The sequence below is a fragment of the Eleutherodactylus coqui genome, chromosome 6 (genome assembly GCF_035609145.1).
Source record: "Eleutherodactylus coqui strain aEleCoq1 chromosome 6, aEleCoq1.hap1, whole genome shotgun sequence".
Taxonomy (NCBI): domain Eukaryota; kingdom Metazoa; phylum Chordata; class Amphibia; order Anura; family Eleutherodactylidae; genus Eleutherodactylus; species Eleutherodactylus coqui.
Window position 1 is genome coordinate 56,711,937 of NC_089842.1, and position 144,179 is coordinate 56,856,115.

At 44.0% G+C, this 144,179-nt stretch overlaps 3 protein-coding genes across 4 annotated transcripts in view; 2 read left to right on the plus strand and 1 right to left on the minus strand.

The window, feature by feature from the left end:
• Positions 1-16,849, plus strand: part of GPR157 (G protein-coupled receptor 157) — a 20,630-nt gene extending 3,781 nt beyond the window's left edge. The window contains exons 3-5 of the mRNA XM_066606864.1: positions 7,923-8,136; positions 10,654-10,845; positions 13,128-16,849. Coding sequence (XP_066462961.1) covers positions 7,923-8,136; positions 10,654-10,845; positions 13,128-13,355 — 634 coding nt within the window. The 3' untranslated portion in view covers positions 13,356-16,849. The remainder of the gene's footprint in view (positions 1-7,922; positions 8,137-10,653; positions 10,846-13,127) is intronic.
• A 10,087-nt stretch (positions 16,850-26,936) lies between these two features.
• On the plus strand, positions 26,937-74,127 carry SLC2A5 (solute carrier family 2 member 5). Its single transcript, XM_066606867.1, has 13 exons — positions 26,937-27,057; positions 45,017-45,118; positions 51,693-51,791; positions 54,958-55,118; positions 59,280-59,404; positions 60,363-60,515; positions 61,094-61,219; positions 63,162-63,349; positions 68,955-69,065; positions 69,685-69,786; positions 71,268-71,343; positions 73,422-73,549; positions 73,662-74,127. Exons 2-13 carry the CDS (start codon positions 45,065-45,067, stop codon positions 73,896-73,898), a joined length of 1,560 nt encoding a protein of 519 aa, XP_066462964.1. The 5' UTR covers positions 26,937-27,057; positions 45,017-45,064; the 3' UTR covers positions 73,899-74,127.
• CA6 (carbonic anhydrase 6) lies at positions 73,979-106,992 on the minus strand. 2 transcript variants are annotated; one of them, XM_066606865.1, is made up of 9 exons: positions 106,874-106,992; positions 101,552-101,734; positions 96,029-96,177; positions 95,852-95,947; positions 94,672-94,738; positions 90,253-90,410; positions 86,781-86,904; positions 84,099-84,197; positions 73,979-77,218 (listed from the first exon to the last, which is right to left on the minus strand). In XM_066606865.1, the coding sequence occupies exons 1-9, from the start codon at positions 106,962-106,964 to the stop codon at positions 76,605-76,607; spliced, it is 1,581 nt and encodes a 526-aa protein (XP_066462962.1). In that variant the 5' UTR covers positions 106,965-106,992; the 3' UTR covers positions 73,979-76,604. The 2 variants fall into 2 exon arrangements, with proteins under 2 accessions (XP_066462962.1, XP_066462963.1); XM_066606866.1 differs by lacking the exon at positions 84,099-84,197.
• Positions 106,993-144,179: the final 37,187 nt, after the last annotated feature.

Below are 144,179 nucleotides of genomic sequence, written 5' to 3' on the forward strand. Positions count from 1 at the left end.
CAGCGAACTGCTAGATTTGGCACTTCCATTGTTTAGCATCTATAATCGTGCCGAACAATGTAAACTCCAGTGTAAGTATGACCGAAGCATAACTCATTTACAGAAAGTTCCCTTTGAGAAAACACTGATCTCAAGACTCCGAGTTCCTTCCCCTTTCTATTCTGAAAAAGCATTACTGAAACCAGCAGCAGTTTCGGGAGCGGCGCGATGGGTCGGATTATGCTTCGCTAGTAAATAAGAGATCCGTAGTCGTATTAAGACTAATCTAGCTGCAAGATCTGAAAGCAGATTATACAGTGCACCTTCAGTGAGCCGTGGGCGCTCTCCGGGCCTGTTTAGCAGGTCCCCATGTGTGACCTTGGGGGAATTTAAATAGTAGCCATTAATGGTGTCGTGGAGCGAGTCTAGTAACCTTGTCCAACCGGTATCTGAAAGGACACGAGTGAGAAATACTTCTGTGAAAGAGGAAAGCTCAAAGCAATTTTCTTTCCTTCCCTCACTCCTTGAAAAGAGATGATTCAGGAAGCATGGCTCATTGATGTCAGATATGGGGTCTCTGGCTCAGCAGCTTATCTCCTGCGGGAACAAGGGATTAGGCATGTTGAAATCCAATGTGTCCAATCTTGATTTCCACATTGTCATCTGTTGGGGAATAGCTGAGTGGCTTCATGCAAAGTAGATCTACTATCCTACCAAAAGTATTTATTACCATGTGATAATACTTAGTGTGGCTTCTTTGGCCTTAATGACATCCGATAATCTCTATGGTGTACTTTCTATTAATATCTGATGCACTTCAGCTGGTATTTCCCTCCATTCAGCCTGCAAACGTCTGTCGAGGTCTCTCAAAGAAGATGGGCAGTTCATATTTGCTGACCCAGTTTCAGTCCATCCCAAAGATGTTCAGCAGGGTTCAGGTCAGTCTAATCAATGCACATCCATAGCCTCACACCAACGTAAAACAGTGTGGTAGGAAGTATTGCTGACCATTCCCAGATTATTGCCACATTGTCTGCAGCACATTATTGTCTCCAATGTCAGGGACACCTCTGTGTTCATGGTTCTCGTCACTACAACCAACGGACTGAGACTATGTAACGTAAAACATCCCCAGACCATGACAGAACCTCCGTCATACTTAACTGGTGGCACAACACACTCAGTCATAAGGCGTTCCCCATCATCCCCCACACCCAGGTACGTACATCTAATGTGAAGATGAAGTAGTGTGATTCCTCACTCCATAGAACATTCTTCATCTCACCAATGACGACGCTCCCTCACCATTGTAGATGGGATAATGCATCTTCGAGAGAGAGAACTCGCCAGACATTTGCAGGATAAGTGGAGGGAAATAACAGCTGAAGTGTATCAGACATTAGAAAGTTTGGCACGGACAGTATCTAATATCATTAGGGCCAATGAAGACCCCCTTTTACACGTAACGATTATCATTCAAACGAGCGATAATCGTTAAAGTGTGAACGCAGCCAACGATAGATCGTTCATTTTATGCAGGTTTAAAAATGATCGTTGGCTCGTTCATTTATCATTCGGTTTATATACCCATCATGCAGTCATTCTCATTCACTTATACAGTAAATGGGAATGAGCCAACGATGTGTCTGCTTGTATAAACGGGCTGCCCGAGCGAACTCTAACATCATTCAAACGAGAAATCGGCAGGTCTAAATGGCCCCCTAGTGGTGGTGACCTGTAAGCAGCACGTCACTGGAGGGAATGTTCCATTCAAACAACACGGCCTTTGTCCGACACTGTAGATTTAGACTTCTGTTCTTTTTCTGATTTTGTTGATCTTTCTAATATCTCGGGCAGTTAACTTGAGGAATGCCTTGAAAGGAATCGACTCATCTTCTATAATTAGAGTAAACAAGATTTCCATGTGACCGCGGCCGCCTGCACTTTTATAACTGAGAACAAACAAGAACTTCTTGTCTGACAACTTTAGAAAGTTGAACTTTTCTCTTTGCAGTTTGAGGAGTTGGGATAAGTTTACACGCATCGAATTTGCTGATTATTTCCGTAGAAATCCACATAATCCTTGTGAGAGGATTGCTTTGTCATAAAAGCCTTCAGGCTTCCAACAGGACAAACCAGAACAACTAAAAGTAGTGGCCTGGTCGGATCGGTTTTGCATACTGGCTCTGCATACGGGCGTGCCAAGCCTTCATTTGAACAACCTGCTATAACGCCCAACATAAGAAGAGATCACAATACAATCACAATGGGGTTAATGCTGCAAACACCTTCGTGAGCCGGATGGATCGTTTCTACCACGTTGGCTCCTGGTTTGTCTCTGTTCTCGCACCACTTGAGTTAAGAAACTGCAAATCGGGGGGAAAAAAGCTATTTCCCAACCGCCTTGTTCTTCATTCACTGGCTGACCATGTATCCAGTGCAGCTGCTGATTGTGTTAGACTTACAACACAGGAACATGGCTTGATGTTGCATTGAGCCCAGTGGTTGCTACATAGTAGCAGAAGGGCATATTCCCTTGGGCTTTTGCCCGGTGCCCAGCCTTTGCCACATACAACTGTATCTATATGCATTGCCATATTCTTTATAGTGGCCCAAGTGTCTCCAGCATCTGCTAACAACCCTGATTGAGCCTAAAGGCGCTCATATACCTTCATTAGCTATCCGCAAAACGTTCATTGGGTTGTCAGGTATTGGTATCTAAGGATATGGGGGTGAATAAGAAGGCGGGATGGGAGTCGTGATACAGCAAAAGGGACGAGAGATGCATGCGTATATAGGTATTATTGTACTGATAAAAGGACAATCCACAGGAAACATATATACTATCCTACCAAAAGTAATTGGACAACTGAGCAAGAATTATAAGTAGTATTTACTTACATGTATTCATACTCAGTGGGATCTCCTTTGGCCCTGATGAGATCGGATACACTCCATGCCATACTTTCTGATTCACCTCAGCTGGTATTTCCCTCCACTCATCCTGCAAACATCTGGCAAGTTCTCTCAACGTAGCAACGGAAGAACGTTTTACGGAGTAATGAAATGCACTACTCCATTTTCAAAGCAGATGGATGTACCTGGGTGTGGAGGATGATGGGGAACGCCTTTTGCCTGAGTGTGTTGTGCCAACAATTAAGCACGGTGTGAACATAAAGTTGTATCTTAGCGATAATGTGCTGCCGAAAATGGGGCAAAACTTTGAAAATGGTCAGCAATACTTCCAACAAGACGACGCGCCTCATCACAAGTCCAACTCTGTTTTATGTTGGTTTGAGGTTATGGATCTTCCACGATTGGACTGGCTGCACAGAGTCCCGACCTGAACCCTACTGAACATCTTTGAGATGAACTGAAAAGTCGAGTCGGGAAATATGAACAGCGTCCATCAAAATCCATTGAAAGTGTAAATAAGCCACCCTGATGGCACAGCACACCGAGTCAAGATAAAGTAAAATACATCTGTATGAACAGTATTTATCTTCTTTGAGAGAACTCTCCAGACCTTTGCAGGATGAATGGAGGGAAACACCAACTGAAGTGTATCAGACGTTAGTTAAAGTATGCCACAGAGAGTATCCAATGTCATTAGGGCCAAAGGACCCACACTAAGCATTGATATATGGAAATAAATACTACTTTTGATTCTTGCTCAGATGTCCAATTGTGTATAGGTTAGGGATTAGTGTCACTAATTCTGATAGAGGGACAATCCACATTAATCCCCCTTGGGTATTACAAATATATGGATTCAATCAAATATATATAATTTTATTTAGGGGGACATGCTCTATATTAAAAAAAGACCTTAAGTTCCAGAATTCAGTGCTGTCCCTTCCGACTTGAAGTATCTTATATTCCTCTCATCTGTTATGTTCTCCATAGGCACTTTCAGGGTCATTAGCAGCAGTTACACACTTGTCTGGATATGTTTTCTCAAGTGTGATCTTTTCAATTTGGAGGGGGGAAAAGTACAAAAATAGTTTGTGAATGAACATGGAAGAATTGGGGGTCCTTGTTGTGGAGACCAGAATATACAGGGACGCTCTGCGTTCAATCCTATCGTGCAGTCTAAAGCGGCTGCCCGAACGTGAACAAGATGGTGATGGCGTCACCAGCCCGGGCAAACGAGACTCGTGAAACTCTCAGCCCGTGTAAAAGGGCCTTAAGGCTCCAGCAGTAGAATAAGCACCACATACTAAGGGGCATGGAGCATCCCAACTGACTTCAATCATAGAAACATGAGGATTCCCAGTGATGCTTGAACTAAAAGAATGACTTTATTTAAAAGCCAGCATGTTGGACGTTTCGAGGGATTACCCTCTTCATCAGACAGCTGAACAAATACATTGGGAGAAGTAGCAGATCTGCATATCCCCATTGTGTGTACAGCTTGTGCCCATTGATAACCATGGTGTATCATATGGCCAGAGATAAGGATATGTGACCTCTGACCTGCTCTCTGATCATCTATGGGCACAAGCTGTATACACTATGGGGACACGAAGATCTGCGACTTCTCCCAGTGTATTTGCTCAGCTGTCTGAGGAAGAGGATAATCCCTGGAAACGTCCTGCATGCTGGCTTCTAAATAAAGTCCTTCTTTTGTTTCAAACACCACTGGCAATCCTCATGCGTCAGTGATTGAAGTCAGTTGGGTTCCTCCATGCCCCTAAGTGCTTTTTGTTTACACCACATCAGCATCTAACACCCATGTGACCTAGCAAATACTAGGCTGGCAGCTCCTATCACAATAGCTTCTTTACCATTTCATCATTTAAGGCTCAGCGCAATTAGCTTCATCTATTTGATTTCCCCCCCCCCCCCCTCGATTTTTCTATTTGCATCTAAAGGCCCTTTTACACGGAACAATTAGTGTTTAAAAAAATCACTGTTCGCTTGTTTCGTGTAAACTGTGATCATTCGGTCACTAAACGTTCTAGCTAACGAAATTACATTGTTCTATATGCCTGCATAAAGAGTCTGCACATGCGAAATCTGTCATCGTTCTCTCCTGCAAATGATTTCTTGCTCTGTGTAAAAACAGCCTAGGATTACGGTAGGCAAAAGAGCGCAAAAATCGGATCACTGAAGAGTGAATAAACATCACCTGGTCAGATACATCCACATTTCTGTTGCACCATGCTAATGGAGACACTCAGTATTTGTAGCAAATTGCATGAATTAACAAACCCTTCCTCTCAGCAGGTCTCTGATAAACTGGCCCCTTCAGTGTATATTGCTTCTTCAGCATGTCTGCTTGTGGAGCTACAAGTTCAGAGCTCCTCGCATAATCCTTGTGAAGCATGTATTTAGTTTTTTTTCCCTCTTCATTCTTTCAACCCTCTAAGCTGCATCTCCATCGCGACCTCCCATTCCTCATGCTGACATGCTTGTGCTAACTGTGCTGTAGTTTACATATTTCTGCAAAGGAGCTGCATGCACAAAACGATAGAATATGAAAATGTGATGGTAGTGTTCTATTTCCCTATTTCTTATCCTGGCTCTGTTACATGAGCCACTGCTTCAAAGCTTATTAGGGTGTGTGTCGTGGGGGGGTTATAATTGTCTCCATAGCGTCTCTGAACATATCGGTGTAATGTATGTTCTAAATAATGAGCAGATGAGTCCTGTGAGTAGCAGTTTGTACTGTGGACTTTATCCCATAGGAATTGGCTAAAGCTGCGATAACGGGGTTATTACATGGAAAGCTTGTTTTCTCCAATTTTACAGGGAAATAATGGAAAGTCATAGCACCAATATAGTTGTATAAAAGTGCAGCTAGGCATTTCATCACCCGACACTTAGGATCGCTGTGCCCTCACCCTCTCGTACCCTTTATACAATCATTGGAAATTCCCAATCATTGTTATAAAAACTTGTTTAAAGGCTCTGACACTGATTTGCATGACTGTTTCCATCCAATAGGTGGCGCTGGAGAGGTATTGTTCTATCTTCCTTATTTGCATATATTTCCTAGAGGAGTATGCATGGCCTTATAAGTCTCCTCACACACCTTCTAGGTGCTCTCCTCTCTCATGTCTCCTGATACCCTTTCCAAGGGGTATCATGAACGATTCTCACTGATGATCTTGCTGTCCACGCAGGCTTTAGGAGCGCGAACAAGCGGGCGATGATGATGATGATGTCACCGGCTCATTCGCTTGGACAAACAAGAATCCTGCATTTCTTGTTGTGCGTAAAAGGGCCATTAATCTTCATTGTAACTCTAGAGCTTTGTACAGAACGGGGTAAAAGCCCGGTCTTCTGCATGTGAGATTGGGGTCAGGGCTGACATTGCTTCTCATGAATGCAGATAAAAAGTAAATAGACTGTGTCATTGGTGTCACGAGCCGCGATCTGAGACGTTCTGGCTGGCGAGAGGGGAATATTTATAGCGTGCTACATCAGCCGCTCGCCTCGGCTTCTCCTTGTTGTTATCGTGTCGTATAATTTCGTATTATACGGCGTCATTTGCTCTTTCCAAGTTGTATAATAATTTTTATGAAAAATCCTTCCAGCTTGTACATTTTCAACGTTTGGTACATAAATAATATATTAATTGCATTTCTTGGTGGAATTTAACAATAGATGGGCCATGTAATAAATGTTATAGCTCTAGTTATCTGCATTGTTTTTAATATTTGACCTGCATAGCGCCTCGGTTGTTGGCACAGGGGTTCTGGGCACAAATCTAACCACAACATCTGCATGGGGTTTGTATGTTCTCCTCGTGGGTTTTCTCATGGTAGTCTGGGTTACTCCCACACTCCAAAATGATTGAATACACACAACCCTACTAAAAGTAATTGGACACTTGAGTAGGAATCAAAAGTAGTGGTTATTTACATATGTTAATATTTAATAAGCCGCTGCACCCCGCCCCTTGGTACTAATGACATCGGATACTCTCCATGGCTTACTTTCTACTACACTTCAGCTGGTATTTCCCTCCATCCATCCTGCAAAAGTCTGGTGAGTTCTCTCAAAGATGATGTATCTGTCCATCTACAATAGAGCGTTGTCATTAGACAGTTAAGCAATAAAAGAACGTTCTATGGAGTGACGCGTCAGGCTACTGCATCTTCAGATCATATGGACGCACCTGGGTGTGGAGGATACCTGGAGAGCGCCTTTTGACCAGTGTGCTGTGCCAACGGTTGTGTGTGGCAGAAGTTGTTTTACGTGGCATGGTCTTGGTCCGTTGGTTGTAGTGACAAGAACCATGAACACTGAGGTGTATCCTGACATTCTAGACAATAATATGCTGCTGACAATGTGGCAAAATCCTGAGAACAGTCAGCAATACTTCCAACAAGACAAGGAGCCTCGTCACAAATCCAGTACCATTTTACACTGGTTTAAGGATATGAATCTTCCATGATTGGACTGACTACACCGAGTCCTGACCTGAAATGAACCATGTTGAACGTCTTTGGAACAAAGTGGAACGTCTGATCAGGAAATATAAACAGCATCCATCTTTGAGAGAACTTGTCAAACATTTGCAGGATGAATGGAGGGAAATACCAGCTGAAGTGTGTCAGACATTATTGGAAAGTATACCATAGAGAGTATGCAATGTTATTAGGACCAAAGGAGCCCCACTAACTATTAACATATACTTGCTCCGGTGTCCAATTATTTTTGGTTGCAAGCCCTTATGGGGAAAGGACCGAAGCCAGTGTACAACACTATGGAATACGTATGTGCTATATGCTGCAGGTTGAAATGATTCATTGTCAACAATTGTCAGATAAACCTTTGTCTTGAACTTGGCATATTGATGGAGTTGAAAGCTGTTTGTTCACCCGTGCCCGCAGGTGCTGCCAACAGAATAATCCTGTGTCCTTGAGTTAATGTCTCTTGCTTGAAATAAACCTTATGGGTTGTATTAGTTACTTGTTCCTCTCTGCCCGCAGCTGGGGGGTTCCTCTGGTGATCACCGTGGCCGCCGTGTGCCTCCAGAAGATCGGCTATGACGCTTCCTATGTCTCGGTTGGTTGGTGTTGGATCAACATCGAAGCTGAAGACAAGCTGATTTGGATGCTGCTGACTGGGAAGGCGTGGGAGATCTTGGCTTATCTTGTCTTACCCGTGCTGTACCTGCGTATAAAGAAGCACATTGGCAGAGCGGTATGAACTTCTTTTATTACTCCTTACAGATTCACAGTACAAGTCATTGAACAGTCATCTCCGGCCCGTCAAGGATTGACCATGCTTGCAACAAGCAATTATCATTTATAATGTATATTATAGAAGTAGGGATGGTTCAGCAAATGCTGTGTCCATCCATCCGCATAGCTATCATGAAAGGAAAAGCAGAGGATGGATGTCCTTATAATAAGAAGGGAGTGATTGGAGTATCTAGAATTGATGCCCCTATGCGAAATATGTGACAGTGCCCGGAACTGTCACTTCTCATTTATAGTACAGATCTCCTCCTATGGCTCCTGGGAAACGGCTTTTGCACCCCATATACACTATGTAAACTGACAGAACTTGGACAACGGAGCACTGTAAGAGCTGTGAAGGCATCACGCACGTTGCTGAAACGCTCGCTCAGGAGGTCCCACAGGCCATTAGCACCACAACCATCTGTAAGGACGAGCGGCTGCACACAGACCCAGCATCACAGCAGTGTATGCACAGAGGCAGATGAATCACGGCACCCCATCTTCTGTTAGGATGGCTGTATTTAGGACTCATTCACACGACTGTGATTTCGGCATGTATTATGTACATGATGCACGCCGGCATGACACGTGGTGAATGGAGTCAATGAAAGTACATGGACTTCATCGATCCGTTCACATTAGCGTGTAGACGTGTGTGAAAAGGATTGCAGCATGCTCTATTTTACCACGTATCATGCAGTAGGAGCCCTATACGTCTGTATGGGTAGTGTAAGCAATGCTGTCTATAAGGCAATGCATTGCGTATGGAGAACAATACATATGCAAATACGCTATGAGAGAGGGGAAAAACAAAAGTCACACCGTGCATGAGACACGCGGTCGTGCGCTGTGCACTTGCTGCCATACACGGCGATGGCCGGCTCTCGTAGATGGGTAAAATGCTGTGTGACCCACGCAGTGTTTTACACATACGGTCGTGTGAATGAGCCCTTGGGTGTGGCGGTTACCTGCAGAGTGGTTTCTACGTGACTGCATCGTCCCAATAGTGATGTTTGGAAGAGGTTCTGTTATGGTGTGGGGGTGTTTCTGCTGGCAAGGTCTAGGGCCATTGGTTATAGTGAAGTCCGCCCTCAACGCCAATAGGCATAGATACATTTTGTACAATGTGGCACTACCTACCCCGGTGCAATACTTTGGTACTGCTCCGTGTCTCTATCAACATGACCGCGCACCATGTCCTACAGCAAGCAGTGTTGAGGCTTGGTTTGAGGAGCAGAATGTCTGCAAACATCATTGGCCATACCAAAGTTCGGATCTCAATCTCATTGACCATCTTTAGGATGAATCAAAATGACATCTACGTGCATGTCCATCATCCCCCACATCACAGTATGAAGCTCTCCCCAAGGAATGGAGGAAAATCCTTCCACACATGTATCAGAAATTGATGGCTTGTCCTTTGGATACGTCATTGCTAGTAGATTTGGCGGGTGCCTGCCACCAAGGACGCCCTTTGATCTGTTCTCTGGCCCGGTGCACTCATTCACTGAGCTGGTTTCTGCAGGAACGAGACTACTCCGTTGCTAATGCAGTGGTCAGGATGGTGTTGCAGGCAAAGTTCCAATTCATTTCAGTGCCTGCAATACCAAGCCTGGCCACTGCAGTGGGAATGGAGCTCTCTGCTTCCTGCAGAAATCACCTCGGTGTACTAACCCACCAGCCCAGAGAACAGCTGATTCATGAGGGTCCTGTGCAGCAGACCCTCACCAATCTAGTGTTGATGATCTATCTTGACAATAGACCATCAGTAGTTTATAACTGGACAACCCCTTTAACAACTCCCTTAAACTACGTTGGAGAGGGCTGCACTACTAGATGGCTCCCTCTGACCCATATATGTCTCTGTGGAGTCCCAAACAAGGGTCAATGGACCCCCATTCACCTGCTATATGGGGGCCCCAGAGATGACTACCCAGTGCACCTTTACTATTCGTTCGTTCCTGCCCCTAAAACTACATGTTAGCAGCCACACACATACAAGCATTTCTGCATTCAGCTGGCACAGAATGGCATAGCGGGCAGCTTGTATACCCCTGCTGTCGCTCAGTGCACCACACCTATAAAAATTGACAGCATTATGAAAGCAGATAGTCCTCATTTTACCCAATGGCAACACTAGGGGGTGCAGGAGAGTTATATTTATTCACATAGCACTCGTCCTTCATCCCTACAGATATAACTGAGCCTCTAACCAAATGTTCTATGGCAGGTGGGGTGATCATCATGGACTAATGCTGAGGTCTTGTGAGAGTTTATGGTCTTGTCTGCGCAAAAATAATACTGCCCTGTTTTAATATAAATTGTAGCATCATAAATAAATAGAACTTGATAATTGATATTTGTCAGACTTGGGATGAAGAAACCTAATTAGTAGGTTTGTGATGGGAGTTCCCAGATCATCTCCACTCCCTACAAGTGTTAGGTGTGTGTGCTGACCTCTTCCTTCTGCCTTCAGCATAGGGCGTTGTCCGAATACCGTCCGATCCTATCATCAGCTCCTGTGTACCAGCCTAGGACCATGGCAGACAAGAAGCTCATCTTCATCCCCATCATCTTCATCTTTCTCCGTATCTGGAGCACCATACGTTTTATTTTGACTCTCTGCGATTCTCCAGCTGTGCACAACCCCATCCTTGTCATATTGCATGTAAGTGGCATCATGAACTCTATCTATAGACCGCTACCTGTGCTATCCTAAATCAATACATAATGATCTATTGGGCCTCACTTATCAGCACTGTCTAACAGGGAAACCATCTTTGTTGCCCAAAGCAACCAATCAGAAATCGGCTTTTATTTCTGAAACTTCTGTGGTAAAATGAAAGCTCCACTGTGATTGGTTGCTGTGGACAATATGTATAAATGAGGCCCATTGTGTCTGTGAACTGCATCGGCTTATAATCTTTACATATTCGTCTCAACATGGTTCTGAATATAGAAACGGAACCGAAAAATAAAAGGGAAGAACTATTAGTGTGCGGCGCCACCTTCAAGGTGTGGAGAGAAGCAGAAGCACAGAGCCAACATTGAATCCTGATCGCTTTTTATTGCTAAAACCAGCAACAAGATCCGTTTCAAGGCAGCAAGCCTCTTCCTCAGTAATGCTGGAAGGTGCCCAACTATGGCTGCATTGTAACGTTTAGTTCAGGTTTAGAAAACCTCTTTTTCCAAAAACCTCTTTCTTACCCAAAAATGGGTGCATAACTGAGGAAGAGCCTTGTTGCCTCGAAACGCATCTTGTTGCTGGATTTAGAGAATTTGGGTTTATATTTCTGCCTGTGTGATTCTCTCCACACCTTGAAGGTTTCACTGCACGCCAATATTTTGATCTTTTTATCTTTCAGTTCATACCACACTCCATTTTTATTATTGTGGCTTATCTCCGGGCTGGCAGCACCTTCCATTATACAATTAATAATTTCTTTGCCACCGAATCACCACGTTTCTGTGGGTATATCCATACATTTTCAATGCTCATCCCTTTTTCTCTGCACCAATTCTGTGACCCCGCTGCAGAAAATTCTAACAATTCCTGCCATGTTCTCCCACAGATTACAGCTGATCGCTGGCAAAAACCAGCATAATGACCCCCTTAGTAAGAAGAGCTTGCCCAAAATAGAGAACCCACGGTAAAATAGTATGTAAGGTCAAAAAAAGACATATATGCCTATCCAGTTCTGCATATGACTCCACCCCCTTTATTGTTGATCCAGAGAAAAGAGGGGAAAAAAACCAATGAGGTAGAAGCCAATTTTCCCCATTTAACCCCTTGAGTGGCACGCCCGGAAATTTTCCGGGACGAGCTCCACTGCTCATAGAGACATAGCCCGGAAGATTTCCGGGCTATGTATCACTATGGGAGCTGCAGAGCACAATGCCACAAGCTGTGACAGTGTGCTCTGCCTGCACAGACCCACACAGAGCAGTGCAAGGGCTTTGAAAAACCAGCAGAAGATATTGCCGATATGCCGGCAAGCTCCTGCTTTGTTTACAGGTTGCCATAGAGACCATCGGCTTGTCAGAAGCAAGCCGATGGTCTCTGTGGCAGGGAGAGCTTGGTGCTTGGCTGTGAGAGGACAGCTAGGTACCTGCTCTTACAGCAGAGATCAGAGAAAACCTCCGATCTCTGCTGTGTTAACCCTTTACATGCTGCAGTCTATGTGACTGCAGCATGTAAAGGGCTGTCACTGCAGCATGTAAAGGGCTGTCACTGCAGCATGTAAAGGGCTGTCACCATCGGACCCCCGAAATGTGATCAGGGGTCCTGATGGGTCCCTGTGGAAGTCCCCTAAAGGGACAAAAAAAAAATAAAAAATTTAAAAATTATAAAAACACTTGTCTCCCTTTACTTTGTAAAAAATCAAAAATACAATCACACATGTGGTATCCGTGTGCGTCGTAATGACCCAGAGAAGGAAGTTAATACATTATTTAACCCCTTAATGACATGGCCCCTTTTTTCCCTTTTCTTTTTTTCCTCCCCCTGTTTAAAAAAAAGTACAACTTGCCCCGCAAAAAACAAGCCCTTATATGGCCATGTCAATGGAAAAATGAAAAAGTTATGGCTCTTGAGATGCAACTGCAAAATTAGTTGAAATTCAATGATTAGACCATTTTAAAAAACCTGCCCTGGTGGGCACGACAGGGTGGTAGGAAACCCGCCACTCAAGGGGTTAAGGGAAAAAAATCCTTCCTGACTCCAATCTGGCAATCAGAATAATCTCCGGATCACCATTCCTTCTGAAGTTCTTAATGATTATAACCTATAATATTGTATCGCCCGTCTTGACTTTTTTTATTTATGCCTTTAAGTTCACAGTATTCTAGTTTAGCTTCCTGGCTTTATTGTAGCAAGTGATATGTGGACACATTGGATGATACATTGTCATTATTTATTTACATAACTTCTTGTCTTTTCCTCATCACCAGGGCATTGGGAATAGTTTCCAGGGAGGAGCGAACTGCATCATGTTTGTTTTATGCACTCGTGCGATCAGAACTCGTCTGCTGACATCACTAAGTTCCTGCTGCTGCAAGTCTACCGGGTCAAGTGACTTCAGAGAAAGTGCTGTATCGGAGGGATATGTATCTGGTTATGGCTCAATAAGAGAATCACAAGACGGCCAGAAGTGGTCTTCTCACCTCCCCAGCACTTGATCCTGCTGCAGTGCTCACAATCTGCCCAGTCAGAAAGCCTGCGGACATCCGATCCATCTTCCCCTTAGACTTAGTTATAGTGCAGATCGATTTTTACCTCTTGAACGGATGGAAGGCTGAATCAGGATTTGCAGTGTATGTGGAGCTTCACTATCCCTGAGTGATTATACTGAATGTACAGGGGAGACCTTACAAGGACGTTACGTTCTATACAGAACGTACTATGTAGAATAAAACAATGTGATGTTTGCACTTTATCAACTCAATGTACTGAGTTTACAAGTCCCAGGTTGCCAATGCTCTGAGAAATCTGCCACTGCCATCTAACTCTTTATTCTCCTTGTCTTGCCATTAAGAAATAAGTCAGTTGGATCCTTTAAGTGATGTAATTCGGCCATACCCCATGACTATGGACACTCCATTAGAGCTATTTACCAAAATGGTGCTAAGCATATTGATGACCTCTTTGCAGAGCCAACATTGTCATGCCAGCCTTAGTCTTTTGTATATAGTAGGCTAGTTCTGTACAGGATTGATTATGTATATATTAAGTATTGTATTCACATTAGTCACGGAGGTCTTTTTTTTTTTTTTTTTTTTAATCTCCCACAAGTGACCTTTTAAATCTTCCATACCTCTACCCTGTGCATAGGCTCCAGTAGTAGTGATTGTTAGCATATTGTTTGGGTGGCATATCTTCCTTTTTATATTTAACGTGACGTCAGTACCTGATCAAATGACTCATCTATGCAATCATTTTAAACTGGGGATGAATTTGTCTTGTCTGTCTTTCACCATCCTCTTAAGACAGTGACACTAGTGTTCAGGACGTCTTATTCACATGCTGTTAGTACTAAAGACTTCAAACCTCACAGTGCCTTCAAGCTATTTTACTACAAGACAATATGTCCCTCCATGTTTCAGCACACTTCTAACTGCACTGCTTCACGCTTGGAGATCAGACAGATCTGCCCTGGGAAGTATATTTGGATGATTGAATGGTTGACCTTGGCTAGCCTCACAGTTGAAATTTGGTTTTGGATGTATCTGATGTCATCAAGCATTATCCTCCCTGTCAAAATCTCCAAAGTTAGTGCATCCGCACCACAAATGTCATCAATGATGATGCTGATCGGAAAGCTAGACCATATCTGTTGCTGTTTATATATTCTTGGAGAACCCCTTCAAGGCTATGACTACCTTTGCAACATTTTTTTTTATTCTTACAAGCATCTTAAATAAATAATGAAATAACTTTCTGAATAGTCTTTGTTAAAGAGTAACTACACTTTTTTTATGTACAGAATAAGGCATTCTCAGCTTTTTTGGAATAGATTTTATCTGCCTATTCTGTACATTTTTTTGTACAAAACCCCGTTTCAGATATGTGAAGACGGAGCTGAGAAATCCGTCTTCGCTTAACTGCATAACTGAAGGGGGCGTGCTAGCTGTGTCGGTCCTGTTCTCTTTAGTGCCGACACAACTGTGTCACATATATTACTAAAGCCTGCTTTATACATGTCATTGACTTTTTTTCCTACTACTTGGCACTGCACTGTGTTTATTAATCTCCTACCTGTTCTGTTCCTTACCTGGTGCTGTTTAGGAACAAGCTGTTTGTACTGCAGAAGGCTTCTTCCCTTAACAGCTCTCCTTCTCCACCCGACCCGATGCTCTGTCATGGTCTCATTGCATTGGGTTATGAATGTAGTACTGTACACTCCTGACACCTGGACTCCGGTGTATGAAGGGGAGAAGCCGTCTGCAGCACAGAACGGCTTCTCCATTCACAGTGCTGGGGAACAGGCAGCACAGACATAAGATTTAACACAGCGCAGGGGACAGATCACGGGGGCAAAGAAGCCTATTGTGTACATTTTTTAAAAAATGTAGTTACTCTTTAAAAAATATATAAAATCCTTCTATTTTGTTTATACAGCTCCTTTTGCAAACCTATGTGTCTCCATAGTAACAGACTACCCACAAACGTGTGTAGTCGGATACTGCATGCTCCCTTCAAACAGTTACCTAATCCGTGTAATTTACCAGCTGTAACTTGACAAGAAAAAGAGAATAGTTGGGAGTAGAATTGCAACATGACACTACATTGGATTTGTTTGTAGTCTGTTACCAGAGAGGTTTGCAGAGGAACATAAGGATATTAATCAGACTATTTGAAATATTTTATGAAAGGGCCCTTTTACGTGGGACGACTGTCAGGTGCAGAAGAGTCCAACGGTTGTCCCAACCATAATCGTTTCAGTGCTTTCATACAGGAATGACCATCGCTCAGTGAATGGAGGCGCAGCGGAACGGCGATCGCTCTGACCACTTCCCTCCATTCACAATGAACAGGCAGTCGGTCATAGATGAATGACTGCCTGTTCTCACAGGGCGATTATCGTTTTGTTTTTATGCCTGCACGATTCGAACGACAACAAATTATTCTTATTCGTTTAGATCGTGCCGGAATTTACACCGAACGATTATCCTGCGACCCAGCGAGAATCTGAACGATAACCATTCAGTGTAAAAGGGTCCTTATTAGAGATGAGCGAGCATACTTGGTAAGGCGATATACTCGAGAGAGAGCATTGTCTTTCTTGAGTACCTGCTGGCTCGTCCCTGAAGATTTGGGGGGTCCGCGGGGGGTTGCATAGGGGATCGGGAGGGAGAGAGGAATCTCTCTCACTCTCCTCCCTCGCTGCCCCGCGGCCCCCACCCCCCGAATCTTCAGGGACGAGCCAGCAGGTGCTCGAAAAAGGCGATGCTCTCTCGAGTATATCGCCTTACCGAGTATGCTCGCTCATCTCTAGTCCTTATAGTAGATTGCATCAATAGAAAATTGTTCCAAAAGTGGTCGTATCCTTTAAGATAAAGTAGATATTGCCTTAAAATTTTCTTGCTTACTTTTTCAGGATTTGTAAACAGCAGGCCAACACTCCAAGATGGCCGTAGCTGTAAGATTATTGGAAGATGCCTCCTTAAAGGGAAACCGTCACAAGGTTTAGGGACACTGAACCAGCATTGTACCCCTGTGAAAAACAGCCGTTCCATTATTAGCTGAAAACACGATAGAACTTATCTGAGCTGAGTCCAGGACTTTTCTCCGGGTGTATGATGCCCACCTTCCTGCTGGTGGTTTAGTGGCCCCATAACTAATGGCGGGTTCCCTTTAATAGTCTGAGAATAAAAGTGTGCTGTTTAGCAGCCGAAGAAATAATGTTCTGTTCTCGGGGCTCGCCGTGCTGCTGGAATGTGGGAGCCGAGGTGATGAAAGGCTTTCTTTAGCACCAAGAACGTGTAATTATGATTCTAAAAACCGCTCTCTATAATCTGGAGCAGGTAATGGCTCATGTCAACGGACAGCTGCTCGTTTGGCAGTTTATGGAAACTCCATTTATTTCTGACTTTGGCTTCTGTTCTATTGGAGCGATGTTACTTGAAAATGTACATGTGAATCTGATATAAACGTTTTCATCTTTTTACATAAACAGTGTTTGGGGTATTTATGTAAGACGTGCCGCTTCTGTAGGTAACTTCTAATATCTGATCTCTTTAGAGACCTCGAATATCCAGCGGTGCTGAAAGGTATGTTGTGTAAAAAGAGAACCTCTGATAAGTGCCTGTATACACCGCACTCCTAAGCCAGAGATCGATTGTATCCAGTCTTGTGGCCTTTCTTACACGATTCTCGTTTGCCCGATGGAGCGAGCTGGTGAGCAATTTTTAGACTGCACGATTCTCACCGAGAATCTGGCGCTTACCATTCAGTGTTTCACATTCCAGTAGGTGGCGCTGCAGAGGTATTGTTCCATTTCCCTAGTAATCCTCAATTATATTATCATTCATCTTCAATACAGCTGGCTACCTTTTGTAAAGATACTAAGCGAGCACCATTGTCGTTGATGGACGCACATGTTGCTCCCTTTAAAAAAGACCATTTCAGGCTTAAAGGTAACCTGTTAATTCAAACGGCACTATAAGCTAACTTATGGTGACAAGGAGGATGTATTTGTTTTTTTTTGTTTTTTTTTTATATTTACCCGCTCCCCAGTTCCCGCAGTGTCCGCCGGTGAAGTCCACTCCTGCAGTTTGAGACCTGACTCTTTTCAGACCACTCTGCATGCGCTGCCTCATAAACGTCCATGGCAGTGCGCATGCACAGCGGTCTGAAGAGAGTTCGATTTTGCTCGTCACCTCACCGAACAGCTCCGTATCTTAATTTATGTTACTGTTCGGCGGTGACAAGTTTCCTTTAAAGTGCGAATACATTAGATTAAAGTTGATAAAAATGGGCGATTTCAACCAAAATTTTAGTTTCAGTTGAAGTATAACAATTGGAGATGAGCGAGCCTACTCGTTAAGGCGATTTACTCGAGAGAGCATCACCTTTTTTGAGTACCTGCTGGCTCTCCTCTGAAGATTCGGGGGGTCTGCGGGGAGCAGGGTGGGGAGTGAGAGAGATCTCTCTTTCTCCCTCCCGATCTCCTCCGCAATCCCCCGCGCGCCCCCCCCCCCCCCCCCCCCGAATCTTCAGGGACGAGCCAGCAGGTACTCGAAAAAGGCGATGCTCTCTCGAGTAAATCGCCTTAACGAGTATGCTCGCTCATCTCTAATAACAATCATTTAGACCAACCAATGACAGGCTGTCTTTTTCTGGGAAGATGTCGGACGTGTTTAAAATTTTCGTCCAATGGTTGAAAGAAAGAGCCTTTGTGCGCAAAAGATTGTTCGTCACCCGATGTCATCAAACATGTACAGATGTATTTTTCTTTAACTTGACTCTTAGGCCTCTTTCACATGAGCATTGCGATTTTATTTATTTTTTTTATTTTTTTTAATGCTCTGCAGCTCACACCATAAAATCGCAGGATTGAATAATAGCCGCGACCAAGTTGCGGCCATTACTCACGATTTATTTATTTTTTGTCCACTCACACAGTTGGCTGCGGCGTAATGCAGGGAAATTACACCGCAGTCCCGAAATCCCTCGGCCGGCAGAAGTACTGTAATCCCTTTTAAATGCCTCATAAGGGTGACTACCCACTACAGTTTTTTTTTCCCTGTGAAATTTGCAGCCTTTTTTTTTTGCTGCAGGGGTCTATGGGACTTGTAATGTTAAAATCGCGATCGCGCAAAATCGCAAATTAACCGCGAAATCGCGATTTTAACATCACAAGTCCCATAGACCCCTGCAGAAAAAAAAATGCTGCAAATTTCACAGGGAAAAAAAACTGTAGTGGGTAGTCACCCTTAGTGTTTAGCAGCGCTCACCGTTGCTAAACTCCATCCGCCTTCCTTTTCTGAAGGCTCCCATAGACTCCCATAGGAGTCTATGGAGCCTCCAGCATTGGTCGGTCCAAAGGTAGGGTAAGGCCTATATTTTACTGCTGCAATCACAAGTTGTATATTTTGGTTGGACATTTTTTGCACTTAAAACAAGCGTTCGTCTAACTGAATACATTAGAAACCAATGCTTCAGACGGTCGTGATTTTTTCTGCGCAGCTAAATTAGCCACGATATAACGCTTGTGTAACTAAGGAGTTAGGCCGGCTTCACATGGGCGTCAAAATCGCACACGATTTGGGCGTTGTGACATTTCAAAATCACATGAGCTTTGCGCAGTGCGAGACGCACAAATCTCGCTAAAATATGCATATGAGCGATGCTTTCCTGCATGGCACCGCGATGCTATGTGATAAACAAATCACGGCATGTTCTATCTTTCTGTGTGCTCTCGCATAGCAACACCCATTGAAAGCAATGGGGGGAAACTCTGCCGCGTCTGTGACAGCCGCGTCAGGGCATCCCTGAAGCGACGCAAGGCTGTTTTGCCATGAAAACATCTCATATCCATGGGGAATTCACATGGTGGGGAGCAGGATAGGGAGCGGGATTCACTGCCCCATATTGTGCTCGCCTGTGTGAAGTTATCCTTAGTCCTATTTTCATCCGTACGTATTTGCACCCGAACATTTTGTGTATGCAGAAAATGCAATTTTGTCGCCTAAAAAAAAAGCCGCACACGGGGAAAGAACACATCTTGAGCTCATTAAACTAATTAGCCATTACAATGAGATTGGTGCGTGTTTTTTCGTGTACGCAAAAAGTACTGTAAAAATCCTGTTGCGCACACAAATACACAACGCCCAATGTGCAAAAATGGCGCAAATGTGCATCCGCTCGTATGACAAGGCGTTAATGCGACATGATATCACAATGTGCTCTGTAAGCTCTATACCTCAGCAGTACAAATCTCTGATGGTTTGCTACAATGTACTGTGTGTGTACAGGACGCAGGCTCTTGAGCTCACAGAGCATTGCCTAGACTGGATTATATGGTATCGATCTCTTAGCTGTGAGTCAGGCTTGAGTTATAGAGGTTTTCATCCACTAGATAGAAAGAATACATTTCCTTTCACTCAAAGCAAACATAACAATGAAAGTGATGAGGACTATAAACAGGAAGGAGAATATTTATCTACTGCTTTGTGCCAACTTTTTGGAGCAAGAAAGGCGCAAGTTTTAGTCCATGTTTTTCTCCAAAAATCTGCGACTTTTCTGTTTTACAGCACTCTGTAGGCCATTCTGTGTACTGCCACATATTATATATATTTGGTATTGCAACTGCACTGACCCCCAGAATAAGGATAACACAGCACGTATGCCGCACGGTGAACGGATTAAAATATTTAAAAAAAACAATGTCAAAGTTGTGGGGGTTTTTTTACAGCTCCTCTCTTAAAAATCTGATAAAAACTAATCATAAATGGTTTCTGCACCCCAAAATAGTACCAATGAATATCTCATCCCTCAGACTGCCATGGATGGAAAATACTAAATTTATGGTTCTCTAAATATGACAAATCAACCCAATAAAAATGAGGCCCTAAAATCCACCACATGCTCTTTGATTTCTGAGGTCGGTGTTTGAGTCATGTTGCATACTACGGCCACATGTGAGATTTTTAAACTTTAAAAATCTCGCATGTGGGATTACTTTTTTTTTAAAAAAAATTCTGTGATTTATGGGGGCTCTAATACATGGGCTTCTTAAAGTCACTTCAGAACTGAATTGGTCCCTTTAAAAAATAGATTTTGGATTTTATTTTATCAAGATTTGAAAAACCGGCCTTAGGGCTGTGTCAGACGACCGTATATCGGCCGGGTATTTACGTCGGCCAATATACGGCATCTCTGTCTGCAGGGGGAGGAGGCTGGAAGAGTCGGGAGCAGTGCTCTGAGCTCCTGCCCCTTTCTGCCTCCTCTCCACCCCCCTGTACTATTTTCAATGAGGGGAGGCTGGACGGGGGCAGAGCTAACTCCTGAGAACTTAGCCCCGCCTCCGCCCTGCCTCCTCTCATTGCAAATAGTGCAGAGGGGCGGAGATGGGGTGGAGAGGGGGCGGGAGCTCAGAGCACTGCTCCTGGCTCTTCCAGCCTCCTCCCCCTGCAGAAAGAGATGCTGTATATCGGCTGGCGTAAATACCCGGCTGATATACAGTCGTCTGAAACAGCCCTTAGGCTGACTCTGACATCCGTCCAAAATAAATAAAAGGACTCTTTCAAAATGGTGCAGTGCACATATGGTAAAGGTTATTTATTAGCTATTTTGCACGGTATGATTATCTATCTTTCACATCTGCGCTGGGACCTCCGTCGCATATACGGCACAAAAATACCATAAGAAAAAACTCTGCATAAAGTGCTTTTTTATCTGGTGAAATGCCAGACAGCTGAGCAGAAACCAAATGGACCCCAATATAGTCAATGGGGGCTGTTTGGCGCTGTTCGGTTTCTTCATGAGACGGATCTGTTTGGCCAGAAGATTTCCTTTTCCTGCTTCCATAACAGAGCAGGAAAGCAGAACTCCAAACGCAGATGTGAAAGCAGCCTTACAAGCAGAAAAATTCAAAGTTTGAAAATGGCAAATTTAAATTTTTTTTTTGTAAATTTAGTACGTTAAGCCAAAAAGACATATGTTCATCCAGCTTAGCCTCAATGTTGATCCTGACCAATTCTGTGACCGCGCTGCAGAAAAATCTAACAATTCCTGCCATGTTCTCCCACAAATTACAGCTGATCGCTGGCAAAAACTAGCATATTGACCATGGTAAAATAGTATGTAAGGTCAAAAAATACATATATGCCTATCCAATTCTGCCTATGACTCCACCCCCTTTATTGTTGATACAAAGAAAAGAGAAAAAAAAACAATGAGGTAGAAGCCAATTTTCTCCATTTTTAAGGGAAAAAAATTCCTTCCCAACTCCAATCTGGCAATCAGAATAATCCCCGAATCACCGACCCTTCTGAAGTTATTAATGACTATAACATAAAATATTGTATTGCTTAAGAAAAAGTGGCCAGGCCACTCTTGTACTCTTTTATCAAATTTGCCATCACCACATCCTACGTCAGAAAGTTCCAAAGTCTCACTGCTCTTACAGTAAAGAACCCCCTTCTATGTCGGTGTAGAAACCTTCTTCCCTCTAGATGTAGAGGATGACCCCTTGTTACAATTACAGTCCTGGGTATAAACAGATCATGGGAGAGATCTCTGTATTGTCCCCTGATATATTTATACATAGTTATCAGGTCGCCCCTCAGCCGTCTTTTTTCTAACCTAAATAACCCCAATTTTGATCACCTCTCTGGGTATTGTAGTCCACACATTCCATTTATTACTTTAGTTGCCCGCCTTTGTACCCGCTCAAGGTCTGATATGTCCTTCTTCAGTACCGGTGCCCAAACTGTCCACAATACTCCATGTGTGGTCTGACCAGTGACTTGTATCGACCAAAATTCACCACTACCCTAAATTACAATGTGTCACAATAAACAATCCCAGAATCACTTGCATAAGTAAAAGCATTCCAAAAGTTATTACCAATTAAAGTGACATGTCAGGGTTGAAAAATGGGTCGGGTCAGGAAAACCAAAACTGGCTGCAGAGAAGAGCAGTTAGGATTGGTGCTCTACCACAACCTGGTAAATCCTGACTATGACTTTGTTAGACTTCTACTTGTATCCTTGTAAAATGACATGACCCACTAGGTTTTTGCCTGTTGATGTCTACTGACACTACTTATGTAACATATTACTACTTGGTGCTTAATTATGACAGTTGGCAAGGTTCAGCAGCCTAGGAAGGATCCAAAAAACATTCCAAGCCATTAATTATAGAACATGCAGCAGCCTCGTGTACACAGGTGAGCCCAGCCTGGCACCTCCCAGCAGGAAGTTACACATCTTGTATCCACATAAGAGGCACAAGTGTATGGTTATAGGGAATCTGTCAGCTCCTATGAGCCCTATAAACTAATGTAATGGGCTCATAGGTGCTGAAGCATTGAATCTGGGCATGGAACACTTATACCTACCTTTCTTGCTGTTTACCTGATGTCCGCTTACAAAGCTGCCTCTGCATGCATCCCATGGACTACATTGGCGTTTGCTCATGATGAGAGGACTAGTCATTATGAGCATACGCCTACATAGTACACAAGCTGCATGCAGTGGTGGCTTTGCAAGCAGACAGCAGAGGAACGGTGAGGTAGGTAAGTCACAGAATGGTAGAGTTGAAAGGGACCTCCAGGGTCATTGGGTCCATTCCCCTGCTCAATGCAGGATTCACTAAATAATCCCAGACAGATGTCTGTCCAGCCTTTGTTTGAACACTTCCATTGAAGGAGAACTCACCACCAACCGTGGCAACATGTTCCACTCATTTATCACCCTCACTGTCAAAGTTTTTTCTGAAATCTGTATGAGAGTCTTATGCTTGGGTTTAGCACTTCAGATCATATGAGCCCCTAAAGGGGTTGTAACAGAATCACAAGTTATCCCCTATCCACAGGATAAGGTATATCTTGCTGACCACCGATCCCAAGAACGGGAGACTTGTGCCCCCTATCCTCCTTAGTGCTGGCTTACTGCAGCCCTTGCAGTGAGGAGGAGACTGAATAGAGTACTGCCACTCCATTCATTCTCAATAGGACTGCCATAGATAGCCAAGCAGCAAGCACTCGGGTATTTCCATCAGCCCCATTGAAATGAATTGAGCGGTGACCGTGCATGCTCTGCCAGCTCCCCATACATTCTGACATCACTGCAGGGGGGTGCAGCGACCCTGCAGTGACAGCCAGAGGGGAACACGAGACCCAAGTTCTTGTACTGGTGGGGGTCTCTGGTGAAACACCCACCAACCAGCAAGTTTATTCCCTGTTCTGTGGAAAGGAGATAACAGGTGATTCAAGTACAACCCCTTTAGCTTCAGTTTATGGGTTTCATAGTAACTGACAGATTGCCTTTATTGCTACCTGTGTAATAGTAGTGCTTGCAAAATTGTTGCCAAACCTTCTTAAAGGGTTACTTCGGTTCAGCAAAAAAAGGATATACATTGCACTGTATAACAAAAAGGTTCATGAAATTCAATTTTCTATTATACTTCCGCTATAAATTTCTTTCAGTTCTCAAGATTTCTGCTTGCTGTCCTTCAGTCGGACCCTTCATTGTTTGTGTCCAGTGGACAAAAGTCTGACCTAGTAATGTAATGGGCATGTAGACACGCGGCTTGTGTTACAGTATGCGCATCAGGGCTGTGAGTTATAACCAGCCAGGTAAAAAGAAAAAAAATGTGTACTATATTAGCCAATGAAACAACATGTTGTTGCTCTCAGTAAGAGCATGCTCACATGGTGGGTGCTTGCTGCGGAATCCATGCTGATTCTAATTCCGCATCCCATATTATATTTCATGTGAATCCACACTGTAGCGCAGTTTTAAATACGTGACATGTCACTTCTTGATGTGGATTCCTCATCAGGATTCCAAACGTAGTTTTGTCCATTGAAAAGGGCTTAATCCGTATGCGGATCTGTGGCCCTACATCTGCAGAGCCAGGGCAGAATTCCGCAGCTTATATGTGGATGTCTGCTGCGGCTTTTAGAGGCAGAATTCACGTGAAAAATAATCAGTTTTAGATTCCGCTATGGGCACATACACTAAGAGAAGCAAAATCACCTTTAAATATACCTTTTAATAGCTAACAAAGAGAAATGACATTACAGTAAGCTTTCAAGGTTACATAGCCTTGAAAGCTTGCTGTTACATCATTACTTTTTGTTATCCATTAAAAGGTATATGTATTGTAGATTTGCTGTCATAGTAGCAGAATTACCTTATGAACAGGCTTTGGTGATTTGATGGATAGATTTGTTTTTCTCCATGTGCTGGAACCATTTTCATGTTCTCATACCTGAACTTTCACATGTGATTACTTACATGCGGTAAGTGTCTCCTAATTATTTAATATCCACCTTAAATTCAATCTACACATTTTAGTATAACGCCATTTTGAGTTCCAATAATTTCTTAATATATCCTGACAGCAGCCAGAGCTCAGCTTTTCTGATATGGAGCTCCAAATTCCCAGCACTCACATTGATTTAAAGGGGTTGTCCAGTTGTAAATTATTGATGGTCTATCTGCAGGGTAAGTCATCCATCCAGGACCCCAGCCAATGAATTATTATCTGGGTGGTGTTCTAGTGCACTGAGCTGATTTCTGCAGGAAGCAGACAGCTCCGTTCCCACTGCAGCGGCCAGGTTTGGGATTGCGGGCACTGAAGTGAATGGGAACTTTGCCTGTAAGACTAAGCTTGGCCACTGCAGTGAGAACGGAGCTGTCTGCTTCCTGCAGAGATCAGCTTAGCACAGCGGCTGGGCAGACAGCTGATCAGTGAGAGTCCTAGCTGATGAACTCCCGCCAACAACTATTGATGGCCTATTCTGAGGATACGCCATCAGTAGTTTACAACTGAACAACCCCTTTTAAACTAGAGGGAGCTTAAAAGGTTGTGCCAAGTTTAGAAGTGATCCCCTAAACACTAGATAGGGAATAACTTTCTGATTGGTGGGGATCTGACCGCTGGGACACCCACCAATTATTAGACCATGGATAAAGAAGGTCCTTGCATGAATGGAGCATTAGTCGAGCATGTGCACTGCCATTCCATTCTCTTCAGTGGGACTGCCAGAGATAGGCAGGCGTTTGTACTCCACTATCTCCTGCAATGCGTTTGAAGTCCTGCAGTGCTCTTTATAAATCTTCATCACTCTGAATCTCTATAAGAACTATACTGCTATGATTCAATTGAATGGTTTTACAGAGAGAGCATTGTGGCCCTGTCCTGTTAGAAATGTGTTGGCAAAAGATCTATAGATATGGATACCCATCATAAAGGGCCATTAACTTTGGACAACACTTATATCACCACCTTTACTGTTGAAATTAAGTTTGAGAACTTTTAAAGGGGTTGTCTCGCGCCGAAACGTTTTTTTTTTTTATTCAATAGGCCCTCCGTTCGGCGCGAGACAAACCCAAGGGATGGGTTAAAAAAAAAAAGGTTTAGTACTTACCCGAATCCCCGCGCTGCGGCGACTTCTTACTTACCTTACCAAGATGCCCGCCGGGATCTTCACCCACGATGCACCGCGGGTCTTCTCCCATGGTGCACCGTGGGCTCTGTGCGGTCCATTGCCGATTCCAGCCTCCTGATTGGCTGGAATCGGCACACGTGACGGGGCGGAGCTACGAGGACCAGCTCTCCGGCACGCATATTAACACTAACCGCTTAGGTTAAGCAGCGCTGCTGATTAGAGCCACCTGATTGGCTCTTCGGCACCACGTGACTACACAGCGTGCACGCGCATTGCCTTCAGCAGCCGTGCACTACACAATACAGTTAAGCAGACGTGCGCTACACACTACACTTAAGCAGCACGGGGTTAGGGTTTAGGGTTAGGTTTAGGGTTACGGTTTAGGGTTAGGGTTAGCTAACCCTAAACCCCAACCCTAAACCTAACCCTTAACCTAACCCTAAACACTAACCCTAAACACTAACCCTAAACCTAACCCTCAAACTAACCCTACACCTAACCCTAAACCTAACCCTAAAGCCTAACCCTAAACCGTAACCCTAAACCTAACCCCGTGCTGCTTAAGTGTAGTGTGTAGTGCACGTCTACTTAACTGTATTGTGTAGTGCACGGCTGCTGAAGGCAATGCGCGTGCACGCTGTGTAGTCACGTGGTGCCGAAGAGCCAATCAGGTGGCTCTAATCAGCAGCGCTGCTTAACCTAAGCGGTTAGTGTTAATATGCCTCCGGCACGAGCGGCCCCATTCACCAGGGAGAAGACCGGACTGCGCAAGCGCGTCTAATCGGGTGATTAGACGCTGAAATTAGACGGCACCATGGCGACGGGGACGCCAGCAACGGAGCAGGTAAGTGAATAACTTCTGTATGGCTCATAATTAATGCACGATGTACATTACAAAGTGCATTAATATGGCCATACAGAAGTGCTGAACCCCACTTGCTATCGCGGGACAACCCCTTTAAGTTCTAGACCCCATTTCCTCTTACCAGTGTTCCTGTAAGAGGAAGCAAACACATTGACAAAGGAATAATGAATGGGCATTTATATATGGAAATATCTAATTACAAGATATATTTACCATGGGTATGCAATTTACTACCGTACATAAATTGGAAAAATACCAAGTCAGGTTCAGCTGGCATGGAAGCCAAGGAGGTGTGTGCACATTCTGGCATAATGAGGAAGATATATTTACTTTATTTCCCCTGAGTTACATAAATACAAGTGGCAAGATAGCACAGGGAGAAGAGTTGGAGGTGAGTACAGAAAGATATGTATGCATAAGTGGGTACGATGTGCAACGGTTTAGAAGGACGGAGTTTGTGGAGCCCATTATAATGGCCTTTACCAGTAGTGAAAACCGGGATCACTGTGATATGACATACTCAGCCAACATATGGATCATGCAACTCTTGGGCCATGTCTAGTATTGCATCTCATCTGCATTCAAGACCTGTGTAAACAGTTTATTGTAAATCTTGCTTTTTTCCGTCATGTTCCTCCAACCAGTAACTGAACAGCTGTGTAACTATATGTAATGTACGCTGGTGTTCTGTTAATGAAACCTTCTGTATCCTGTCCCTCATATATCTCTATTACCATATGAATCTCTGCCCAAACATGTACATTGCTGTAGAACGCTACTGAACATTCTGATAGTAAGGCTAGGAGCAGACTTGCATAAAAAATGTCCATATTATGTTCGCAAAAAAACAGATGTAGCCTCCGTATTTGGTCCATATTTGGTCCGTACCTCTGTTTTTTTCCTTACATGCGCCATCCGTTTTTTCACATTTGCGAAAAAAGATAACAACTGAATGAAACAAGACCAATTATTTTTTCTGCATCGGCATCTCACTGCTGCCCCTTTTTTTTTTAAATCCCCATCGAGTTGAATGGGCGAGTCTCAGTCTTGACGGTAAAATAGATCCGAATAGTGCATGCGATTAGTTTTTTCATGTAGCCCGTGTCTAGAAAAACTTGCTAGTGAGTGTTGCCTCATTGAGTAATATGAGACTGCATGCTGTCCGACTAGTCTATTTTTTTAACGGACTCGACGCAGACTAAAAAATATTAGTGTGCTGGAAACCTAAGAGTGGTGATCTGTGTATACAGGAACTTATATGTACTTTCCTGCTGATCACCCTGCTTCTGCTACATATTCATCCCCTGCACATGATCATCTGTATCATAGAATAGATGGGACCCCATAGAAAAACTTTAATGGATTAGACCCATCTTTATGGTGTCTAGTCTTTTTTTCTCATTCCATGCCCTTTAATACGACCCTTGGGCTAATTATCCACCTCCTTGTTTGCTAATAATTAGAGATGAGCGAACGTGTTCTTAACGAACACTTACGCACCCGGACACCGGCTTTGCCGAGGACTTCAGTGTCCGCGCGTAAAGCTTCGGGGGGCGCCGGGGGGCGGGGAGAGGCGCGGCGGCGCGGGCGGCAGCAGCGGGGAACAGGGGGGAGCCCTCTCTCTCTCCCTCTCCCCCCCACTCCCCGCCGCACCCCCCCGCGCTGCCACGGCGACCCCCGAACTTTTTTCGCCCGAGCACGGAATTGCTCGCAAAGTTCGGTGTTCGGGCGAAAAGGGGCGGAGCCGAACACGTTCGCTCATCTTTACTAATAATGCAAGAGGAAGATCTTCCATATGTTCTTACTATCCAGTAGCAAAAGGGATGGCGCAATCAAATCTGTGGCCCCTCTCTTCAAGGTCCCAATAGTTAAGGTGACCAGACGTTCAGATTTAGATGGGACAGTCCCGCTTTGGGACCCTGTGTCCAGCTTTCCTCTCGGACCCCAGCGGGACAGCCATTTGTCACCATTAAAGTGATTACCAGCCAGGGTGCCGTGGCTCCCCGGTCTGTAATCCGTCTGCAGCGCCGTCGCTGGATGCACACGCTGACAGCAGTGTGTGCATACAGGATCTTCCTCCCCTGACCTCTCCTCTTTGGTTCTGCAAGAGAGGAGAGGGGAGGAGGCGTTGCTGTGGGTGCACACACTTCCACCAGCAGCAGGGCTGTGAAAACCAGGAGGCGGGTAAGTATCTAGGTCTTAGGGTAGTGGTAATACTAATGGGGCTACTGTGGGAGTCACTATAATTACTGGGGCTGGTATAGGGGAGCGCTAATACTACCGAGGCTACTGTGGGTGTCACTATTATTGCTGGGGCTGGTATAGGGGAGGACTATTACTACTGGGGCCACTGTGGGAGTCACTATTACTACTGGGGCTGATACATGGCGCACTATTACTAATATTATTAGTAATCGTGACCCCTATATCTGCCACAGTAGTAATAGTAATACTACTGGGGCCTATATATTGGACACTATTACTACTGAGGCCACTCTGCACATGGCAGCATACCTCAAGCTAACTTAGCAGATGTTTACAAATTGCGGAAATGCTGCAGAATGTCTGCATAGGAAATTTTTGATCTAAATTCCGCATCTAAAAAAACTGTCAAAATCTGTACAATTGGTGCAGATTTTGACAGAAATCACTTGCATACCCGCAGCTGATTTGATACTTTGCGGCGCTCCCCCTCACCTCCTCCGAAGGCTTCCTGCAGTCAGTGCTCGCTGGCTTCAGGTTCCCAGTGGCCTGGACAGGTGCAGAGCCGCTAGTCGGGTGATGCTGGTCTGGTGAGGCCACTACTAGAAGGGGAGGAGTGCTGACAGTGGAAAGACCTTCGGAGGAGGTGAGTGGGAGCACCGCATATGATGAAATGTCAAAATCCACTGCAATGGTGCCGATTCTAACTGTTTTTTTGGATGCAGAAATGCTGTGTAATTTACTCCCTGCCTTTTTTGAAACGGCCCTGTATTTTTTATAATAACGGAGGTAAAATCATACGTCGGATAAGCCCCGCCCCTGACCACACCTCTCTGTCCCACTTTGACCCTGGGAAAATCTGGTCGTCATACGTAACAATCGCATGTCTGTCTCGATGGTAGGTACACCCTTGACCTGTATTGTCATATGAATGTGGTACAGTTCTTTCGAGCTCTCAGTGATGAAGATATTATCCCTATAATTACTAATGTAGGTTAAAGATAAAATATCTACAGCCTTCTATAATAGACTGCATATTTAACCCTTTTCTACCGCAGCTCTTTTTCATATTTTTGTTGTCATTTATACCTTCCCACTATCAAAAAATCACAACTTTTTAAAATTTTTCCGGTGACATAGCTACTGGAGATGAGGGCTGGTTTTTTTTGCGAGAAGAGTTGTATATTTTAATGGTACCATTTAACATACCATATAATGGGGTGGAAAACTTTAAAAAAGTTTTACATGAGGTGAAAGGGAAAAAAAATGCGATGTCACCTTTTTGTTGTTGTGGGGATCATATTTACGGTGTTCATGGTAGTTAAAAATTCTGTTATGTTATTCTGTGGGTCAGTACGTTTATGGCGATACCAAATTTATATTGTTTTTTTATATTGTACTACTTAAAAAAATTATTTCTGTTGCCAACTTCTGACCCCCATTGATGGGTAGGTCTGAGGGCTCATTTTTTGCAGGACGAGCTGTAGTACCATTTTAGGGTATATATGACTTTTTGATCATTCCTTAAGGCCTGTGTCACATGTGTATTTGAGCACGCAGAATTTGTGCATGCAATACGCAGAAAATAGAACCCATTTATTTCAATAGGCTCATTCACATGTGCATATTTAGTGTGCGCAATTCGGTTTCTCCCCAAAAATATGCAGCATGCTCTATTTTCCTGCACATTTGCGCAGGGAAAGAAAACATTACATTAATAGGCCCTTTAAATAGCTGAGAGCATCACTGCATATTCTTTGGCACACGCAATTGCTCATGATTTGTACGCGTAAAAAGTAGATTTAAAACACTGATGCTTACATAAAAAAGGAAACACCCCTTCAGCAACAAGGCAGCGCAAATGCTTCCGCAAATACACCAACACTTGTGTGACATTGGCCTATGGCTCTTCTATACGGAACGATTATAGTTCAATAAAATTGTTCAAATGAGCCAAAAGGAACGACAATCTGAATGCAGTTCAGTCTGAATGCAGCCAACAATGAAATGACAAGCGATAAATCGTTCGCTTTTCGTCCATTGTTCATTTTATGCAGGTATAAAAATCATCATTGGCTCATTCAGTTTAAATGCCAATAGTTCTCATTCACTTATACAGCGAATGTGAACATCTGAACGATTTCTTGTTTGAACGAGCCAACGATGTATCTGCCTGTACAAATGGGCTGCCCGAGTGAACTCTGACATTGTTCGTTCATTCATAAAAGAAATTGGCTAGTCTAAACGGACCCGTATGCAATTTATTTGTTTGATGGGACAGGGCCTATTGTCACATCTGAGGCTGTTGGTAGAATATAGGGGCTGCTGCCATTTACTGGTGGGTCCCTGCACCTTCCAGATTTTTTAAGGCTCAACAGCATCCATGTTGACCTAAAGGAAAAGCACTGCAGTACCAGGCACAGCCACCAGATGTCGGTGGAGTCTAGGACTGGAAGAACAATGCTTCAGCCCTATAGTTTTACTGATAGACTCCAACCACCTAACACACATCAATGGTTAATTCTAAGGATAGGACATCAATATACAGTATGTTACCGGAAAGCACCTTTAATCCTATATGAAGACCATTAAAATAGATAGCTTTTCAGACCAAGAACAGAATACTCACACGGGGGATTTTGTGTTTGAAATGGACATGAAGAGGAATCTTATGATGATCGATCAACAGGAACTTACCACTGGTTTCTGACAGACGCATGTCAGGGCCAGTTAACCGGCCTCCAGCACACTTGAATATTTGGGGCCATTTACTATCCTTGTTAATCCATGCACACGGCCCAATTATGGCCCATTAGGCTATATACATGGACGTTTTTTCACCTGAACTGATAGGTCGCATGAAAAATAACACTTATGATATATCCTATTATTATCCTACCTTAGCGCAGCATGAGTTCTGCGATCCTCTCTTTTTACATACCCTCGCAGGTATATGGAGAACACAGAGTTAGGTCTTCACTCAGAGCCGCCTCCATGTACTACAAAGGCCGCCTGCACACGAGCGTTCCGGATTCTGCTAGTGGATTTTCACGCGCGTATGGTACCTAAAGGTGCTTGCGGATAGGTGCGGATGCGTGAAAAATCACGCCCGGATATACGCGGATGTGTTGTGGAAAAAAACGCGCAGAAAAACCAGCAGACACCCCTTATTGTAAACCCAACCCCTAGAGAACTGCCCATTCCTTGGAAAACAGCTTAAAAACCAACACCCAGACTCCGTTTTGTCCCTCTTGCTTGTGCGAGCACCGTTAAATTATTCTGGCAACATGCTTTCACCCGGTGAGCAGATGTCTTTGTGGGCATGGTTGATCCATGTAACTTTTTTCGGGCGCTTCTCCAGCGTGACTTTATTTCAGTCACTGCAAAAAAATTCACAAGAGGAATTCATTACTACAGATTTTGCATTCTTACATCCTGCATTGGCAAGAAATACTACCTATCTCCCTCTACAAATTTGCCTGTGAAGCTCTGCTGTGTGTTGGGACGTCTCCTACCATGCCTACTTCCTGTAGTCATAGCAACCAGTGACTCCATCCGCAGCTGCACTGCGGATGTACTGCGTGAAAAAACGCACCAATTCACTTGTATTGGAGGCTTCACGTGCAGAATCCGACCCAAATTAGGACAGGTCGCAGATTTTTTCACGCGCGTGAAAAAACGCGATACAAATCCGTCCGTCTGGGGACAACTGCGGATCCTCATAGGAGTATATTGACTGCGGTCTGGGGCAGATAATGTGCCTAAAATAACGCGCTGGAAATTCCGTTCGTGTGCAGGCACCCTTACAGCTGCTCATAGCCGGCGTCACACATGCGTATTTGAGCATGCAAAACTCAGAGAATATAACCTATTGATTTCAATGGGTTTGTTCACATGCGCATATTTTTTCTGCACAGTTACTGTCAGCTCTTCTGCCATTACTGTTTGTAATGAGTGCAAATTCCTCTTTCCGACCATTGGCCTGCCCCAGTACTAGATTCACACCTCTGGAGCAAATGTTTTCTGGTGTTCCAGACACCACCATGTCATGTATAGCTTTAAAATGTTAAATGCTATTATGACCACCTCCTACTTTCGAAGTTGGCAGAGTGAAGGAAGTGACGTGTGGTGGGTTGGCTTGGTGGGTATATAGTGTGCGATAGGCTGTCTGCTCACATATCACTCGTTGTCGTCATGGGTAAAAGGGGCGATTAATCAAAGTTGCAAAATGGGATGATTATTTGCTTTCGGTCAAGGATGACTATTACTCAAACAGCGCAGTTTGTAAACTGTTTAACCGCTGTGGTGAAAGTGTATCATTACTGGACAAATGGCACCATTGGAAATAACCGCCGTGGGAACTGCGGAGCACCACGAACCACTGATGTGAGAGGTGAACGTCGACTATGAAGGTGCGCGAGGGCCAACCAATACGCTACAGTGGAGCAGCTCATTATAACATTTAATCAAGGGGCTACCAGATGTGTGTCTGAAACAACAGCTCAGCAAACCATCTGCGTATGGGGCTCCGAAGCAGACGGATGGTCACTGCAGCAGGTGTATCAGAACAAAAGGCTTCAGCATCCGAATTGGACCACCGCTGATTGCCAAAGGGTTGCCTTCTCCAATGAGCCACGTTTTCTGCTGCATTGAACTGTTGGACTTTGGCGTGTCAGGTGAGAAATGTCAGAGACTGCAAGCTGGTGGCGGCAGCGTTATTTTCAGGGACATTTTTTGGTGGCATTCTCTGGGCCGCTCATTTATATGGAAGGCATTCTGAGCCAATTTGGTTATAAATCCTTCCTGCAAATCACGTACACCCATATGTGCTGTTTGTCTTATATGGGGTAGATGGGATCTTTCAGCAAGATAATACGACATTTCATATGGATAGAAATGTCCGACAGTGGTTGGAGGAGCGGAACTAAGACTTCCAAATAGTTCCCTGGCCCCCTAATATCTGTGTGACCATCTCGGTCATCGTGTTCACTCTATGGACCCTCGCCCATGCACCCTCCAGCAACTGTGGGATGTATATATATTTTATGTGACAATGTCTGCAGGGGGAATGGGGGTTATCAACAACACAGCGGCATACTCAGTCCATGTAAAAAAACAAGAAATATATAATCGAGTGGCAGCAGTTATGGGTGCAAATAAAACAAAAATGTATTCCTCCATAAAAACTAAGTGAATGACGTATCGACTAGAGATGGTTGTTTTGAAGTTCCTTGACCATCTCCAGGTCGATACGTCGTTCCCTTAGTTCTTATGGAGGAATACATTTTTGTTTTATTTGCACCCATAACTGCTGCCACTCAGTTATTTATTTCTTGACTGCTGTGTTGAAGTTTTCCAGTCCAAAAACCTACCCTAAGTGGCGGGCAGACTCACTGGATTTAATATCCCCTCACACTTTTCGGGTTAGTGCTTGTTTTTTGCTGCTGTTCAACTTTTGGTGATTGTGTCATGTAAAAATCCAAATTACTTTTATTTTCTTCAACATTCAGCGGCAGCAAGGAAATCCAGTGTAAACATATCTGCCACTGGCAGCACATACACTTGGTGCTATGAAAAATAATAAACACTTGCCCGTCGAGACGCTAACTAATTAATAGTTCCTTCACTCACTACTACACCGTGGCCTAAGGCCACTAAACATACTCAACAAGCTGTCAGTCTGGGGCCGTTCTTCCCCATCAGACATTGGCCGTACCTCAGCCTGGTCTCCCACAGACATCAGACTTTCAGCCTTTCTCTCAGAGCCTGGCTTAGCTCTGGCTTCTGGTGGCAGCACTGGTCTGGCATGAAGCTCTGCTCTCTCAGCAGCAGCTTTGGCTTCCAGCTTTCCAGCCCCAGCTTGCAATTGAATGTGTGTGGAGTTTTTAGCTCCTCCAGACAGACCCACTGCTGATTAGCACACCTTCAGTATATAGAAGTCCTGTTTACAGACCCCTGCAAGCCATTCTGTGAACAGCCTTGCCACTGTATATTGTAGGAGTGCAGTACAAAAAATGGCCTGCAGCGGGCTATAGATAGGCATTCTGGTGCCTGAGAGAGAGAAACCGCCTGTGGGTGTGGCAGGAACTTAGATAAAAAGGATCAGTTCCTGCACATCTCACGGGAAGTTGACAGCTCAGCAGAGCTGAAAGGGCTGCAAGCTTGAGGTCCAGTGTGGACCAGTGGAGGCCTCGATTCTGACAGGGAGGACGAACCTAGACTCTCACCTTGGTGGGGTACAGACTAATGGACTTTGTTGATGTAATGAACGTTGCAGTATATGAAATAAACGCTGACAGGCGCAAGAGTGTTTAAAGAGAATCCAAGTATTCAGAGCTGTTTCTATACATGTGGTGCCCATTCCGGACAGAAAGGATGGTGACCCTTTAGGCGAGAGACCCTGACTTGCCACAATATATAGATATATATATATATCCATATGTGTATATATGTGTGTATGTGTATATATTTATAATATATATTGTGTTAGAGGGTGTGAAACCAGGTCTTCTGTGTGCTAATCAGCAGAGACAGCTGTACGGGTGTCTTTGGAGGATCTAAAAACTTCAGACATATTCAGTTCCCTGCTGAGAGCCAGTCAGAGAAGCTGCAGAGGCAATGTCAGGAACTGGGAATCTGAGGTCCGGCATGGACCTGTCTGGGCCTGTCACGTGTCTGGCAGGGGAGGACAACCTCTAGGTACCCCGGGTGGGAGATAGTGACTGGGACCCTGCAGGTTGGGAATCCCAAAGATCGTATTATGTTTTAGTATGCTGATGCTGTAAAACTGTTTGCTGTGTATAAAATAAAACTAGTGGAAGCCAAAGTTTAAGTAATCCGGTGGTCCTGAGCCACTGGCGTAATTATAGGGGATGCGGTGGCACCCGGGCCCAGGAGCCTTAGGGGACCCATAAGGCCTCTCTTCCCCATATAGGGAGCCTAGTGCTATGAATAAAGGATTAAAATTGGTTGCCCTGTTACAAGTTTTGCATTGGGGCCCAGGAGCTTCAAGTTACGCCTCTGCGTTTGGGGGCCCCAAGGTAAACTTTTGCACCCGGGCCCTTTAGCCTTTAGCTACGCCCTTGTGACCTGAGCCTTTATGTGTGTGGTGCCAATCATCTTAGGAGGAGTAGCTGGTGATCCCGTAAGTGAGTTACCCCCAGATTGCCACTAATATATATGAATTGCTGCTATTCTGATGGCCAAAGGAGGCCTAATGCTCTACTAGAAGGGTGTCACTAATAAAGTGGACATCTATTATATGTATACATGCATAATTTACATAACAATACACACTGTTCAATATAGTCATATGTAAGGATATGCTCATGTAGCGGAAAATGGTGCAAAATTTCTATAGCAGAAAATCCACACAAAAATCTACAACACAATAATTGCCAAAATTTGCACTATTGGTACAGATTTTGACATAGTTTTTGATGCAGATCTGCATCAGAGTTCACCCTGTCAGTTGAAGAAGTGGAATCTGCTGCCGGTCTGCATCATAAACCACATCAATGACTCAGATTTTGAAGCTCTCTTTGTAGTGGTTTTGATACGGATTTTGGTGCGGATTTTCCACTTCATGTAAATGTACCCTAAATGTTCCCTTCAACAAGCCTCTCCCCTACATTTCTTGCATGTAAATCCAGCCATGCCTACACCATCATATGCTCTGGTACCACTAGTGCAACTAGCATGCCAAGTCTGTCCTATGTCATCCTTCAATTTGGAGCATACTGTTATAATAGTGGGGTCTTACAATGTACTTTATATACATGCTTTGCTGTTTTCTACACCGGATATATAATTGTTTATACTGAATGATCAGGCACCATCTTGTATTTAAACCTGGCCATAAATATTAGAAGTAAGTTGCTAATTAAACATCCATTAAACAGACAATCATCTGGTAAAATGATCATTATGCAGATGCAACCATACACATTTTAGTCCATATTGGCCATACAGGTGTTCAAATTGGTCATACGTGTTCAATGACACTGAGTGACAGTGCTAGACACAAATTTCAAATGTGGACCACTTGTTTCCAGACAATGACACTCTATCATCGGTTGGCTAAAGCTATATTGCTTGAAGGCTCTTTCACACGAGAGTATATCAGCCGGCCGTTTTCACAGTCGGCCAATATACGCTGTGATCTGATGCATTGGATTCCAATGCATCAGATCACATGGCCGTATTCCTGCAACGTAAAAGTTCCCGGTCAGCCAATATAGTGCTGGGCGTTTTTACGTCGGGCCCAAAAGATAGTCCTGGAACTATCTTTCCAGCTGGAATATGTAGGCCGCTGCATGGGCTCCTATGGGAGCCAATGACAGCGTCTGGAAAAGGGAGGTGGCAGGGAGTTTAGCAGCATGACAGCTTAACCCCCTCCCTCTTCTCTCCTCCCCTCCAGCTGATTCCAGTGGGAGGGGGCGAAGCTAAGTGCCACCCCGTCCTGGCTTCTCCCATTGCTGGCTGCGGAGAAGGGGCGTGATTGGGGGGGGCGAGCTAAGCTCCCACCCCTTGTCCACAGCCAGCAATGGAAGGAGGCAAAACAGGGCGGCAGTTAGCTCTTCCCCCATCCCACCCCCTGCCATTGCAATCAGCCAATGGGTAGGAGAGAGAAGTTGTGGCGGCGAGAGGGAGGGAAGGGGAAGACTCAGCGGCATGGCAGCCTTGGCGTATATGCGCCAGGACCCATGCCGTTTGAACGGGCGCACAAACGTTAGATTTGTGCACCAGTTCACGAGTTTTTACTCCTCACATCGTAGCTTATATATTGGCCGGCCGTGAAAATAGCGGCCAATATACGCTCGTGTGAAAGAGCCCTTAATGTGTATGGACATCTTAAAGGAAGCCTGTCATGTGAAATTAACCCTACTAACTATTAGCGCTGTCAGATCAGTGCTCCGACATGGAGGGTATCATACCATGATTTCTTCTGGCATAGCTTCCATCACGGAGAAATCTTTATTCTTCTTGACACGCTGTATGCAAACGAGCCCGAGACCATCTGATTCGTCTTGTGCTACTGCTCTTGATCTTGCTCATTCCCTTCCCTTTCTTAAAGAGGTTGTCCGAGTTCAGCCCCATGCATTAAAATAAAAAGTCAGCAGTTACTCACCTCTCCTACATTTGTCCTCCGCCACTAGCTCCGGTCTCCCTATGACATCACTTTTCACCCTGAGCTTGTTTACAAACAAGCTGTAGCAGCCAATGACAGCACTCAGCGATCATATCTGAGCGCTGTCATTGGCTGCTACAGCAGATTTACAGGGCGTCACAGCTGCTTGTAAACAGACAGTGGAGACCGATGCCAGCAGCGAGGAAAAGCGGGAAAGTGGGGAGAAATGAGTAACTGCTAATTTGTTATTTTAAAGCAAGGGGGACCTGTTCACAGGGGTTTCTTTAATTTAAATAACCCCTTCAATGATTGCAGAAGGGAGCTGTCAATCATTAAGCCAGGGAAGAGGCTGAGGAAGACCAAGAATACTAGAACAGGATGAGTCTAAGCAGTATGGTCTGCCCAATCTATGGTCTTGGGCTCGTTTGCGAACTGCAGAAGACTAAAGATTTCTCTATGATTGAAGCTCTGCCAGTAATCATGGTTTGATGCCCCTCCATGTCTGAGGGCTGATCTGAGAGCGCTAATAATTAGTAGGGTTAATTTCACATGACAGACACTCATTTAAGATATTCCTTAACTAATAAATACAACCCAACAAGTACAATAGGGAGAAGAAAATCAGTCTTGGATAATTTATCCCATTTGTCAGTTTGCCACCATTTGTCAATTTACCAGCCTACAGAACGCAATGGACGACTTGATTTACTCATCATTTGCTTCCGTTCATGTATATCAAATCGAATCGCTCAATAACGGCTAAATTGCAAATTAGCAGATTGATGAGGGAGGATTCATAGATTCATCTCTATCAGTAAATTGAACAAAATGACATGGCACGCCTCAAAATGGTCATTGACTCATGATTTGTTTCATTAGCCAGAACTAATTCCAGATATTGTTTCCTGTTATGTGATACATTACTGTATAAACACATTCACTGAGATCTTTCATGAATATAGCCTACAATATATAAAAAAGGCCCTGGCAGCATTAAACTCAAATGATTGCTTCAAAAATATTGAGTTTGTTTGGATTTGATAACGGTGACATTAGGGCAGACTTTACTCTTTACTTTACAGGACATTAGCAACAAGCTTACCTGCACTAACAGAATTATTATAGGGCTGTTACTGGCTGATAACCCTAAGAACATACATATCTTACCAAAAGCAGACTGAGGCCACAAGGAGAATAGTAACACCACCTCGCCGCAGATGGTGGCTTTACTAACACGAAAACTCCAGCAGAGTGGTTACATAGTAATTGCAGAGGTCTCAAACTTTTGTCTTTACAGCTGTTGCAAAACATGCCAGGTGTTGGAGTTTTGCAGCAACTAGAGATCCAAAGGTTGGAAATTACTGTATTATTAGGGAGTCTCTTAAGCACCATAGTGATTATCATCTCTGCTATATAACATGCCCAAATCCATTACCCATCAGCAGCTCATGCTTTCAGTGGGTAATAAAGTTTCATGCTCATGAGTAGTTTTGGATTAGAGACGAGCGAGCGTACTCGCTAAGGCAAACTACTGGAGCGAGTAGTGCCTTATGCGAGTACCTGCCCACTCGTCTCTAAAGATTCGGGTGCCGGCGGGGGAGAGCGGTGAGTTGCGGCGGTGAGCTGGGGGGGAGAGTGAGAGAGAGATCTGTGGGTTTCATTGACTCCATCCACCACGTGTTATGAGTCTGTGCAACAGCCTCGCAATCCATGTGAAACCCCTGGATGCGAGGCGTTTTCAATTCATCACTGTGAGGAATCCCTTCATCCCCACAGGGAATCTCTTTACCCCCGCCACGGCTGAAGGGATTTCCACACCGCTTCTGAAGCGATTCCCCGTGGGGCTGAAGGAATTCCCCAGGGCAGCTGTCACAGCCGCGGCAGGGGATCACGATGTTCTCCCATTGTTTGAAAACAATGGGCGATATCGCAAAAAGAAAGGAGATGCTGTGATTTTTTTTTTCACACAGCATCGCAGGAGTGAGAACATTGCAAATGAGAATAAAACTATTGAAAATCATTGGTTTCACAATGATGCATTCTCACTCACTCTCGCATTGCGCAATTTTCTCACCAGTGTGAAGGCCCCTCAGTCTCACATCTTGAAGCTCAGGAAAATATTTCAGATTGAGAAAAGGGCCTCTTACACAGATGATTTAGCAAAAATGTTCATAGGAGCTTCATTTACCTGATTAACGGGTCATATGATGCTAGACCCAATCAACTGACAAACTAACGAATGCTCATTTATCGGTTGATCGCATCTTTTGTGCATATAAAAAAAATCTTCATTAAAGGGGTTGTCCCGCGCCTAAACGTTTTTTTTTTTTTTCAAACCCCCCCCCCCCCCCCCGTTCGGCGTGAGACAACCCCCGATGCAGGGGTTAAAAAAGAACACCGGAGAGTGCTTACCTGAATCCCCGCGCTCCGTTGACTTCTTACTTACCTGCTGAAGATGGCCGCCGGGATGTTCTCCCTCGGTGGACCGCAGGGCTTCTGTGCTGTCCATTGCCGATTCCAGCCTCCTGATTGGCTGGAATCGGCACGTGACGGGGCGGAGCTACACGGAGCCCCATTCAGAAAAGAAGAAGACCCGGACTGCGCAAGCGCGGCTAATTTGGCCATTAGACGGCGAAAATTAGTCCATGGAAACGAGGACGCTAGTAACGGAGCAGGTAAGTGAAAAACTTCTTATAACTTCTGTATGGCTCATAATTAATGCACAATGTATATTACAAAGTGCATTAATATGGCCATACAGAAGTGTATAGACCCACTTGCTGCCGCGGGACAACCCCTTTAAGGACAAAACTGTATGGTGGACAAGCAACCACAAGTATTAAATAATCATTTGTAGCCCGTACGTTCCGAAGCCTCTGTGTGAAGGCCAGGTAAACGAGTGCCGATCTTGCTGATCAGTGCTTATCGCTGGAAGGACATGTAAAAAGACCTTCATACTCTTCATATATTAGGAAGACATTATGCGGAATTGTTTGCCAGAACAACTAATCAGATTACTTTTCTCATTTTTCTAGTGCTGGATGATAGAAAGGATCTGACTGCTTGCCACAGGCAACTCCTCCATTGCTGTCCATGCTTATTTTCAATAATGAAGCCACTATTCTGAATCTGGATCTTAAAAGCTTTGTCTCATGATCTCAGGGTTGAGGGTTTATGGCTGTCATAGTGGAGGGTTTCCTGTTTGCAACCCCCCTTTATGATCCGAAATGGAGAGTCACTCTATAAGGGCTCATGCAGAGGCGTAACATGAAGCTCCTGGGCCCCAATGCAAAACCTGTAACAGAGCCCCCAACTATAATGCTTTATTCATAGTACTTGGCTCCCTATATAGAGAAGAGAGGCCTTATGGGCCCCCTGAGGCTCCTGGGCCCGGGTGCAACCGCATCCCCTATAGTTACGCCCCTGGGCTCATGGGCCCTTTAAGGCCATTCTTATACAGACATTCTCAGCGGTGATCAATATTATCACCGATCCCTGCTGTTGCAAAGAGAGTCTGATTGTCACTCACTTCCCGCTCCTGCTGTGGGATGGTGCGGGCTCAGAAGCTGAGCCCACGCTACACATAGGATGTACGTTTCTGTACTGTTGAATTAAGTGCCCCCTCCCAGCCAGGACGTAAACTTATATCCTGTGGTATTAAGGAGTTAAAATACAGTATTGCTGGTAACAAGATATGGACTGTGACAACTTTCATTACTTTCTCTATACAGGAAGCAATACATCACATAAATGATTTTGTACAGCAGTATTCTAGTCAGTATTCTCCATCAATAAGTAAAAGCTGATAGTCTCTGAATATGGAGCAAGCTCGACTCCTGAGCCCACCCTATTCACCATCTGGCAACCCAGACATATCCATCATGGGTCATTAAGGGGTTAGTTGTAATCAGATCTAGGATCCATTTTTTGATTAAACAGAATAGTGTAGTGAGTATTTATACTATATAAAAGCAAGCAAGTTTAGGTTCACAGACAGTTTTAGGGCTCATTCACACAGGGGGGAACTTACACACTGCTAGCTGCACAAAAAAAATCACAACTCTAGCTGCAGAAAAATTGTCAGAACGGACGACTTTTTCACGCTGAAGTCCCAAGCTTCAGCCATGATCTTTCCACAATGAGAGGGACAGAAAATATGTGCTGCTGGAGAGAGATATGAAGGGGGTCCCCCGAGGCTTCCCTTCATCTCCCCAGAGCTTCCCTTCATCACTGGGGAACCTCTCCATCCATGCTGCTGGGGAATCCCCCCATCTACCCTGCAGGGGAACAGCTCCTTCTGTACTACTGGTGAATCCCTTCATCTCCCTTTGCCGGCCAGCTCGCATAGTCTGTTATAATAGTCTATGGACACTCCTGCGCTTAGTGTATAAAAGTTTATTTTGCACTATTTGCAATGAAAGGAGGCGGGATGGGGACGGGGCTAAGTGCCGAGAATTAGCCCTGCCCCCGTCCCGCCTCTCCCCATTGCAAAAATGCAGAGGGGTGGAGAGTAGGCAGAGAGGGGGCGGGAGCTCAGTTCCTGCTCCTGGCTCTTCCATCCTCCCCCCCTGCAGATGAGGACGACGTATATCGGCTTGGCGTGAAAACTGAGCCGATATACGTTTGTGTGAATGCACCCTAAGGGATTAAAGAAAATCTGTGTTGCCCAGAGCAACCAATCACAGCACAGCTTTAATTTTACCTCAGCAGTGTAAGAAATGAAAGCTGGGCTGTACGACACAGACAGATTTTGCCTTACAACTTGAACGAAAGACACATTAACATGGATTGAGATTTTAAAGAAAATCTGTCTTGTCCATACCAACCAATCACAGCACAGCTTTCATTTTACCCCAGCAGTATAACAAATACCAACTAATCAAAGCACAGATTTTATTTTACCTCAGCTGTCTAAGAAATGGTTTCCTTTTGATAATCGCATTTCCTATTCATTTTTTGGTCTTCTTTTAATATGCCACGCAAGTCAGATCTAGCGTGTAGCGCCAGCTGTGAAAATGACTAGAATCTGATGACCACACTTAGGCAAGAAGGCATCAACAAGCTGAAAGACAAGCTGCTCTTAGAGCAGTAGAGACCCCAGAGCAGTCTCAGGCCAGTCGGACTTTAGATTATGAGTCTTAGGGCACCACCAAATAAATCTGTCTTGTCGCGCTCCCTAGAGAACTTTATAAATTTTAGGGATAAAACGTAACCTATGTCCTTCCTCAAGATGCCAGCTATCTCCCTGCCAAATTTCATCAAAAACGCTTCATAGAATGATAGAGTTGGAAGGGACCTCCAGGATCATCTGGTCCAACCTCCTGCTCAGCGCTAATGAATAGCTAACCGCTGCCTGTAATTGACTGAGCGCTCAGCCAATCAGCACAGTCCTTTCAGGAGGCGTGGATTTCTAAATCCCTGCCTGCTGAAAGTGCTGATCAGCAGTGCAGGGGGGCCTGCTGGAGGATGCGCCTGAGCAGCGGAGAGGGGAATAAAGAATTTTTTAGTTTTTTTCACCAGCTAGGCATATTTCAAGCCCTTCCCCGAAAATCATGCTGCGGGGGTTGCCTAAAAACCACTGCTTTCAATGGGGCCTATAGCAGCAGCGCCGATCTGTTGAAAGCAATTGGATAGCATCTTGGACTTCTGCCACAGCTGTCACAGCTGTGGCAGTGGATTCCTTTATCCCTGCGGGGACCAAGACGATGAAGGGAACTCCTGCCACAGCTGTCACAGCTGTGGCAGAAGTCTGCGATATACTCCCTATGTTTTCAATGGGGCTAGCCCTGCTGCCCCTAGCCCCATTGAAAACACAGAGCGATATCGCAGATTTCTTCTCTGCAATGCGAAGCTCTGCTGAAACATCGCAAATTAGTATGAAACCATTGAAAATCATTGGTTTCATAATCATCGCTGTCGCATTGCAGGGAAAAAAAAATCGCAAGTGGGTGTCCACCCTAAGGCCTCATGTCCACTCGAAAAATACAATCCGCGCAGAATCTGCCGCGGATTTCAGGGTGGATTCCGTGCGGATTTGCTTTAAATGGTATTTTTTTGCATGCAGATATCCGCACACATTGATGTTGCCGATCCGCGGCAAAGTGGAGCATGCCACGTTTTTTCTCCCGTGCGTGAAAAATGCAATTCTTTTAAAATGCCATCCGCGAGTGCAAAAATCTATTTAATGTACCGCGGATGGCCAATGGTTCCCTATGGGCAAAATCCGCTGCGGATTACGCAATTCCATTTAGCTAGTGGACATGAGGCCTAAGAGTGCTATGTTTGCATGTTCAGCCTGGCGACTGTCAGGAAAATATAAGTGCTAGTGGCAGTCGCTACCCAAATGGATAAAGGTCAGCTGTTACTCAGTGGTCTGCCTGAAAAATTTTAACTGACTTCCATTTTTTCAGCTGCCATAAAGCGGGCACATCCGACTTCATTGTCAATACAAACAATGCAGGAAGGTAGTTTGTGTTTCCAATACTTGTAATATGGAAATAAAGATAATAAATAATACAATAAAAAACTGCAACATTAAAAAAGAAAAACAACATTCCTCTTCTAGAGAGTTACCGTATATCCAATTCATAAAAACTCCATAGACAAAAATGACATTTCCACTAGCATTGTTCTGTATTCTGTGGGCTCCAGAAGCAGGGAGGGGTAATTTAACTTGCCAGGAGTTGTCTTTAAAGAGGAATGTTCGTACTGGTATCCGAAGCACTTTCGATCATTAAGCTTTACTAAGTAATTGCACCTTCTTCCTAGAGTTACACTTTAATCTGTTTAAATGACATAAATGGCCATAAATATGGTAATAAGCCATAATTGCACTCCAGCAGACAAATAACTGAACTTTTTATCTTTAATTTACATTATAGCTGTTACTATGTACTTTATTGAGTTTTGGCAATGTCCCAGGGAGAAAAAAAAGCCTACAAAACAGAATTTCCCTTGACTTGATAACATGACCAAAGGTTCAGAACAAAGTCTCTTTTCACTTTTTCTATTTTCACAGTGTTGAAAGAAGGTTTTGCGAGGCGAGTGTTTAGGGGCTGCAGCAGTGATGGCAGAGGAAGCGGAATATAAGGATCCTGAGGAACCCGTAGAGAGGAAAGGGGTGAGTGATAATGATAGCATCCTACTAACCATTTATTTAATATAATTGCCTGTACTAATAACTAGTTTTTCAACTTCAAGCATTTGTATTGAACCTATAAGGATTAAAGAAGAACTCTGCTATTAGGTAAAAACTTTTTTTCAAAGTTGAAATACTTCTCATAGCCCATAGCGTTGTTCCATGCTACTGCCAGCCAACAGATAACCTGAAATCTTAGCTCTGGAGTTCTTAATTTTATGTGTGTCCTACATTTTTGGCTGCTAAGAATAAGCAAATCAAAACTGCACTGTGTGAGAACTTAAAGGGACCCTGTCATCATCTCACCCCTGAAACTGGCTACACTGATTGGCAGGGGATGAAAAATCAATCATTTCTGATGCCTTCTCTTTTCCTAATGAGCCCTTGCACCACCCCCAGTTATGGTCCAAAGTTATCCCATGCTATATACAAATTAGCAAAGAAAAGTCATCTAGCTGTGTAAAGTCATGCTGATTTTGAGTAGTCGAGCTAACTCCGCCCCTTTTCTCTTGATAGGTAGGTTTAATGGGGAATAGTACAAGTGGTCTATAAAGAGAAAAGGGTGTGTAGTTAGCATGGCAGCTCATGAATCTCCATGACTCTTCTCAGCCAGATGACTCCTCTCTGCTCATTTGCATATGGTACAGGAAAACATTGGAACCTAATTTCGGACGTTCATGAGCTCATTAGAGAGAGAAGTTATTGATTTTTCTTCCCCTGCGAGCCAGTGAAGTCAGTCTTAGGAATGAGTTAGTGGTTTCCTTTAAAGTGCATATCCAAACTTAAACTCAAATTTGTTTATTTTTCTTTAAATATATCTTTAAATCCAGAAAAATGTGCATTCTTTTCTTTTGTTCCTGCTGTTTTTCTTTTCATTTGTCTACTTTGGCTAAATAAACATTCCTTTAAGATATATACAGTATATATATATATCCCTAAATAGGGGTGTACATAGAACATGGGGCCCATAGCAAAACTTAGAATTGGGCCCCGCATTCAAAAATTAGGGGCAGCACACCATTTCCCCCCAAAATAAAACCTACCCTGAAAAGAAGCCCTACCCATATGTTTCGAGATTTTTAGGGAAGATGGGCTTAAAAATATAAGCTCCACCCGAAAATAAGCCCTAGCTGCACTACATTAAAAAAAAAAAAGCAATACATTAGCTAGCAGGTGCAGTCCAGGTCCCTCATGTTGGCCTGTGGAGCTCTGGCGTGCTTGCTCGCAGTCCTCAGCCACGAACAAAATAACCAATGAAATGGCTGTGATTAGTTCTGCAAGTGCTGCATTGATTGGCTAAGCCGTGGTGCTTGAGAACCAATCAGAGCAATCACCTCCTGGATGTGGGATTTACAAAGTCTGTAAGCAGGAAGCGATCTTCTGTTAGCGGCTGAGAACTGCAATGTCCCCTCTGTGGCCCCAAAAGGCATTGGTGTCTGTTCCCTGTGGCACAACAAATCTCTGTTGTCCCCTCTCTGTGGCACAATAAGATAATGGAGTCTCCTCTGTGCCTCTTCGTTCCCCTGACTGTCCGGCAGAAGAAGTTTCACTTTCATTGAAGCTGGCCCAGATGCTGCTGTGTCAGCCAGTGCAGGCTGCTCCTCCCTATCCTTCCTGCTCTCAGTATAGTATGTGGAGAATGAATGGAGGAGCAGCCTGCACTGACTGAACAGTTAGAGGAAAAGAGAGGCAAGTCAGTTGTGGGAAAGGGACATTTGTCCCTAAGCCTCTCTGTCCCACAGGCCCCATAGCAGTCATGTGCTCTGACTACATTGGTGGCACGCCACTGTATCTAAATAAGTCAAACATGTTGGGCTGAGTAAAGTCTTAATATATAATATCTTTGTAACCCACAACACTTATTTTTTCTGATAAGGAACTCCAAACACCCTGCATAGACATAGAGTTAAAAGATTCTCGTTCCCTGAAACCACAACTAGAGGGAACTTACTGTATGATTAATACGTTCAATGTATAAATAGTTTACAGTATACTCCCAAGCTCCCTCTGGTGGTGGCAGACTCTTATCATTTTACTAAATGTCTATCCAGGGAATTTGGAGCTCTGAATTAGAAATATGGAGCTTGAACATGTATATATAAATTAATCAGAATTTCACATCAGTGTCAGAGGTTCCATTTGGATCCTACATCACTGAATTCTGTTAAAAAAAAGGACAAAAAAGTACAATAATACTGCACTATTTTGTCCTGTAAAATGCTGGAAGGTCAGACGGGAACTGAATAGACCCCGTCATCGTCAATCCGGTCCATTTGGTGGCATTCAATACAATCATGCGACAGTTCCAGTTGGGTACTGAGTGCCATTTTTATACTCTATAATGGAGCAGGAAAATTGGACCCAAAAACTCTAATGTAAATGAGCCCTAAAGGGAATTAAAAAGGATACAAGATAATCCAACACTGGGATTGTAAAATCTATAACTTTATAAAAGGGGTTCTAACATTTAAAAAAATAGCTTACCTTGCCTGGCCAGGACCTATCGCCAGGCATGTCCCCTCTGTCGGGCATCTTCTTCTGTGATTTCTAGAAGCAGAGCTGGAGCGGTCAAAATGACCACTTCCTGCTCTGCTCCGTCCGTCAGCCACTTCCGAGGTGAACAGACTGGCCGCCCACAGTAAGCACATCACAACCAGTGCTTGCTGTGGGCGGCCCGTCCATCCTGGCTGAACTCCAAGTTCTGCACGTGCGCAGTGGAGAGGCGGCCCGTCCTGACTGCATATTTGTAGTTTATGCTTAGGTTAAGCAGCGCTGCTGATTAGAGCCACCTGATTGGCTCTTCGGCACCACGTGACTACACAGCGTGCACGCGCATTGCCTTCAGCAGCCGTGCACTACACACTACAGTTAAGCAGACGTGTGCTACACACTACACTTAAGCAGCACGGGGTTAGGTTTAGGGTTAGGTTTGCGGTTAGGTTTAGGGTTAGGATTACCTAAACCTAACCCTAACCCCAACCCTAACCCTAAACCTAACCCTAAACACTAACCGTAAACACTAAAAGTAACCCTACACCTAACCCTAAACCTAACCCTAAACCCTAAACCTAACCCTAAACCTAACCCTAAACCTAACCCTAAACCCTAACCCTAAACCCTAACCCCGTGCTGCTTAAGTGTAGTGTGTAGCGCACGTCTGCTTAACTGTAGTGTGTAGTGCACGGCTGCTGAAGGCAATCCGCATGCAGTCTGTGTAGTCACGTGGTGCCGAAGAGCCAATCAGGTGGCTCTAATCAGCAGCGCTGCTTAACCTAAGCGTAAACTACAAATATGCGTCCTGACTCCTGTCAGATGGCACCTGTCTTCTGCGCATGCGTGGATTCCCGAAGTAGGGCGGCTCGTCGGGGGAAGAAGAATTGCCTAGTGGGAGATGACCCCAATGCACAACAACAACAGGAAAAAAGGTAAGTATAAGATTTTTGTGCTTTAGCATGCCATTAATCGTGGCTTCCCTGTGTCCATTAGGCAGACCAAGGAACAATGGCTGCTAAAGCATAAAAACCTGATTCGTGTCAGAACCCCTTTAAAGGGGTTGTCCCGAGGCAGCAAGTGGGTCTGTACACTTCTGCATGGCCATAATAATGCACTTTGTAATGTACATTGTGCATTAATTATGAGCCATGCAGAAGTTATAAAAAGTTTTATACTTACCTGCTCCGTTGCTAGCGTCCTCGTCTCCATGGTGCCGACTAATTTTCGCCCTCCGATGGCCAAATTAGCCGCGCTTGCGCAGTCCGGGTCTTCTGCAGTCTTCTATGGGGCTCCGTGTAGCTCCGTGTAGCTCCGCCCCGTCACGTGCCGATTCCAGCCAATCAGGAGGCTGGAATCGGCAATGGACCGCACAGAAGAGCTGCGGTCCACGGAGGAAGAGGCCATCTTCAGCGGTGAGTAGAGAAGTCACCGGAGCGCGGGGATTCAGGTAAGCGCTCCGGTGAGCTTTCTTTACCTCCCTGCATCGGGGTTGTCTCGCGCCGAACGGGGGGGGGGTTGAAAAAAAAAAAAACCCGTTTCGGCGCGGGACAACCCCTTTAAGGAATGTGCAGCTAAAAACCAGCAGGTAGTTGCTAACATGTTTCAGATGTAACTGACTTTCTTCATAGCATGCTATGGGGCTGAATTGCAGTTCTCTGACCAGGTTTAGATAGGAGTAGTGCTGTGCTGAGAAAAGGCCAAAGGTGCAGGAATTTGGTTTTCTAGCTTCCTTAGGCCTCTTTCACACGGGGACCTACGTGCGCAAAAATCACGCATGTAAAAAACTCGTGGCTATTAGAACCAATGGCTTCCTATAGGAACGTTAAGATGTTTTTTGCGCATCTAAAATTCCTTCATCTGAATGTTCCCATAGGAAACCATTGGTTTTAATAGCCGCAAGATTTTCACGCATGGGATTTTTGCATGCGTAGGTCTACATGTGAATGAGCCCTTATTCTGTGAGCACACCCCTACTGATTAGTATGTTTTAGCAGTATGACATCATATACTGTGGTGGATAAACCACCTTTTTGCGGGGTGACCTGTAGTTTTCATTGGTACCATTTAGCGGTATAAAAGACTTTTTGTTCACTTTTCATTTTTTGGTTTTAGAAAGCAAGTTGAACAGAAAATGGCTATTTTACCATTTTGTTTTATTTTTTTAATGAAATTTACCAAGCTGAATAAATAATGAAATATTTCATAGTACAGGTTGTTACAATGTAGCAACACTAAATATGTGTAGTTTTAAAAAAAAATTCAAAGCAATTGTTTAAAGGGAAAATAACGTAATTTTTTTTCTGTGAAAACATATAAAGACTTGTGATTCCTGATCTTAAATTTTATAATAACTATATTAATATATAAATAATCTGTGAAAGAGCCCTAAGATATTGGCTGCTCAACTGAATGGCTGATCATGTTATACATGGACAGGACAGGCCTGCTTGAGCAACTACTACTCTGTCTTAGCAGTTCTCCACGCTACTAGAGCTCTTTCACACGGGCGTCGGCATTTTTATGTTCACCCGACGGCACTGTAAACACGTGTGAACGGGCGCACAAAGCTAAAGCTTGTGCGCCTGTTCAGATGGCCCGGCGCATATACGCCAAGCCCGCAATGCCGTTGGGCAGGGGGAGACAGTTCAGCTTTGCTAAGCTGTCTTCCCCTTCCCTCCTCCTCACTGGCTCTCGGCAAGGGAAGGAGGTTGGACGGGGCGGGAGCTAGTGTGCTGAGCACCCGCCCCTTATGGGCAGCCAGCAATTGGTGGAGTAAATAACTAGCTCCGCCCCATCCCACCCCTTCCATTGCAAACAGACAGCAAAGGGCAGAGAGGAACAGAGAAGGGGAAGAGAGTTTAGCTGTCACGCTGCTAAACTCCCTCCCACCTCCCTTCTCCAGCCGCTGTCATTGAAGCCTATGGAAGCCGTCCGGATCCGTGGCACACCCGCACCTGAATTCCTGCTCTCCGGCGCGGGAGCGCGGGAGAGCAGGAGTTTTAAAAAAAAATGACGTGCACGGCGCACGCACGCGGCATGCTGCCGACGTGCCGAGCACATCCACCAGGCTGAAGAGAGAAGATCCGGCCGCGACAGAGGGAAGATCCGCAGCGTCTGGACAGGTAGGTTAATCTTCTTTTTAAGCCTCATGTCCGTGGGAAAGGAGGGACCCGCTGCGGAATTCTGCATGATTTTCCGGGCCTGATTTTCCCCGTGGACATGAGGCCTTAGAGTGGGGTTCTAGATGAGGGATCCCCCTCTGTGACATCTTGTTAATGCAACCCAATTCTAGATATAGAGAAGCAGCTGCAGAGCACCACAGAGCCACCTCTATGTTTTACTGTAGGTGATACGTCTTTAAAAGATCCAATATGCCACCTTCTGTAGCTTCTAATATATGGACCACCGATGTATCTAGGCTTCTAACTATAAATTCCACAACACGTGGCCATAGCCTGATGCAGATTTTGATGCAGATATGCCATGGATTACACCTCCCCATATTAAGGTTGAGATCTTCAGTGAAAATCCACAACATATAAATGTAGCAGCGCCTGGAGGGATGTAGCGCTACATTTCCTGCATAGACAACCAGGCGCCACTATGCTGTTTGCATAGCGCGGCTGCTGCCATTCAGTAGCGAGATGCATTAGCCGTGCCACATATGTAAATTGACAAACTGTGGATTGAAAATCTGTGCCATAGGTTAATTCTGCTGGAAATCTCACGTATTTTTCTGCACCATGTGGATGAATGAGATTGGTTTAAATGTCATCTACATGGCGCCGCAGCGTAAAGGCTGCAGATTTTCCATGTGAAAATTCCACAAAGAACGTCCATCATCAGCATTTGCTCTACCTGCGAACATACCCTTAGTGTTGGCTAGCAGTAAAATAGGTGAACTATAGCCAAATGTGAGTTCCTCAGTGTCCCAATCCAACCATAAATCAAACTAAGCAATCTGGAACTCCGAAATGATGGGTATGGCATATCTGTCATTATATCTTATGTTTGCTCTGCTCTCTGTCTTACTATAATATTCTGCTTTCTCTTCGGCTTATAGAAGCTGACCGCAACACTTCTTCTGGTGACCCTGGTGTCCACCTTTGGATCATCTTTCCAGTATGGATACAATGTGGCTTCAGTAAATTCTCCTGCGCCGGTGAGTGCTATAAATAAAATCCAGTACCAAATTGTTTTGGCATAACTATAGGTGGGGCATTAAAAGTAATAGCAAACTGACCCAGTGAGCTCTGGGGCTACATATATGTATATGGGGGAAAGTATGGGCACAACTATACCATTGTGTTCATTATGCAGTGTTATAATCCTGCTATATAGAACTATCTCACAATACTAATAAGTATTGAAAGGTGTTGTCTCACTTCTAGCTATTGATGACCTATCCTTAGGAAAGGTAATCAATAACAGATTGGCAGGACCTGCGGGGATCAGCTGTTTTCCCGAGTGAGTGTCTTTGTACATGGAGCCATTTTGCTGCAGGAAGCAGACCGTGCCATACATTGCGCTGTGGCCTAGATTGGTACTGCATGCTAAGTCCTATTGAAGTGCATAGGACACAGCCTGTCATACTTATCCAGGCCATTGTGCAATGTATGGAGCTGTCTGCTATGTCCTGAGTATAGATCTCAATAGCTATTTGTGGGAAAAACCCTTCAAGCATGAAAGCATTTCACTTTTATTTTATTATATATAAATTTGCACTGGGTCTCAAAAGCTTCAAAAATTAGGAAAACAATAGTAAAAGCTGATGAATTTCAGAATAGGGTCCAAAGAGAGCCCTGTCAAAAATTGGCTAAATAGAAAAATTATATATGCAAGCTTTCAAACCTACTTAATGCGCATTGCTCAGGCTAAAGATACATTAAGTAACCTTGAAAGCTTGCATATATAATTTTTCTAGTTAGGCAATATTAGAGGTATTACCTCTATAATACTTTTGCCTTTTTTATGTATATTTAAGATTACAAGTTACCGTACAATTTTTTTTCTCTACACTGTGTTTTAGATCCAATAGTCTATGCCAAATATTTTCATGATACAGTGTATATGCTGTAGGGAACTTTTTTCTGACTTGATAAATTATGCACTTCTGACTGCCTGCAGCCACACTAGGGAGAAGTTATGCCAAATGGATTTATACAGCTAGTATTGAACTGGGAGCTGTATAAATCTGTGTGCAGAGCACTCCTTTGCTGTGCCTGTTTGGTGGGTATCCTCATTGGTTATCAGGGCCTTATCAGAAGTTACAATATACAGAATACTATACAGAAAGCTATACAGACCACTCTTTAATATGTATGGGTGTCGGTCAACTTTCCCTGCACTGATGATGTCAGGGGATAAAAGGATAAGGGACAAAGAATTTTAGTGCCCCATCCTTTTGATCCCTGGGAGATAAGCCTCCACCAGAGCCAAGCAAGTGTTTGTGTATATGGGGGGAGCCATGGGAAATAGCTGTTGGCCAAATGATTGTTACGCTAACAGGTGTTGAAGGTACATGGGCACATCTAGAGTTCAGTGTCACATGCCATATAGAATAGACTGTTGCAGGGGCATAACTATAGGGGATGCGGTTGCACCCGGGCCCAGGAGCAATAGGGGGCCCATAAGGCCTCTCTTATCCATATAGGGAGTGCTGTGCTATAAACAAAGCATTAAAATTGGGGGCCCCATTACATATTTTGCATTGGGGCGCAGAAGCTTCAAGTTACCCCTCTGGACTGTAGCATCTACGTATTTAAATAAACACAATTCTAATAAAGCCCTAGATTACTGTCAAGTGTTATATAGTAATGGAAGTTATAACACAGTATGCTGATAATTAGGTTTTATCCCGGATTAGGTAAATGGATTTACTTTCTTTTTCCCCAAACCATTATCATTGTTGACCGTGGGCTGTGTCTGGTATTGCATCTTTGTGGATGGGTACTTGGTGCAGGAGGCTGGAAAGTATTGTCATCACCACGTTCTTACAAGCTTACCTGCAGGCGACCGGTAGTCATGCAGCATTGGTAGAAGTCCTGGTTACATGGGTTGGCTCTCACTGGGACATTCCATGGGCAAGTAATAGGACAGGACCACATATTGCTTGCTCAACTACAGAAACCTTTAATGAACGCTTCCCCTCTAGCCAGGGGTGTAGCTAAAGGCTCATGGGCTCGAGTGCAAAAGTTTATTTTGGGGCCCCCCAACTTCTCTTAATTCCTCAACATACAGACATAACTTGAAGCTCATGGGCCCCAATGCGAAACCTGTAACAGAACCCTAACTATAATTGCTTAATTCATAGTATTAGGCTCCCTATATAGAGAAGGGGGGCCTTTGGGCCCCCTAAGGCTCCTGGGCCTGGGTGCAACCGCATCCCCTGCATCCCCTATAGTTACGCCAGTGTCTCCAGCATAATCTTGTTCGAACTTGGTGTAGTCAGAACAGTGGCAGATCTGGAAAACAGGCAGAAATGGGACCTGCAAAGCTTCAGATTCAGTGTTCAAAGTCTCTAGCAACAGAGTGTAGTCTCAACACACAGGTGAAACACCTTGCAGATTCCTGGAGTTCTTACTAACGCGGTTTGCACCTGAGACTCTTGGGCGCCCCCCACATCACACATTACACTGGCACCCAGTCCGTCTGCTGTGTGAGATGTGGGACACCGCACATTACATGCCCCATTCTCGTGCGATACTTGCATGAAAATGGAGCATGCATCAATTTTTCAATCTTGGACCGTGGGTCACAGTGAAAAATCGCTCATGTAAATTAACCGATTCAACTAGATGGGGATGAGCTGCAGTAGAAGACATAGTCCATGTGAAAAAAACAAATTGGGATATCTCCTTTAGTGCAACATATATAGATAGAAATAGAAAAATGTGAAATTTTTTGAAATACTAAAAATATATATTTTAAGAGGCCTAATGGTTATAAGAGTAGAAGCATTTATTCCTCCAAACCCTCAAACCTGCGGGAGTATGTTTTCTATAAGACAAAGAAAGGTTCATGTAGTCACATGTAAATAGTTCATCAAAATACTGGAAAATCTCCTTGTGTTATATTATGTTATATCAATGCATATGCTGATTAGAACTGATCTGATCACTGCCCATGAAATTATACAATGCTACGCCAGATCATGTCAACAGGCTGCATGTTGAAGCTTGTATAGCCAGTCTGCTGTGGATGGATGCACAGCTCCAAGGCTCCAGATCCCTGATCACATATAGAGTATTAGCACCATCTAGTGGATATTTTGAAATAATCTTTCGTGTATTTGTATTTATGTAAACTTTTTCTTTTTTTTGTTTTAGTTTATGCAAAGCTTTTATAATGAAACTTACCTTGAACGTTACGGCACCCAGCTGAGTAGCTCCCTAGAGACTATACTGTGGTCTCTTACTGTCTCTTTATATCCACTGGGTGGATTCTTTGGGTCTTTATTAGTGGGGCCCTTGGTCAACTCAATTGGCAGGTAAGTGTCTCTGTACTTTGCAAGAACATACATAAATAATACAAAAATTATCCTAACTTAATGAGAAAAATTTGCCTTGAATATCAGGATATCTTGCTGTCATTTTTAGTTCACCCAGTTTTCAGGGATGATAAAGATTTGCAGGCATAAAAGGCATGTTGCAAACACCAAGGCAAACATTTCAAGTATCGCACTGCGACTATAACATTGCCAGGCACAGTGCTCTACAGTAGTGCCAGCACAGTGCCCCCATAATAGAGCCAGTTATAAAGCACCCACACCTGTGACATCCCCAAAACTCCCATTAAAAGTGCCAGCCATGGTGCCCCCATAACAAACACAACTCACAGTGCCCAACCATGGTATCTCTAACATATCTTACTATATCCTAATGGATTCAAAAGAAGAGGCATTGCTTTACCTGAGACTAGTGATGAGTGAATTTTATGTAAGAATACATTGGACGATTCACTGAATGTTTGCAAAAAGACCGTTTTGGTCTGAATCAGTTTGATCTGAACTGGAAGTTTACCAAAATCCCTAAAACTGGTGTATAACACTGTCTAAGAGCTTTAAAGGCCCTGTATAACATTCTGAGTGAATTATACAGGGCTTTTATGGCTCTTAGGCCTCCCTCACACAGGCGTTTTTTTTCAAGTGTTTAGCGCTGCGTTAAAAGCTGTACAAAACTCCCGTTTATATTTCTGCCTTGCTCTCTCTTTTTGACTAAACTCTTTATAAATTAACAGAATGTGGCTTATACGAGTATTTACTTTATTGTAGGGGAATATGCTGTTTAGTAGAAATACTGTGTGGATGCTTTATGCTGAGACATATGTGATGTAACACTGTTTCTAAAAAAAAAGGTTTTAGTACCGTGATAGCCAGTAGAGCAAAGTGTGATTATTTTCAGTAAGAGAAACCAAGTAATCTTGTAGTTATGATACCTTTTAATGGCTAACAAAAATACATAATGTTAATGCCAGCTTTCAGACCTCACAGGGTTCTTCATCAAGGCAATAATGAAATGGAGCCGAAGAGGTATATATATATATATATATATATATGACATGTGGGATTAACTTAAAAGAATACCACAACAGAAATACAAACATAGATGTGAAGGTTTTATGGTCCCTGAATAAGTGTTAGGAGATCATCAGGTCAGCAGTGTTATCTGTGTTATAGATGTCTCATACTTCCCAGTCACACATGAATTCTTTTGGAGAGTTTAACATAAGACTACACAAAGAAGCAGACAGACAGCTGATGGACACTTGATACTACACCAGACTGGACCAAGACCCGACTCAGAAATATGTGACGGAATTGAGAATGGTCATCAGAAGCCGGTCTGTGGGCTCCACAAAACGTTTGGACTTGATACCAGAGAACCACAGGGTTGTTACATTCTATATAATTCCCAAACTACACAAAGCTGGAAACCCAGGGAGGCCAATTATTTTAGGTGTGGGAACCCTCACTGAAGAAATCTCAGGATGGGTAGAAGGTGTCCTCAAACCGCTGGTGAGGAATACAACCAGCTATTTACAGGACACCACGGAGCTACTGAACAAACTATCCACCATTGGTCCCTTCCCTGATGGCACTATCCTGGCTACCATGGATGTGGAATCCTTACATTCCAACATCCCACACAAAGATGGACTGACCACCTGCCAGGCACACCTTGAGGCCAATGAGGTTGCCTCTGAATCGGTGTTCCAACTCAAAAGATTCATCCTCACGCACAATTATTTCTCCTTTGGCAAAGAGATATTCTTGCAACTCACTGGAACCACCATGGGCAATAAAATGGCACCGCAATATGCCAACCTTTTCATGGGAAAACTAGAGAGTGAGTTTCTGGCCTTCTGCCCCAGCAAACCATTGGCCTACTTCCGCCACATTGATGACATTATAATCATCTGGACCAACACTGAACAAGAACTAATAAAATTCCATGACAGATTCAATGCATTTCACCCCACCATAAACCTGACATTAAGTTACTCGTATACAGAAATCAACTTTTTGGAGACCACCATAAAAATTTCAAACAACTCAATACAGACATCCCTATACTGGAAACCGATTGATCAGCCCACATACCTCAGATGGGACAGTTCTCATCCTAAGCACATCAAAAAGTCCATAGTCTACAGCCAGGCCATCAGATATAACCGGATCTGCTCCAACCCAACAGACAGAAAGGAACATTTACACAATCTCAAAAATATATTTCTAAATCAGGGCTACCATCCCACCTCAATTGATGACCAAATCACCAGAGCCACCAGTATACCCAGGAATCAACTACTTTAATACACAGAGAAAGAAAAAAACGGACATGTTTCTCTAGTAGTGACCTACATTTCATAGCTAGAGGTACTAAGGAAGACTGCAAAGAAACTCCATCATACTCTACACAAGGATGACTGTCTTAGAACCATATTCCCGGACCCTCCCCTTCTGTGTTACAGGCAACCCGCAAATTTGAGGAACTTTATAATCAGGAGGGCATTGCCCTCTGACATACAAAAAGGAACTTAAGGCCCCCTGTCCACGGGCGATGCAAAGTCCCGCGGCAGATCTCCGTCGCAGGAGCCGCCGCCGAATCTCCGCCGGTCAGCCCTATCTGATAGATAGACTGGCCATGGAGAATCAGGGTTATTCGCAGCATGCTGCGAATTGCCCACCGCGAGCAGAGAATCGCAATGATTCTCCGCTCGTGGACAGAGGCCGGCGAATACACGTCCGTTGACAGGGGGCCTATCTCTGTAATGTAAGGAGCTGTAAGACCTGCTCACATGTGCTGAGTGTGGACAGGATACAAATCCCCAACACACAGTAGGACTATAAGATTCCGGGGACATTTACATATTCCACGTCTGATGTTGTGTACCTGATCCTGTGCAGTAAATATCCTGTTGGGGCTCTCTACGTTGGAGAAACAGGACAGAAACTTAAAGGGGTTGTCCCGCGCCGAAACGGGTTTTTTTTTTTTTCAACCCCCCCGTTCGGCGCGAGACAACCCCGATGTAGGGACTTAAAAAAAAACCCGCACAGCGCTTACCTGAATCCCCGCACTCCGGTGACTTCTTACTTACCGGTTGAAGATGGCTGCCGGGATCTTCTCCCTCGGTGGACCGCAGGGCTTCTGTGCGGTCCATTGCCGATTCCAGCCTCCTGATTGGCTGGAATCGGCACGTGACGGGGCGGAGCTACACGGAGCCGGCATCCTGCACGAGCGGCTCCATTGAGAAAAGAAGAAGACCCGGACTGCGCAAGCGCGTCTAATTTGGCCATTAGACGCCGAAAATTAGGCGGCTCCATGGAAACGAGGACGCTAGCAACGGAGCAGGTAAGTGAAAAACTTCTTATAACTTCTGTATGGCTCATAATTAATGCACAATGTACATTACAAAGTGCATTAATATGGCCATACAGAAGTGTATAGACCCACTTGCTGCCGCGGGACAACCCCTTTAAAGCGAGGATGAGGTCTCATCGCCACACAATTATACAGAGAAAGACAGAATTGCCTGTGGCCGAGCACTTTTCTAGTTACGGACACAACTTGGAAGACATAAAAGTTATACTGAAAGGCAATTTCAAATCACAAAGCCACAGAAGAATTTGGGAATACAAATTTTTGACAACTTTTGACACTTTCAATGGAGGGTTAAATTCTTCAAAAGGATTCATGTATGACTGGGAAGTATGAGACATCTATAACACAGATAACACTGCTGGCCTGATGATCTCCTAACACTTATTCAGGGACCATAAAACCTTCACATGTATGTTTGCATTTCTGTTGTGGTATTCTTTTAAGTGCAAATTAATCCCACCATGTCTGTGCCTTGTCATAAGTATATATATATATATATATATATATATATATATATATATATATATATATACCTCTTCGGATCCTTTTTATTATTGCTTTGATGAAGGACCCTGAGAGGTTCGAAAGCTCGCTATAACACCACGAATTTTTGTTAGCCATTAAAAGGTATCGTATCTACAAGATTACTTGGTTTCTCTTACTGAGAACAATCACACTAAATGATGGATGGATGTGATCACCATGGATCTGCTATATTTAATGTTGGGCTGTTTGCTGTACATGAACATAGCTTCTGTCTATTTCAGAAAAGGCACTTTACTTGTGAACAACATACTTTCCATTATCCCAGCTATATTAATGGGAACCAGTGTCCTGTCCAGATCTTTTGAAGTCATCATTTTCAGTCGTTTGGTTATTGGCATCTGTGCTGGTAAGATATAAAGATATAAGATACACAATTGATCATGGCATTAAAGAGAGTATCATAACAACCCTTTTTTATATGACCCCAGCTCGGCGATGAGCTATTATCACCCCGGCAAGCTCCTACTGACCTTACATTTCAACCACTGTAGGGAAAATGCCCATTTAATTAACCCAATTAAGACCAAGTGCGGTATATGTACGGCACTTGGTTTTGGGCTATAAACCGGCTCCACTGTAAATGTATGGCACAGGTTTAGAGCTCCCTCTACTGCAATCCAGTAGGAGCAGGTAGGGTACTCGGCTGTCAGAGACAGCCAGGGACTCCGCAGAGAAGATTGAAGCGTATTGTATCCAGTTTTGCCTTCTCTTTTCCCGTCTACGTAGCACTATGTAATGAATAGAGGAAGCAGATGTGCTGTTTCCTCTATTGGACCCAACAATCATGTGATCGCCTGCAACCCCTAGCATGGCAGAACCAACTCAGTTTTCCCAATGACTACTGGGGATGATTTTTCCTGCAAGTGGGGCTCTTATGTATAGACGATCTGTGAAAACTGTAAAATGAGAAGAATAGAACTATAAGCATTTTTCTAACTGTTTGTGCTCATTGCCACTAATAAAACACAAGAGTGGAAAGCAACTCCAATATGTCACAAAAAATAGCAAAAATATTTTTATTGGCCCACGCAAAAAAATAGAGCCATTAAACCACCACATGTATAAAATATCTGAAACGTGTCTTTAGAGCCGAAACACCTTAATACATGGTTGGGCCGAGTCAGGCAGAATGAGAAGTGCTGTTCACTTTAGCTCATAGTCATAGAGGGGATCCTAAACAAGGAAACCCCTGTATGACATCCAAATGCCCTAATAGAGCATATGGATAGGGGTTGTTGCGGTGAGACAACCCCTTTATATATACGAGGGAACCGAATATATCTAAAGTATTTCTTATTCCACAGGCCTATCCTCCAATGTCGTCCCAATGTACCTTGGTGAGATGTCCCCCAAAAATCTTCGAGGGGCTATTGGTGTGATGCCCCAACTGTTAATCACTATTGGTATCCTTATGGCACAGATATTTGGAATTCGCATGATTCTTGGAAACGCAGAAGGTGAGAAATACTAATATGAAGTCATTTTTACTGCTCTGTTTATTATTATTAACTTGTTACATTTATTGGAAAGCCCTCACTGAAATACGTTACATGTTTCTGCTGCATCATCTCCATGTTTTGTCTGGGTCAGTCCAGAATTTTTGAGCCATTTAGTAGTAGTTGTGCTTTAGGGCTTACACAGATGGGCGTAATTTTGTCCTTTTATGCGGCTGTGATAATCACGGCCGCATAACGAGAGGAAACAAAACTACTGATTTCAATGGTTTCATTTTCAGTAGTGGTATTCTCGCTTGCTAATACTACTTGCGGGAAAGATAGAGCAGGACCTATCTTCCTATAGTTTTTTTCAAACTTGCGCACACTAGCGCAGAGTTTGAATACTTGGAAGAAAGAAAAACTCAGTTCATGCGCTACTATGCTCCATAGCGACAAGCGTAGTTGCGCATACGCCCATGTGAAGAAGCCATTAGATAATTGTCATGCCATATTACCGCATTGTGGTTGATCTCTAGCTCAGACTGATGACGAGACATTGTGAAGTTAATTTTCATCAATCGTGTACTTTTCTATGGCAGGTTGGCCAATATTACTAGCACTGACGGGAATCCCTGCTGTGCTACAGCTGATGTCACTACCATTCTTCCCTGAAAGCCCAAGATACACATTGCTGCAGAAAAGGAAAGAGGATAAAGCCAAGAAGGGTGAGTTTTAGTTAATGCATACAGACAGCCAAGAGCAGTAACAGATTGTGGTATGAAGCTCATTGTTTTCAATACAACTGGGGTCCTCAACTACAGTATTATGATAACGGGAGTCTAGTACCCCCTTTTTGCTGATTCCTGGATGCTACATTCCCAATACACATAGCCCATGACTACCATAGACTTGAAGTGCATAGAGAATGTGGTATCTGGATATTGGCCAACATGGGCCACTGGATCCCTCTTCTCTTGCTAGGTGAAGTTTCCAGAAATGAGATGCACATCTATCAGGTATTTATAGTAATAATTATGAGAACACAACTTTCAAGCAACTGTCCAGTTCTGATTTAGTATGCATCATTACACTTAGAACCTAGAAGCTGCTTTGATTGACCAGTGCTGCCCATGTGAGCAGTGATGGCCATTCTCAGACTACCAATTCATACAAATGCATGAGGTATATCAGGTAGTCAGAGAAGCAGTTTGGCCATCTTTGTTTGTTCGGGACCAGAGGGTCGTTTTAAGCCCGTCGTAATATCTGCCATATTTATATGGCACTGGTGCTATGTAGTTAGCATCAAGCTCAGCCCTATCTGCAGCAAGTATCAGCTGTACTGCCTACTATGGCTGACACTTGCTGCAACAGCTAGAATGACAGATTACCCCAATCTTGGTTTAACTCCTTAGATAGAGTGTTCAAAAGTGACTATGAAAAACAAAAACAAGTCATCCCACAAACACGAAGCCCTCATACAGCTTTGTCAACAGAAATGAAAAAAGTTAGGGCTTTCAGAATATGATGCCACAAACATTTTTTGTTTTTTCAAGTATTTTTATTGGGCAAAAGCAGAAAACCTAAAACAAGATTATAGTTGTGCTGTCCCTGTAGTCATATTAACCTGCAATATAAAATTAACATGTCACTCCAGTCTCCAAGACTTTTTTAAAGCTGCACCAGTTTTATGAAATGTGCTACCCTGGACAATCAGGTTAATCACCAATATCCACAGTTTACCTAAAAACGCACCTCTTTAGGTAGGCCTATCGTGTTCCCTAATCTAACTCTTCTCCATTTACCCCTCTTCTATATTCTCCCTAAGGTCCCAACCCCATTATCCTAACTGCATCCCCCAAACCCCATACATATCACATCTGCACATAGAGAGATACTGGTTGGTGACCGGTTCATGCAGCTGTATGTATACTACTCTATTTATATAAAAGATGGTATATAAATAGTAAGAAGATTAATGTAGAAAGTGTTGGCCCTTTAATATATATTGTTGGAGAGATTCTAGAGGGTGATGAGGAGAATACAAATCTATTAAATAGCTTTTTCTCCAGTGTATTCACATAGGAAAATGAAATGTCAGATGAGATGCAGAGTGATAAAGTAAACTCTCCACTAAATCTCACCAGTCTAAAGCCGCCTGCAGACAAATGGATTTGCATTGCAGAATGCACAGTCGGCGTCTGCACCGCGGATCCGTAGCAAATGCCGTCCGTCAATAGCATGCTATGGAAAAAGCGCTTTTTCTTGCACACGAGCAGAAACCAATTGTTGTTTCCGTAAGCAGAGGAAAGATCGCCGCATACTCTGTTGTTGCGTAGATTCCACATGGACAGCTTCCATTGAAGTCAATGGAAGCCGTTCGACCCGGGGCCCTTCTGCAATTGACATTGTGGAAAGGTCGTGGATTCTGGGTCATCGCAGGGGAAAAATGTGAAAAAATCTGTACCGCACATTTACAACAAGACGTGCAGACTTTCCTCTGTACAGAAAATTAAGGGAAACTACAGATACACGCAGAGGCAGGCCGGGCACAGGGTCGGATTTCACTGCGGCCTCCCGTTATCTGTAGTGGAGGGTGAACTATTGGTTTGATACATACTTGTATACATCATGGATCTTTGAAGCTGATGTTTATTTATTCCCCCAAAGCACTGCAGCGTTTGAGAGGCTGGGATGACGTGGATGCTGAAATAAAGGAGATGTATCAAGAAGAACAATCCGAGAAGGTGGAAGGACAACTGTCAGTCAGGAACCTGTGCACTTTTCGTCCACTTCGCTGGCAACTTATCTGTATTATTGTCATGAACATGGGACAACAGTTGTCCGGGATAAATGCGGTGAGCCGAGTGTTCTAAACTGTCCAATGATTTAGTATTTCAATTATAATAACCATTGCTACGCAGTTTGTCCTTATCTAGGTGTCCAGAGATGAGTGGCGCTACAAAGGCACCACTTATCTCTTCCTGTAGAAGCAGTTTATAACAGGAGAATCATTTCCATGTGTCAATCGTTATTTGACTGATATGTCGTGCTTCCTTTTCCTTCAGAAGGAGTTTCTCCAGCATCAGCAGCATTTATTATGTATTTGTAACCCAGATAAAACACAAGTAACTTGCTGCAGACTTTCTTTTTCCAAATGACAGGGGCATTTTATATCTATCAACTAATAAATCAAACATACCCTAAGGCCCAATGTCCACGGGCGGGTTTGATTTGCGGAATCCGCGCAGGGCACCAGTACAGGAGATCTGCAAATCAAACACCCATAGGGAAACGTGGGCGTCCAAAAATGAAATAAAACATGGAGATTTTTGGTCCGGAAATAAATCGCAGCATGCTCTATTTCAGTGTGGTTTCTGTAAGGATGGCTGACGTCAATTGAAGTCGTCTAATCCGCAGCATTTCAACTGCGGACGGGCCGTGGAATCTGCGGTAAAGCAGGAGTTTAATAATAAAAAAGCCTCCACTGTGTATGTGCGGTGGTGCACCGGCCGATGTTTCCACACACATCCGCAGTGAAGAAAACGAAGACCCGGTTGGGTGAGCAGAAGACCTGCAGTGTCCACTGCCATGGGCAGGGTTGAGTTCCACTGCAAGCTCCCATATGTGGAATATGATCTGCCCACCAATGGACATGAGGCCTCAGGCTGAGTTCTCACACAGCAAAAAAAAGTTTGCAGCTAGAACGCAGCCTAGCCGCGGCAGCCAACAGTCACACAATCTTGCCGATAATGTTGGCAGTGTAGGAACGCAGCCTAAGGCCGCATACACATGGCAGAGCCAGATTCCGCATGCGGAATCCCACAGCAGGACCCAGTCCTGGCAGCAGCAGCATCTGCGCATACCTGTCTTTCTTTCTCTTCATCTGTACTGCAGATGGTCCGCATGGCTCGCCATCGGACATACACAGTACAGATTTTTTTTAAAAACTCCTGCTTTTCCCGCGTCATTACCAAGTGATGACGTGGTATCCACAATGTCAATTGTAGAAGGGCCGCTGGTCGGACGGCTTCCATTGACTTCGCTCAAAAGTGGAGCATGCTGTGACTTTTCCTCCGTGAGCGGAAAACGCAGTTGGTTTCTGCTTGTGTGCAGGAGGAATCACTTTTCCATAGCATGTTATGGACGGTATTTGTTTGCTGAACCCGAAGGTGGATGTGCAGGCAGCCTTAGGGCTCCTTTCCACTGGCGATAGCAATATCGCTGCGACAAAATCGCAATGTTAAAAGTGTTACGATGCGAGACATCTGGTTTTCCATTGCTCGCTATGGGCGACAGAAAAATGCAAAATGCTGAAACACTCCTCCTGCTGCGATTTTTAATCCTAACATCGCAGCTTGCCCTTAAACATCGCTAGTGGAAAGGTTGTCATAGAACAACATGTGTGGGACTTTCCTGCGAGAGCTCGCACTCTCGCATCGCACTGAAAACACACGATTACCTCACCAGTGGAAAGGAGCCCTAAGAGTGACTACCCAATAGCATCCCTTGTCCCTTTCCCAGCTCCTGCGCTGTCAGTCTCCTCTCTGTCGTCCCATCTGTGCTGCAAACAGTGCTCCATCCTCCTCCTGCGCTGCTCTCCCTTGCGAGGACAGTGACAGCGGGGCCAGCAGTTATGCTATGGCGGTGGCAGGGGGGGGGACCGCAGCTGGGTGCTTACATGGACGGGAGCGAAGGACAGCGAGAAGAGAGTGACAGCGGGGATTGCAGCTGCTGGTGCATTGGTGGCGGCAGGGAGACTGGAGCTGGGAGCTGACATGGAAGGGAGCAAAGGGCAGCGAGGAGAATACCAGCGGGGTCGGCAGCTGCTGCGATAGCAGCAACGAAGCGAGGGCTGGGAGCTGACAAGTCAGTCAGCGCAGTGACGGGGGCAATCAAAAGTTGTGGGGCGTGCCTTTACCTCCACCCATTCTCCTTGCCTGCTAATCAAGTTGTGGACGTTGGTTGTGGCCATGCCACTTGTTTCCACCCATTGTTCTGGTGGAGACAAGATGCACCAGTACCCTGTCAATGTGAAAATGAGACCTCAATTAGGCTGGTTTTAGCGCAGTATAGGCACATGAAAAGATTGCGGCTATATTGCACTAAAAATAGTGTGAACAGGCGATGCCCAGCTATTAATTCTCGAGCCTAATTAGCAGTGATATTGCCCATTCACACGATTGGCAGCTGCGTGTTATTCAGCTCGCATAGGAGTCTATGGAAACGCCAGCACATCACAAAGATAAGTCAGATCCTATCTTTTTTCGCAGCACGGACCTTAGATGAGAGCATTGCACACGCATGTCCTATCTTTGTCAGGTGCGAGTTTTTTGTGCATTTAAAATTTGTTCATGTGAACGTTACTATAGGAAACCATTGGATCTAATAGACATGATCTTTTCACGCGCCTATATTGTGCTAAAAGCCCAATCGTGTGAATGAGGCCTTACTCTGTGAGTACCTAGTCCACCCACATGTAGATTTATAAAAGGATAGTGGGATAATATCTGCAGGATCTCTATGCAGTCAATATGTAGTTATGGCCAGCAGATTTAGATGTATATGGATGCATTGCGATGTTATACTATAGTCTTCACACATGATGGATGTAAATTACCGTATATACTCAAGTATTAGCCGATCCGAGTATAAGCCGAGTCAATAGGTTTTACCACAAAAAACTGGTAAAACTTATTGACTCGAGTATAAGCCTAGCTATACTCGAGTATATACTAGGTAAAGAAAAAATGCAATACTCACCTCCCAACCGGCATCTGTGTCCCCGACGCGATGGTCTCCCCGGCGGTGCGGCAAGCTGCTTGAGAATTCTCCCCGCTGTCATCTCCCTGCTCGGCTTTGAATTCCCCCGCTGTCAATGCTGTGTAAGTAAGCACTGTGATTGGATTGAGTGACAGCCAGTCACAGCCGGTGCTCGATAAACCAATCACAGCCATTCAGTGATGTCATCCACTGATTGGTTGTGAATCATCGAGTTCAGGCTGTGATTGGATGGCACTTGATGCAATCACAGCGCTTACCTATACAGCGCTGACGGCAGGGGAATTCAAAACTGAGCAGGGAGTATTCTCAAGCAGCTTGCCGCACCGCCGGGGAGACCATCGCGCGGGGACACAGACGCAGACTGGGAGGTGAGTATTGCAGGTTTTTTGTTGTTTTTTTTTACTTCACTCGAGTATAAGCCGAGGGGGGGCTTTTTCAGCATAAAAAATGTGCTGAAAAACTAGGCTTATATGGTAATTAAAAAGACACCAACTAAGGTAAGCAGTGCAGTTCAGCTTCTCACATCATATATAGGCCTCCTGTCCACAGGCGGACTTGCATTGCAAAATTCAGAGCTGGATTCCACCTCCAGATTTCGCAGCAAATCCAGTACATAGCATACTGTAGGAAAACACGATTTCCTATCCATGAGCGGAAATCAATTGCGATTTTCCACTCGTGAGAAAAAAATCGCAGCATGCTGTGATTTCCCGTGGGATACGCATGGCCGGCTTCCATTCAAGTCAATGGAAGCCGTCCGTTCCGCGGCTGTTCTGCAATCATCATTGCGTAATGGCTGCGGGAGCCTCATCATCACTATCACGACGGCGCAGCATCCTCTTAACTGCGCATGCGCCGGCCGGCACATTCGCAGAATAGGAGGCCACGTCATCGCCATAGTGATGGCGCGGCGTCCACTGCACTGCGCATGTGCCACCTGGCACATTAGCAGCTCAGGAGAAGACAGAGAAGACGCTGGACAGGTAAGCAGGCCTGGCACCGGGTTGAACTCTGCTGTGGGAATCCCGCATGCAGGGTCCGACCCACCTGTGTGCAGGTGGTCACGCTTGGGTCACCGGCCGGGCACCGGGTTGTTCCATGTAAACACGACCACCATCTGGGTGACTAGTGAGAATTTGTTCACTAGTCACTTCCTTTCAGCTCACCTAAAAATAGTTGCTTGTTGATTAATTATCGTCTGGTGCAAACAAATAACTTTGCAGGGACCACAAAATCGAACAGGTGAACAATTGCTCTGTGTAAATGAACACAAACATCAGTCGTTTGTACACTTTAGAGACTATTTTGAGTCCTATTCAAACGATTGTTGTGCCGTGTAAAGTTATCCTAAGAAAATTGAGTTGTATCATTCAGTGAATTAAAGTGCTATAAAAGTAATGAGGGCACACAAAAGCCAAAGCTTTTCCTGACAGTGGTCCATCTTCAGGGCTTAGTCACACGGGCGCATCGGCACCCGTACACGGGCGCCGATTCACCCATGTGACTGAGCCCTTACTGCAGGAAGAAGACGGCCGTACTTCAAGACGGACGACTCCCCGCAGTGCTGAAGAAAGAACACATGACTGGCAATGAAGCCGGTCACATGTTCTTTCCTCCGGCGCTGCAGAGAGATGTCCGTCCTGAAGTGCGGCCGTCTTCTACCTGCAGTTACACAGGCGCCGATGCGCCCGTGTGACTAAGCCCTCACGCTGAGTTAGGAAAGTCTGTCATATCCTTATGTTGGAGAAACAGTAAAAACAAGAAGTTGGTCTCATAAGGGTGAATCAGTTGGCAGCCGGCACATAGCAGAGCGGAGAAGACGCTGGCAGGAGGTGAGCCTTGGGGGTCACTGCAGGGGCACGGCTTGTATCCCGCTGCGAGAATTCTTGCAGCAGATCCGACCCGGCCATCTGCAGGAGGCTATAAACAGTATTTTATTAATAGTGACAAAGTGGGGTGCCCAAGTAAATGCTACCATACAGCACTTAAATAATACCAATATATAGTGTTTAAAATACAGCTCTATGCAGTAAATAATCTATTAGCAGTGCTGCAACATGTTTAAGTAAATTTGTTATATAATTAAAGTGGTTATCCAGGCAAAAATTTTTATTGAAAAGCTGTGGTGGAAAAACATGCTCACCTCATCTGATCCCCCCACTGCTCATAGTCCATAGGTACTTGGCCCCCATGCTTTTTACTTCCTGCAGCAAAGTTGGTGTCACCGGCAATAAGAACATGTGATCACTGCAGCCGATCACCAACTTACTTCGGCCAGTAATTAACTGCTGCAGTCACATGTCCCATTGTCACTGACATCATCACTTCTGCAGCCGGGAGTAGAGAGGACTGGGAGACTGGGCTCTGCTAAAACTTGAGTAGGTGAGGTATGTCCTCATTTATGATTTTTGACTGTAGTGAGCAGCTTTACCAAAACATTTTTTGCCTGGATAAACCCTTTAATATTATGATCGATGGTGTTCACAAACCTTCGGTGCCAGGTCATTTGCGCCACCCTCTTCTTTGGGTCATGTACCCCTTAAGCCTGGTTCTCTTTAGATTCCCCACTCCACAGGCCCCATAGCAGCTACAACGGCCATGTCTCTGGTATGAATACCCTTAACTTTTCATCTGTTTGAAGTCATCACTTGAATGTCTACTATCTTCCATCTTGTACAGGTTTATTACTATGCAGATACGATATACGCACAAGCCGGAGTTCCAGATGGGATAGTGCAGTATGTAACAGTAGCCACAGGATCTGTCAATGTGCTGATGACTTTAGCTGCGGTGAGTCCAATATTGAGTAGAGCTCATTACTGATCAAGTAATCATTAGGAACAGTTTCTTTTCCATGGTAGTCAGCTGCTCTGCAACCACATGCGACTCATGGGCCTCTTTCCTGTGACTCCTTACCCTCCAACCCCATGGCAAACACCTGTCTAGAATTCAGTGGGACAGTCAAGCTTTCCTGCCACTATCCTGGAATACCATACCTGTGCCCTAATAAAAGGCATCACTCATAGATCACTTGTGCCCAGTAGACGTCTCTAGTATCCAACTATACAGATTGCCACAGGAATAGATGGCTATATCCAATGAGTGCTCACATGTACAGTAAGTTTAATTACAAACCCAAAAAGAGATAAGAATGCTGCCATGTAATGGGTAGTGTGACTAGCACATTTCTATGGGCATTACAGTAATTGCACTGTGGGCACTTATATGTAATTATTTTATTGCCACTGTTACGTGGAGGTACATTTAAGGATAGACTTTATATCTCCCATGGCAATTAGCCAGTTGCCGCCTTATTTAAAGAGCCCCGGTATTGTTTTTAAAAATGGATTTTAATGGTCATATGTATACTAATATTCCATGTGTCGTGTGTTTGTGCTTCTTTCTTTAGATCTTCTTTGTGGACTCTTGGGGAAGAAGATTACTAATGCTCATGGGCTTTGGGACTTGCTGTACCGCTTGTGTTGTGTTGACCATTGCACTTGTTTATCAGGTAGGAGAGTTGTATCTCATGGAGATTTCCTTGATATTTGTGAAATTCAGATACATTTTCTTTAATTTATTTGTATCTATTGGTAAAGATTTTTTGAGGTTATTTTTAAGAGTTTATTACTTTTTCACCAATATTATCAAAATATCAAAACGTTTGGATTTCTGAAAAGGCATCATTATATGTAGACTCAATAGGGGCAGCATTAAACCCAGTTTCAAGTTAAGTAACTACAAAGACTGTCTCTACAAGGCAATGCTCATATGTGTGTCAGAGGCTCCTTTTGGGAGCCTCGTGCATAGATCCATCCAAAAATCCTGGACAGAATAGGGTAACATGCTGCGCTGCTTTGTTTAGAAAAATGCCAGACAGCATAACAGAAGCCTGACTGAACTCATTTTAGTTAATGGGCTGCATCTGCAACACTTTGGTTCCATCACTGGAAGGGTCTGGATTTCCATTTTTCTGTTACAATGATGGAACAGAAGAATAGAAAGCATAGCACATATATGTATTGCATACACTGCCCACTGATTTTAATGGGTACAATGTATTGTATGTTCGTCCAACTCAAGGCCCACATGCAACATCTACCCCAGGATCGCTATGATTGTGGCCCAAAGGGAATTGGGGCTCGCGCAGACTGAATATTGAGGAAGCGGGGCCACAGATAGTACCTGGTAGTGGGAGGCTGTGAGCTTCCATTCACAGATAGGCTCATACAGATGACTTGGCAGTGGGTGGCACTTAAAGCTCTGTGACTGTTTGACTCTGTCACTATGGGTACAGTGTGCGGCGGCAATTCTCCCTCCTGTCCTTCCAAGTCCTGACTGCTCCGATCCAGAATTGAGGTGAAGAAGAGAAATGGTGGTCTCATCTTGGTCAGCCAACACGGCGTGTCCCTATCGTGGTTTCAGAAGTGGGTCTATGGCCGTGAATTTAATGTATGCCTGGACAGGTTTTTATGGCCAGGCTTTCGCATGCAAAAGCAGGCACTGACTCCAGTCTGGAGTTCATATGGCCTGGCGGCAGCGTGGATTGTTCGGGGGAGGATGAGGGTTGTTTGGGGACCCAGTGGAAAAATATGCGGGTTGTATTGGGACGAAGTGGAGAGTGATGGAGGTTGTTTGGAGGACAATGGGGGTTGTGAGAAGGACTATGGAGGACGATGCCCTGAATTGTTAGTGTTTGTGTATGTAATTTGTGGCCCAAGTCAACTCTTCTTCTTTCAATATGGCCCAGAGATGCCGAAAGTTTGGACACCCCTGATGTAATACTTCATTTCTCCAGAGGTGATGCTGCAGGCAAATTGAATGCTTTTTCTAATGCGGCATATAGACAGGGCTTATCATCCTGAGACAACTTTTTGAAATAAAAAGAGTTGTCTCTTTTAGGGCTGTGAGAACATAATCCATTTGTAATTAAAGTTAATATAGAATCAACAACTTTGGTTAAATTATATTAAATGATTGTATTTTTTTCAGACAACCGTACACTGGATGCCTTACCTCAGCATTGCCTGTGTCATCATCTACGTTATAGGTCATGCGATTGGACCAAGTGAGTGGATAGAATTTTGATTTGAATCCAATGTTTAAAGGGGTTGTCCCGCGCCGAAACGGGGTTTTTTTTTTTCAACCCCCCCCCCGTTCGGCGCGAGACAACCCCGATGCAGGGACCTAAAGAAAGCTTACCTTAATCCCCGCGCTCCGGTGACTTCTATACTTACCGGTGAAGATGGCCGCCGGGAACCTCTTCCTCCGTGGACCGCAGCTCTTCTGTGCGGTCCATTGCCGATTCCAGCCTCCTGATTGGCTGGAATCGGCACGTGACGGGGCGGAGCTACACGGAGCTACACGGAGCCCCATAGAGAACAGGAGAAGACCTGGACTGCGCAAGCGCGGCTAATTTGGCCATCGGAGGGCGAAAATTAGTCGGCTCCATGGGAACGAGGACGCTAGCAACGGAGCAGGTAAGTATAAAACTTTTTATAACTTCTGTATGGCTCATAATTAATGCACAATGTACATTACAAAGTGCATTATTATGGCCATACAGAAGTGTATAGACCCACTTGCTGCCGCGGGACAACCCCTTTAAGCATTAAAGGAAATAATCTAGGATTAGAAAATACATGGCTGTTTTTCACCAAAAATAGTGCCCTACCTGTCTGTAGGTTGGGTGTAATTTTAAAGTAGTGCACCATTCACTTCAGTAGAGCCTGGCTGCAATACCAGACAAAATCCATAGACGGATGTGGTGCCGTTTCTGGAAGAAAACAGTCAGGTGTATTGTAGTCCAGGGCAACCCATTTAAATTGATAACATCTAGGTAATCATACACAAATTAAATTATATTCTAAATACATTACATACATTAAACCTGACTTATTGACTTCGAGCATGAGGGTTATGATCTGTCCATCTAGCCATACTTTAGACTGTTACATGTTAACCAGTACATAGGTCGTTACAGGTTGTCTTTGTCCACAACGCAGATGCTGAGGCTTACCATTACTTATTGATGCTGCCATGGGCTGACGCAAGTTATATTTCAGAATATGAACTTACTAGACCATTTTGCAATGTCCTGCTTCTCTGGAATTAATAATACTATATGAGTTAAAGGGATTTTCCACGACTATAATAAGTAAACGGGTAAGCTGCCGCTGAGGCGCTGGGCCTGTATAGACAATGAATGAGCCATGACACTCATAGAAGATGTCATTAATGTTATAAAACCAGAAAATCCTTCAAAAGGGCCTCTGAGAAATCAGAGGTGGAACCTTATTGGTTGCTACTAGAGATGAGCGAGCATACTCGCTAAGGCAAACTACTGAAGCGAGTAGTGTCTTATTCGAGTACCGGCCCACTCATCTCTAAAGATTCAGCTGCCGGTGGGGGGCGGGGAGCGGTGGGGAAGAGTGGGGAAGAACGGAGGGGAGATCTCTCTCTCACTCTCTCCCCCGCTCCCCCCTGCTCACTCCTGCAACTCACCGCTCACCCGCGCTGGCAGCCGAATCTTTAGAGACGAGCGGGCAGGTACTCGCATAAGGCACTACTCGCTTGAGTAGTTTGCCTTAGCGAGTATGCTCGCTCATCTCTAGTTGCTACAGATACTTCACTTTTCCTTTGCACTGGTCCATCAATACTAAAAGGGATTTCCAGACAAAATACTATTGATGACTTATCCTGAGGATAGGTCATCAATAGTTGATCGGCTGGGGTCCACTGGGACCCTGGTTGATCAGCTCATCGGGTGCCCACTGTCAGTGCCACAAATACACAAGGGTAAGTAGTGGAAGCTGCTACTCCTACTCTTGTATAGTGTCCAGCGCTTGTAATTTTAGGTGCAGCTCTCATTGAAATCCAAAAGAGCTGTGCTTGCAGTTACAAATGCCGGACACTACATAGGGGTCGGAGTAGCAGCTCCCGCTCTGACCCTTGTATATTTGTAGCACTGAAAGCAGGGCAGAGGATCAGCTGATCAGCTGGGGTCCCTAGTGATGGACCCCAGCAAATCAACTATTGATAACCTATCCTGAGGACAAGTCATCAATAGTAGTTTCGCTGGAATATCCGTTTAATGATTACACAAAATCATGAGTAGTTATGTATCTATTGTCTGTCTGTCTCCAGGTCCAATTCCCTATGTTATCACTACTGAGATTTTTCGCCAAGCCTCCCGCCCTGCAGCCTTTATGGTGGCTGGTAGTGTACACTGGTTATCCAACTTCACGGTTGGACTCATTTTTGAGTTCCTAAGGGTAAGAGTTCTGTTTAGCAATATTTATTGAAAAGTATGAAAACCCCTTTGGTAGAATTTCTACTTCATTGATTGCTTAACAACTTGACGTGTTCTTTAATGTTTCCTTGCAGAAAGGATTAGGCTCCTACTGTTTCATCCTTTTCGCTGCCATCTGTTTAGCAACTTTCCTCTTTATATTTTTTGCCGTTCCTGAAACTAAGGGTAAAACATTCCTGGAGATCAGTCAGATAATGGCAAAGAGAAATGGTCTGGATGAGATAACAGACTCCAAGGAATTCCAGGATCTCAACCTACCAATAAAGGACACCACACTGGAGCAACCAGATCATGTTAACACATCGCTATGAGCATTTGCATCCATGTAGTTAAATACATTGATATGAAAAATAGTAACACAGACATTTTCTAAAGAACACTTTAAACATGGTACAATTTTTTATTTGCTTTATTTGTTCGTGACCAGAAAGAACAGATGTGATAAATTCTCAGTGTTGATTTAGTCAGTATTTCCATTGTCCATCACTTGTAGATTTTTAGTATAGTAATAATAAAAATGTTTTTATTTTGTGTTTTTAAGCAATTTGTGTTAATTCCTGCATCACACAACCAACAGTAGCTTCAGCTAAGACAGAAGAGGAAAAATCAAGTCTTAGGGTTCCTACTCACTTGCGTTTTTTAATCTCTGCGTTCTTTTAACGTGATTGTCAATGGGACTTTCTAATGTTAAAAACGCATCGCAAGTTTGTGCTTTGTGCTTTTTGTGCGATGCGTTTTTAACATTACCAAGTCCCATTGACATTCGCGTTTAAAAAACGTAGCGTTAATGCAGTTTTAAAAAAACGCAAGTGGGTAGGAGCCCTCAGGGTGGCTTCACGCACAGCATTTTTTGGAAAAGGGACTTACAGATTTTGACGCAGTTTTTTGAGCCAAAGTCAGAAGTGGATCCAGCAGGAAGACGTACAAGTCCGTCTTTTATAGTTCTCATTCTTTTGTATTCCACTTTTGGCTCAAAAAAATGCATCAAAATCTGCAAGTGTTTTTTCCAAAAAATGCCGTGTGTGTCGCCACCCTAAGGGCTCAATCACACGGGCTTGTGAGTGTTTTGATCCGTTAATACGCAGAGTATTCATGGACTGAAAAACTCCTATTTCGTGTGCATTGTGTTCCTTCTGCGGGATTTTTGTGCTTGTAAATACGCAGTGTATTTACACAAGCAAAAGATATACAGAAGGGACCATTGTTTTGATGCGCAAATACGCAGGTTTTCTGTGTGTATTTGCACTGGCCCATTCATTTCTATGGCCTATTTTGGTGCGTAATATGCACCAAAACAGGTCGTGCCCAGTATTTTTTCACGCGACTGAAAAATCGCTTAAAAAATAGGCGTAGATGTGAATGAACTGCTGGAAATCAGTGGCTTCTGTTCACTGCGTATTACACATGCGACAAAATATGTGAAAAGAAGATTGGGAAGAGGAATATATATATATCTATATATATCTATATCCATATAGATATGGATATATATAATTATATTTTTTGCTTTTATTTTAGAAAATATCTCTAGCTGCAAATTAACCGCAGAACTGCAGAATATCCACAGCAATATGGATTTCTTGCAGATTCTACTTCTGTATTGAACTCAATGAGGAAAATCTGCAGAATAAATTGACATGTTGCAAATTTAAAATCCACAACAACACAGGTTAAAATGATTGTCCAGGCCTGGAAAAACAAAGATGGCGGCACCAGCTTCTCTGACTACTTCATGCACACTGTGCATTAGTGAGCATCATTAGTCTAACACACTACTCCTGCTTTGATTGACCGGTGCTGCCCATGTGAGCCGTACTGGCCAGTAGGAACAGCATGTAGTGTCTTAGACTAAGTGCTTAGTCACACGGGCGCATTGGCGCCCGTGTTCCTGCACTAAAAGACAGCCGCACTGCAGATGCGGACGAATCTCCGCAGCGCCGGAAGAAAGAACATTTGACTGGCTCCATTGCCGGTCATGTGTTCTTTCTTCCGGCGCTGCGGAGAGGCGTCCGTCCCGATGCGCCCGTGTGACTAAGCCCTAATGATGCATACTAAATAATGCAATGTCTACATCAGACAGTCAGAAGTGGTTCAGCCAACTTTTTTCCAGGCCCGGAGGATCGCTTTAGTTTACTCTGCAAATTCTTTCTGCGGCCTGTGAATAAGATTTCAAGAAATCTCATTTGCTTGGCTCAAACTGTCATATGTGGCGTATTTTCCACATGCAAATCTGCAGTGTATCTGCCCTGGGTGAAATACCCTAAGACTTCAAGTTATGCCTCTATGTCTCAACAATCAATACATTCTAGCAAATTGTATTATAAATTTAATCTTAAATTACCGATATAATTGGAAGAGAGAGGTAAGATGAGTGAATCAATGTTATCCCAAGTGATGTATAGTTTATTATCCAAACTGTTGATAAGAGCAGTAGAGCGAATATGTAGTCTTTCAATAGATTCTGCCTGTTGGAAAATTACAAAAAGTGGCACTATTTGTGAGAAGGCCACCCTTATGGGACCATTTACACAGGATACAGCCAAATGCGTATGTGCGGAATTTCACAGCAAAATGCACAGGTCTAACTGCAGATTTTGATGCAGAATTGCAGGCGGGTTTTAACTCCTTTTCAATTCCGCATCAAAATCCGCAAATAGTGGATTGTGGCACAGAAAGTACCACGGCTTGTGGTGCGTCATGCGGCCTATTCTGTTCCGTGTGAATGGTCTCTAATAAAATGGAACTAAATAGTTATTCCCATTTCAGAATATCCTGCGGATATGCCATAAAAGTCTGATAGGTGTAGGTTCCCCTCCTAACACAATGAGCTACATTGTTCCAGTAACTTGTAAGCTGCGCAAACAATGTAGCTCGCTGTACTATTGACTTCTATGGGAGTTACAAAAACAGCATAGGTCAGCGGAGGCCGGCCACTTCTTATTCGGTAATGTTACCATCAAGATACCTTTAAGTAAAAATTTTCAGTAGAGATAGAAAGTATATAGTAGTAAAATGATTCAACAGCTATTATCTGCCTCGAGAGTGACGCCACCAAATACAGTAATGGAGGTGTCTCCCCAAGATATTAGATCTCCCTTTATTCCGGGAATTTGGCATTTACTTAGTGATAAAATCTCTTCAGTATTTAGCAGGTGACTCCAGAGGTGAAGTTGAGTTAACCTACCAAAGAAACCATTATTAAATATTCCAAAGAGATCAAATCGGTCTTTTGCAAGAAGAACTCTACCTCCAGGTTTAACTTCATATCCTTTCTGGATAATTTTCTCTTGACCTTGAAGTCCGCTCACCCAGAGCTCAGAGTGTCCGGAGGAAGAGTCCCATCGTACACAGTAATGAACCCAGTCCTCTGATGTGTGATGTATGTTAAATTCAACAAACTTCCCTCCAATCCATAGATATATGCCGGCTCCTACACTCAAGACAAGTTCGTTGTCACTATCTGTGGTGGCGTAAGAAAAGACATGCTGATTGCCTTTATGCGCGGTTCTCACCCACACACAGAGAGTAAATTGAGTGAGCTGTAAAGGTTTAACTAGATGAACTTCCACGTAAGCAGCTTGCTGAGTCTTGGAAAAATAGAATGAGGGATAGTGCGGAATTGCAGGAGTACCTATTTGAGAAAGAACACATGGAGATGTAGTTAGTCTCTAGAAACATAATAAGTACAGGGTTATTACAAATGATCTGCCCAATTTGAAACACTTATAACTCACATTTATTGACACTCAGATACATAAATCTGATATCAATGCAAACAGAAACTCAAAAAGTTTTGTTGCACCACATCCAAATTGTTTTCCACATTAGAGGTGTTCAATGTTAGCCCCCTTTGTCACTCGACACACATCGGACCTGTAGTCAAGTTCCTGCCATACACGTTGCAATGTCTTCTGTCATCATGTAGGGTGGGTGGTAAAGGGGGCATGTAGACTCTAACCAGAGAAAATAATCAATGCCTTCCTCTGGATCAACATTGGGGGGTAATAGGGTGAACTGGATGGATATATGTCTTTTTTCGGCCTTACATACTATGTTTCTATGTTACAAGGCATAAGGTCCGGGGAACATCGAGGCAAAGGAAGAAGTTCACTAGCATCACAATCTGCATGGCCAATCCATCTGTTTGATCGTCGCCTATCGAGCTCACTTCTGACTTCATTGTGAAAACACATTCACCTTGACGGAGTCGCGCATATGCTCCACGTCAACATGTGGGTTTTCCCTCCCCCAGATTCTGACATGTTTGGTAACTGAGCCCGAAAGGGGGAAGGCGGCTTCATCAGCAAATACTAAAGATGCCATGAACCCATCGGTTTCCATTAGAGTTTCCATACTCTTGCAAAATGAATGTCACCTAACTTTCAGGGCCTGTAACAATTACAAATCGGTAGGGATAACATCACAAGCATTTACGCAGAATCTTCCACACAGTCGGCTGCAGGAAGCCCAATTCTCTGCTTGCTCTGATGGTGGATTTCTGAGGACTTCCTGGGAAACTTGCATGGACGCGCTCCACTGTTTCCATGCTTACTGGTGGACGGACGAACAATTTTTGGTTATAGATGCAACATTTTTTCCTTAAAATTGGAGTACCACTTACGAATTGTGAGTCCGCTGGGTGGATCTTCACCGAACTTTGTTCGAAAATGAAGTTGCACATTAATAACAGACTGGTAAAGGTGAAAATCAAGGACACAAAAAGCTCTCCTGTCTTCGTTGGAAGCCATTTTGTCTCATATACTCCTAGCAACAACTACAGCATAATAAAACATTTTGAACCTCATTTAGCAAAACTGTTTACCAGTAAGATGTCCTTCTTGCTGGTAGCAACAGCACAGCTTCTATTTTACATCACCAGCTTGAGAAATGGAAGCTGCGCTTTGATTGGTTGCTATGGGGAACAAGGACAGCCTTAGTGGTAGAAAGTTTTTTTTAATGAAACTTTTTGAGTTTCTCTTTCCATTGATATCAAATTTATGTATCTGAGAGTCATTAAAAGTGGGTTAATAAGGGTTCAAATCAGGAAAATCATTTGTCATAATCATGTACATTAGCATAAAATGCTTAAAAAACGGGTAAAGCTGGTTATACACATATAATGTACAGTACAGTGTCCAAAGTTGCCTATTTTGGTAGGACCAGTTAATCATCTAATGTGTATGGAGACCTTCTGACTCTCCCCCAATGCCAAAGTTAGGGGAGATAAGCATCGGGCAGTTGGATTTCAACTTGTTCATTCCTTTTGTTCTTGGGGAGATGAGCCAAAGTCAGCGCTAACCCTACAGTGACTATTCATACACCTTTTTTACTGTGGTTTCTAAGGCTCCTTAAAACCCTTTTATGCGTCTTTCTACAGTGGTGCAGATTTAACCCAGCACAGGTATCCTATGCGGGGAAGAGCCCGGGCTCAACTGTCTACTGACAGCTGGGCTCCTGCTGTAATTGCCATGAGCAACAAAACCTCTGTTCCAGGCCATTTAACAACTTCCATGCCATGATCAATAATGAGCGCAGAATTGTAGACAGGGTGGGGGTGGGGGAATGCCAACCAATTACCCATTGGCACCACGTGATGCAATCACAAAATGTTGATAGGTTCCGTGACAGCTGGAGGCCTGACAAATGTCTCCATGTCTGCCATGTCACTCAGCCTAACTTGCCTCCAGCAGAGTCTAATGGGCTGATATCATATGCATAGATCACTGCATTACAGGCGTTAAATAGAGCTTAGTTGAGAAAAAAATCCAGTGTAAAAAAAACCAACACAATTTTCCACACAAAACACTTTTTAAATTAAAATAAATAAACAAACATACACATAAAAGGTATCGCGGTACTCGTAATGACCCGAGCAATTCAAATGTTTAGTTATTTATTGCACACGATGAATGACTTAAGTCAGAATTGCTATTTTTATTCGTGCCCCTTGCAAAAAAACACAATAAAAAGTAATCAAAAAGTTACATGTACCCTAAAATTATATAAATGAAAACTACAACTCTTTCCACAAAAACACAACCTCACAGAACTCTGTTGGAGGAAAAATAAAAAAAGTTATGTGTTTAGGAATGTGGTGATGCACTGTTTTTTCTTTAAAATAGGGTTTTTATTGTGTAAAAGTACAAAATGTTTATAAATTTGGCATTGATGTAATTGTATTGACCTACAAAATGAAAGTAAAAGGTCATTTATGTTGCACAGTGAACGCAGAAAAAACTTGAACAAATTGCAGTTTTTTTCCTAATCCTAGCTCCCAAGAAGTAAAATAAAAGGCTATCAAAACGTCATCTGCAGCCCAAAATGGTTGCAATAAAAACTAAAAGGTTGTTCTGCAAAAAAATATGTCCCTATACAGCTCTGTTAATGAAATACAAAAATGTTACAGGGCTTGTTATGCGGCAACAGAGAATCGTCTTTACTTTTTAAGCATTTATGTGCAAAAAAGCAACGGAAGAATTTTACTTTTTATCTTTTTTATACATCCCCCTCAAAAAACATATTATATGTACCCTAAAGTGGTGTCATTAAAAAAAATACAACTTGTACTGCAAAAATGCAACTTGGCGATGAAAAGTTTTTTTTAAGTCATGACTTTTTCAATAAGACGATGGAAAAAAAAAAATAGAAGAAAATAGCTTCGTCATGAGACATAAAATAGGCCCATTACTAAGGGGTTATGTTTTTTTGTTTGTTTGTTTTTTGCTTTTTTTTACACGGACATATTATATCCTCAGGATAGGTCATCAATAATAAATCAGCTGATTGGATGCCTGCTGTCAGCACCATACACATGGGTTGCAACAGAAGCTAATTCTCCAACCTTTGTGTAGTGGCCGGCACTTGTACCTGTAGGAGCAGCTCTCAGTAACCTATAACTCTGGACCTGGAGTCTCACAGACCCATCCCCATTCTAGATTTCCGAGAATCGTGTAATTCCCTGCTCCCCCGCGACCTAACGGCTAAGTAGCTTTTGTTTTAATTTCGAAAAGACCGGTACGAGATGAGGTTGTGTCGTTAATTAAAACTGAAAAGTTCCTATAGTTCTTTATGTAACATTAATAAAATATATCAATCAAAGTTGATTTCTACATGTTTTTTAATTATTTATAACCTGAAAATGAATAAAAACAAGTTATTGTAAACATCCAGCTCATTTTTGTGAAAAAGTCAACCACAATTTATAGAAGACAGTGAGACCCCACGTCCACGGAAGTGTAACAAATAAATCACGTGCACGGTTCAATGTTAAAATTGATATATTTAGAGGGGTTTTCCACGCAAACACTAAGAGGAATAATAGTAACTAAATTATTACAATGATATAGCCACTAAATTAACAGGTCTCTAAAAGAAAAACCTTCTATTCAATGTTGCCATGATCACACTTATTTTTCATCCAGCCATGCACTTCAGTAAATCACTGCTGATTATCTCTCTAATTACAGAGTGCCAATTTACAGGAGTTTTACCAGGGAAATGTACACAATGATAGAAGTTATTAAATTGTGATTTCAAGTAAAGACATCTTTTAAAGGGCCATTATCATTTAAAAATATTGTAGCCATTGTAAGGGTCCTTTTACACTGAAGAATCTTTGTTCAGATTCTTGCTGGATCACGGCAGGCATAAAAATCAAATGATGATCAGCCTGTTTAAACAGGCAGTCGCTCATCTATGAATGACTGTCTGTTTACTGTGAATGGAGGCAGGCGAGCGGCATTGATCATAGGCCAGCTCTGCCTCCATTCACTAAGCATTGATCGCTCCTGTGTGAAAGGATAGGAGTGAACATTGCTGGGACGTTCACTGTAAAAGGGCCCTAACTTAAGGGAATACTGCATTTAAATGATCATCATAATGCCACGAAGGAAAGGAACACAGAAAAAAATGCCATGTTTCTAAGGGTATGTTCACACGATGGAATGCCATGCAGAATTCTCCACATGTATTCCACCAGTAAAACCACGGCAGAAATCTGCGGCTACTCTGACATGGCTTTTGCCACCTGGTGTGCTAATTTAGCCCTGTCAATAGTCAAAATCCCTATGCATAATTCCGCTGTGTTTCTGCGCAGATTGCTATCAAGTAGTGATATATCACTTCCTCAAGCGAAAATGTGTTGGAATTCTGCATATTGAATTTGCCGATTGACAGATCTACGTGTGTTGATCTGTGGCAAAATGTGATTGTTCTCAGCAAGAGAATCAAGTAATCTTGTAGATATAATACCTTTTAATGGCTAACAAAAACATGATGTTATAGTGAGTAGAGATGAGCGAACGTGTTCGGCTCCGCCCCTTTTCGCCCGGACACCGAACTTCGCGAGGAATTCCGTGTTCGGGCGAAAAAAGTTCGGGGGTCGCCGTGGCAGCGCGGGGGGTTGCGGCGGGGAGTGGGGGGGAGAGGGAGAGAGAGAGGGCTCCCCCCTGTTCCCCGCTGCTGCCGCCCACGCCGCCGCGCCTCTCCCCGCCCCCCGGCGCCCCCCGAATACTTACGCGCGAACACGGAAGTCCTCGGAAAAGCCGGTGTTCGGGTGCGTAAGTGTTCGTTAAGAACACGTTCGCTCATCTCTAATAGTGAGCTTTCAAACCCTGCTCAGGGTTCTTTCTCAGGCATAATGAAATAGATCTGAAGAGGCAAACATATATAATCAATTCCCTGTGTGTTTTCTCTGCTATAGATTTCTCATAATCGCCAGTCATGCATGAACCCTCTTGAGGAATTTAGGCCTGTGTTGTAAGAGTCAAAGATGGTTATAAACTTGTTCTCCCAAGTTCTTCTTTGACATAGAGATTTGAAGTTGCCTTTTCATATAGTAACTTGCATATGTTCTATGTTGTGTCCATGTTTATGTGTATATGTGTCAGGGTGTGCTGCTCGGATCTGTAGTACTAAGGTTCCTAGCAGCACAGCTCCTCAGGTGGTGAGTAATTGAGCTGCCTGGGTGTGGTATTCTCCAGCAGCCAATCTCCTTTAGTCTGCAGCACATATAAACCCAGCTCCTGTCAGTAGTTAATGCTGATCTTCTACTGTTTGGATGTATCTGTTTTGTTCCCACTCAGATCTGTGTTTGCATGTAGGTCTGTTGTGTCTCTCTGCTTCCCTAATGACAGTTTGGACACCTGTAGTTCTAGTCTGCAGCTCATGCAGCTCCCTTTTTCCCTTCCCCTGACAGGTGCGGCCTCCAAAAGTCTTATGTCTCGCTCTGTGTGTCAGTTGGTAGATCCCTGACACAGTTCCCTAAGTCAGCACGGTGGCTGACTGTCTATCCCTCCTGTATGAGGACACGTAGACTTGCTGTGGAGTTTCATCTGTGTGCATATGAGCTCTGGGTGGAGTCCGTGTGGTTTGCACTTTATGTTGTAGTCTGCTGTAGAGTTAGTATCCTGTTGTCTGACTTGTACAGCTTGCTGTGTGATCTGTGTTCTGTTGTCTGCCCTGTACAGGTTGCTGTGTGAATTTGTTCTGTTCTGTCCTGTTGCAGCTTGTGGTGTGAACTGTGTCCGGTGCTGCTGGACTCCTGGTTAGTGTAGGGACTAGCGGTATAGCCAGGAGCCATGAAGTGGCCCGCTAGCTTCCACGTTTTGAACAAAATGTCAACTAATACCTGGTATTTTATATATATCTTATCACCTGCTACTAGTGGTTGCCTTTTTGGCTGCTGTATGCCGTGTTTTCTGGCTCTGTGTGTATCTTCTTGTTCCGTCCACTGGTCCCTGTCATGTGGCATGTGTTTGTGTCCTGTTCTGGTGGCGTGGTTCCTACGAGCAGCTAGGGCCCAGATCCAAAGACCACTGAGCCGCCCTTTATCAGGGCGATGTCCCCACTCAGGTAGGGCCATGTCTATCTCCCTGTAGCACAGGGCCAGTTGTCTGAAACCTGAGCGTATCCTTTTGGTCACGATCGTGTGGGCCCCCTGCTTAGTTTGCCCACACGATCGTAGCAATATGTATATATATATATGTATGCATCTTTGGATATATTCCATTATGCCTGAGGAAGGACCCTAAGTTGGTTTGAAAGCTTGCTATTACATCATGTTTTTTTGTTAGCCATTAAAAGGTATCATATCTACAAGGTTACTTGGTTTCTCTTGCTGAGAAAAATCACATTTTGCTCTACTGGCTAACACGGTGCCAAACTTTGTTCTTTTGATCTGTGGCAAGAAACGCAAAAGAATGGATTGCTGCTGCAGTTTTACAGGCAGAATCCACGCAGAAAATTCTGCGGTGGATTTCACCCTAAGGCGGGTTTCATACAACCTTATTACGGTCACATTTTTTACATCCGCAATGTGTCCTAGTTCCGACTGTGGGGTTTACTGAACTAAACTTGGAGCCTTAAGTTCAGGTAAGTAAGCTCCGCAGTCAGGCCAGGACACACGTCCGTATTAGTGATACAGAAATGCATCCGTAATATGCATGTTTGAAACTGGCCCAAAAGTGTGAAGAATCACAGCCAGATAGTAAATGCATTGGATTTTTACTCGCCTGCACGACCTCTGGGTTCAATCACCACTCTCCTTTTGACATCTAAAAGTTCAGTCTGAATTTTGTCCAGTTTGGTGGCAAAGTCTTGTTGACAGAATTCTGTGAGGAAACGCAGTCAATCATTCTGTAATGACTGATATCATGCCCTTGTCATAGTTACGTAGTAGTAAATAAAGGGTTAAATCTTAGTTGGAATGTATAGATGTTAGTGAGGCATAACGAAGGATCTTTTGTACATACAGCAAAAGTACCCAGGCACGGTATATTAGAACAGATAGTGAGATACTCATTGATAATGGTCTCACAATCCCTCCCATTCCTGTATTTATATTGCAGAAAGAAAGTAAATTATGGGAACTGCATCCTGATACTGACCACCCATCATTCCATACATGTCAACTTTAATAGAACTTGCACAATCCAGCTATTAGTATGGTTAGACCAGCCTTAACGCTTTACGCTACCGATAATCCTTCTTTGTTAAAAAAGAACCCGCAAATAGACTGATCACAAGGGGTCGAGTAGCTGTGATTTGCTGTTATTTATGCTAAAATAAAACACAGGAATGGGTTCCTCATTTTGTTTCTGACATTTTGATACATAATTTCTATACTCTCAGATTACAGGGCGCATGTGGCAATGGTTTTGGTTGGCGTCCGTGGTGGGTCTTTTATTTATATATATATATATATATATATATATATATATATATATATTGTGAGATACTGAGGGGCGTGATAGTGGATGGTTGTTACGTTGCCCCTAAGTTCCGCTATTATGCCTAGTGGGGCTGGAAGAAGTTCATGTCTCACTGGTTGAGGCATGAAAATCCAGGATTGGAATGTAATCTCCAGCAAGTAGTTGCTGGAGATGTTTTCTTTAAAAGTCTTTGAGCCTGGATTTTTGGAATGGATGGCAGGTTGGTAGTGGGGCCATCCATTCCACTTCCTCCACTCCGGGTTGAGGGGGAAGGTTAATCTGCACAGGTGCTGAGGGTGGGCCAGGAAGAGCTATATAAGTGGCAGCCTTCACAGACACAAGGGAGACTGGATGGCTGCTGGACCCAGGCAGTCTGTTATACCTATTGAAGGTCTTGTTGTTTTGTGCACCTGCAGCAAGTGACCTGTACAGGCAGGAACTGTCTGTGTAATTAATGCTGGAGAAGCTGGGCTGTTGTTTTCATGCCTGAAGCCGAGGCTGTATTTTCTTTTGATTCATTGGACTGAAAAATAAACACAGGTCACGCCTGTACTTGGACTTTAAAACGTGACTCTGTCTCTGACTGCCGAACACCCCGCAAACCTGCACTTCATCGAGCCACAGTATATAATTTATTTTTTTGTAATTTTATTCTGTAGTTTTTAAAACTATATTTTGTAACTATTTTTTTTAACATCTGCGTCCCTCATGATGTCATGAAGGACCTCTGGGGGTCATTCACATTATCCATTTTATTTTTCTATTTCACACCTTTCCACTGTAACTGGGGCATCCATAGGAGCCCCAGTTACAGGTGAAAACATCCCCCTGCAGTGACAGTAGACACTGGCAGAGCTGATCTGGGTCTGCTAGGATTCTGATGCGCTGCTGTGGCTGGGGGGCATCCGGTGGTCATGTGACCGCTGGATAAAATAGCAGAAATAGTACTTTCACTTTCTCTATTCCCTACATTGTGCTCACTGAGCACTATGTAGCCTGCAAGGGAAAAGGCAGAAGTGGTTAAAAACTTCTTCTGCCTTCTCCTCTGGGTCCTCAGCTGTGACTACCAGCCTCTGATTTGACCTGCTCCTGCTACATTGCAAGAGCTATAATCCTCTTCTGTACTTTTACTATCGGCCAGCATTACCGTCCAGGAGCAAGCACTGTAAATTTACGATGTTCGGTCCTTAGGGCTCTTTCCCACGAGCGCATAAACGGCGAAGGCAGTTTTACGTTTTCACACCTGCTCCGTATAAGCACCTGAATGGGTGTTTTTCCATGATTATGGACAGCGTTTTCTCGTTCATTCACATGACCGCGAGAAAAAAATACAGCGAAAAAAAAATATACCTCACCCCGGAAAACCCTCGCTCTGCCAAAATCCTCAGGATGCCTTCCAGTGCCTATATAGAGGCACCTGTAAGCTTTTCGCAGCATTGGATGCTGCAAAAATGCCTCCCCCTTCTCTTTCCCTGCTTCCATAGGAGTCTATGGGACCCACCGGCGTATATTGGCCAAAACATAGTTCCAGAACTATGTTTTGGCTGAGCGTATATGCGCTGGCTGCGTATATGTTCTATTTTTCTCTCTGCCGGCGTATTTACATGCTGTATATTCGCCCATGTGAACAGCTGCATTGAAAACCAATGCTTCACATTGGTACCGTATATGCGCCTGGGTGAGAAAACGCGGCGTATACGCGCTCGTGGGAATAAAGCCTTAATGGGTTAAAAGAGACACTTCAATCAATTAGCTCAACATGCCCTAATTACGGTTTTTGAAAAGAAGTTTTCTAAGACGCACTTGTGATCTAGAGTAATGAAACAGTTAGTCAGGTTATCCAGACTTTAAAAATTGCTAGTCGATGATTGATCTGATCATATCCTACAATTACTAGAAAAGGGTGAACATTATTGTAAAAAGATGAAATGTACCTGACAATGTGAGACATAATATGGAGCACGAGCTGTAATGCTCACTTACCTTTTGACAATTTTACTTGGAAAGAAGAGTGCACAACCCGATCATTCAATGGCTGTGTATGGCGGTAATCATTACGCAAAGTATTATTTTCCCAATCCAGCAATGTTCCCTCCAGCAATTTGATCTGTAGAGGTTATAAAGGATCACATGACAAATTAAATGACTTGACCACATAAAACACTAAAAATTAAAAAGTAGTTAACTATAATACAACTCCAGCCATCCTGCCTTATTGATTCCATGACCGAGCCTGTAACTACCAAAGTTGTCATAGTGAAGACTATGAATGATACTTGTAAAACTAAAGGCAGAAATAGAAATAAATGAATATGCTTTGTCTATGATGTGGCGACATAGAGACTCTGAATACTAAAAAGTGCCAATCTAAAGATATCTATAGATCTTACATGGTAGACTAATATTCCTAATGTTGAAATATGAGCGATAGGATTTCTCAGACCTTCATAGTTACGGCTATACAGACTTAAGACAGATTGCCAAAATTGTAGTATATATCAGTGCTCAGGGTTGTATTAGCTACACAAGTAAACTAGGTATACATAAAGGCAGTACTGAGAGGATAGCGTCAGACGATAGAGACACTCTGAGGGCTCAGTCAGACGGGCGTTTTTTCGCGTGATTTGCGCATGCGCATGCGCATGCGTCCAGCGATTTTATAAAACCATTGCTTTGCAATGGTATCGGACACATGAGCGCTTTTTATGCGCTCGTCCGATAAATTATAGAACAGAAATCGCAGATCGCACCTATCTGCGATCTGCGATTCCTGTTCTCTTCTCTATATGCGCTCAATAGGGCCAGCGACAGCAGCGCCGACCCCATTGAGAACATATAGTAGACAAATCATTCTCCTCTGCACAGCTGTAACAGCTGTGGCAGAGAAGAATGATGTTTGCCCATTGAATTCAATGGAGCTGGCAATACAGCCGGCTCCATTGAAAGCTATGGGCTGCCGGCGATCGCACGATGAATTTTCGGGAAGGGCTTAAAAATATAAGCCCTTCCCGGAAATTCATCCAGAAATGTGTAAAAACAAAAAAAATATATATACTCACCTGGTCCCAGCAGACGGAGTTCAGCGCGGCCGGCCGGCAGTTCTCCTGAACTGCTCTGTGTAGTATTCAGCAGCCGGGGATTTAAAATCCCCGCCTGCTGAATGGGCTGTCTCTGATTGGTCACAGCCCTACCAATCAGAGGCAGCTCTCACTCACACCCATTCATGAATTCATGAATGGGTGAGTGAGTGCTGCCTCTGATTGGCTCAGCGCAGGGACCAATCAGAGGCAGCACTCACTCACCCATTCATGAATGGGTGTGAGTGAGAGCTGCCTCTGATTGGCTCAGCGCAGGGACCAATCAGAGGCAGCTCATTCAGCGGGCGTGGATTTTAAATCCCCGGCTGCTGAATACTACTCAGAGCAGTTCAGGAGAACTGCCGGCCGCGCTGAACTCCGTCTGCTGGGACCAGGTGAGTATATTTTTTTTTGTTGTTTTTACACATTTCTGGATGAATTTCCGGGAAGGGCTTATATTTTTAAGCCCTTCCCGAAAATTCATCCTGAGATCGCCCGCAGCCCATTACTTTCAATGGAGCCGGCTGTATTGCCGGCTCCATTGAATTCAATGCGCTGGACAGCTCCGGTCCATTTCTATTGAAACGCGGCTAGGAGCAGTTTTTTCGGGCGATTTTTCGGCCCCGGTCACGCGATTTGCGGATGCGCATCCGTCATGCGATCCACAAATCGCGGGAAAAAACGCCCGTGTGACTAAGGCCTGAAGATAGAGAATGAGGTATAACCCAGTTTTTAATTCATTAATGCATTTCCAAAAGGAATAATAGAGGAATAATTCAAAGCTGAGTTCTAAGAAAAGATTCCCCAGATTTATTTTGTGTGGAAGATAAGTATTTACTAAAACAGACACATCAGGTCCTCTTTCCATGTAACTGCAGGTTGGATTTAGCACAAAACAAAGTTTGCTTGTCATCACAGGCCCTTTTGATGGGTGGAAACACGGTGATGTTTATCACAGTCCAAATACATAATCACTCCTGTGAGACAAAGGAAGAACATGCCGTGTTCTCTACCCATCTCTCCCCTACATAGTCATTGCCAGATATCAGAAAGGCTCTATATACATCAAGCCCAAACTAACCCCCGGACATATATGATCTGAACATATATGTCCAACAGCGGCTTGTGAAGGATGCCATTCAGCGGCATCTGTCACTCATATGGACCCATTGTAATAAAAAGTATACTGCATGTGACCCTCTGTACAGGAAACTACAGTCTGCTACAATTTCCTACAGAGTTGAAAAACGGTACACCGACGTGTAACAGCCGAACGAAGGACTAAATACAGATTTGGTTAAGGCTATGTTCACAACTGCTCCATTATGGGAGCAAGAAAGTGGAATTCCCTGGCTGAATGGATCTGTCTTATGACGGAACCGAACGGCACCAAATGGACCTTATTGACTATAATGGTGTCCATTTTCTCTACATTCAGCCGTCTGGTATTTAAACGGATTAAAAGGTCCTTTAGGCAGGACTTTTTCTTCCGGGATTTTGAGCCGGATCTGCGACAGAACCTCCGAATGGAGGTTCCTAACACAGATGTGAACATGGCCTATGAAAACGTTTAATTTTTCCTGGCCTATGCATTAGGGTAATGACATAGTGTGCACTTAGGGCCCATTTACACGCCAAGACAATCTTTCAAACCATTGAAAGATTGACAGTTTTAGCGATCATTTTACATAAAGTGCTAATGGACACTAATGTCCATTAGCACTCTATCAGCTTTATTTGCGTGTAAATGAGCCTCTGGCAGCTGTTTGCAGAACTCAGCAGGTGGTCTGAGCTCTGCACACAGCTGCTTTGTTCTCACAGCAGGAGCTGTCCACTGAATACAATGTTATCTTCGACAGCCCATGGAGAACACAGCAGTCTGTGTTAACTACTCTCTGGCTAAACTATGGATTTTAAGCTCACCTTAAAATCATTGTTCAGCCGAAAAGTAAAGGATGGTAGCATTTACACGCAACTTCTATCGCTCATATGCCATCATTTGAACTAATTTTGAGTGATAATTGATGCATGTAAATGGGGCTTTAGGCTAACATCTTTGTTGCTGGTTAAACAATAGTACTGTGTATATTTGCATCAGTACCTAATCATGATCATTAATCTGATAAAGGACAGAGTGTGATATATATAGTAAAGGATGGAGGGTTGGTTTATATATGCCTAGCTGTTGCATTATCCCTCTGTAATAAAATTCTAGAACCACATTAATGATCCACAAGTTCATCTTCTGGTGAAGATAGTGCAATTGTGTGCCAGGGTCCAATGAAAAGTGACAGCAATGCTTCAATGTATAGACTATTTCTTATATTTGTCATTGATTGTATATAGTGATAATGTCTGTGACCAGTGAAATGTTTTACCTGATTGTGAGAGAGGACGATATGAGGCTCAAATACAGTCCACAGTACATTCTCTGTACAAGGCGGAGTGGTGAGGGAGCCCTGGTAGCGATAATACTTGTCCAAGTCTTCAGGCAACATAGCCAACGGGTCAATTGACCCCATTTCAGTTTCTTGGCCTGAAATTAAAAAAAGCCAGGGAGAAAGTTCAAAAGAAACATTTGCCAAACTTGACACTGTTAATTCTATAGATTGTATTGTGTGTATACATTGTGACAAGATGATAGGAGTTGGAATGGATGGAAGGTATATTTCCCCTAGACTTCTATCATTGTGTGGAGCAGCAGGGAGCAGCCTCACCTGATAATTAACCCCTTATGGACTGTGCCCTTTTTTTTTCCATTTTCGGTTCATCATTGCTATTTTTAAAAAATCATAAATCTTTTATTTATCCATCAACCTAGTTGACGAAGGGATTGTTTTTTTTTTTGTGGGACGAGTTGTATTTTTAAATTGTATTATTTAATGTACCATATAGTGTACTTTATAAAAAAATGTAAGTGGAGTAAGATGGAAAAAAAGTAAATTCCGCCATCTTTGGGAGGGTCTGGTTTCTATGGTGTACACATTGCAGCAAAGATGTTATGATAACTTTATTCCATGGGTCGGTACGAGTTGTTTTTTTCTGTACTACTTTTAAAATACAAAATATCTTTGAAAAAAAATGACATTATTTTTTCCTACCATTTTCTGACAGCTCTAACTTATATTCACCTCTCCCGGCATCCCGTAACTCACATGCTGCAGCCGGTAAACACTATGTTACTGGCAAGACCCAGAGCTGTTAGTGTGGGAGATGTGGGGAGTGGGGAGAGGTGACAATAATGTAGTTTGTTAGGCCTCATGTCCAGGGGGAAAATCAGGCCCGCTACGGATTCTCCATGGAGAATCCGTAGCGGGTCCCTCCTGCCCTGCGGACATAAGGGCTGAAAATAAGAATTACTCACCTCTCCGCATGCTCCGGATCTTCCCTTCTTCGTGGCCTGATCTTCTCTACGTCGCAGCCGGTTCTTCTTTCTTCGGCCCGGCGGATGTGCTCGGCACGCCGGCTGTGTGCCGCGTGCATGCGCCGGGCACATCCACTGGGCCGAAGAAAGAAGATCCGTCTGCGAAGAAGGGAAGACCTGTACCGTCCGGAGCAGGTGAGTTAAATTCTGGTACGGGTCTCCCGCGGATCCGGACGGCTTCCATAGGCTTCAATAGAAGCCTGCGGGAGCCGTCCCCACGGGAGGCCCGTAACTAAATGGAGCATGTCCGGATTCTTTCCTGCATGCAGGACCTGCGCCTACAGGGACAAATGACATCCGCAGGTATTTAACTACCTGCGGGTGTCTAATGCATCCCTATGGGGCGCGGATCCGCGTGCGGGAAAAACGCTGCGGATTTTAATTCATAATTTGCCCGTGGACATGAGGCCTTATTATCTAAAATGGGGAACCTGTTTTTAAAGAAAAATATATGTTAGATAAATACTTTAATAAGTGTCAGTCCATACCGGTATATGCCATGAATAAGGCAACTTTTCCAACTAATTTGGAGGGAAAGTCCAAGTAAAAAAAATAAATCGCACCATTTCCTTTTTCTTGTCCGATTCTCAGATGAAAATAGTATATATGTGGGGTCCCATACATCAGACAGCATAGGGACGGCATGTCCATGTGCTGTCCGATCTGAGAATATCGGGTGCAACTTTTTAACAGTCTGTGTGCAAGAAGCCTTATTCAGTGTAAAAACCTGCTATTGGCCATGCATGATGAAACATGGTACAACCAACTATGGCCTTAAACAGACAAGCATGTTTGCGCACGTGAAAATCATGCCTGTATACCGTGATGAAGTGAATCCATTGATTTCAGTGGGTTTGTTCTCATGAGCATGTTTCTTGTACGCAATTCCTGCGTGAAAGAAAAGATAGGACCTGCTCTATCTTTCTGCGTGTTATGCAGAAAGCTGCTATAGAAGTCTGTGGCAGATTTTAAAAAAATCAAGGTGAAGAGAGTGACCCTGCATTCAACACTTGCTCATGCGCAAATACGTTCCGTTGTGGCAAGCTAATTTGAGCATGCGTTCATCTGTGAAAGCCCTATGGCTGACATTACATTGTACGAATACATCCTAATAGAGCTTTGATCCAATGCTGACATCAGCGTCCTGCACTGCTCCTGGTTCAATTCTGTAGTAGGAGCCACACACTATATTGGATAGGTCTAGTCAGGTACTCTCGCTGCACAGATATATTGCTCCTCCTCAACCCCATAAGAAAAAAACATATAAGTCCTGTCCACCCTTGTTGGCAATATATGTTGATATTACTTTATTGTTTATACCTAATTTCTTTAAAGAGGTTATCTGGTGGTTAAAAATGGATGGCCTAGCCTTAGGATAGGCAATGAATATCTGATTGGTGGGGGTCTTCCAACCGGCATCCTCGACAGTCAGATGACCAAAGGGGGCTGCAGTGCACATCTGAGCACTATGTCCCTTCAGCATTTACATCAATCCGCTCTTAGTTAGAATGCTGTACTTTTCATAGCAGCCGTTCTGAGTACCGCAGCCTTGTCCATTCACTTTAATGTGGTAATGCTGCAGTACTTGCAGCTGTCACTATGAATAGTACTCGGTACTGCAAAAACATATTCGAGCGCACAGGAAGCGCTACATATGCATTATCCGTTTCCAGTATTAGGTGGCAGCAGATTGTCAGTTCTTCATCTTCGCTAGTTGTGCTTCCACAGGCACAACACTGCTAATAACCTGTAAAGTAAATGCAGGAGACCTGTTGCCTTTCCGTAGCCCTTCCGAATCCGATGCTGAAATCGGCAGACTAACGGTAAACTATAGCATAGCATAGGTAAGAACTGGATGGTGCTACTCCTGATAGGAACAATCAGAGGTGGCGCTGTAGAGGTATTGTTCCATTTTCCCATAGGAGCATGGATGGCCTTATAAGTCTCCTCATACCTTCTAGGTGTTCTCCCTAAGGAAAAACAATACTCTTCCTGACCCAACTGTTTGATGAGAGGAATGTTAGGTACTGTATATACTCGAGTATAAGCCGACCTGAATATAAGCCGAGGCACCTAAGTTTACCACAAAAAGCTGGGAAAATATAGTGACTTGAGTATAAACCAAGGGAGGGCTTATACAAGAGGACAAGGGTATTCCCCCCGGGGAGTAAAGAATCCCCTGCCACAGCTGTTACAGCTGTGACAGCCGTGGCAGAGGATTGCGTAGCTCTCCCATTGATTTGAATGGGGATGCCGCTGCCAGCGGCCCCATTGAAAGCAATAGGATGCTGGCACCCCCACAGGGATTTTTGGGGAAGGGCTTTAAATATAAGCCCTTCCCTGAAAATCATTCCTAGGTGTAGTAAAAAAAAAATATATATATATTATATATACACTCACTTGTCCGCCTCTGCCGGAGCTTGGCTTATCTAGCCGCTTGTCATCCCAGCACTATAATGAAGTTCTTTCAGCAGGCCTGCTGAAACCTGCTGAAAGGGCTGCGTTTGATTGGCTGAGCAGTCAGCCAATCACAGGCAGCGCTCAGCCATTCATTGAAGGACAGTTGAGCGCTGCCTGTGATTGGTCACAGCACTCAGCCAATCACAGGCAGTGCTCTGCCATTCAATGATTTTAAATCTTTGCCTACTGAATAAACTTCATTACAGTGCCGGGATGACAACCGGCTAGACCCGCCAAGGCCCGCCAGCACCAGACAGGTGAGTATATATATTTTTTTATTTTTTACTACAGCTAGGGATGATTTTCAGGGAAGGGCTTATATTTAAAGCCCTTCTCCGAAAATCACTGCAGGGGTTGCCAGCAGACCATTGCTTTCGATGGGCTGCTGACAGCAATCGCGGCCCAATTGAAAGCAATGGTGCATGGGATCCTCACTTGAGTATAAGCCGAGGGGGGCTTTTACAGCAAAAAAATGTCCTGAATAAGTCGGCTTATACTCGAGTATATACGGTAGGTCGTCCCTGGCAGTCCGTAGTGAGCATATAATTTCACTCGCATAGTGGTCACAGTGTCTGGCATCAGAGGATCACTGCAGCTCAATGAAATATATTCCAGACTTAGATATAAAAGAAAGTTCTGCAGGATCTTAGGTTTTTGCAGAAGTGCAGTCCAATACACATATTTTCCTGTGCTTTATTTAAACACTTGACCTCATTGTATGGCCATAGGGTAAAGGCAAAACATATGTATAGTATATATAAAGATTGTACAGGCTATCTGCTAGTTTATACCATTATATGAAGATCAACATAGTAAAGCATATGGCATAGTAAAACATTTTCTAAACGCTATTAAAACAATTATGATAGTTGATAATTAAAGTGAGAGGGGTGGGTGAACAGGGCATCAGTACCTGCATAACGGATCTTGGCCAACTTAGAAATCACTTCACTGTAATAGGTGTTTTCAAAATTGCCGTCCTGAAAGTAATAAAGAGGAAAAATAGGCAAATGAACACTGAGGAAATATCATATAAAGCACCTTTTTACTCGTATCATGGTCTTTTTACAACAAGAACCATGCAGAACGATCCATTGCCAGATACCCAACGGATACCAGAAGCAACTGAACGGCTGCACTGACTTACAATAGGATCTGTCAGATTTCATCATGGTGTTGATTGCTTTGATGGGAAGAATGCTACACGTAGAACTAGAGGCATAACTTGAAGCTCCTCAGCAAAACCTGTAACAGGGCCCCCAACTATAATGCTTTATTCATAGTACTGGGCTCCCTATATGGAAAAGATAGGCCTTGTGAGCCCCCTAAGGCTTCTTGGCCTGGGTGCGACCGCATCCCCTGCACCCTCTATAGTTACATTAGTGCGTAGAACCATTCATTCCATCAAGTCTGGCTATGAATTTGTGTACATATCAGGTAAATTGTTCAGTGCAGACTATGATAGCTTTTGTCAGCAGTGCATTGACAGAATAAGGGTGGCTTTACATGAGCGAATACGCAAATATGCTCACCTCATTGCAACGTATTTGTGAGGTTGATTAGATTGCTTTGCTCGTGTGTCTGAGCATAGTAGTGTACTTTTTGCGCCAGCAGGAGACACACCCCTTCCGTGGATTAAAAGGCTATTTAGCCTAATGAGGTGCAGATGTGTTCTTTTTCTCGCGGTTTTGCGCAGTATTTCATGCATCCCCTTGCGTATTTGTGCACCTCCCATAGACTTCAAGGGGGTTCTTCGTGCGCAAATGCGCTGGGAAATACACCACAGGAGCAGCCCCACCTTATGTTTTGGGCTACTAGCTCACCTCTCACAAGCCCCTTTTTCTCTAATCCAACAGCAAACACTGTTAATACAAGGGTTTTTAGCACTATTCTAGCTATTTCAGCTGAAGGTCATTGAAGTGAAATGACCAGAAGAAGCGGCTCCATGATGTGAACGACATAGCTACCATTTCTGGATAACAAATTGCAAACCTACATTCACCCTTGAGGATTCCAACTGAGATGCAGCAGAGAACCACATGGTGAAGATCGCATACGTTTTTATAACAAATTCATCTTCTTGTACGACTTACCACATACAAAAAAGCAAGCACCGCTAGACCATTTGGCTTGTCTTTGGCCTCATCAAAGGTCTTGTATAATTCTGAATTATAATGCACAATATGCAGCTGCAGAGACAAGTAAAGAGATATTAGCTTCCCGTACAAGTTATGCTTCCATAAAGGCATGCACACACATGAAGTACTCACCTCTGCCATGTATCTCATACCATCAACAGTGTGCTCAGAACCACTCGTTTCCAGATCAAGCCCACCCCAGTGCAAGTGCATTTGTACTGCAGTGTAGATGTGTGGAAGTCCTTTCGCAATTTTCATGGAAGGTGGAAGCTCAATTTGCACTGGACACGTCAAAAAACAAGACAGAGAATTAGTGTTCAAAGTGTCTGTCCTCCAAATAAGTCAACTGCAAATTTCCATTAATGTTCCTCTTCTGGGCGCTCTGCATTAATGCAGAGAGCTGCTGCAGAAAGTGGTCATACATCGAAGGGTTGCAATGAAATACTACAGGAAATGAGCTGCCATACTGATAACAGTTGATCACCAGGGTCAGACCAACTAATCCCTCATTCTGTGACAAAGGATTGCCTGTGTCGGACAACCCCTTTAAATATAATGTGGTTGAAATATGTTCTTCTCCTAGTCTCATTACTGTTGGGTACTTTGGACCTCTGTAGTAGTGGGCACATGTTAGTCGGTTGATGCACGTGTGCACATGCTCAAAACTGGCACACCTTGCCTGACCAACAAGTTCTCTTGGGTTCCATTTATTTTGTGTTTGTTATTTTGCTGTTCTGGATTGGACCCAGACTGTTTCCTGACTTTGATCACTGCCTGCCCTGATATTTATCTATCATATTGTGTTGCATAAAACTCTTCCAGCCCTGACCTTGGGTTTGTATGACTACACGTTTATTTATTGATTCAGGTAGTTCACTTTGGTAACATGAATTACAAGCAGTGCTTGCTATTAGGGAATATTCCAAGGACGTGACCCAGGCATTCTCTGTGCAGAAACCAACATGGGAGCATTTTAACGGGAAAATTGCAAAATCTCTTATACTCTGCTTCCAGTTTAGTCATATCCCACATCTAGAAACATGGATAATTGACAGCAGAAAAAGCCCACGTGGTCCATCTAGTCTGCCCTTATATTACTTCCTGTTTATTTCTCTCTTAGGATAGATATAGGATTATCCCAGGCAATTTGAATTCATTTACTGTTGATTTTCCAACCACATCAGCTGGAAGTTTGTACTACTCTTTCAGTAAAAATAATATTTCCTGACATTGCTTCTGATTTTATCACCAACTAATCTCAGATTGTGCCCCTTTGTTCTAGTGTTTAGCTTTCTGACATATACACTTCCCTCCTAAAGCTTATTTGTACCTTTAACATATTTAGGTTTAGATCATGTCCCCCCTCTCCCTTCTTCCCTCCGGTAACATATATAAAGGTTTCCATCATGTCCCCCCTCTCCCTTGTCTCCTCCTGCAACATATATAGAGGTTTCCATCATGTCCTTCTCTCCATTCTCTTCTCCTGTAACATATATAAAGGTCTCCATCATGGCTCCCCACTCTTCCTTTTTTTCCTCCTGTAACATGTATGAAGGTTTCCATCATGTCTCCCTTCTCTCCTCCTGTAACATATATAAAAAGTTTCCATCATGTCCCCCCTCTCCCTTCTTTCCTCCCGTAACATAGGTAAAGGTCTCCACCATGTGCCCCCTCTCTCCACATCCCTTATATAACATATATAAAAAGTTTCCATTTTGTCCTTCCTCTCCCATTTTTTCTCCTCCTGTAACAAATATAAAGGTTTCCATTATTCCTCCTCTCATTTCTTCCTTCTGTAACATATATAAAAGTTTTTAAAGTTTTCACCATGTCCCCCTCTCCCTTCTTCCCTCCTGTAACACATATAAAGGTTTCTATCATGTTCCCACACATGTATGTTTAAATTGTGTCCCCCCTCTCCTTTCTTCCTCCTGTAACATATATAAAGGTTTATAGAGGTTTCCATCATGTTCCCATCTTCCTTCTTCCCTCCAATAACATATATAAATATTTCAATCATATTCCCCCTCTCTCTTCTTTCCTTTTGTAACATATATAAAGGTTTCCATCACGTCCCTCATCTCCCTTTTCTCCTCCTGTAACATATATAAAGGTTTCCCTCATGTCCTCCTCTCCCTTCTTTCTTCCTGTAACATATATAAAGGTTTTCATCATGACCCCTCTCTTCCCTTTTGCCTCCAGGCTAAACAAATTAAGTTTGAGTCTTTCCTGATAAGTTTTGTTCTTGAAACCTTCCATCATTTTTGTAGTTGTGAGAGAAGTCATTATGTTCTCTTATACTCCATCTTGCCTTTGTTTTGTTTTTCTACTTTCTCTCTGCTAAAATGTGTATACAAGTGACTTGGCTCAGGAATGCGAGGTCTATACAATAGAAAGAAATCATAATTAACTGTGTATCTGTTTCCTACACAAGGATAACCCCCCACACCCCCAGAGATCTGGTGTTGAAGACCAAGGGAGCAGGCACTAGGCATTTAGGAAAATATGCATGACTAATCTGCTCAATAAAATAGATAATAATTAGTTCTTTCTATTGATATGTTCACCTATCTATCCATACATATCTACCTCTATATAACACATAGACAATGTATTTTCATATATATATATATAGAACACATCTGAAATCTATATCCTTCATGTAAGCCTGAACTGACAAACTTGTAATTGCTAAACAATGCCAATTATAAGTTTGAAATGTTTCTATAAACATTGATAACTAATTAACGACCTCAGAGGTAGTTCATTCAAGACTAACAAGCTAACAAGCAGGCAGAGTGTGACCTGGGAGGAGGTCCTGCCTATAGATTGACGTCACTGCTTGTGTCGAATTTTAATAATGATAATAAGTGAATTATAATAAGTTAAGCATATGCATAAGAAAGGTGTCTTCTAAGCCTCGCATCCAATGTCTTTGTCTAAAAACCTATAAATATTATTGCCTGCTAACAAATAAAGGAGAATTGGTGTTGATTACACAAGTCCTGTGTGACCAGTCAATCATTCTGCAAGCAGCTCGTATTTTAATCCTTAATTTGGAACACAAGAATATACCTGTAGCACTCCATTGTGCTAACATAGCTTATCTTTGGACTGTTTTATAAATGTCTTTCTGTAGGTGAGGTCTCCAGAACCGAGCATAGTATTCCAGATGTGCTCTCACCAGAGCTCTATACAGTGGGATCACAATCTACCTCTTTCTACTGGTTAAACCTCTCGCTGTGCAGCAGAACATCCTAATTGCTTTATTAACTGCCTGGCTGTCAGAAATAAGAACTCCTAAATCCTTCTCTTCTGAAGTTCTGGAAAACTTAGAACAGTCAATACAAGACTCAATCTAAAGATGCATTCTCCGTAAGCGCATTAGTTGACATTTGGAAACATTGAACTGCAGTTTCCATTGTTTTGATCATTTATCCAATAAGGCTAAATCTTTCTCCATTTTCAAGACCCCACCAGGGGTATCAACCCTTATGTGCACTTTTGTATAATCAGCAAACAGAGAAGGCTTAACAGGTAAGTTCCAGGCCACTTCCGAACATATTAAAAAGAAGAGGACGAGCTCCTAGGACAGACCCTTGTGGTCACCACTTGTAACTCACCCCTGTTCAGAATACACTCCGTTAATAACAACACTCTGACAGCGACAAAGTGGGTTACGTCTTCTGTCAAAAGGCTTACCCATTATATAGTCATAGTATGGTGATTAACCCTCAAAGGTGTCTCAGAACATTGATCAATGTGACCCTTGCAGTCCTTAGATGACAACAATTAATCGAACATTAGCTATATACTATCAATATCTTTATTGAGGCAACCTCTTTAATGGATGTCTAAACAACAATAAACTATTCACTGCACAACAGAATTTCAGATTTTATATAGCCCTGCAGTTATTGTTGGATTGATAGAAATTATAAAGGTAGCAATTACAACCATAATAAAATGAATAAAGTGGTTAAAGGGAACCTGTCAGGTCCCTAATGGTTCCCAGGCTACATATAGTACAATATGATGACATACACATTGATTTCAGCAGTCTATTACTTATAAAGATCAGTTCAGTGATTTTTGACAAACTTATGTTTCAAAGTTTATGGTGTTGAGGTCAGTGTGGCTTATTAAAGGGGTTGTCCAGTTGTAAACTATTGATAGCCTCTCCGTAGAAAAAGTCATTAATAGTAAGTCAGAGAGGGTCTGCCATCTTGGAACCCTGCTGATCAGCTGTTAACCAGGCCAAAATGCTTGTGCAGTGGGCTGATTTCTGTAAGAAGCAAACCGCTCAATTCTCACTGCAATGGCCAGGCTTGGTATTGCAGGTGAAGTTCCAACTTAAATGAATGGGAACTTTGGATGCAATACCAAGCCTAGCCACTGCAGAGAGAATGGTGCTGTCTGCTTCCTGAAGATATCAGCGCAGTGCACAAGCACACTGACCCAGCAAACAGCTGATCATTGGGGTCCCAGGTAGCAGACCGCTGCTGATATACTATTGATGGCCTAATCTGAGGATAGGCTAGCAATACTCTACAACTGGACAACTCCTTTAATATTCATACATTCACTACTTCTGTCCCCTCACCAACCCCCTAATGCCCTCATACACAGTAATAGAGAGACATAGGTTAATCAGCTCTAGGGGGCGGAGGTAAAGAAGCAATGAATATGTATAGGATATTAAAGAGTCGCATCGGACTCATCTCTGCTCGGCGCTGCAAACTTTGAAATGTAAATTTTCCAAAACCATCGATCCAATCTGTATAAGTGACAGACCACTGAATTGCCTGCATACTGGGAACCATTACGAACCTAACTGGTTCTCGTTAAGGGTGCAGGTTCAGACTTCTATACTGATAATATGAAATCTGCAAAATAATAATTTGTAAATATTGCGTTTGGATTCACACAACCTAATTTCCTGTGTGAGTTTTGTGCATTGCGAGTCGCACAAAACTTGCAGGGGAATAGAACACATTGTTCTGGTACATGAGGCTGTAGCAGAAAAAAAGGCCTGGTATAAAGTGTACACCAAAACCCCAATATTCGCCTCATGAGTGATGTTTACTTTTTCTTCAACTAACATTTGCACACAAAGTACAACCACATACCGAATACTCTCAGTCACAGTTCACTCTGAACATTGATCTGATTGTTAAGAGCCCATAAGCTTCTTCAAACATGGGTTGCAGTGACTAGTTAGAAAATAACTTTACACATCTCCATAAACAGGGGTAGACATGGACAACAGATTTAAGGTACCTTTAAACGGGGGTTCTTGTTTGCATTACAGGGTGAGCTTTTGCACACATTGAAAGGAATGAGAACTTGGTCTGCAATACCAAGCCTGGCAACTGCAGTCGGAATGGAGCTGGCTGCTTCCTGTAGAAATCAGCTCAGTGCATGAGTACAGCAGCTCAGCAAACAGTTGATCGGCTGGGGTCCTGGGCAATAAATGCCCGCCAATCTACTACTGATGGTCAATCCAGAGGATTGGCCATCCTTAGTTTACAACTGCAGAATCTCTTTAACAAGGTTGAGGTCTCTAGAACAGAACTTTTTGCTGGGGTTCCATCAGCTAGAACATTGGCAAAGTCTTTGACAAAATTAAGCATAAGAGAAACAAGATCTGATTACCTGAATGACCATTGTTAGAAATACGGAATTTTCCATGCAACTTTCCATCATAGCCTTGTAAATCCAGCGGGCCAAGATTAGGATCATGGACAACCTTCTTCTTCTGAATATCGATGGGAGACTGGTGCGTTGCTGCACACAAGGGGTATTTTTTACCCCAGTTTATTTCATCTACTTCCCCCTCTGAAACAATAAAAAAATAAATAATTCATTCATTTTAGCAGATTACCAATTGTTTAAACTTTCTGTAGTAGTGATGATATGTATTTTCCAGATTCAGTCCTAAATAACTTTTTAGGGTTGTTGATTTGCTGTGGATTTTTTGGTAGATTTTGGAACAGATCTGCAGCAGATTTCACCCCTTCATTTTGAATTCAACTGAAAGAGTGAAATATTCTTCCGATCTGCACCAAAATCTGCAGCAAACTAACGACATTTGAATGCACCGTAAATTATATTGTATTGTTCTATTTCTTGTCACTGAGTCAGTTTGGAGTATGGTTTAAAGTGTCAATCATCATGTCAAAATATAAGATATAGTAATTGTAACACCACTCGGGGTATAATTGTATATGTTATAGTTTATACCAGTAGTAATAGCAATAAAGTATTTTCCATAATCTATAAATGGACAGATCTTAGAATTCCTATGGCCACATTTTAGCAGCCCTTCACTGTAAGGGAGCGTTTATATAGCATTATTGTACATGCTGTGTAACTCCACTCGTGGGTTCCATGACAGATGCTGAAAACAACGCTGTGACGGAATCCCCTAACGGAAGCAAAAGGAACCATTCACTTCTATTGTGAAATGGACATCTGTTTGTTTCCATTATATTTGAAGTGTAGAATAATATAGTTAACTACATTATTCTATACTCCAAATAATGTGGAAACAAACAGAAACCTTGTAAAACGGATACCAAAGAGCTGTCACGGAACCCTGAGCGGAGTCACACAGCTTGTACAATAACTCTGTGTGAACGCTCCCTTAGGGCGCATTCAGACGACCGTATATCGGCCGCGTATTCACGCTGGCCGATATACGGCGTCTCTCTGCAGGGGGAGGAGGCTGGAAGAGCCGGGAGCAGTGCTCTGAGCTCCCGCCCCCCTCTCTGCCTCCTCTCCCCCCTGCACTATTTCAAGGAGGAGAGGCAGGACGGGGGCGAAGCTAATTCCCAGAACTTAGCCTTATCCCACCTCCTCTCATTGCAAATAGTGCAGAGGGGCGGAGAGGGGGTGGAGAGGAGGCAGAGAGGGAGCAGGCGCTCAGAGCACTGCTCCCGTCTCTTCCAGCCTCCTCCCCCTGCAGAGAGAGACGCCGTATATAGGCCAGCGTGAATACTTGGCAGATGTACGATCGTCTGAACGCGCCCTTAGCCAGGTTTTTGGACATGTGATCCTGTCTGTAAACATACCAGACCGACAAGGTGATAACATAGATCCAAGAGTTGGTACTCTTCTACAAACTATTCTAAGGAAACTTTCACAAGGGACGGAATAGTTCACAGAACGCAGCACAGATACGGATTTGATCAACTAGTGCAGATTTTTGTTGTGTTTTTAACTACGGAATGCATTCTGTGGAACTTCTTGTGGAATGATTTGTGTTTTTTTACACAGACTTTAATTGCAGAATTACATTGTGCAAGACGTTCTTAATGTGCAGAATTTAATTTTATGGCTTTGAAGTAAAAACACACGTATTTTAAGGCTGGGTTCACACAAGGCAGATTTGCCACAGAATTTCCTTGCGGACCGTAGAGTAGCAGCAAAGTAGATGAGATGTTGAAAATGTGAAATAATCTGAACAAAACCCGTGCAGATATTCAATTCCACAGCATGTCAATTTTATTGCGGTTTCCACTGTACGATTGATCTCATCTCACCGAGGGAGTAAATTCCATGCTGGAATGCACGGTAAAACCTACTTCTGAATCCGCACTAAATGGTGTGGCTTTTGAGGCAGGTTTTCCACTGCTGATGTGCAGCGGAATGCCCACTGCGGACATTCCACTGCAAATCAGCCCCCATATGGACCCGGCCTTACAGCTGCGGAATTCAGTCTAACAGGTGCAAAATTTCTCCAATGAAACCGACTGATCAAATTCCAAACGTGTTTCGTATCCCTTATATAACTAGGGATATTTTAACAAGAGGTTGAAGATAGTGTCCCTCCCAGGCCTGCGAGTTAGTTCCTTAAGAACCAAACCTGCAGTGCTTGTTCTAAATGGAGGTAAAAACATTGTGGAACAAGAGGAAAACGGAGATCAAAGGGTCCTGAACATTCAGCCAATTTCTCATGAAGTTCTCACATCTGTATCCCCTTATGAAGTAATTTTTGCAAAGTGACAAAAAAATCCAGTGGGGTCGTGTAGTAAAATACGATAAGCTTCGCTATCTGAAAGCATATCCTCATTTAATTTTAATATATAAACCTAAATCACTATTACCTCCCAACTTGTCTGTTCCTCTGACAACCAATTCGTGATTAATCCATCCCAGGAGACAATGTGGTGCATTCATCCCTATGAATATGACTAGCCTCAAGGTGTCTGGTATAGAAAGTGTTCAGACTTGACAGGGGCGAAGTCCATAAGAGGAAACATATGCTTTTCTTTTTGGGTAGCTATCAACCCGAAGGTCTGAACCAACAGTAAGATCTTATATATCAGTATTGAAAGTTTTTTTCATGTTTTTAACCCTTTAAATATTTATATTTTCTCATTGGTATTGTGATTGCTTGAGCGCTTTTAAGGGGAGGGTGTACCTGAGATCAGCAGGTTGAATAATTTTTCAGCCTAAATATAAGCATTGTGTCATACATTTAACCCTTCGCAATCCAATTTTGGATTCAGGGTTTCCTAGGTGGCTTTCTCTTTCTGCAATTATACAATGGCGCTACCTATATTACCATAAGAATACCATGCCAGACGTCTTCCAACATCGGAGCTGTACAGCCTTCAAATCAGAATGTCTTCAGACGTCAGACAGTGGATTGGAAAGGGTTAACCCTGCAATTCTACTACCTTCCCAAGCAGACATTAAGAGCTCCATCACACGGGCGTATTTACGCATGTAAAATTTACGTGCGCAAGATGGCGATAATAGAACTGGTAAATGTCAATAGGTTCGTACACAATATCCAATTTGTGCTAGCATAAAATAGCAGAAAATGGGTGCGCAAATCTGCAAAAAAAACCTCCACACCTGGAATTCATTAGGCTAAATAGCCATTTATATCGAACATGCTGATACGCGTGCAAAAAGGACTCGTTTATAGCACAAATGTGTTGCACTGTAAGGGCTTATTCACACGTCCGTATATCATCCGGGTTTTCACGCCTGGACAAAATACTGTGGGAGGAGGTGGGTTGGGCCGGGAGCAGTGCACTGAACTCCCGCCCCTCACCACTGTTTGCAATGTGAGGGCAGGATGGGCAGGGCTAAGTTTTACCCTCCACCTTCCATTGCAAATAGTCGCAAGGGGTCGGAGAGGGGGCTGGAGCTCAGTGCACTGCTCCCGGCCTGGCCCGCCTCCTCCCCCTGCAGACAGGGACACCGTATATTGGCCGGGCATGAAAACCCGGACGATATACGGACTAAAGCTCTAAAGGAGGCCTAATACTACATTTTATTTTTTAAAGTAGTTGTACAACAATTGTCAAGCATATCATTATAAATATAAGAGCTCATTACAGTTTTGTTGTAATAAAATAAATGAAATTAATAGCGCTCTGGTCGAGCCAGTTTGAAAATTTGATTAGGTGAATATTTCACCCAGGATATTATTCCAAAGGGTTCTAGTTTCAACACGTCTGGTGCTGGACTAGGTTTTGCAATTTTGTTTCCTGCTCCTGGATTTCCTGCGAATTGGTGAAACAGATAGAATTAATTGGCAGTGAGTTGGTTGTCTGCATGTGCCATTTGGAACCCATTATTGACGTATCTCAAAGGATTTGATGTCTTTCTGGTCACAAAAATGGCCTGAAGAAGATGCAAGCCTTGCACCCCAACGCATTGCATCTGATTCTGTACCTACCTTGTGGAATATATTTTGGTCTTCAAAACTGGTGCCTACTATTTCAGCCATCAACAATATTAATATCTGATGAGCCATCCTGGATGTAGGGGGGTTGATTGAGTTTCCTTAACCCCCCTTGTGCAGTAAGTTTGGATTTTAATTACCTCATTCCGTTTCACGTTTATTCCTCCTTTGCGTTTGAGTGCTTGGATAAATACGTTTTTTTTTTTTCTTATTTCTTGCACTACACTCTGGCCACAAGTGTCATTGCATATGGGGGATCATAGGTGTATAAAAAAAAACATCTGTGAACCAAACCTTTTGCTTATTTAAAGCCACAAGTATTGTAGTAAAATGTAATATAATTTTTATACTCTTTTCATATAGCATTTGGGCCATGTATTTAGTATCTACAGTACTGTGCAAAAGTTTTAGGCAGGTATAGAAAAAAATAGAATGTGTTTAATTGACTCCAAATTTTTCTGCAGCTGGGCAACGACCCCCAAACATGAAGCCCACGTCGTTAAGAAATATCTTCAGCGTAAAGAGGAACAAGGAGTCCTGGAATTGATGATATCAACTGATCTCAACATCATCGAGTCTGTCTAGGATTACATGATTACTGTCTGTGGGTAGCTCTCCAAGATGTTTGGAACAACCTCCCTGCCAAGATCCTTCAAAAACTGTGTGCAAGTGTATCTAAAAGAATTGCTGCTGTTTTGAAGGTAAAGGGTGATCACACCAAAAATTGATTTGATGTAGGTTTCTGTTTTGTTCGTTTAGTTTGCATTTTGTTAATTGACAAAAAAACTCCTAACACTTCTATTCTTGAAAGCATTCTTACTTTGCAGCATTTTTTCCACACCGGCCTACGAATTTTGCACAGCATTGTACATTTCACATGCCCATAGAGTTATATTAGCTACACATATGACTGTTCACTATAACATTTTCTACTGTCTAGTAAAGCCTGCTACAACTGCCTGGTACAAAGTCGTATACTGCACAGTATATATATATTTGTTTACAATGGGACAGATGTGCAACGGTACAGATATATTTTGGTGGTCTTTGCCGAAAAGTGTACTTCAGATATAATGTGAACAAAGCCTTATTCAGTGCATGAAAGTTGATACGTAAGAAGCTACTCATACATCCCCCAAAATCATCCTCCTAAATAATTATCGATCACTTCAGCAGATACAAAGTCTTTAAACAGTGAGGCAATATTTCATATAAAACATGAATAAAAATGCAACATAAACAATAATCACTGACTAATCTGGTACTTGTCTTACCTTGGTAAGTCCACTCCACTACATGCGAGCTACATATTATGACACATACAGACAGAAACAAATACAGATGTAGGTGCACAGTGTTCTCCATGGCTGGTTCTCTATTTGCGTGTGTCTGATTTGCAGTCTGCCTTTTAATCTTCAGCCCAGGATGTGTAAATAATCATTTAAATTAACTCTATGAAACGCGTTTATCCCTCCCACTCCACAAACAGGATCATACCCCCACCCACTTGGCTTTTATCTTTCACTAGAGGAAACAGAGTTGGGATAAACTCCAGAGCTGCCCTAAGAGGTTTTATTGATTGACACACACAAGCTTGTCAGGCTTTATCAGCCTGGTCTGAAGGGTCTTTGCCATCATTATTACTCTATCCAGTAAATACTGGTCTGGTGCTTCACAGCCCCAGATACTCTAAGGAACATAACACAATACTTAGCCAGAGGCGTAACTTGAAGCTTCTGGGCCCCAATGCAAAACCTGTAACGGGGCCCCCAACTATAATGCTTTATTCATAGTACTGGGCTCCCTATATAGAGAAGGGGGGCCTTATGGGCCCCCTAAGGCTCCTGGGTCCGGGTGCAACCGCATTCCCTGCATCCTCTATAGTTATGCCCATGACTATAGCCATATATAGAAGCACATAGCTGTAAATAGGTACATCATGCACTTTGCACTGTTTTTTTGCATGGATATTTGCTTTTGGGACAGAGTGTGATGCAATCCTTGGCATTATGTTGAGTGAATTAAGATAGGGAGTGATGCGAAGTGGGGGATTTGCATGGGTAACAAAAAATCACAAGTATATATACATACATGATGTAGAAGCATGTAGACAATATGGTTGAATAGACAGAGCAACCTATACCAAGTAAAAGCATGCTGATCCCAGGAACTATGGATTATCACTGCATGGAAACTGAGGTTTTATGCGGCATAGCATAATGCAAAACTGTAAGGCTGAATGCCCACGGCCGGGTGGAATCAGACCCTGTGTCCCGGTATTGACCCCCGTGTACCTGTCAGTTGTCTTCTCTCTCTGCTCTGCGGATATGCCCTGTGAATTGCCGCCGCACATGGCAGTGCCGTGCAGAGAGTCGTGCCAGCAATGATGCGGAGTGTTTTTAATGCTTGCTCCGGATACCATAGTGTAAATACGGCGGTGGGCATTGGACCTAAAGTGTACCTAACTTTTCAAATGACTTTTCAGAACAAACTGTTGCTTGTTTACATGAGGAATAACTACACTAATTCTAGTCATTAAAGGGGTTTTCCAGGAGTAAACGTTTGATGACCTATCCTCAGGACAGGTCATCAATTGTTGATCAGCGGGGGTCTGCTGCTCAGGATAACTGACGATCAACTGATTGAAGAGGCTATGGTGCTGGGGTGAGTGCCTCAGCCTCTTCTCAAGCTAGTGACCTCATGTTCATTTGTCATGTGGCCTGAGAGCAGCTCAGTCCCATTCAAGTGAATGGGACTAAGCTACAATTGTGGACAAAAACTATACACTCTATGACGCTGTGCCTGGTATAGACTGAAGTGACAGCAATGCTCACTGAGCACCGTTGCTACTTCATTCAGTTGATCAGTGGTTATCCCGATCATCGGAGCCCTGCTAATCAACTATTAATGACCTATCATCAATACTTTACTCCTGGAAAACCTTATTAAATAACATGTATCCTTTACTATTGTATTTATTACTATTTTTTCCCTCTGTAGTTTGTATTCTGATTTTCAGTTCCCTCTGAATTGGCTGGTGGAGACTGATGTTATGTTCTCTTCTATACACTGTGCACAGAGAAACCTGCAGACATAACACACACAGACATAACATCATCAGGGAGGAACCTGGAGAAGTACTGAGCAGTGTAGATGTGATTCCAGTAGCTATAACTGGAAACTATACCTGTTAGTTCCAAGGCAAGTCTGTATGAATCTGTTTCTCTTGAAATGTGACCTCTTGCTGCTTCGATGAGCACCTTCATTTCATATTCACTGTTTCTTTATAGCCTCCTTCACAGGAGTGTTTTATCGCGTCTAATTTGCCACAATAAAACATCGGCCAAAAATGTGACCATCTGAAACATTGAATTCCAATGTATTCATTTTTAGTTACGTCAAAACTTTGTGGCCGCGATAATAGGACATCAGCGGACAAATACACCGGCCGATGTTTTGACGCAGCCGGAAAAAATAGGTCTTGCCCTATCTTTTGGGCATGATCAGCTGGTGGCTCCCATAGGGAGGGGGAGGGAGTTTAGCAATGGCTAGGGCTGCTAAAGTATGTCAGCTGGCTCTATTTAAATAATAGAAGCCATGCTGAACATTTATGCCGGCCGCAGGAATTTATGCCATCCGGCCGTGTGAATGTACGAGAAAAAGCGACTTTTAGCCGCAACTTGGTCGCTGCCTTTTCTTGCTCATGCGTTTTTCGGCCATGATGCTGGTAGACAAAAAACACATCATCTGTGCGAATGAGGCCTATTTCTATTACTAGAGATGGGCATCACTCGACAACAGGCAGTAGACATCAATTAGAAGTAAAGGAGATCCCTAATGACCAGCACTTTAGAGGATTTTTCAGCACAAAAACATAATTTTTATGTAAATAAAGTGATTTATGCTTTTGATAGTTAACACATGTTATCACATAAACTTATGTTTTTTGAAAAGTTAGGGATCGTTTAAATACATAAAGCAAAATCTAGAAATTTTCCTCTCCAATTCCTAACCTGAATGACTATCGCTGCTTCTCTAGCCAGCAACATACATATTTATTGGTAGAAAATTATAACAAAAGTAAACATAAACTTTCCCCTAGTGAAAACACAAATGTTATAATTTTTGCTAAAAAGGGAATATTGTCTGATCAGAGCAAATTAACTGCATGCATGTATGTTATAGTAAAAACATACCTGAACGGATTACCTATGTAACGTTAAAGGGGTTCTATGGGGTGTAAACATAGATGGGCTATCCTTAGGACGGGCAATCAATGTTAAATCGATGGGGCAAGTTCACTAATTTATTTGCATTTGACTTGATATGATGAATTCACTGCTACTTCATTGCCTGCAGCCACATGTAAATTTTGCAAATCAGCCTTTAAGTTGCCTCACAACCAACTGTGCGTTGTACGAAGCACATCTCCATACACTGGCTACGTGGCGATTAATGCTGCTTTTAGACAGAATGATTATCATTCAGGTAATCGTTCACACAAGCGAAACTAAACTATAATCTCTCAGTTTAAATGCAAGCCAACGACTGAACAGCGAACAAGAATCGTGTAGTTTTCATTCTTCGTTCAGTTTCAGTCCGCATAAAAATCATTTCTGTCTCTTGCATTTCCCATGATCGTTCAGTGTTTCACATAGGAATATGCGGGTGTCTTAACCCACGTCAAAGGCCTCTCACCAACGAAGCCAGAAACCTACTGCACACTGATGAGGGGCAAACACCCAGAAACAGCTGTCTGTGTATGGTTTCCTGGCTTGAGTTCCTATTTCCAATTATTGTTTTACAGACTTGTTGAAAAGCAGTACATTGATTTGAAGGAATGCTGCCATCCAATAGGTGGCGCTGCAGAGGTATTGTTCCATCTTCCTTAATTACCTAGGAATGTGAAACACTGAACGATTAGTGAAGAGAACTGCATGATTCTCAGTGATTATCATGCAGTCTAAACAGGCCACACGAGCGCGAACGAGCTGGTGATGACGTCACTAGCTCATTCGCTCGTGCAAATGAAATTCATGTAGTTCTTGTGTTTAATTGGAGCTCAACTGTAAGGCCTCATGTCCACGGGGAAAATCAGGCACGCCGCGGATTCTATATGTAGAATCCGGAGCGGGTCCCTCCTGCCCCGCGGACATGATGCCTAAAAATAAGAATAAACTCACCTGCTCCGGGCAATGCGTGTCTCCCCTTCTTCGCGGCCGGATCTTCTTTCTTCGGAGCGGCAGATGTGCTCGGCACACCGGCAGCGTGCCACGCGCATGCGCCGGGCACATCCGCCGGGCCGAAGAAAGAATATCCGGCCTCGAAGAAGGGAGGAACCGCATCGCCCGGAGCAGGTGAGTTTAATTCTGGTACGGGTCTCCCGCGGATCCGGACGGCTTCTATAGGCTTCAACAGAAGCCTGCGGGAGCCATCCCCGCGGGAGACCCACACTAAAATGGAGCATGTCCATTTTTTTTCCCGCACGCGGATCCGGGCCTGACGGGAAAAATGACATCCGCAGGTATTTAACTACCTGCGGGTGTCTAACGCATCCCTATGGAGCGCGCATCCACGTGCGGGAAAAACGCTGCGGATTTAAAGCCCGTGGACATGAGGCCTAATAGATCTGACACTGTGTAAATACAGTGTTAAATTTATTAGATGAGGCAGGCAACAAAGGCAAACTGGATTTCAGCAGAAGCTTTAAATACAAATAAGTTAGAATTTTAATTTATTTTCATTTTTGCATTAACATGACCACTTATGGCCAATGCTAAAAACTATTTTATCCTGGCCATCTGCAAAAGAAATAGTTGGTGGCTTTGGTATTTATGGTTTGGGCATTTATGGTAACAGGTCTTCTTTCCGCCTATGTCTCCCATCAGGAGAAATGCTGGATAGGTCAGATTTTAACCTGCCCTAAATTTTGTTTCCCAGAGAGCTAAACAGTAACAGAATCTTATCCCTATGATGGATCACAGTCATATATTGGTAAGCTGAGTAGGATGTTCATACCCGTTTCTTCTTATCCAACTCTACCTAGCAACTTTAATTCAAGGGATACTACAGTAAGGCCCCCTGCACACGGGCGGAAATTCCACGGCGGGATTTCCTCCTGTGCCTGCCTGCATAGGATTGCATTACAATACGCAATCTTATGCAGATGTCCGTAATTTGTCCGCGTGAAAACACACGCAGAAAACAAATCGCGCCATGTTCTATTTCTGTGTTGGTCTCGCAGAGGCCAGCACAGAAATGTCAGTGGTGATGGTCCGGCTCCTCTCTGCGCATGCGCTGGGTGGCAGCCGACACAGCTCAGAGAGGAGACGCCGGGAGCGGGTAAGCCACAGGCCTCTGCAGGGGCACGGGACCACATCCCATTGCGAGAATTCTCGCAGCGGGATCCTACCCAGACGTCTGCAGGCGACCTTAAATAGATATATTGATATGCTTTTTATATTGGAGCTTTTCAGACTTGATAGTCTGCCGTCAGCGATTAATAATGAGTGGGGACAGATTCACAGGGCTTGAAGCGTGATCTAAGACACCCTACAGATGAATAGAGGAGAGTATGAAGAAAGGCAGCAATAGAGTCAGTGGGACCATGGCTGCAGATCTATGTAACCAACCCCACTGACTTAACACCATGGCTGTCCCTCTTTGAGCCATCAAAGATGAGCTTTGTGGTTCTTACTAACAATCAAGAATTCTACAAACAATGCTAGTCATTCGTTCCCATGCTCCACCCATGTGGGAAGAAGAGGTACACTGAAAGTCCAGGTGTAACTTCATTTAATCATGTGTTTATTTTAACTGTAAGTGTCAATGTTTGACAGGATTTGCAGTTGTTTAGATGATTCAAAAAAGTGCCATCATCAAGGCACATTTATAAGGACTGGTATGACAATGGAACGCCTGAGAGTGTTGATAAAGCTTGAAGTAGTTATAGATTCTTTGACCTGCCCATGGTGTGTTATGTGATAGATAGACACATGAAGGTCAATATTTGTAAAAAGGAGGTTATTTGACATGAAAAATCAGAAAAATAGTTTGCTCACCTCTACTTCACCCAAATGCTTGGTAGTTTGCAAGTCCAAGGGGTATTACAAACGAGGAAACAGCCAAAAAGAGGTCAGCTTCACGTGTGAACAAACATGCTTTTATTTATAAATGGTGCCTGGAACAGGACACGTTTCGACCTAATGCAAGTCTTGGTCACCTCTGTGTTACAATTAGAGATGAGCGAGCACCAAAATGCTCGGGTGCTCGTTGCTCGAGTCGAACTTTTCCTAATGCTCGAGAGCTCGTTTCGAGTAATGAACCCCATTGATGTGAATGGGCGACTCGAGCATTTTTGTACAGGACCGATGCTCCGCATAGGTGATGACTTGTCAAACACCAGAAAACATCAGAAAGTCATGGAAACACCACAGAAACGGATAGGGAAGGCCAAGGGCAGCATACATGGCTGCATCTGAGGCTCCCAGGTCCCACTATTAAGCCAAAATGGGGGCAAGAGTCTGGCGGTCACCCCCATAACAATTTACTTCGGACAAACCCTCATAAGTAAGGCACGCGCGCTGGCACATCTTAGCTAAGCACCACACTACCTGCAACCATTGACAATCACTGCCTGCAGGTGACACCGCTGTCTCTTCTCCTGGGTTACATGCTGGCATTGCTGTCCAACTCCCCCGCACGACCCTGCGTCCACAGCGCACACAAAATTTCCCCAGTGCAGCGTTCATCTGCCCTCATGCCACACGCTCCCTTCATAGCCACACCACCCTCATGTCTATTTATAAGTGTGTACTGGATAAGGAGGAACCGGGGGCACACACTGCAGAGGGTTGGCAGGGCCAGGCAGCTACCCTCCTTGAAAGTGTGGGTAATAGCCCACAATGCTGTTGAGAATTGATGATAAATTGATATACGATCATCATTCCAATCCCGTGCCACCTCCGTCACAAAATTGTCAGGAGCCGCAAACGTGGGCATAAAGGGGACTCAGGTGCAAGCACTTCTACACATCTCCATAATGCAGCAATACTCTGTGTGGGAAGCACGTGAGCGGGCCCAGGGTCAGGCTTGGTCCCAGCCTCCACCTTGTGTGACCCAAGGTGCCACGAGTTACATAGCAATGGGAAATCCATGTGTCTCCACACAATTTATTCTGTGTAGGTGTCAGATAGCTCAACACAACGCAATGGGAAGTCTTTGAGTTCCTTGGGCTGCTGCCAGTGCACAAAGATGGTATTACACAGGAAGAAATCAGATCACCTCAGATCAAGGTCCTCGACCCACATTTCTACCCTAGTCAGTCAGTGTATTTGTGCCAGACAGGTAAAACACCGCAATGGGAAGTCTTTGTGCACCCACAGCATAGGCGAGCCCCTGGAACCCAAGGAAAGTATTACACATAAAGAAATCAGAGCGCCCAAATATGGCAGAGTTTCACCCTGCTAAGGGCCTCGCCCTTGGCCCACATTTCTGCCCAAGTCAGTCAGTGTATTTGTGCCAGACAGGTAAAACACTGCAATGGGAAGTCTTGGTGCACCCACAGCATAGGCGAGCCCAAGGAAATAAAAGATGGTATTATACATGAGGAAAACAGAGTGCCCAAACTTGGCAGAGTTTCACCCCGCCAAGGACCTCGGCCCATATTTCTACCATAGTCAGTCAGTGTATTTGTGCCAGACAGGTAAAACCCTGCAATGGGAAGTCTTTGTGCACCCACAGCATAATCGAGCCCAAGGAACTTAAAGCATGGTATTACAAATGAGGAAAACAGAGTGCCCAAACATGGCAGAGTTTCACCCCGCCAAGGACCTCAGCCCACATTTCTACCCTAATCAGTGTATTTTTGCCAGACAGGTAAAACACCACTATGGGAAGTCTTTGTGCACCCACAGCATAGGCGAGCCCAAGGAACTTAAAGATGGTATTAGAGATAAAGAAATCAGTGCGCCCAAACATGGCAGAGTTTCACCCCGCCAAGGACTTCGGGCCACATTTCTACCTTAGTCAGTCAGTGTATTTGTGCCAGACAGGTAAAACATCGCTATGGGAAGTCTTTGTGCTCCCACAGCATAGGCGAGCCCCTGGAACCCAAGGAAAGTATTAAACATAAAGAAATCACAGCGCCCAAACATGGCAGTTTCACTTTTCCAAGGTCCTCGGCCTCGGCTCACACCCTCATTAATTGTGGGCATAAAGCAGACACTAGTGCAGTTGTGAACGTCTCATTAATGCAGTAACGCTCCCTTTGTTTGGCCCAAACCACTGTCTCAGATAACCGTGGTAACACGAGAGAAAATACATGTTGCCCAGCGCTGATCCCCAGACCCCAAGCAGGAGGAGGAGGTGGCATAATAAGGCCGAGAAACCATGACCGAGGTAGGACCCGCAATACTCTGTGTGGGAAGTACGTGAGCGGGCCCTGGGTAAGGCTCGGTCCCAACCTCCACCTTGTGTGACCCAAGGTGCCGTGAGTTAAATAGCTATGGGAAATCCATGGGTCCCCCACACTTCATTTTGTGTAGGTGTCAGATAGCTCAAAACCGCAATGGGAAGTCTTTGAGTTTCTTGGGCTCGCCTATTCTGTGGGTGCACAAAGATGGTATTACACTGGAAGAAATCAAAGTGCCCACACATGGCAGAGTTTTACCCGCCAAGGACCTCGGCCTTGGCCCACATTTCTGCCCAAGTCAGTCAGTGTATTTGTGGCAGATAGGTAAAACACCACGATGGGAAGTCTTTGTGCACCCACAGCATAGGCAGACCCCAGTAACATTTCTGTAGCAAGAGTATAGGCAGACCCCAGTAACATTTTTTTATAGCAAGAGTATAGGCAGACCCCAGTAACATTTCTGTAGCAAAAGTATAGGCGAACCCCTCAAACCATTCAGTAGAAACTACATAGGCGGACTCCAGTAACATTTCTGTAGCAAAAGTATAGACAGACCCCTGTAACATTTCTGTAGCAAAAGTATAGACAGACCCCTGTAACATTTCTGTAGCAAAAGTATAGGTAGACCCCTGTAACATTTCTGTAGCAAAAGTATAGGGAAACCCCAGTAACATTTCTGTAGCAAAAGTATAGGCAGACCCCAGTAAAATTTCTGTAGCAAGAGTATAGGCGGACCCTAGTAACATTTCTGTAGCAAGAGTATAGGCGGACCCCAGTAACATTTCTGTAGCAAGAGTATAGACGGACCCCTGTAACATTTCTGTAGCAAAAGTATAGGCAGACCCCAGTAACATTTCTGTAGCAAGAGTATAGGCAGACCCCAGTAACATTTCTGTAGGAAAGGTTTAGGTAAACCCCTCAAACCTTACAGTAGATACTGCGTAGGCGGACCCCAGTGACATTTCTGTAGCAGAAGTATAGGCAGACCCCTGTAACATTTCTGTAGCAAGAGTGTAGGCGAACCCCAGTAACATTTCTGTAGCAAAAGTATAGGCAGACCCCAGTAAAATTTCTGTAGCAAGAGTATAGGCGGACCCCAGTAACATTTCTGTAGCAAGAGTATAGGCGGACCCCAGTAACATTTCTGTAGCAAGAGTATAGACGGACCCCTGTAACATTTCTGTAGCAAAAGTATAGGCAGACCCCAGTAACATTTCTGTAGCAAGACTATAGGCAGACCCCAGTAACATTTCTGTAGGAAAGGTTTAGGTAAACCCCTCAAACCTTACAGTAGATACTGCGTAGGCGGACCCCAGTGACATTTCTGTAGCAGAAGTATAGGCAGACCCCTGTAACATTTCTGTAGCAAGAGTGTAGGCGAACCCATGAAACATTGGTGTACCAAGAGTATAGGTGAACCCCTAAAAAATTTGGTTACCAAGAGTGCAGGCGAAGGCCGGAAAAATTAGTGAGATAACAGTATAAGCGAGGGCCAGAAAAATTGGTGTACCAAGAGTACAAGTGCACCCCTGAAAAATTGCTCAACCGCTAGGTGAAACCTATAAACATTTTTTTAAAGATACAGCTCGCTGTTGCTTAATTTGTAACAGAGCCTGGAGGCAGCCCTGTGAAAAAAATTGGTGTCTGTTAAAGTATCAATACTTTTGAAATGTTGAAAAATTGTTAAAAACTTTTAAACAGAGCCTTTTGGGCCGCAGAAAAATTAGCAGTTCAGCATGATGACATGCTGTTTTAGAAAGAAGAGGAGAAGGAGGAGGAGTAATAATATCTGAGAGTGATTGACAAAGCTAATTCCCCCTTTTTTGTGGTGATAGAGGATGCATTTTTCTCCTGTTGCAGCGTAAAGAATCATTAGGTTCCGCTGGAGAAGAGAAGTCGGGAAATCCAGCCTTTGTTCATCTTTGTGAGTGTCAGCACTGGCAGTTGACAGGTGGGTACGCTTATCGGTGATGATTTCCCCAGCTGCACTAAACACCCTCTCTGACAAGACGCTAGCAGCAGGGCAGGCCACCACCTCCAGGGCGTACAGCGCAAGTTTGTGCCACATGTCCAGCTTTGATACCCAATAGTTGTATGGAGCAGAGGCATTACAGAGGACGGTAGTGCGATCGGCTACGTACTCCCTCACCATCTTTTTACAGTGCTCCCTCCGACTCAGCCTTGACTGGGGAGTGGTGACACAGTCTTGCTGGGGTGCCATAAAGCTGGCAAAGGCCTTGGAGAGTGTTCCCCTGCCTGCGCTGGACATGCTGCCTGATCTCCGCTCCTTCCCTGCTACTTGGCCCTCTGAACTGCGTCTTCTGCCACTACCACTGTCAGATGGGAACTTTAGCATAACTTTTTCCACCAGGGCCCTGTAGTATTCCATCACTCTCGTACTCCTTTCCTCTTCGGGAATGAGAGTGGAAAGGTTCTCCTTATACCGTGGGCCGAGAAAGGTGTACACCCAGTAATCCATGTTGGCCAGAATGCGTCTAACACGAGGGTCATGGGAAAGGCAGCCTAACATGAAGTCAGCCATGTGTGCCTGGGTACCAGAACGCAAAACATGGCTGTCCTCACTAGGAAGATGACTTTCAGAATCCTCCTCCTCCTCCTCTTCAGCCCATACACGCTGAACAGATGAGAGGCAAGCAGCAGGGGTACCCTCTGCAGTGTGGCCAGCTGTCTCTTCCCCCTCCTCCTCCTCCTCCACCTCCTCTCCCTCCTCCTCCTCCAAAACGCGCTGAGATATAGACATGAGGGTGGTCTGGCTATCAAGCGACCTACTGTCATCCCCCGTCTCCTGTTCCAACTGCAAAGTGTCGGCCTTTATGCTTAGCAGCGAACTTCTCAGCAGGCAAAGCAGCGGGATGGTAACGCTAATGATTGCCGCATCGCCGCTCACCATCTGGGTAGACTCCTCAAAGTTTCTGAGGACCTGGCAGATATCTGCCATCCATGTCCACTCCTCAGTAAAGAATTGCAGAGGCTGACTACAAATCCGCCACCCATGTTGCAGCTGGTATTCCACTATTGCTCTACGCTGATCGTACAGCCTGGCCAACATGTGCAGCATAGAATTCCAGAATGTGGGCACTTTGCACAGCAGTCGGTGCTCTGGCAGCTGAAACCGATGTTGCAAGGTCCTCAGGGTGGCAGCGTCCGTGATGGACTTGCGGAAATGTGCGCAGACGTGGCGCACCTTTCCGAGCAGGTCAGACAAGTGGGGGTAGTTTTTCAGAAACTGCTGAACAACCAGATTGAAGACGTGGGTCAGGCATGGCACGTGTGTGAGGCTGCCGAGCTGCAGAGCCGCCACCAGGTTACGGCCGTTGTCACACACGACCATGCCCGGTTGGAGGCTCAGCGGCGAAAGCCAGAGGTTGGTCTGCTCTGTCAGACCCTGCAGCAGCTCGGGGGCTGTGTGCCTCTTGTCACCTAAGCTGATTAGTTTCAGCACGGCTTGCTGACGCTTGCCCACCACTGTGCTGCCGCACCGCGCGCTACCGCCTGCTGGTGACTTGCTCACACTTCTTAATTTAGAGGAAGAGGTGGCAGAGGAGGGGGAAGGTTTGAAGGAGGTGGCATAAAACGCCGCAGATACCAGCACCGAGGTAGGACCCGCTATTCTGGGCGTGGGTAGGACGTGAGCGGTCCCAGGCTCTGACTCGGTCTCAGCCTCCACCAAGTTCACCCAATGTGCCGTCAGGGAGATATAGTGGCCCTGCCCGCCAGTACTTGTCCATGTGTCCGTGGTTAAGTGGACCTTCCCAGTAACCGCGTTGGCGAGGGCATGATTTATGTTGCAGGAGACGTGCTGGTGTAGGGCTGGGACGGCACATGGGGGAAAATAGTGGCGACTGGGGACCGAGTAGCGCAGGGCCGCTGCCGCCATCATGTTTTTGAAAGCCTCCGTTTTCACAAGCCTGTACGGCAGCATCTCCAGGCTGATTAATTTGGCAATGTGCACGTTTAAAGCTGGTGCATGCAGGTGTGTGGTGGCGTATTTTTGCTTTCGCTCCAACACTTGTGTTAGTGACAGCTGAACGCTGCGCTGAGAGACATTGCTGGATGGAGTGGAGGACGGTGGAGGTGAGGGTGTGGGTGCAGGCTGGGAGGCGCTCGTGTCTGTGTCCTGGGGGGGTGGTGTGACCCGGAGATGGTGAATGGCCTTCGTCCGACCTTGTGGGGTGCTTGGCCATTATATGCCTGCGCATGCTGGTGGTGGTGAGGCTGGTAGTGGTGGCTCACTGGCTGATCTTGGTGCGACACAGGTTGCACACCACTGTTCATCGGTCGTCCGCACTCTCACTAAAAAACATCCACACCTTTGAACACCTAGCCCTCTGCACGGAGGCTTTTGCCCTGAGGGGGTGCTTTGGGAAACAGTTGGGGAATTCTTCGCTCTGGCCCTGCCTCTACCCCTGGCCACTCCACTGCCTTTTTCAACCTGTCCTGCTGCTGCACTTGCCTTCCCCTCTGAAGCCCTGTCCTTAGTAGGCTTAGCAAACCAGGTGGGGTCAGTCACCTCATCGTCCAGCAGCTCTTCCTCAGAATCCTCTGTGCGCTCCTCCCTCAGACTTACTGCCCTTACTACTACCTCACTGAAAGACAATTGTGTCTCATCATCCTTATCCACAAAAAGCTCTTAGGACAGTTGCTGGAAGTCCCCAGCCTCATCACACGGACTCCAGGAACTTTCCAAAGGTTGGGCATCAGTCACGACAAACTCCTCAGGTGAGAGAGGAACCGTTTTTTCCCACTCATGGCAGGGACCCAAGAACAGTTCCTGGGAGTCTGCCTGCTCAGAATATGTCATTTTCATGGAGTGAGGAGGCTGGGAGGAAGGAGGAGCAGCAGCCATAGGATTCAGAGTTGCAGTCCCTAGGCCGGGAGTAGTGGACTGCGTAGAAGACTGGGTGGGCGTTACATTGCTGGACGCGTTTTCTGCCATCCACGACAGGACCTGCTCGCACTACTCTGTTTGTAATAAAGGTCTTCCATGCAGACCCGTAAATTGTGATATGAAGCTGGGGAGTCCAGAAACTTGCCTCTCTCCTAATCCCGCCGCAGCCGGCTGTGATTCACCTCGACCAGGAACTCGGCCTGTGCTCACACCCTCACTTGGACACCCGCGTCCGTGTCCTCGACCCTTACCCCTATTCCTCATCATGGCGGATTAAGAATAGAGCAGGGCCCAAATAAATTAGCCCACTGTACAGCACTGACAACTGGGCCTTAATTCACCGCACACAGAGACTTGTAGATAGCGGAAGCTCTATGCTGTGACTTGAAATAATTAACCCGCTGTCTGGCGCTGATACCTAGGGGTAATTTACTGCTTGCACAGACTTGTAGATAATAGAGGCTGTGTGGAGTGGGAGAAGACTCTAAAGCCAGTGGATAGTGCTGGTAACTGCTGCTATCTCAACACCAGCAAGGAAAGAGTATTGTGAGACGCTCTGCACAGTGGCAGAGCTGAAATAGTTTGCAGTGGCCCAGGAAATATTACACTACTGTTTAGCGGTGAGACCTCTGTCTAATGCACTGCAGACACAGAACGGTATAACTGAAGTAGTTTGCAGTAGGCTAGGAAATGTTAGAGTGCAGTTTCACGGTGAGAGCTGGTTGTACGGCACTGCAGGCTGAGAACGCTATTACTGAAAGGCTGGGAACAGGCCTAGATGCGTAATACAAAAATTGATGCACTACTGCTCCCAGCCAGCCACAACTATAATGCACACAGTCAGATGTAGCTCTAAGAAGGAGCGTTGGGGTTCTTGCACAGAGGATCATGACTATAACTTTCCCTATAGAAGTAGCTGTGTCCCTAAACTCTGCGTTATGCACTGCAGACACAGAACTGTATAACTGAAGTAGTTTGCAGTAGGCTAGGGAATGTTAGAGTGCAGTTTCACGGAGAGAGCTGGTTGTACGGCACTGCAGGCTGAGAACGCTATTACTGAAAGGCTGGGAACAGGCCTAGATGCGTAATACAAAAATTGATGCACTACTGCTCCCAGCCAGCCACAACTATAATGCACACAGTCAGATGTAGCTCTAAGAAGGAGCGTTGGGGTTCTTGCACGGAGGATCATGACTATAACTTTCCCTATAGAAGTAGCTGTGTCCCTAAACTCTGCGTTATGCACTGCAGACACAGAACTGTATAACTGAAGTAGTTTGCAGTAGGCTAGGGAATGTTAGAGTGCAGTTTCACGGAGAGAGCTGGTTGTACGGCACTGCAGGCTGAGAACGCTATTACTGCAAGGCTGGGAACAGACCTAGAATACAAAAATTGATGCACTACTGCTCCCAACCAGCCACAACTATAATGCACACAGTGAGATGTAGCCCTAAGAAGGACCGTTGGGGTTCTTGTACAGAGGATCAGGACTGTGTAACTTTCCCTATATAAGTAGCTGTGTCCCTACACTCTGCCTTATGCACTGCACACAGAACAGTATAGCTGAAATGGCCTGCACAGCCCGAGATGCTTAAAAAAAAAAATTGGTGCACTACTGCTCCCTGCCAGCCACAACAGTAAGGCACACTATGAAGAGTAGCCCTAAGAAGGACCCTTTGGGGTTCTTGACGACAGGATCCTACTCTAACACTGTCCCTATATCAGCAGCAGCCCAATCCCTAACCTCTGCCAGCATGCGTCTGAGGCGAGCAGCGGGCGGGACTAGTTTAAGTACTCAGCGGTCACCTGATCAGCCCAGCCACTGACTACTGTGGGGGGGGGGCTGGCACGTCACAGCAGGAAGTGGTAATGCCTTTCCCGCATGTCTATTGGCTAGAAAATGGCGCTAAACATGCGGGGAACGAAATGCAATTGACTCGAGTACCACGTGGTGTTTGTCTCGAATAATGAACATCTCGAGTACCCTAATACTCGAACGAGCATCAAGTTCGGATGAGTGTGCTCGCTCATCTCTCGTTACAATGTTACAAATACAGACATTTAAAAACATTTTTAAAAGGCCAGTTAAAGCCTATTAAAAACAACTGATGTGAGACCTTAAAAAATCAACCCACCCAGTTTAACCCTATGTTGCTGGGAAAACACCCAAGCCTTATGCGATCATATGTATTAATGTTACATCATTATCATCTGAAATATTTGCTGGTTTACTATGCTGGCCAAGCATGTTGTACTCAAATATGGTTAATTCACTTCCAGTTAGATATAGTATTATGAAAAATAATACATACAATTGCTATATTATAACTATGTATATGCAAGCAAACATTTCATTACGTCTCTCATATACAACATTAATAGACATCCAAGATTTGATGCAACTCCAGAATATAGGTATCACTCACAAAATAAAACGTAACCAGCCATATACCAACGGACATTACCCCGGCCACATAAATATTCCAAATAAGTATATCTTGTAGTGTTAAGTCATATGTGCAGATTCCATTACAAAAATAGGGTCTAGACTGTGTAGATGTTATGACATAAATTTATAACATGTATCACAGAAAGGGAAATATAAAAACAATCACTGAAAACTGCCATATACTTAGGCCTCCTGTCCACAGGCACGCACAGTTTCCAAGTGTGGAATCCCACAGCGGATTCCACCCGGGCCCGCAGACATTTTACTCACCTGTCAGGATGCTGTGGGGCTCTCCTCCGTCATGGCTCGATCTTCTTTCTTCTGCCCGGCGGATGCGCTCGGCACGCGGTCAGCGTGCCACACGCATGCGTCGCACTTTTTCTTCTTTTTTTTTAAAATCTCCTGCTGTCCCGCCGATCCACGGCACAGCCACAGTGACAGCTGCGGGTGTGCTGCGGCAGGGACGGCATTCATTGATTTCAATGGAAGCAGTCCCTGTGGCATCCGCAAAGGAATGGAGCATGCTGCGATTTCTTTCCCACGCATGCAATCCGCACGGCGGGAAAACAATCACATCCGCATGCATTAAATTGCCCTGCAGATGCTAATGCATCCCTATGGGCTTCTAGATCTGCGGATTTCCCACACAGGAGACACGTCCGGATTTTATAATTAAAATCCACCCGTGGACATTGGGCCTTACTGATACAGGTGGTTGTGTGAGTGGCTGTCTCATTAGTGTCCTCCACAGGTGTAATTGGCTCCTTCATTTAGCAGTATGGCTGCCTGCATGCTGAGGTGGTGTACATATTTGCCCTCCTGTATCAGTAAGTATATGGCCGTTTTCCTTGATTGTTTTTATATTTCCCTTTCTGTGATACATGTATAGTAGTGTAGGGACTCGCAAAACTTGAGGAGCCTTGACAATTGGCTTGCGAGCTCAAGTATTTTGGCCATAATCAAACTCATACTTTGTGTTTATTATGTATTATTCACATGCAGTGTGGCTTTTAAATGCCCGGGAAGCCAGTGTGACACTACAAATGTGGTTCACTTTTTGAGGTGCAGGGCAGCCCACCGAACTATTATAGCGTCATTAATAGGTTGCTAGCCTGCATGGTGCACCATATGTATCAGAATGGTCTGACACCTTGCATCTCCTCTGTGCAGAAGTATACACCAAGCAGCCACCTCACTCTATATAGGAGGTTGTGTGAGTGGCTGTCTCATCGGTGTCCTCCACAGGTGTAACTGGCTCCCTCATTTGGTATTTGGCTGCCTGCATGCTGAGGTGGTGCACATATTTGCCCTCCTGTATCAGTAAGTATATGGCCGTTTTCAGTGATTTTTTAAATTTATAACATAACTTAACATATGAGACCTGTATAAACTCTTTAGCATATTATACAGATGAATAATCTCAATGTATTTACTATTGTGTAGCCGATAAGACAGGGATATACTATCAGATGATTCTTCTGTTGTCAGCAGACCTAGAATCCTGCTAACTGGATAAACACACGAACCATAAAACACTGCAGGACCTGTAATAACTCATATCACAACAAACATGACTACATCACATGTCTTAGTTAAAGGGGTTGTCCCGCGGCAGCAAGTGGGTCTATACACTTCTGTATGGCCATATTAATGCACTTTGTAATGTACATTGTGCATTAATTATGAGCCATACAGAAGTTATAAAAAGTTTTATACTTACCTGCTCCGTTGCTGGCGTCCTCGTTCCCATGGAGCCGACTAATTTTCGCCCTCCGATGGCCAAATTAGCCACGCTTGCGCAGTCCGGGTCTTCTGCAGTCTTCTATGGGGCCGCTCGTGTAGAATGCCGGCTCCGTGTAGCTCCGCCCCGTCACGTGCCGATTCCAGCCAATCAGGAGGCTGGAATCGGCAATGGACCGCACAGAAGCCCTGCGGTCCACGGAGACAGAGGATCCCGGCGGCCATCTTCAGCAGGTAAGTATGAAGACGCCGGACCGCCGGGATTCAGGTAAGCGCTGTGCGGGTTGTTTTTTTAACCCCTGCATCGGGGTTGTCTCGCGCCAAACGGGGGGGGGGGTTAAAAAAAAAAAAAAACCCGTTTCGGCGCGGGACAACCCCTTTAATACATCTCCTTCACATACTGGGCATGTTAACCCTCATGAGCTAGTGTGTGATCTTTCAGAACAAAGCATATCAGATAGCAGCCTTAGGGCTCTTTCCCACGACCTTTTCATGGTCGACCGATATACGCTGTGATCTGATGCATTGCATTCCAATGCATCAGACCACATGGCCATATTCCCGCAACGTAAAAGCGCCCGGCTGGCCAATATAGCACCAGGTGTTTTTACGTCAGGCCAAAAGATCATCCCGGAACTATCTTCTGGGCCGGAATACATTGGCTGCTGCATGGGAGGCAATGACAGCAGCTGGAGAAGGGAGGTGGGAGGGAGTTTAGCAGCAGCTAAGCTCCCACCCCCTCCCCGCCCCTTGTGAGCAGCCAGCAATGTGAGGAGGCGGGATGGCACTTCGCTCCAACCCTGGCCCAGACCCTCCCATTGGAATCAGCTGGAGAGGAGGAGAGAAGAGGTGAGCCGGCAAGGGGGAGGGAAGGCTCAACGGCATAGCAGCATCGGCGTATATGTGTCGGGGCCCATGCCGTCTGAACAGGTGCACAAATGTTTGATTTGTGTGCCCGTTCATGAGCTTTTACGCCCCAGATGGTAGCGTATATTGTCCGATTGTGAAAACTGCGGCCAATATACGCTCGTGGGAATGAAGCCTTATACTGGGAAGCACTGGTTTTTATGACTAATGGGATTACCTTATTCCCATATTGTTATTATCAATAGCATCTGGAGGCAAAAACAGCACACATGAAGAAAAAAAAAAGGCAAAATTGTATTTTTTCTTTTTTTCTTTCCCCCTTTCCTCCCTGCGATCAATAAATGTACAGCAAAACAGTTCTATAATTGAGGCCCTTAGGTGTTCTTGTTCCGGATATGTGGCACCATTTATAAACGTGAAGCCAACCTCTCTTTGGCTATTTCCTCGTTATTTGACATGCTCTCCCACTGTAAAGGTACTTTTAGACAGAACGATTATAGTTTAAACTAGTGAAAGTGAATTATATCGTTGGGTCTAAATGTGAGCCAACGACTGAATGACGACCAAGAATCATTCACTTTCTTCTTATCATTCATTTTATAATGAATAAGCCTTGTTCAATCACTTATGGTTGGGTTTAACGTAGCGCTCGTTCAGTCTTTCACATTCACTTATGCAGCAAATGTGAAAGACTGAATGGTTCTCATTTGAATGAGCCAATGATGTATCTACCTGTCCAAACAGGCTGAACAATTAGCGGTGATGTCACTCGCTTGTTCAAACGAGAATCGGCTTGTCCAAAAGAAGCCTGAGTTAGGACATATTTTATGTTTGTAGTACAAACTATGTCGCAATTTATGCATCCGAAAACATCACTTACATACATATTTTGCTTGAGATATAAACCAACACCTTGTACCTTCTAGAAATAGTCTCACCTGATATCTGACTTTGCTTATGGTAGTGTTGCTGGTAATCAATTCCCCGTATTCTAGCTATTGGCGGTCATACCTTCGGCCACTGGCATTGACAGCAAGCCGACCTACTACTGCCTGCTCCAGTGATGTTTTTTTGCTTTCTGCTACGTCTTCTGATACTAGCTGCCAGCAGCATCAGGGAAAATCGTGGAACCGTGAGCAAGAATACCAGAGGCGTAACTTGAAGCTCCCGGGCCCCAATGCAAAATTTGTAACAGGGCCCCCTTCTATAATGCTTTACTCATAGTACTAGGTTACCAATATGGAGAAGAGAGTCCTTATTATGGGCCGCCTAAGGCTCTTGGGCCCGGGTGCAACCGCATCCCCTGCATCCTCTATAGTTACGCCCCTGAAGAATACCACTATGTCAGAAATTTAGAGTAAGGCCTCGCTCACACGAGCGTGTGGTCGCGCGTACATAGTTGCGCACAAAACCAATGCCAGTGTGGCACACTTTGAATGCAGGGCAATCCACTGCTTTGTCAGTGCGGGTTGTACCCCTGTATGTTTGGCGCACATATCTATGGCGGTCATCCTGGTATCAGTTCATATGGTGCACGCTGGATCTGTTGGCAGTCACCCCTCCCCCACGCTGGGCTGAGTTGAGTGGCTGCTCAATCAGCGGGCACCTGAACATTTTAGCTCCTCCTGTGAGGGTATATATATATATTGCCATATGTTCTTTATACTTTTATACCTATATGCAAGTTTTATTCAATTCCAAATGAGAAAAAACTTTAATACTTCGCCTTACATCAGATATCCCAAGGCTGAGAGAGATGTTCTAAGAAATTCAGAGAAGATACGGAACCAGACAAGGCCGCATGTACTTGGCCAATTTCCCAGAAGCGCTGGAACAAGATATCAAGATGTTCAAATGTACATGACTGTTATATGATTTTCACTGTCTCAGTCCGCAAATCCGGACTGCCCATATATGGTTATAAGCCCATCACCCCTTAGTGGTGAGAGGGCAGAGGGTATAAGATCTCATGTAATCTGTAATAAAGTGCGCAGTTTTTTCTCCCGTGTGAGGAGCTAGACCAGACTCCTGTGTGTGGTGTCTCTTCTTACGGCCGGCAGCGGGGCAAGTGGGGTGGGCCCGATTGGTGTTGCACTTAGAATTTTAACCCTCATAAATGGCGCAACCAACTGGGGCGGTAAAATCGGAGCTTACAGCGCAATTCACCCGGATCCACGCTACTGAGAAACCGTCCTACTGCAAACCGAGCCTGATCAACTCACTTAGAACTCCAGGTAAGACAAACATATATTTATGTTGTGTTTTACGCTGAGAGTCTTGCAGCAGGACTGACTATCTGTGGTTTGTGACCGGACGGGTTGGGTTAAGAGTTCTACACGGTAACTCGTGTGGGCTCCGGGTTTGCCGTCATGGACCACTGACCGTGATATGCGCACCAATGGCTCACCCAGAAATTAGTCTGTAGTTTATTTGTACTTTGAAGTCCATGGTGTTTTAACGATAGTGAAGGTTGTTTGTTGTATTTAGTCTCACAAGAAAAGGGACCCTCGGTTGTTTGTCCAGTATTTAAGGGGCTAACAATTTGAAAATTAAGAGAGACGCATGCTGAGAGGGATGCATTTTGTGAGAAGTTTCATAGAAATAGGGACTCTCGGTCGGTTTGCCTTATATATGGGGCTAGCGATTTGATTTCAGAGAGATGCATTTTTATGGGGCTGGTTCCATAAGAAGAAGATGTCCTCGGTTGTTTTGCCGGTATGTAAGGGGCTGACAATTTGGAATTAAGAGGGATGCACTCTATGGAGCGTGTTATTATTATTATTATTGTTGTTGTAATATGCGTAAGATCTTATTAAAGAAGATAGAGCCCCTCAAGGGCTGCCGCCGTGTGGATGAATCTGTAGAATGTAAGAAAACTTGTATGAAAATGTGTGACACCGACCCGCACGGTAGATTACAAAATGGTGTCTGGGAGGGAGGTCTTTAGGACCGAGAGGTGCCTTGGAAGACCAAGGTTTGCTAGGAGCAGAGAGAGAGACAGTCAGAGAAAGTTAGGTATATACACATTATTTGTTTAAGAAAGTATCCGTAAGTGAAATGTTGAAAAGTACAGTAAGTGATCAAGAGGGCGTCAGGAGAGTGTCTATTGAAGGTTATATTGGCAGTTAGGTAGGGGAGAGAAGTACAATGCACGTGATTTGTTGGTAAAGAGAGATGAAAATGTGTATAATACAAGATAGATAATAGATAATGTATAATCCATACTAGGTGGATATATATGTGTATATATATATACTGTAAGTGCAAATAGTTAGCTGAAGGGGAGAAGAGTCTGTTGACAAGTAGCTGCAAAGTCTGTGTAGCCTTCCAAGGTCAGAAAGATAACAGCGAGAGAGAAAATACAATAACATCCTTGGTTAATATCTTGGCTTGCTTGCAATGAATTGAAATGAATTTAATTAGTTATACTGTCTTAGTAGGCAGGGAAATATAGTAATTTCTAATGTATATTCTTACTTATACAGGGGTTGAAAATGAATGTTGCAAGGTCCCAGCATATGTGTTAATTAGGAGTTCAAATGTTTTTTCAATAGATACGTTCTAAAACTTATTCAGTCTGTGTCTCATATTCGCGGAGAGATAAGACATGTTTTAAAAAGTGGGGGCTTTCAGAACGCACTCCAAATTCAGGGTCACAGAAACTAAATACTTCAGCGTTTAATACAGCATATAATAGCTTCAGTAGATAAGAAATATAGAATATTTCAGTCACTCAGCAAACTTTTTCACATAATTTGTCATAAATAGCGTTCATTCACAATCTCATCTCAATAGAATTATGTACTTTATAAAATTAATAGCACTCACCTCGGTGTTTTTCAGCTGATGTATGTATGTTTGTCAAACTTTTTTGTCCGTGCATCTGCATGTACTGGTACACCTCAATGGGGGGGTGACGGAGCAGACTTGAGCGCATGGATGGATGAGAGTTAGTGACCCGTGTTTGGGCTGTGGTGGAATGTGTGATGTGGAAATTGACTGGGGGTAAAAGTCCTACCCCATGCATGGGACTTTGCTTGGTTGAGATGTGGATGCTTGGACGGTTAAGCTGAAATTAAGTTGAGAAGACGGACGCACGGAGCCAATATCGAAGGGGTGGAGCTAGATGATGTAATAGTACGTAGTAATGTTTCATCCCTCCTCTCGACGAGGGAGGGGGTGAGCAGCTAGTAAAAATTTTTGTTTTTTGTTTTTTTTTTCTCCTGTCTGAAATTTAGATAAGACTGCAGGCAGGAACAGACTAATAATGAATTCACTTAAAGGGATATCACATTTCAAATATTAGTAGATGTTTTGTAGGTTATTCTTCCCCGATGTAACTCATGTTTCTGCTATAGGTGCTAACATCTTACAGGCCTTATCTGCATCCATCAAATCTTTTTACAATGTTATAATAACTTAAACCCGGCTACTATTCTTCCAATTGCGTACCCTGGTTTAAAGGGGGGGAGGAGAAGGCATAGGTGATTTAGGTATGGCAAGTCAGCCATTTTAGGTATTGCAAGTCAGCCATTTTAGGTATTGCAAATCAGCCATTTTTAAATTTTTTGCAAGTCATTTTTACATTTTTAAATTTTTTGCAACAAGGTTCTAATCTTTTTGAAATATAATACCAGCCTGATTGTCTAGCAGTGATGCAACAAGAAAATTTAAGTTTTAAAAAAGTTACTGAAAGCCCTTGTTAATAATGCATATTTTGAGTTGTTTTTTATAGATGGTACCAGGGTGATTGACGACTCCACACTGGATATACGGTGGTTACACAACAAGATGTCCTAAAAGCAGAATGTCTCCGCATGTCGCAGTACAAGAAGCAGAATTAAAAGCACTCACGGAGGCGTGTGGAGTGGCCACAGGTAAGACGGCAAACATTTACACTGACTCCCGGTATGCATTTGGCATAGCTCATGATTACGGCCCAACATGGAAGGCCAGACAGTTTTTTACCACAGCAGGACAGCCAATTAAAAATGTTGCAGTGGTGCAGTCTCATGGAGACCCTACTTCTACCTGACAAAGTGGAAAGCTCACACCAATTCCTACACCGGAGAAGCAAGAGGCAATGCCATCACAGGCCACACAGCAAAAGCAGCGGCCCTCAAGCCGTGGAAGACAGAAGAAAAGAAGAATTTGACTAAACTTGGACTTTGATAAAAATCTTGGACTTTGATAAAAATCTTGGACTTTGATAAAAATCTTGGACTTTGATAAAAATCTTGGACTTTGATTATAGCTTTGAACTTTGACTAAAACTACAAATGGACTAAAAAGGGACGGCGTATGGTGAACAGTCAACAGCACTTGCCCACCATAGTCCCTGTGCCCCATGATGGCCCAGCTGACGCACGAAAAGACGCACCTCTTAAAGCAACAATGATGTCGACGCTTGAACAAGGATGGGTGGCTCCTTGGTTTTCTGTAGCTGCTGCATCATTTGTCCAGTTTTGCATGATCTTTGCCATAAAGCAACAGGGCAGAAGTAAAATTTGCCACATCACACTTGCCTAGACCACTCTACCCATTTCAGGGATTGCAAATTGGCTACACTCAGCTCCTACTTGTTGGGAAGCATGAATATGTGCTTGTTGTTGATGTTGATGTTTTTCAGGTTGGAGACCTACCCTGTTACCAAAGTAAATAAGCAGGTAACCGCACAGAAGCTCATGAATGAGTTAATCCGCAGATATGGGGTACCGGAAGTGATTGAGTCAAACAAAGGTACACACTTCACAGGTGAAATAATGTAACACATCATGTCTGCTTTGGGTATATTCCAGGCTTTTCACACACCCTACCGTCCGCGGAGTAGGGGGAAAGTAGATATAAAAGGCAATGAAGAAAATGGGTAAATTTTGAATTGAGTGTCTTTTATTAGTTTTTCTTTTTTCCAGGAGGATACATGCCACAGTATCAGAGTTTGGGGAATGATTTTCTTGTTAATTTTGTCATAGGCTCCTCCAAGGAATTGTTAGTAATGTATTCTGTAGTCTCTGCTTTTCTCTCAGGTCCTACAGATGAGTGTCACAATCTAAAACCAGGTGACAGGGTCTATGTGAAAAAGTTTGAGCGAGAAACCCGGTTTAAAGGCCCTTACCAGATGTTGTTCACCATCCCAACTGCAGTCAAGCTTGAAGGAAAACCCACTTGGATCCACACTTCGCACTGAAAAAACTAATGATCCTGTATATCCTTTACATGCTATAATTTGGTACAATTCCTCTAACACACACCTTTGACTACTGTACACTAGCCCCCTGTTTCAGAACAAATTAATATAATGAAATGTGCAATAAGCCTACACTGAGGGTGAGAATCCAACACCGCATCGTGCTAAGAGAGAAGTTAACGTTCAAGATGGTAACTTTGACCCACATGTATCAATAGGAGTGCCAAGGGGGGTGCCAGATTAATTTAATTCTAGAGATCAGGTTAAAGCAGGTTTTGAGTCCTTATTTGCTTTTGTCACTGTTAATAATAATGTAGATTGGATGAATTATTATTATTACAATCAGCAGAGGTTTGTAAACTACACCAGAGATGCTTTGCAAGGGTTAGCTGACCAGTTAGGGCCCACTGCATCTATGGCATTCCAAAATAGAGTGGCCGTGGATATGATTTTCGCAGAAAGAGGTTGGGTATGTAATTTCCTGTATGTGTATTATCCCTTTGATCAAAAAGAGTATGAGTAAGGGACTGGATAATGTGACCAAAATTTCCCTTGTTTGAAAAAAATGAAGAGCCAGTTCCGATAATGCCAATCACGTACGTTATCAGAAGAATGGAGAGATGGACTAGTACTGCGTCTGCCTCAGTCTCATAAGATGGACTGTCAGTGGACTTCCCATTTGCCTAGGGAAAGTGCAGAAGACCTTAGGTTCCGGCGAGGGCACACCCTGTGGGGTGTTAACTCGTACAGATAGAGGGTATGGATACCCGGAAATAAGCCCAGGGAATCCATGGCCTCCTTCTGAGGTGAGGTAGGGATTCCTTCCCTTTTAGGAGTAGGGACTTACGGGCAGTGGAGAAACCCTGACGCAAGGGAGAGACGACCGAGGAAAAGTGCAAGGTCTGATGCTTGATCTCCATATTAAGTTTTTTAGGGGGGTTTGTGAGGGTATATATATATATTGCCATATGTTCTTTATACTTTTATACCTATATGCAAGTTTTATTCAATTCCAAATGAGAAAAAACTTTAATACTTCGCCTTACATCAGATATCCCAAGGCTGAGAGAGATGTTCTAAGAAATTCAGAGAAGATACGGAACCAGACAAGGCCGCATGTACTTGGCCAATTTCCCAGAAGCGCTGGAACAAGATATCAAGATGTTCAAATGTACATGACTGTTATATGATTTTCACTGTCTCAGTCCGCAAATCCGGACTGCCCATATATGGTTATAAGCCCATCACCCCTTAGTGGTGAGAGGGCAGAGGGTATAAGATCTCATGTAATCTGTAATAAAGTGCGCAGTTTTTTCTCCCGTGTGAGGAGCTAGACCAGACTCCTGTGTGTGGTGTCTCTTCTTACGGCCGGCAGCGGGGCAAGTGGGGTGGGCCCGATTGGTGTTGCACTTAGAATTTTAACCCTCATACTCCGAATAGCAATCTAGCTTACTGCATGCCTTCAAGTCATATGGCGATTCAGCATTTCCTGTAGTACATATCTTGTATCTGGCCCTTTTTTTCTGTGAGTTACCACTTAATCATGTAGGGCAATTTGTCTTGTTCTGCTTTATTCAGTGCAATATAGAGACATGACAACATGCCTGGGTAAATTGGACAATATTTGCAGAGTGCTTCCAGTGGGTTCATTTCAACTTTAGTCTCTGAGGGAACCAAGGAGGACCAAAAGTGAAATACTTGGATAATTCTCCACCACTCTGTTGGGGCTAGCTGGAAATGGTTTCTGAAGGCAGAAAGTGAAGTTAGCCTACCATGGAGCAAGAATTTGTTAAGGGTAGTTATTTTATTAAACTGCCACCAGGTAAAGCTTGAGATATCAAATCCTGCGGGGAAATGCTGGGTTTGACAGGAGTGTGGTCAGAGGAGATTGGCCTGAATGAGAAGTGAAATTGAATCAAACCTAACGCCATAGCAAGATGGTGAAAAATGAATGAGGAGCTGACATTCTGAGGCTAGTTGGGAAGATGGCCTTTGGTCCAGAGCAGGGTTGGTCAATTATGGGAGCATAATTGTATGTTTTCTATGGCGACCCATAGAGGGGAACTAGTCCCTGCATAAATTGGTCGGATTTAGGCTGAACGGCCTTATAGTATTTAAGGAGATTAGATAGATAGACCACATGATTTTTTTGTGGAGAAACTTGATATTCTTTGATATCCTAGGACAGTGGTGGCGAACCTATGGCACGCGTGCCAGAGGCGGCACGCAGAACCCTCCCTACTGGCACACGCCCCATCGGCCGCTCACCACTTGTGAATACCAGCAGGGGCCGCGGCTCCCCTGCCGGCATTCACAAACGGCACTGCTAGCCGAGCTGATCCCGGCACACAATGACTTCAGTGTGCAGCTGGAATCCCTCTCCCCCCTGCCCCGACGTCTCTTACTACTTGGTTCCGCCGGGAGGGGGGAGGCGTCCAGCAGCGTGTGTCAGAGTGTATGCCGGGAGCATGTTAACACTTTCTTCCCCACTTCTGCAGCAATCAGCAATTCCCAGCAACCTGATTGGTTGTTTGGGTTGGTTGATTCACCAAACAACCAATCAGGTTGCTGGGAATTACCTATTGAGGCAGAAGTGGGTAAGAAAAAGTTAATATGCATGCCGGGACCATCGCTGACCAGAAGAGGAGCATCAGCTTTCAGGAGAAGGAGGAGGTAAGTATGTGGGTCTCGGGAGGGGCACTGTGGGGTGTCACTACTGCACTGGGGGGCCGCTGGGGGGTGTCACTACTGCACTGGGTGTCCGCTGCGGGGTGTCACTACTGCACTGGGTGGCCGCTGCGGGGTGTCACTACTGCACTGGGTGGCCACTGCGGGGTGTCACTACTGCACTGGGAGGCTGCTGGGGGGTGTCACTACTGCACTGGGGGGTGTCACTACTGCACTGGGTGTCCGCTACGGGGTGTCACTACTGCACTGGGTGGCTGCTGCGGGGTGTCACTACTGCACTGGGTGGCCGCTGCGGGGTGTCACTACTGTGCTGGGGGGTGTCACTACTGCACTGGGGGGGGCGTCACTACTGCACTGGGGGGGGGTCACTACTGCACTGGGGGCTGCTGGGGGGTGTCACTACTGCACTGGGGGGGCGTCACTACTGCACTGGGGGCCGCTGGGGGGTGTCCCTAATGCACTGGGGGGTGCTGGGGGGTGTCCCTAATGCACTGGGCACTGCTGGGGGGTGTCCCTAATGCACTGGGGGCTGCTGGGGGGTCACTATTATTGCTGTGGGGTGGGGGACACTATTACCGCTGGGGCCGCTGTGGGGTGGGGGACACTATTACCGCTGGGGCCGCTGTGGGGTGGGGGTCACTATTAGCGCTGGGGCCGCTGTGATGTGGGGGGTCACTATTATCGCTGGGGGGTGGGGGGCACTATTACTGCTGGGTGGGGGTCACTATTATCGCTGGGGGTGCGGGGGGGGGGTGTCAGTATTTACCACTGGGGCTGCTGTGTGGTGGGGGTCACTATTATCGCTGTGGGGGGGGGTCACTATTACCGCTGGGGCCGCTGTGGGGTGGAGGTCACTATTACCGCTGGGGCCGCTGTGGGGTGGGGGTCACTATTACCGCTGGGGCCGCTGTGGGGTGGGGGTCACTATTACCGCTGGGGCCGCTGTGGGGTGGGGGTCACTATTAACCCTGGGGCTGCCGGGTGGGTGTCACCATTACTGTTAGGGCTGCTGTGTGGTGGGGGGTCACTATTATCACTGTGGGGGGTCAGTATTACTGCTGGGGTCGCTGTGATGTGGGGGTCACTATTACCGCTGGGGCTGCGGGGGGTGTGTCACTATTACCGCTGGGGTATGTTTACATGTGGCGGAAATGGGCAGGGCTGTTTCAAAATAGACAGGGTGCAGACCTTGACTGCTTTTTGGATGCGGAAATGCTGTAGAATTTTCCACAGAAATTTCCGCTGAGGACATTCTGCAGCATTTCTGCATCCAAAAAGCAGTCAGAATCTCCACCCAGTCTGCTTTGAAGCAGCCCTGTCGTTTTTAGAATGACGGGGGTACAATGATACGTTGTGATAAGCCCCGCCCCCTAATGTGTTGGCACTTTCCGATAAATAAGTGAGTTTTGGGTTGCAGTTTGGGCACTCGGTCTCTAAAAGGTTCGCCATCACTGTCCTAGGACGTTTGTGGGATCAAATAAGGGAAATGATTCTTTTTTGTAGAGCCTGAAGTGGGACTGGGAGTGTTCTAAATAGGTATAATATCCTTGGTAAGAGCACCATTTTATACTGTGAATCCGGCCTATCCAGGAGAGGTAATGGCAATCCCACTTTATTAGGTCTTGCCTAAGCTTTCGGAAAAGGGGTTCGTAATTCCATGAGGATGTATTTAATACATAAAGAGTGCTGTGTGTCTCCCTTTATTAAGTGCACTGTGCACTGGGGGAAATTATACCCAGTCCGTCATTAGAAAATTCTGGGCTTAGTAAATTTCCTCCACTGTTTTTAAAGGTGTCAGGAGGTCTGGTTAAAGTCTGCTTACTCGTGAGTCTGTTTACAAAGTCATGAAGCCTCAAGTAGGAGAACTATTAACCTTTGGGAGATAAAATGCCTTAAGGGGGGGGGGGGGGATTACTAAGACCGCTTTTTTACATCTTTCTAGCCCAGAAACAGAGGAGGGATGTTAAGATGTGTGAAGAAAGGATGAACTGTCCTCTATCCAAGGACCTTAACCAGAACATACTGTAGGTAATGATGACTAATGCACTTCTATATCCAAACTTATTCTGCCTATCCATTTAGATGTTAAGAATGCAGTTAAAATGAGTGGCCTTGTGCTAGACAGTGAGAGCTGGAAGACCCATGCCATTGTTTTCAAATTTCTTAATTAATGCATCATGACCCAGGTCTGGTGGTGTGGTCTGCAGAATTGATGTTGGTGAGTAAAAAGTACCTTTTACTTGGTACTTCATAATTCTAAGTACTTTGTACTTAGAATCTCCAAGTTCATTTGTAGACATAGCCTAAGGGCTCCTACCCACTTGTGTTTTTTTAACTCTGCAATATCGCTCAATACACATGCGCAATAAACAATGTTTATGGTACAAGATTTATGTATGAAGCAGCAATACTATAGCAACAGCTAAAGCTTATCATGAATGATAATTGCACTAACATACAGCTCTGTCAGTCACGATCATTCAATGTGCATACATAATAAACAGAGTTGATGGCATAAAATTCATGTATAAAGCGGCACTTCTCACAATCCACACTGCTCAATGGGCATGCAGTATAAACAAGATTTAAAACAAAAAAAGACCACGTGTAAAGGAGCTTTATTATGGCAACATATATAAACATATCACACAAAGTGATTAAGCCCAATGTTCAATACCAAGGGATCCATTCCAGATAATGCATAACAAGTGTATTATTACGTTGTACATAAAACAGCATCACACAGAAATACTGGTATGTTTTTTTTTAAATAAATGCGCTTGCAGAAATTACTGTTCCCATGATCGGGCAAATGGGAGTTATTCAATCAGTGCAAAATAAATATGCACTCATCTCTCAGCCATCATTATTGAAAGATATTGTAATAGCAGTGTAGGAATAAACACACGCGCTTTTAGCCTAGAAGATCTTTAGTACATGTGACACAGTAGATTAATACAAAGCAATATTGCCACAATAATAAAAGTAAAATGATGACAAGCAGTGTCTGGAATGACATGTACTTGCAAAACTAGACACACATACCAATAAACAATTATTATGTGTCTAATCTACCAGATCTAGATGAAATGGTATTCCCATAACAAGTGAGAAATGTCTTTTACAATGTAATTTAAATATATAAGAGAAGGACGTAGCTAATCAATCCAAAAGAAAGTGTGACTGACCCAGATGAAAAAATGTGAAGCAATATAGTGTATATTCACTGAATAATAAAATTCTGAATCCAAAATACATTACAAACAAAAGAATATATATTTGCATATAATGATATGTACAAAAAAGATCAAAACAGAATAGCATCTTCTTAGATTCTCTTACAATCCACAAGGATGGAGAGCAGCATGTGTAAAGAAAATGTATTCCCCCCCACTAAAGGGATAGTTGGGGTAAAAGAGAATTCGAATGTATACCTATGCGCTCGAGAAGGAGGAAAAAAAATGTAATGGATGGGTACTCACTCAGAAGGGGGGGGGGGGGTGCCCCTTGGTGGGAACCACAGGCTATACCTCCACCCTTATTGTCCCCAGATGGCTTCTCAAGTGCTGCGGGAAGGCTCCTTATATAAACCCACATCCTCACAGGGATAGGAGGAAATCCTCTTTCATTGCTCCAAATTCCAAAGGTGATAATAAAATACCACATGCAAGTGGTTGATATATGTATGCAACGCGTTTTGGTCTATGTGCGGCCTTTCTCAAGCATACTAAAAGGTCACATTTGCGGGATATAAATAGCTAACAATCTACCCCTGAGCTAACATGAAAGATCCATTTAGCTTCTTCCCTTAAGTGCCGTTAAGAGTTGTCCACTACAATCATCACCCCTTGTATCCATCTTTATCTTCTCCAATCCATAAGCTCTAAAGGGGTTGTACAGTTGTATCCATAGGGTAGGCCATCAATAGCAGATCTGTGCGATCTGCTACCCAGGATCCCTGCTGATCAGCTGTTTGCCAGGTAAGCGCACTCAAGCACTAAGCTAATTTATTAAGAAAGCAGACAGCTCTGTTCTCTCTGCAGTGGCCAGGATTAGTATTACATCTATTCACTTTAATAGGAACTTGGCCTGCAATACCAAACCAGCACACTGCAGTGGGAACAGAACTGTCTGCTTCCTGTAGAAATCAGCGCAGTGCATAGGCACACTGGCCCAGAGAATAGCTTATCGTCGGGGATCCTGGGCAGCAGACCCCCACCAATCTACTATTGATATTCTATCCTAAGGATAGAGCATCAATGGTTTACAACTTGACAACACATTGAAGTCCCCATAATTTACCATCATGGCACTGGAGGAAATGTGCTGCTACCAAAATCAGGGTTTTGTGTTGGAGCTGATCATGTTTTGCAAATTAAATTGTTGAAATGTGTTTTAGAACTCTCTTGCATATTTCATGGCTTGTCTGTCCAATATACACCTTAGGACAAGGGCAAACAAGTGCATAGATGACATTGTAAGATATTCAGTCAATATAATTCCTAAGTTTAAAAGATTGACTCAACTGGATTAATGCATTGCAGAATCCATATATTGACAAGTAGTACGATCCCCACATGAGTAGGAGCCCAATGTTTTGGATTCTCAGCCCAGTTTTTGGGCTGATCTGGCAAAGTGGCTCCTAACCAACAGGTCCCCTAAATCGGGGGCCTTACAAGCTGTTAAAAGTTGCAAGTGAGAGATAAGGCAGTTAATTTAAGGTCCGTCTAATATCCTCCTATGATACATCAAGATCAATTGACAGTTAGACCATTGATATTAAATTAAGTTACAAACCTCCACTGATTATCTTGTTGCCGTACACAAGGTTGTAAAAGTACCTCAGGAACTGTTTTTAGTTCGTTGATAGCCTCTAGATGGAATCTTCTATGGCTAACTATGGCCTTTGAAGCGTTGTGTCAGTACTTTGGCCTGTTCTTTGAATTGCCCCTCCTCTGAGTTCCTTCTTATTGTGAAAAACTGCCCCTGCGGTATTCCCTTATTGAGGTGTAAAGGATGGAAGCTAGAAAAATGCAAAACATCTTGTTCTGAAATAGGATAGCAGACAAACAATTGTCGCAAACAGTAAGTCGCAAGTCTAAAACCTGTACCTGCACTGAGGAAATCTGGTAAGTCAGATGACTGTTAAGGCAGTCAATAATAATAACAGATGACACAAAGGCTTTATAGTTCTTTATGGTCCCCACACAGATAAAAAAGACATCATCAATAAAGTGGAACCGGTTCAGAACTCCTTTTGGAAAATGGCAGTATACCCACTCCTACCACCTACTACCTTCCCCACTTTCCAGTAATAGATCTGGTAGGTCCCGCAATGTCTGAAGATCATTATCAGGGATCCCATCCATGGTAGAGGGTTCTGAATGTAATAAAAGAAGGGTCAATGTCTGTAAAAGATATATAAATCCCCAATCACCTTGATTTTACCCACGGTCCATGTCAGGGAAATGGGGAGCTTTATGGATGCAGGTAGTGAGTTTAAATTGAATTCTGTATGCAACAAGCAGCCAGTGCAGTGACTGGCACAGGGCAGAGGCATCCGAGTAATGGCTGGACAGGAAGATGAGCCTGGCTGCCACATTCAGGATGGATTGGAGGGGGTAGAGTCGGGAGCTGGGAAGGCCGATCAGCAGCAAGTTACAATAATCGAGGCAAGAGTGGATGAGGGCAACAGTGAGCGTTTTTAGCATGTCCACAGTGAGAAAAGGGCGGATTCTTGCGTTATATGACAATTGGTCATCCATAGTAGTGGTACCAGGGACAATGACAGCTCAGTGATGTGTTCAGAACATCTTGCATCCACATGTTTTTTCTCATTGCAGGGCTTCCAAGAGGCATTTTCCAGCAGGATAATGCTGAGCCGCACACAGCAAGGGTGTCAGAGGAATATTGCCACACTTCCATGTCCTGCTTGGTCGCCAGATTTATCACCAATAGAACATGTATGGATGGGACCATCTGGTACATCAACTTCAACAGCCTTGCATGATCGGCAAGCTTAGTTACAGCAAATGTGGACCTATATGCCAAAGGATACCATACCGAACCTGTAGGCCCACATGCCCACCCGTATCACATATTGCATCCAGGCGGCCCAAAGGGGTACTAGAGCCTCCATGCCCGCCCATATCACATCTTGTATCCAAGCTAGAAGCGGTAAAACAGGGTTCTAGAATTTCTGTTCAAGTGTTCAGTTTTCTGCAAAAAATTATCCCTTTTGCTCTGATATTGTAATCACTTACTTATATCAATGTTGTAATCACACATAAAAGGTTTCATTCCATTCCAACAACTCCTTCTAGGGGGTGGATTTTTTGACAATGAGTGTATGTGAGGTATGGCGCAGCTACCTTGGTCCCATGTGGTTTTGCAACACTGCTGTGTAGTTTGTAAGTGGAAGCGTTAAATGCTTTTCAGCATCTAGAAAAGCTGGGTACTGAAGTCGTCTTTGAAGCAATTGGACGAACAGACTTCAAAAACACTGTTACAGCTCCACAGGGGGTCTGCAATGTACAACAGCTAAATCAAAGCCGAAACTATTTGCAATATGAGATAAGGTCAGGGACAGCCTTCACAACTTAGCGACTTCTCCTCCCGACTTTAGTAATGGCCACTGCCAGACCTGCTATCTTTTTAGAGCCAATTTTAACAAAAGAACTTTTCTCAAACAAAGAGGAAAGTGTAATTTGGAAATTATGACTGATCTGTACGTCGCAGTTCGCTGACCAGGATATTTTGTGGAACGTCACAGCACCACAAACCAGACACTGGTACTCCTATCCTTGCGAGACACTCAAAGACCTGGGATTGCATAGCTATAAAAATATGTATCCAAACACATTCATGTGTGGGCTCATACTGTATGTAAAATCATGAGAGGAAACTTAACTGCCATATTTTCATTGTGGGCTCCACTCACACAAATGTATGAAGGAAATATGGATTTCAGTGCCCATGCACTCCAGTATAAGCCAAACCCCATTGGAGCTAAATAGGAGTACCTCGTTGAGTATTTAAAAATCGCACATGGACTCGTATTCAGAGTCAGCCACTTGGAGTGTAGACTGCCCTGTAATTCCACACAAAGACTGGTAACACTCTTTAGTTTTATCCTTTTATTTTAATACTGTCTGTGAATATCTTATGTATGCCTCTTGCCTATTACCTTGTAATATCATTTTGTGAATGATCAAAATTCACAGCTGTGAACATGGTAAATAAGCACTGCTATCTTTTTAGAATTAAACTTTCAATTAATTAGTGAACCTCGTCCTTGTTAACAACTATATCTCTAAAGACATAATTGCGGCTAATTAACATTCGGGTCCAACACCTGTGAACGTTGGTGGTGGCAGCGATATTGAGCACAGAGTCAGGCGGATTGCTATAGAATTGTGACCGCAGGTGACAGTTGCTTGTCCGGTTGACGTGCAGAAAGTTGGGTACCAATCACTCCACAATCTAAGCCTCCCCTCGCCTACATGACAATGTGTATCATTATATCAATACCACATGTAACATATAAACAATGCAGACCTCCACCCTAAGACCCTCAAACAGAATCCAAACCAGGAAAGTCAACACAGACCAAAGCTGGTGAGAAAGAAATAAAGTGGGCATCACTCAATATTCAGCAGGTGCAAGTCCTATGTCAAAACAACAATGGAAATTGCAAGAAAGATTGACATAGTATGAAACATTCACACTCCAAATCGGGAAACAAAACTTTACTTAGGATACCATTATTAAAAACACTAAAATCCAAAGAAGAAAGGGAAACATAACTCATGTCTTGATGTCCAAGATATACAACACATTCACAGGACTGAAAAGGTTTATAGGCTGAGCATAGATGCCAGGTGACTACCAAGCGTGTGAACTGGCCCTTTATGCGCAAAAAGTACAGGAATATGCATGGATATGCTTACAAATCTATCACAATAGCGTCATTCGCACAAATATGTTGTGTACGGGTGAACGTATTTGCGCAAATGCTCGTTTAAAGTTGCCCTTCAATTCGATAGATCAGCTCTGAATTAAATTTCGAAGTATGTTTCCTCTGAAATGTAGCATGGGCATATCTGTCCGGAGCATTTACCTGGTTCCCTTTAATGCCCGCAGATTATGTCTATTTCCTCTGAACCCTGCAACAGTCCAATATGTCTGAATGCAGGCACAACATATGGATTTCTTCTAGCACCATGCAGAATTTACTGAATATTCTGAATTTGCCTTGGTATAAATTACTATGATTACTGCCTAAATCTGCAGTAAGACATGTGGTGTCAGGGAAAACCTGATGCGAGCCTCATACACGTTTGTTTGTGCATGTCTAGATTCGCATGGGTATCCGCCTAAATAGTAATCAGAAAGGATCAAGAAATGATGCTTTTGTTTGCAGGAAAACCTTGCTGACACCTATATTGTATGTTTGACATGGTAAGTGCCAAGCAATTTTAGCATTTCCACCAAAGCCAAGTAAGTAGGTAAGTAAGTAGAAAGACATAAGTAAACAGCAGTGAAGGTGATACTTAAGCTAGTTAAAGACTGAGAACGTTATTTTTATAAGGCTATTTTGTAATGTTGTTGCGGTTATATATACTTTTTCCGTCTGTCCACCCAGGATCATGTTATTTGTGGAAGATGTCTAGGACTACCTTGATCCCTTCTTCTGCATAGTATGTCTCCGTGTGGGAGCTGTATATTTAGTATCAAGAATCTCATCATGCAAAAAACTAAAATCCTTTGCCACCCCCCAAAAGTATTTGGGAAAGCCTTTTCTGCTTTCACATGATGAAATCCAATCCCGTTTTGCCACTAAATATGGCTACCATACAGAAAGACGTGAATAAGCCCTTACCTGTCACTTGTGGTCAGTGAACAGTATACTGAGTTGTATTGACACCTGGCACGTCCCTAGACTGAATACAATCTCTTTTTGCGGCCAGCTTCATACGGGCGTAATTCGCTGCGTGTCGCCCACATGAGACAGCGTGCAGTAAGTAAGCAATAGCATTGCATATTTGCTCCATGCCACCAATCGCCATGCACCATCTTATTGTGTATATGCACAAAATATACACCAAGATAGAACATACTGGGATCTTCATTGTGCACGTATTTCGCACATTATGTGTGAGCGGTACCATGGGAGCCTATGGTAGATTGGTACAGCATATTACGTGCGCAAAAACAGCATGTGTAATAGGCATTGTTTGCCCAACAGCTTCCCCCATGTAGATGGACCATAACTCTCAAAAGAAGTTCTTCACTCTGGTAATAGTGGCCAAACTAAAGAATTAAAGTATTGACAAAGGGATTGGATATCAAGGGATTCCTTATCAACCCCAATATTATCAGTATTGTGGTATGTTTACACGGGCCAGCTGTCGCCCAAATAATTGCTCAAAAGAGCATCACTAACTTGTTAGAGTTGCTTGTTTTTCAGCTCACCTAAAAACCAAGCTACTGTCGGCCTGTAGAGTCGTTCATTTATGAACGATGGCCTGTTTACTCTGAATAGAGGCGGGTGATTGGAATAGATCTTCGGCGTCCTACACCTCCATTCATTGGGCTATCATCACTCCTGTGTGAAAGCATAGCATTATTGGGCTGTCGGGCACTTAAACTTGGGAAGTTTTAGACAGATTTGGCTACAGTGCAAAACCATATCCTATGCCTGGAGGAACCTCTCATCTGCAACATCTGACTGTGGCATTGAAAAACCGCTCTGGCCAAGACACCCCTGTAACTCCATATGTAGACCACAACTTCATGCTCAATAAAGTATCTTATTTTTGGACTACATGTCAGCCATTAGATTTACTGCATGTTTCAATGTCAGTAGTTGTGGCTTTTTTCTTATTGCTGTCATTTCTAGAGCTTCAAATTTTTATGTCCACTTCAATATACATATTCCCAACCCTAACCCATGGCCATTTTTGCCAGTTTCCGATAAAACAAAGGCCTCCCTCACACAGGCGTTTTTGTACAGCGTTTAGCGCTGCTTTTTCAGCACTGTGCTAAACGCTGTACAGCGCTCCCATTCATTTCAATGGGCCTGCTCACACAAGGCTGAAAACGCAAACATATTATAGAATTGCTGTGCAACTGTCTATGCATTTCTATGAAATGTTACATATGCTTCAGTATACAGGAGCAGAGTAGTGGTTTGTATGTATACTGTATAGTCATGTTACTTTATAGTATAAATATTAGTTGCAATAGTGTGTATATACAATATAAGCATGTGTACTGTAGTTACATAGCACAGCTAAAAAGATATACAGTAGTATTATCAACTAGGG

Coding starts and splice junctions, on each gene's coding strand:
- CA6 (XM_066606865.1), bottom strand. CDS start 106,964: ATGGAGAACACTGTGCACCTACATCTGTATTTGTTTCTGTCTGTATGT. Junction 86,905..90,252: donor TCGTCCTCTCTCACAATCAG/GTAAAACATTTC, acceptor TAACCTCTACAG/ATCAAATTGCTGGAGGGAAC. Junction 77,219..84,098: donor TGAACCCAGAGGTCGTGCAG/GCGAGTAAAAAT, acceptor TTTCTCAAATAG/GTACTCCTGCAATTCCGCAC.
- SLC2A5 (XM_066606867.1), top strand. CDS start 45,065: ATGGCAGAGGAAGCGGAATATAAGGATCCTGAGGAACCCGTAGAGAGG. Junction 61,220..63,161: donor AGAGGATAAAGCCAAGAAGG/GTGAGTTTTAGT, acceptor ATTCCCCCAAAG/CACTGCAGCGTTTGAGAGGC. Junction 69,787..71,267: donor CCATTGCACTTGTTTATCAG/GTAGGAGAGTTG, acceptor TATTTTTTTCAG/ACAACCGTACACTGGATGCC.